The 144179-nt window shown below is 40.2% G+C and overlaps 4 protein-coding genes across 6 annotated transcripts in view; 2 read left to right on the plus strand and 2 right to left on the minus strand.

Annotated features, from left to right (window-relative positions):
• Positions 1-24530: 24530 nt before the first annotated feature.
• LYSMD2 (LysM domain containing 2) lies at positions 24531-33627 on the plus strand. Its single transcript, XM_005145889.3, has 3 exons — positions 24531-24816; positions 26908-27245; positions 32832-33627. The coding sequence occupies exons 1-3, from the start codon at positions 24619-24621 to the stop codon at positions 32881-32883; spliced, it is 588 nt and encodes a 195-aa protein (XP_005145946.1). The 5' UTR covers positions 24531-24618; the 3' UTR covers positions 32884-33627.
• Positions 33628-39355: 5728 nt separating this feature from the next.
• On the minus strand, positions 39356-64990 carry SCG3 (secretogranin III). 2 transcript variants are annotated; one of them, XM_013128239.3, is made up of 12 exons: positions 64830-64990; positions 64086-64138; positions 63518-63563; positions 63209-63424; positions 62019-62161; positions 60869-61030; positions 60048-60225; positions 58189-58305; positions 46872-46955; positions 46157-46285; positions 44087-44155; positions 39356-39913 (listed from the first exon to the last, which is right to left on the minus strand). In XM_013128239.3, exons 1-12 carry the CDS (start codon positions 64912-64914, stop codon positions 39795-39797), a joined length of 1401 nt encoding a protein of 466 aa, XP_012983693.1. In that variant the 5' UTR covers positions 64915-64990; the 3' UTR covers positions 39356-39794. The 2 variants fall into 2 exon arrangements, with proteins under 2 accessions (XP_012983693.1, XP_005145945.1); XM_005145888.3 differs by having other exon boundaries at positions 44075-44155.
• A 5559-nt stretch (positions 64991-70549) lies between these two features.
• AP4E1 (adaptor related protein complex 4 subunit epsilon 1) lies at positions 70550-90768 on the plus strand. Of its 2 annotated transcripts, XM_005145887.2 has the most exons (21): positions 70550-70717; positions 71184-71255; positions 72114-72237; positions 74356-74429; positions 75404-75525; positions 76348-76507; positions 77051-77217; positions 77844-77917; positions 78460-78582; positions 78672-78781; positions 79051-79190; positions 80530-80642; positions 80775-80893; positions 81601-81903; positions 82177-82291; positions 84347-84482; positions 85539-85794; positions 86567-87142; positions 88746-88930; positions 89755-89912; positions 90362-90768. In XM_005145887.2, the coding sequence occupies exons 1-21, from the start codon at positions 70559-70561 to the stop codon at positions 90520-90522; spliced, it is 3447 nt and encodes a 1148-aa protein (XP_005145944.1). In that variant the 5' UTR covers positions 70550-70558; the 3' UTR covers positions 90523-90768. The 2 variants fall into 2 exon arrangements, with proteins under 2 accessions (XP_005145944.1, XP_030902024.1); XM_031046164.1 differs by lacking the exons at positions 70550-70717; positions 71184-71255 and adding an exon at positions 72914-73158.
• A 4269-nt stretch (positions 90769-95037) lies between these two features.
• TNFAIP8L3 (TNF alpha induced protein 8 like 3) overlaps positions 95038-144179 on the minus strand; it is a 49524-nt gene continuing 382 nt past the window's right edge. The window contains exon 2 of the mRNA XM_013128250.3: positions 95038-98130. Within this exon, the coding sequence (XP_012983704.1) occupies positions 97568-98130 (563 nt within the window). The 3' untranslated portion in view covers positions 95038-97567. The remainder of the gene's footprint in view (positions 98131-144179) is intronic.

Here is a 144179-nt window from a genome sequence, read left to right on the forward strand (position 1 = left end):
GGACATTTCTGTCCTGCCTCTTATGTGTGCTCCACAAGAGCTTGGCTGTCACCTGGCCTTGAGCATCACAAGTCATATAACTGCAACAATGTAAAGATCTGTTCAGTACAACAGCAGCACACGGTGGTGATGCTTGAAGGCAGATTTTTGTATTAATATAGATACAATATCATTTAGCTGGATAAAAATCTCTGCAACTAACATGAAGGGGGTTGGGATGTGACTGTTTTAAATTCTACTTTCTATTCTCAGTACTGAATGGAGAATAAGGACAGAAGAGCCCTTTTTTCTTAAGCAAACATTCAGGAGTAACTTTGGTTTTGCACATTGCTTCTCGTGTTGACAGCTTCAGTTTTGTTTGTATTTTTATACTTTTTTTCATGGAAAAATCTCAACTTCGTACGTGTCCTAACATATATGTGAACGATGTGTGCACTAAGGACCATATGTGTACATGTATAAGTCTAGATGAAGATGTAATCTCTGGAACAGAAGTAATTGCATGCGCACTGTGTGGTGCATATTACTCAAGAGGGAGAATCACCATGCTATGTAACAGTGACTCCCTAGCATCATGGGTTTTCTAAATAAATCTTCATAAAGGATTTGGCTTTTGCAATTTCTCATGGTTTTGGGCCTTGATGCTCTGACATCTTCCCCCCACAGTACATGCACTAGGCTGGACCTTTGTGAATGATAGTTGGGTGCTCAGAACCAGCACTGGGAGTAAAGAAACCTGTCCCCAGGTTTAACAGACTTCCCAGATTTACCTACAACTTATGGGACATAGTAAGATGTGTCCCAGAGTCTTGGGGAATTGGGTGATGTCATTGCCAAGCCACTTTCTTCTCCACACGATGTCTTGGCAATTTTCCATATGGCACTTCATTTGACACTGAGAACATACACTGATCACCTAAAAGCATAGATTGAGTTAAGGAAATGGGTAAGTTGACCCTTAGAACTTATGCTGCACCTTAAAAGAGACTGCAAAATACATATCACTACACATACATAAGGATAGTTAAAAAGGAAACACCAGAACACCTCCCCACAATGTGCTTTGTGATCCCAAAGAAGGTCACAGTTTACCCACAGTAAAAACATCTTCCCTACCCATTTAAAGGCAGCCTTTTGTTATGTTATTACTTTGACTCCAAAATCTCAGAGTATCCTTTGCTCTCTCACATACTAAAAAAAAAATGGGATTCCTCAATAAAATGAGGAAATCTCATAGTGAAAGAAGAGGAGATATCCATGTCCCAGTACGTGATACTGCTGGGATTCACAGAGACTATCATCAGAGGAAACTATGCAGCACAATTCCCAGATCTTCAGTCGTAAGGGAAGGGGAGAGTACAGCTGCAGAGAAGCTCAGGAGGTCATGCACTTCCATTTCCTATCTCCAAGATAGGGTTTTATTTTTCTACATACTTCATAGCTTTTGGAAAAAGACTGAGTTTGGTCCTACATCCCTTCCAAGGGTTGTGTTGAAGTCCCTTGGGATTTTGACTATAAATGTAATATATGCCAAGGAACATAAATACTGTATCCCACCTTCTCAATCTGAGCCTTTATTTTAGGAATCAGCTTCTTCCCTTGCATTTTTCAGAATGGAAACTTTGTACACAAAGGACTGAAAAATAACTAATATAGAAAATGGATACTATTCTTACAGTCTGTTGAGCATGCATCCTTGTATCTTTCCTATTCCAATCTGTTCCATTCCTCTCCCAGGCCTGAGCAATAGCAGTGCAAACCCCAGGTATCGTACTTTCTACAAGGAATGCCAGGTTGGTCTCCCCATGAACATGATATGGAGCAAGAGCCTGAACTGCAGCAAGCTGTATTCACTACTGGCCATCCATCTCCTGCTGCTGCCATACAGAAGTTGCCTTGCTTGTATTCTTTTGATACATACACACAAAAGTAAAATCTTCTATTTTGGCTGATACAGACTCGAGAGAGTTTTAATACAAAAGAGGCACAAGCTGACTACATCTTCTGCCATACTGCAGCAGCTCTGATCTGCCTGTGTATTTCTTTGACAACAGCCAGGAGCTCTGCACTCTGTGCCCAATGTCAAGCTGCTGCCAAACCTGCAGAAGGCTGGCATTCAAATGCAGCTTGTGGAGAGCAGACTGCTAGGGAGAGAAACCACAGGGCAAGTGCTCTGTTGGGTGTGAGGATGTTGGACAGAAACCACTAAACCACATGGCTCTCAAATCATCTTTTCAGCTATTTTAATAGAGGACAGCATTTGCACATTAAAATCAACAACCAGCAAGGAATCTGTCGTTCTAATCTGTTTCAGCTACAGCAAATGTCTGTCTGAATGGAGCAGAACGGTCAATGGCATTTGAGATTTTCTTTTTGAGGAAGGGGGGACACAGCAGAACTGTGTTCAGCTGGTTCCCAGGCACAACAAATTGCTTTAAATATTCATGCTTTCCTAGTCCATTCCCATAAAGCAGATGAGCGCAAACAAAAGCAGCATGAGGGGCCTCCCTTAATGAGGGTCTGTTTGCTTCTTATAGACAGCTGCTGCCTTTATTGGGTCTGACATTAGGTAGACTCACTCAATGAGCAAGGGAGGAGAAAACAAGGCTGTCAGATAAAGTCACCACATGCACTGTTTTGCTTTATCTTTTCTGGTAGGAACTGTGCTGGTAGCATATTGAACAGAATCTGGAAGCAACATTTCATACTTGCAAGTTGTTTATTTCCCAGCTGTCACTACAGGTGCAGGTCACCTAAAGCTGCCTAGGCTCTCAATTTACGTTAATGAACACTACATATAAAGAATTCCCCAAACCTGAGAAGCTCACATTAATTCTACCACTTGTCCATGAAAAAGTTATACAGTTATCATCTGTCTAAATGAGCAGCAAAAGCTTTCAGATGGTGATGGTGGAGAAAGAGGTCACTGTGTACAAGTGGCTGGTGAACAGGGGTGTTGGCATTCTTGGCTGGTTTGTACTCTTATCAACATTGGCACACTGTATACGCTGGGCTTCATTACCACATCAACTAAGTTGCTTAGAGGCCAAATGTGTTATCATCGTAACAGTTCACTTAACTCTGCCTTCCAGAACTGAAAACATAGAGACATGGGCAGGAACTGTTGGTGAGGCCTCCCCATGGCCAGCTTCCCCAGCTGCCAGGCAGCAATGGGTGGCACAGTCGCTTTATTCCATTCCTGTATTTTTTCCTGCATGCCTGTAGGCTGCTTGGAGGGAAAAAAAAGAACTGTCACTAAAGGTCTCAAGCCCACTAGAAAATAGGGATAGCCCCTCAGAATAATCTCCTTTAAACTTGGTCTTCAGAACTGACTGCTCTGTGGCTGCTGATCAAAGCTCCAGTTAAGCTCTCTCTGCATTTCCACTCCAAACACACTGGCTGATCCAGGTTAACTACTGTGACATCTTCTTAAACACACCACAGGGAAGTTTATGGCACCTCTCCTGAGCCTGGAGTAAGGTCAGGAACACATCTGCTGAAGCTGGACCTGGTTACCTCACATGTAAGTTGCCCCCCTTACCATGCTTTTGGCAGAGCCCTTATCTCATATGCGTTTATGGAAAAAAAACAGAATGCCTGACAGAAGGGAAATGGAAGTTTGATTGTCATAAGGGGACAGAAGTGCTCAGCAGCTGTGATAAACCCAGCCAGCAGGGACATAAGCAGTTATGCCACCTTGCCAAGAGCTGAGTCCATTCCAGCATTAGAGATTCACAGAGTTTGAAAGTTCATTTCCACAACAAGAAAGACTGAAGGCTTAAACAAAGATGTGATGACATTTATAAATGCATTTGTTTCCACTTGGTACACATTTTTTCAGTAAAATGGGACAGTTGTACTTAATCTTCTCATTATTTCCTATTCTATTTTTGTACCAACAAGAAAATCCAATTAAAAACATGATTTCCCTTCACTTCTGAACCTTTCAAACCAACTTTAATTAAATGAACAAGTTTGAACAAGTTGTTTTTAATATTTGTACAATGGAAAATCCACTGTTTCCAAGGAGAAGAGGCATGATCCTGCATGCCCTGAAGTCATCTGGGACTTGAAAATGCATGCAACCAGTGCCCAGAAGAGCAGCAATCCCCAGAGACACCGGCTGAAGTACCTGCTGGTCCTGTGAAGGACTTACTGGACTGTCTTGTGAGCTTGGGGTCAGAATGAATCACTGCAAGGATCCAAGGAGATCTGGGTGCTGAAGGGCAGACTTGCAAAAGGTTTTGCTTATTGTTTTTCCAGTGATGCATGCAGTCATTGTAGTGTCCAGCCACATCACTCCTATCCGAGTCATATAAGCTATTGCAAAGGCCACAGAGGTGTGTATTTCACCTTGGTGGTACAGGTCACAGCTTTGACCGTGAGTTACTTCCAGCTCCTGCTGATTTGAAATTGCATGTTGCTTTATAATAATGATTCTATTGAGTATCATTTTTCCATAAAAGGGATTATGGGGCCACCTAGTCTAGCCTGTTGTGCATCTGATATCTTTAAATTGCATGCCAGTACCCAGCCTATAATTTCTTCAGGCTGAATACTTGCATCATTTAGAATAAAAAGAAGTTGACATGAGAACTGTGCTCCAGAGAATAAGCAATGCAACAGCAGGAATGAGATAGGTATGACATACAGCAGATATTCCTATGTGCTGACAGTAAAATCCACCTGCTACAGAAGAAGTGAAAAGCCTAAGGTCTGTCAGCTCCGCTGGGCTGGAGGGCTCTCAGCTCAGAGCTGGTGATTAAGTTTTACCTCTGGACACATGAGCAGTCTGGCACAGAAGATCTGCCAGAGATACTAAAAAAGCATTGGCATCAACCTTCTGGATTCTTTTATGGAAGTTCACATCAAGTCCAATCATTGGCTTTGCTTGGAACTTAACAAAAGAGACCTCAGCAGTCTAATTTACTTGAAAATGTCTAAACCAGTGCCAAGATAATCAACCCTCTGGATGACCCTTTGAATCTCCCCCTCTGAATAAAGCTGCTGTGAACTTAAAAGAGAAATTTACCCCCAAAAGAATTTAGATACCACAAAGGGTTCATACAATAAAACTCTGGTCCCAGCTCTGAGCAATCTGACATTGCAAAACTAGAGTTTAACCTCATCACCACTGAAATTAGCAAGCACTTCTTAAGTGCTTTCACTCAGATCATGCCCAGCACCCACAGCGCACTGATGGTGCATCCACCTGCTAGGAGCACAAGACACAAACAGTACTCCTACACTGTGAAGGAAAGCCCAAGCAAGCAGCAAATTACTGCTCATTGTCACAAAATAAGGCTTACTTTGCTGGGTTTTAATAGGGAATACACATGTATTATGTTGGAAACACCAGTCACCTACTATTAATATCAATTTATTGCAAAGGCAAGTGATAATATTACCCTTAACAAGATTTACAAGCAGCAGGAATGAGAAAATGAACTCTGAAACCAGTGCTGGCATTCCACGAGGTGCCCTGTGCTGTACAGCTCCCCAATCCCCTGCTGTGGTTTTGGGTAGGTTAGTACTGGTGGCTGCTTTGCTAGTGACACCAAGTACAGCAGATTTGCCTCCAGCAACAGAAGTCACAGGATGACAAATGAGTGACTTATGGTTCACTGAAGAGGGAGGGAAAGTGGGAAGGGATTTGGGCTGGATGTGTGAGCCTCACTGTAAATGTACTGAGATTTTCATAAAGCTGAATATACCAAGCACATAAAATTAGTACATTTTGTGTGATCCATCTTTTATATAATGCTTTAAATGGGGCATTAATGGCTACCCCTCAGGTTGCTGATTGCCAGAACACCCCATCCAATGTCAACTTGACATATAAAAATAGGTCCATTTTAATATATGCTTTAAAAGGAGTGGTTATCAATTGCACTCCCCCTTTGACTGGTACAGCTGACATTTCAGTTTGTGGACCATCTTCAAATCATTATATAGTTTGCTTGCATTCTGCAAACAGTTTTGGTGCAAAAGTGTAAAAACACTCAAACAGCAAGTACTGTACGTATCCTTCACACTACACAGGTGGAAACTAAGACAAATACATTCAACACTTTTTTCCCATTCACTCAACAAAATGTCAAAAATAGAAGTCCCTTGATGTTTCCTGTAGCAGTTTTTACACAGCCTGATGCACTGCCCTGTCAACGGGGATTTATCTACTGGTCATGCACTTGTTTTCCATTGGGGCTGCAGTAATACATCTCCTTCCCCTCTGATCTCTGCAGTGAGTCACTGAAGCCTTTGCTCACTGTCTGGGTAGGAGCAGCATCACCCTCTCCACACACACACATAGCAGAGGGGAGCAGGAGCGTGACTCAGGCTGAAGCATCCAGAGGCTGTGCTGTCATGGCAACTGTGCTTTAACCACTGTATTACTGAGACCAGGCAGCCTTTAATTAATAGCTTAATTCTCACTCCTTCCTTTCTCCTACAGTTGTAATATTTACTGCACTTCAAGCAGACAGCAAAGAGCAGAGATTACAGCCAGTCCACAAAGCATGTGGGAGAAAGCCTAGATCTTCAAGGAGCACTGATGAAGAGCACTGGGTGGCCTGACCATGGCCTCAAAAAAGGGCAGTGCCAGGGTGATGGACACCAAGTAGATCTGCCCAGAGCCAGTATGCTCATCACTGGAAAACCTGAGTGAGATTCACTGCTGGCACCTGTCAACCTCTAACATTCAGAAAGTCCCTTCAGCATCAGAGCAAGGAAGCAAAAGATACACTTGGAATAAGAAGCTGCCCCCAGTTGTATCATTGATCATGGGAGGAAGAGGTCAGGGTTTGTCCATTCTCCTCCTGGTGGGATGACCAAGACCTACCACAAGTAAATTCACGTCTTCTGGTAGATGGACAGTGGACCACTAACCTTCAGGAATCCAAAAATCATGGGCTAAAAACTACCACAGCATAGAATTAAAAATTGAAGATGCAGTTGGAAATTGCAGGGCTTTTTTGCTGTTTTAGGTGAGAGTCTATGCAAGTAATCATTCAGGAAAGAGATACAAAAAATCAAAGACAAGAAGAAATGCTAACACTACCTACTTGTAAATTTTAGGAATGACATTTTTGAAACTCTTTATAATACAGGAAATCTGAGTCACAGCATGTGCTGTGGGAAGACATCAATCCAGAGTGGATGCTGAAAGGCATTTTCTAATAAAGAAAAATCAACTTGGGACAGGTACACAACAGGTACTGTAAAGATTTAATTTCAATGACAAGCAAGTGAAATCCACAGCCTGAAGTAATAGGGCAGCCTGTGAGTTCTATAGACCAAATTAAATATACAAGGAAGACAAAAAATACTCAAAACATAGAACATGAAGAAATTTGCTTTTCCAGACATGAAAACCTCCATTCTCACAGGCCTGATTTAAGCATATTTAAACTCATCCTTAAATCATTGCATAGCCAGAATAGCACATACCCACTGTAAATTACTCAGAACTGTTCAGCCATAACCTGTTCTTCCAATAGCGCGGAGTGGAGCAACACCACCATTCCATGAGGATGTGGACTTTGCACAGTTACCATTAGAGGTTTTCAGGACTGATGACTCAGTGATGACTACTTCTAACAGCTGAAAGAGATTCATCTATTCTTAAGGACAAGATCATCACATATATCACAGCTACATTCATATGCCCACTGATGCTCATTACACCATCAGATACATCACTAAAAGCCTAGTCACATTACAGATCCCAGATCTCACTGACCCTTTGCACTACCTTTCTAGTTAATACATTCTGCTTCCAATCATTTTTATGCTGTTGGAGAAAGAGCTACAGATCTACTAGCACTGCATTGAGAATCTCCATTTTCCCTTTAACTGAAAGCACTCAAGTTGATTTCTGCTTTCCACGTATAAAATAGGTTTAAAATAAACAGTACTGTTAGTACCTAAGAGGTACACAATAAGAAACAAGAGAATGAGACCATCATTGTCCCCCTAATTGCCTGATGTCCACAGCAAGAAAGGATCAGCAGTGTGGGGGATAAAACCAGAGCTCTCTCCTTTCAAGACTACAATTTGACTTCAAGGTTCAAAGTCTGAAGTGCTTTTCTCTTAATGTAGATTACATAAAAGGCTTCTCCAGATACGGCCAAGCTTCTAGCTAAAAGCTTTGACTTGTAAAGAGCTCCCTACTTTAATACCGAGTGGGAGCTCCTCAATACTGAGTGATGTAAATCAGCATTTGGACTTCCTCCTCTGCCACACTCCTTGGATGCCATTTTCTGTCACCAGAAAATGCACCTGCTGAACTTGCCTTACTAGGGGCAAATGACTGATCTGCCCAGAAGAAATTCCTGAGGATTGTCTAGAGAGCTGAGGGCTTCTTTTGGCTCAGGGAGGAGCAGACACATTCTTTCTCCAGAACATCACTTTCTCTTCAATGAGTTATAGAGAAAAACCTGTCTGGGTGCTGAATGAAACATTACTAACAATGTTTTCTCCAATGAGAAGACATTTTCTTGCCCTGTACTTCATGCCTGAGGCATAGTAGGGTTTGATGTTAGCAAGGTAGAACTAACCTATTTACAGTATTGTTGCCAGGATGACAGAGACAAGATTAAACTTATTTTCAAAATGACCAGTCCAGTTGTAATAAAGAACATAGAGCTTTCATCCCATTACATATGCAGTTTGGGAGTAGAACCATGATTTTAATTTGAACTCATATCAGACTGACTTGAAAGGTCTGTTACATGTCACACCACACAGTACCCAGCCAAAATACAAAATCAGGTAGAAACCGATGCTGTTCATGGTAAGACTGGCCTGAGTCTCCTGAAATTCAGCACAAATAGTTAATTGCCATCCAGCTACAAGGAGCAGCTACACTGCTGTGTGATAGCACAGCTGAAACAATAGCAGCATCATCCCCACCAGATGTAACCACCCAAAAACAAAGCCACACTCAGGAAAGACAGAGGGAGACAGAGGTCACTACAAGGAAATGCTGCTACACTGCCAAGAACTGGTTTTATCTCAGGACTAGAGAGCCTGAGAGAATACAGAGGGAAAACCAACACATACATACTAATGTAATAGCCAATACCTTAACATTAAACCTTACAGGCTGTCAGTGAAGCTAAGGTAGATTTTGTTCACAGATATGCTGGCAATTGAGATGATGAGCAGAAAACCTTGCGAGAAAACACACTTGCCAAGAGAATTCCTTACCAGTGAGTGCAGTTAAAAAAATGACTGAATGATACAACACCAGCATGTCCACTCTAGAGCATGTTTCTGTGTAATTTTTAGTGTGATCACTTTTGGAAAAATAAACTCGATCCTAGTCTAATCCTCATAGGCTTCACCTTTGAAATGTTGGCTTTGAATACACATTCTACTTGGTTTACTTGTTTGCCAGATTTAACATTCAACAACAGAAGTCTGCCTGTTTACACAACCAGGTCAGGAGTTGGTGATGAAGAAACAGAGCTACAGGATGTTACAAAATGGACCTAGGGATATAGTTCAAGCAAGGATGAGTAATGGTACCTACTTCAGATATGCGTTAAAACCAGCCACCATTAAGATGTTTGGGCTGTTAATCTTGAGATTTGCAATGCTGTTAGATTTAAGTTATTCAAGGACAGAAATACTTATGATTCATAAAGAGGCTTTTAAGAAGATGAGTCTAAGCCTTGCTCTAAAGATTGTATGTGCATTTGTAACAGCTCTTTACATTTTACAGAGCCAGGAGACTCAGCTGAATGGGAGGCCCCAATGTGCCGTGCAGAGCCCAAATATCTAACGAAAGCATAGTTACCATTGCAAAAAATATTACAAACCAAACCAGCAGCTTTATTACCTCCAATTTACAGTTCAAAATTACAAACTCTTGCCTGCCTCTGCTGTACCTGACGTATAGAAACTCAGCTGCATTTGCCTTCATGTATTCTGCTCTCTCCAGTGACCTCAAGGCCAAGTACCTCCTAAAGCATCTGCAGGCAGGCAGGACCAGCCCAGGCACAACCGTGTGCCCAGGGACCTCACTCAGGCTCCACAATAGAGAAAGGACTCCCCACCTCCTGGTCCTCACCCACTGCACTCCACAGAAACCCTTCATTGGTTGCAGATGCTTTCCCCACAGAAACCCCACACAGGTGACCAGGGCCATCACAGCCACCGAACTACAACTCGAGCAGATGCCATCCTACTGGATCTGCCTGAAAAAACTTTTGTTTCCACTTTCAAGTTTAATATAAATACCAAACCAAAGCATCAAGTCCTTTTAAATCAAGAAAGGAAAAGTGTAAAAGTTCATAAACAAAAAAACCTGCTGTTCTTTTTCAGGACACTGAGGCACTGGAGAACATAATGTGTATTCATGGTGCGAATTATACAAAGAATTCAAAGAATCCTTAACTGGAAAGTAGAATTTCTGTAACTCAGTTTGTATTTTTTTACACAGAAACATCTAAATTATTTTCAAAAGGTCCACTACTGAAAGTGATTTCTCACTTCCACTTTGAAGCAAGTCTAACAGCTGCAAACACCATGGATTTAAAAGGTCACTACATAATCCAATCTCAGTGATTAACATTTTCCTTTGTAGTTATGACTATACGAAAATAATGATCACAATTCACAGGACGATTAAACACATCTATTAATTTTACTTCAGTAAAACAGGCTGATGAATCTTTGTATAACCAAGCTGGCCAAAGCGCAGTTCACAACACATTTTCACAGCACATTTTCCTTCAAGGAAATTAACTGCCAGTTACAACAAAAAACCACAATTCTTGTTCAAAACCAGCTTTTTCCTATTCAAAGCTGTGAAATAGGATCCCAATTTTAGTATCTACTTCAGAGCCAGCATCTCAGAACTACTGCTGAACATTTTTCTTTTGCCTGCTAATTTTAAGGCACTCATCGTTGCCCTAGGAGGCATGTAATTGTTTACTGTAAGAGTTCCCATGCTGTTTGAGCTATTTGTACAAACATTCAATGAGATGAGTAAGTGCACTTCATGGGAGGTGAAAACCCCTGCATATTCACGGAACTTATGCCCTCAAAGCCACTTGTTACCCACAGTCCTATCTTTCTGTGAGAAAACTTTGTCAGACCTTGATTTTTTTTTTAGATTTCATGTATTTCTCAGCAGTAACTTGGCCTGATCACATGAGCAGACCTCACCCTCAACCAGAATAATTAATACGTAATAATTAATTAATAACATATTAATTAACATATTAATTAATTTAAATAATATAATTAATATCATATTAATTAATTAACAACATATTAATTAATTTAAAATTAATTTAATTTAAAATAACATTAATAACAATTAATATGTAATTGTTTACTTTTAAAAGTTGTTTCTTGCATATTTTGTACTCAATTTACATTTCATACTCATCAGTCATATAAGTGAGCATAAGTATACTGATATATGAAATTATACTTTTAATGAAGGAAAGTTAACCTCTTGCACTGTCAGGCAATTAAAACAGTAATTAATGAAAGCAGATGGCAACTAGGTCATAACACTTAAGAGATTAATATATTCAGTACTTCTTGTTTCTTAATTCATGCATTAAATACTGGTGGTCAGCTTGCCAAGTTCAATCTATATGACTAAATGCATGGAAGTGGGGTGAGGAGAAAAAAGTCCAGCTCTTTTTGCTAGAGTCACATTATTCATTATACTTCAGAAGAGGACAAAGACAATAAAAGGGTCTGAATACCCACCCCAATGCCACCATAATCCCCCAGCATCCATACAAGCCAAGAACCAAATCATGACAATCATTTTGGGGTTGGCTTTCCCCCCCTTCCCCCTTATGAAGTCATTGGAGAGGCACAGACACAGCTTTACAGAGACTCCAGCTCCAGAGGGTTGTTTTGACTTTTCTTGACATGCAGTTGAAGCCTTTGAGCTTTTTGTTTCCAGCTATGGCTATGGAGCTGTGAAGGTGAGCTCTATGTTTCATACATTGAGGTCAAGACACACCTCCTGACCCCTCTGCTCTTCTGATGGATTCCTTACCCCTTGTCTCCTCCACTTTCTTTTTCCTTTTTTTATGTGGCATACTCTTCTAGAAGCATGATACTGAGCAATACATAAATGAAGGCATTATTTAGGGGTGCCACATTAGTGATCAAACTGCATGTTTTTGATGGAGAAAAGCACCCTAGCAGCCGTAAACATAACCACTATAACAAATAGGTCTCCAAAGGGCTTTATATAATTTTTACAAGAAACTCAATCTTGATACTAAATGCTAATTAATTCCATGATTATTTCCTAATGGAACAAGTCTGTGAGGGATGCTAACCAGGAAGCAGAAGACAACTGATTCTGAGAAACTTAAGATTTCATGCTCTTCACATGGCATGGAATTAAGTGACTCAAATCATCTTGAATGAATCAGTTAACAAAAAAAGATGTGAGGCAAGTTCCAGGAAATGTGTATGACAATAGCACAGATGTTTGCATAAAGTGTTTGTGCTCTTTCAGGTAACTCCTCCCAGTGGCTCACTTGACATCTTGGAAATATTTGCACAGCTGCTGCTAATGACAGGACACTCACAGGAGAAGGTAGGTCCCCCACACCACTCTGTTCAGGTGAACTAGCTGATGGCAGCAGTTTGTTCTGCAGTTCTTCCACTCCATCAGCTTGATGGCCAGCAGCGGAGTTAATGTCAGGAGAAAGGAAAACCCCCAGTGCCAAAGAATAAAGTGACAGATTGGCACAGTCTATTTTAGAAAAGAGCTGCCACATCTAATTAGTATCATACACAGATTTGCTGCACAGTAACAAATGGATGCTGGGCTGGGCTTGGAAACTAAAGCCAAAAGTATATTGAGGATTTCAGCCAGGAAACAGAAAGAAAAATGCTTTTCTGCATTGAATCACAGGGAGCAAGTGCTCGTATTTTATTACTGTTCTCCATTTTGTTCCCTTGATTTCTTTTCAAGTTATCTTTTTAAGGACACAAGACACTAGCATTCATTATGCTATACATGATCAAATTTGAAATTCAAGGCAAACAAAAATTACTTGATGTAAGCAGCAAGTAAATCAATGGGTTCCTATTCAATTCAGGTTTCTCAGTCTTCTGCCAACGTACCTCATCTAAACTTTGTAGAAAGGGGTAATCAGTATAGGAAGCTTTCATACAAAAATCCCCAATTCACCCCCCCAACAAGCAAAACATTATGTGCTCTGACATAATATCTTTTACAGAAGAACCAGACAATTTAAATATGAATCTTAACAATGAAACCACCACTAGTTTATTACTTTCCAACTGATCACATTAATCTATTGTTTCTATTTACTACTCTATACCACTGTGTATTTTACTCCTTATGTTTGTGCCCACTGTTTTAGTGTAAGAAAAACAATTTGATATACTTATAGGTGTTGGCATAAATCAGCACTATTATATTTTATTTAATATTAATGTTTAGTATTAGAGATAACCACTGCTTCAAGTATTCCAACTTCTTAACTTCTGCTCTAGAATGAGCTGTCCATAGTATCTGTTTGCCAGTCTGGCATTCGTGTTTGCAAATTCAGAGCATAAACTTCTTATGCACCTGGTTTACTATTGTAATATTCTGGTAATTTCTTTTCTATATTCTTGCCTGTGGTAATAACTCTCCAGATAGTCTTCCCCTATGCTATTTTGATGGGATTTCAGATAGGTAAAAGCTGGGTAAAAGCAGATGAAGTGCCAATACAGTCGTTTGCAAAATCACATTTTATGGCCAGTATCAGAGCCTTAATCAAGGAGCTCTCAGGAACTAGAAATAGAGATGTAAATAATTTCTGAGAGAGCTCTTCAGTACAGGCAGTCTTCAGCTGAGCCAAGTCATCAAGGAGATTATTTTACTGGCAATATTTGACAAATATTTCATACAGAGGCTCTCAGAGGTCTTCATATACCAAGACAGGCCATACAGTCATATACACATAGACACAACTATCGCAAAGACTCATCACTCAAGGGATGGTGAGCAAGAATCAGCTGGTCACTGCAGCAAGTACTTTACGGATATAAAAACTAAACTGAGGATTGAGCAGTGGGGGGGAAATAACTGGGGGAAAAAAATAAAATATACATATAAATAAATATATGTTTATAATACCATGCTGGCAGCTGAAGAGATTCCAAACCAATAGGGAAGTAGGCAACTTAAATAACCAGTCCAGAAGGGCTCCCTATAGAAAGGCTCTGCAGCTAAGGTTCTCTGAAGAGGAAGAAACTATTTTGTATGACCTTATATACTCACTTATATCTGACTCCACAAGTATGGTGACACTTGCACAGACAAGCCTATCACTAAATGTGTTAATGCAGAAAGAATGTATGCTGTTTTCACATTGTGCATGATGACAGAAGTTTACAGTACCTAAGAAAAGTACTATCCTCTGTCTTTATGAAAAGATGAGAGCATGAGAATACTCCCAATAGGACACACTTGGTACTTATCAGAAGATTTAATAACATATAGGTAAGATAATTAGCCTACAATGAAGCATGAAAACAGCATTCTTCAAATACCCTGGGATGCTAAAAACAAGGTACTCACAAAACACATAGCACCCTTCACATAAAAACCCCCTCCTCATTTGTTTTCGCTTTTTAACTTGCAGGCAAAACAAGTCACACATGGACTCACTTTTCAGTGGCCCAGAAAAACAAGCATCTCCAAGTTAAACCAGTACACTAAGCTATGACTTATGGACTGAGAAGCCAGCCTTCTTATGCTTCTAGCAACACTGCTGTAAAGACTAACCTCTGGCATAGAGCTGTGGTATAAAACTCAAAGCAGTAATGCCTCAAGTTGCTTTTCTACAAGCCATCTTTATCCAACCTTTTATTAACTCTTCATCTTGTATCTTCCAAGCACGACTACAGGCTGGATGGTGAATGGTTTCAGAGCAGCCCCGAGGAGAAGGACTTGGGGGCATTTATTAATGAGAAATTCAACATGACCTGGCTTCAGTGTGCACTTGAGCCCAGAAACCAACCATATGTTGAGCTGCATCAATAGGAGCATGACCAGCACATCAAGGGAGGTGATCCTACCCCTCTACTCTGCTCTTGTGAGACCCAACTTACAGTTCTGCATCCAGCTCTGAGGCAACAACGCAAGAGCAACATGGAGCTGTTGGAACAAGCCCAGAGGAGGCCACAAAGATGTTCCAAAGGCTGAAGCACCTCTGCTATGGAGAAAAGCTGAGAGAGCTGGTCTTGTTCAGCTTGGAAAAGAGATTTCAGGTAAACTTGATTACAGCCTTCTAGTACCTAAAAGGGCCTACAAGAAATTGGTGAGGGACTTTTTACAAGGCCATATAGTGACAGGACAAGGGGGAAGGGTTTTAACCAGACAGAAGGTTTAGATCAGACATTAGGAAGAAATTCATCCCTGTACAGGTGGTGAGGCACTGGCACATGCTGCCCAGAGAAGCTAAGGCTGCCCCATCACTGGCAGTGTTCAAGGCCAGGCTGAACGGCTGTTGGAGCAATCTGGTCTAGTAGAAGGGGCTCCTGCCCATGGCATGGGGTTAGAACTGGATGATATCTAAGGTCCTTTCCAATCCAAACCATTCTGTGATTATAAGATTCTGATTTAGTAAACTGTCAGAATGCTTTGGAGATCTTTCAGCGATGAACCATAGTCCAGAAACAGTGCAGTAGATGGAGTTATTGGAAGAAACATTAATATAAATTAAATCTAGAGGGTTTTTGGTCAGAGTAGCATCTCAAACATTAAATTTCCTCCGGAATTATAGTCGTCCATTTGCTTGTAAAGGCTGAGGACACAGCTGCTGCCGGGGAGCTCCAGCTGCTGTACTGTAACATCACTTGGAAACTCGGGATCACTTCCTACAGAGAGCAGGCTGGCTTCAGCTGACTCCGGAGCCTCGCTGTACTCAGGGGCTACCTGGGCACGTTCACCCTCAAAGGGCACGAAGGGCTCCAGCAAGGCAGGAGTAATAGCTCCGGTTGGATCCGTCATCTGGTGGCCACTCGAGGGCAGCATTTCAGTACAAAAGAACCCAACATGGGAACAATAATGGACACCGAACTGTCAGACTGCTTCAGTTCACCGTCAAGATTTTTTGCTGGTTGATCTCAAAGCTTTCTGTGTCTACATAAAGAGAGCGGCAAAATGAGAGGAGTACCAAAGTGTAAGCAGTGAAGAAAAATGAGATCAATACCAGACAAATAAGACCAGAGCGCTTGCTTATGGCTTAGGTATGCTACCAGAAGGAAAGACAGATGCACCCACACCCACATCTCACACCCTACTCCCTAGTGAGAACAATTTACCTGAGATAAGGAAAAAGTTTTCACTCAGATCAGTAAAGTGTCTTCTACCAGGTCACACAAAGTTGTTGTACAATCATGACTTTACAAGCTAAGGAATGGCAATCCAGAAACTGTCAGGACAAAAATGAATGACCCACTTGGTTCATCATCACCTTCTCACTTCTAGTAATGCCACTGTAATACTTCTAAGGCCAACTTCCCGAGGTGAGAAGCCTGTAATAAAGAGCATGAACACTGCTGGTTTACGGCCCTATTTACACCAACTACGAACAGTCACAGGCCAAGAACATATTCCAGTTTTGGACACTGAATGACAACATGAGCAACAAAGCAAAGGAGGGCAAATTAAAATATTTCCACAGGAAGAAAATACACACTAGTAAACACTCTGGTAGGCAAAGAGAGCTCTTGGTACAGAAACTTGCTACACAGCTTCAAGGGCACCCTTGTCACTGTTTCATCATCTGATGCAAAGAGTAGCTTTTCTTCTTACCAGCAACAGGTTGCTTTAAGAAGAGCATCACAAGGGCCACCACCTTCAGGCCTGGCTGGGGAAGCTGACATCTGAGGCATCCTCTGCACTCAATGAAGACAGGTAATTCTGGAAGTGACTCACAGCAAAACACTAATTTGAGTTGCTCTTTCCAAGACAGGAGTCAAATTTTGGTTTTCCTTGAAGGAAAATATTCACAAACTGACCTCCCTCCCTTTATTTTTAACTGCTGCTCTAAGCTTTTTCTCCAGACACATGTATACCCTGCAATCATACACTGTGAGAGCAAGCATCTGTACTCTTCTCCCAGCTCTTGCAAGTGGGTAGGGGACTGTTGGGATATCTGCAGGCAGCTGAAGATTTCTATCTTTTATTTAAAAAGTACACTCTCAGTCACCTAGATGACTCCACATATTGAAACCAACTGGAGTACAGAGACCGAGTCTACTGTTTCAGATTCTTGGACCTGAAGCCAGATCCAACCTGAAGGGGAAAGGGCAAGAAAAAGATGGAAATGTAAGATGAGGATGGACAATTAACAGAGATACACTCAGTGAGCAGGCAAAAGAGAGAATAAGCATAGTTTAGTAGGCAGCACATGTTGATGGAAAACTTAAGTGAGGTGCACAATGACACTTTAAAGAAAAAAAAACACCCACTGGCAAATTAATACTGTTTTTTAAAGAAATTTCTGTGTGCATAACCCATTTCTAGTAGTGAATCACCTGTTTACAGAGTTTTCAATAAGATATCCCCCAACCAAAAGCATTGGGAGTGAAAGCCACTCAGAGAGAGGTAATGAGGTGAAAACAAGACACTTCCTTGTCACCATCCCTCTGGCTGTTTTGCACAGCTTTCCCACACGACAGAGCTGTCTGTTTTATGTTCACTGGTGGGTTTACACATCAGTGGATGTGCCATTAACTATCATACTACATCCAGATTCACCATATTAATTGTGTTGTGGGTTTTTTAATTTCTTTTTTTATTATTCTTATTATATAAGAATAAGGTGATGCAGTATGAATAGAAACATACAGAAGCTGAACTGAAAACATGCTTAAACTCAGAAGTATTCTGCAATGCCTAATATTCCAATGAAATATGCAAAATGTATTTTACATTAATTTCACTCTGAAAATTGAAATCAAATATGGTATCATGAGGTTAAATGACAAAGGAATCACTCAAAGTTGAGTGCCAGCATTATTTCTGGTGTCTTTCTCTCTACATCTCCCTTTCCAAATGAGTATGACCTGCTGTGATCATTCACAGGATTTACATGGACACAAAAAGCAACATAAGGCACCACCACCTGCAAATCTATAAACCATCTTGGGAGGTCAAAGGTATGTTGCCAGTATCTCCTGCCACTAATATGCCTGCTAAACAGTGTAAAAGGGACCAAGGTATTGACAGGTTACAAAGTTAGTCAACATGTATCCATCTGGTACACATAATTTGAGGTTACATGCATCAGAAAGTCGTAATTTAAGGAAGGCTATAGCCTGACATTTCAGTTGTAAACTGAACACAACCCAGAAGTCACTGAAGAACAGCAGATGCTGTCCCATAGCACCTTCCTAAGAATTGCTTCTTAGCAAGAACAGCATTTTATATATCCATTAACATCATGAACTACATATGTGCTGATCTATATGTTCCCTCTTCCTGTACTGTTGACCTCATTGCCTGATAGCTTATTAACCAGAGCTGTAAACAGTTTGATTTCAAGTATTTTATGACCCAAAGGAGAAGCTGACACATAATAAAAAGGCTAAAAAAAAAAAAAAGATCCGAACAAAGCCACAGCCTGAAGGCCAGAAGCTGTCCCTGAAAAGCCACTGGACACTTTGTCCCACAGTCCTCCAAAGCAGTGTCAGCAGCCTGACAAGTCCCCTGTGCTGTGTACTGCCTGCTGACCCCATGACCAAACATGTAATACATGGATGGTCCCCTCTCAGATGCAGATGTGCAGAACATGGTGATTCAACCTAGCACGTTCAGCCATTTATTTTCAGTGGAAACATCTATGAATTGCCCAAGAATTACCTGAGCTTTCAACATGCACAGATAGAAAACAAAGATCAGTCAAAAGATGTAGTGAGGAAGAATAGGCTGACTGGTATCATCAGTCTCCAGCAGATAACACTAAAAAGTACACAGCTGGAGGAAACAGAACACATCTGTGAGAGCACAAGCCAGCTCCCACCAGGGGATCCAAACCACTCACATAATTTCCTGTGCAAGATTGCTCCTACCAGCACAGGACTTGCAACACTCACATTACTAAGTAGTAGGTGATGTGTAAGTAAAGCTAGAGGCAATGAAGAATGGACAAGCATGCACTACAACACAGCTTAGAAAGATATTCAGCCTCTGGAAATGGTAGGGAAGGGGAATAAATGAAACTTCCCTGCCACTTTACACAAAGCCAGAAATCTGAGAATGCAAACCCACAGCACATGATATTGCAACACGGTCTTGTAACCTGATTACAGAAACCCACAGTAACCCCTGCTAAGAGCATTAAATATTAATAATGGCTTACAGCTGCTACTGCTACATAATGGGCTTATTTTGATGAGGAATACGGGCACAGCTTAAATAATGTGCAACAGTTCAGACAAACCTGCTTTCCTTTTGAAATTCATGCAAGACCCTCTTGCCTTGCTGCAACTAATTGCAGAACCCTGGGCTATTTTTCCTCAAAGGCAGGATTTGTCCCTGATCTTTGTCCTACATTACATCCTTGTTTTTGTCAGAGGTTGCAATGTGAGCAGAGATGGATGACGTACACCACTCATTACCAGGGGGTAGCCTTCTTTTTGTCTATTCTGTCCTAATTACTGTGAATCTGCCCACACATACAGCACACAAGGATAGGGTTTTTCCTTCCTAAAATTAAAACATTTCTGTCCTACATCAGTACATTATAAATGGCAATGTTCCTGGCTTACATCATCATAAACAAAGTTAGGAAATGCTTGTTTCATTTAACGCTTTATTAAATGAATTTGAGTTTCTTTACTGACAAAATAACTAATGAATATCTGATAATTAACAGAATGATTACCTAGCTAGAAGGCATTCTCTTCTCTACTTACTTTGCCATTAAATCATATGCCACCTTAACTAGACTCAGCTGGTACTGACTTTTATTTGAATGCTGACTCTAGTCTGCAGCCTATACAAAATAAATCAAGACCACTATGCACTAGGTGTGGATGATTTTCGGTAATAAAATGGCAGCTAGGTATCCCATACCGGCTGGAAGTCAATGGACTGCATAGGCTTAAATATGGTTGGTTATTTAGAAAATTCATCATGAAGCTCTAACGAAAACTCTTATCCTCACAGCAAATTCAGAAATAAGAGGCAGTGAGAGTTCCTAATGATTCATTAGAATTACCTTTAACTACTGTTGCATGAGTAGATGTTACAATATTAGCTCCCATACATCTTGTACGTCCTTACCCAATTCCTGTACAAGGATTTTTATGCTACTATTGTCTAAGTCTGAACATGTCCTTGAGAAAAAAAAAACAAAAACAAAACCACAGAGTGGTTTCCCTTTCCTCCAACTCAGCTCTAAGGACCCCTTAGGTCAGGCAGACACACCATAATGCTTAGCTGAGGTCTCTGAAGTTAAAGCTTTAATTTTTAAAAGTATGTTTCCAGCTGCTATAGCTGCAGCAATAATGAAATGAGTAATAGCTGTAACAATGTCTGCAGCCAGCTTTGGAACAATGACTCAGAGGAGTGAACTCCTCTGTCCCACGTAAGTCTTGATGAGCGTGTCAAGTGCCTGAAAGCATTACCTGAAGAATTACTGATTTTAACGCAAGAAACAGGTTTGGGCAAGTACAGCTCCTTGGAACTGGAAGCTACTGTAGGGAAGGAAATCACAAAAGCAGTAGTAAGAATCATAGAATAGTTAGGGTTGGAAAGGACCTTAAGAACATCTAGTTCCAACCCCCCTGCCATGGGCAGGGACACCAGAACAAGGAGGAAGGAAGTGGTGTCAGTAGTGCTAACAAACTCCCTTGCTGACCAGAGAATGCCATGATCAGGCAGTAAACCAATAAATTAAAACTAGTTGCCATATATCCCCTGCCCATCAGAATATACCCATGTATGTCAATATCAGGAAGGAGAATATAGCTGTGAGGAAGTCAGACTCCCAGAGCTACAGCAGGGATTCTAATGTGGCAAGTTTGACAGCTCCTCCTGCCAGAGTATCTTCTTCTCTTGTGTGGAGGAAGACACAGGGCAACCCAACAAGCCAGCAGTGCAGGCACAATGTCAGTTTCTACTACTCAAGCCCTGTTAGTATGACATTGTGAAGCAACTGAGCTTCAACTTCTATCAAGGTCAGACAGGGCTCTGACAACTAATAAACCCTCAGAGCCTCTCATCTTAAACTTCAAGCCAAGAAACTCTAGGCAAGCTCATATTTCCCTTAGCTTTCACAAGATCATAGACCATCTATGAAGATATTTCATTAGCATGAACACCACATTCTCACTTTTTCTTCCTTGAAAATAAAGTCTCATTAGCAAGACACTTGTGGTTTCTTCCGTAACTCATTCCAAATGCACGTTAACACACAGGTAAAAATGGGATACCTCATCTAAGTTCTATCTCAACTTTTTAACTCAGTTTTTGGTAAACTTTATGTAGAGAAAAGGCAGAAACTCATCAGATCAAGTACCTTGACATCCTAGATCCAAAAGTTCTCTGGCTTTATGGATTTAGGGTAAGAAAAACTTCTCCTTAAATTTCTAATGCAAAGAAAAGACAATCCAGCAACTCCAGAAACAGGAAACAAATAAACAAACCCTCTACTCATACATGTCTTTGAAAAGGTTTATTGCTAAAATAAATCATCTAACATTAAAATATCTGTAGTATCTTTATACTAATGCAAGAGATGCTTCTGCTGTTCTCAGAGTTGCAATGGCTGATTCAAAGTGTATTGCACCCACTTTGCATACACATAGTTTAAGATAACAGAGGGAATAAAGCTGCCCAATATTAGTGCCTCTGTCAACCATATTTGAACTGATATTGCATGTACAGCCCACTATCAGTGATGTTAATAAACATTTCCATTTGGCTTAACTGCAGCTCCCCTTTACTAAAAGCCACTGCAGCTGAAGTAACAGGTTTGAGTAATGCCAGCTCTAGGCAGACACCCAAATGTTCATGATTTCCATTGATCAGTCCGAAGAGGCCGAAGTTGGTCTATGACTGCACACTGCACACACATTTTTAATGTAGACATTTTTAATAACTGCAAACTTGCAGCTCAGCTCTCAGCTAGGTGTGTCACAGCTGAACTGTTGATGCAGCTCAGCAAATCAAGTTGTTTCACAAGGAATTGAAAGCACAGAGACGTCACAATTTGGTGCTCTCTCTGTATAGCTGGTATAAACTACATTGGACATCCTCAGGAGCCTGGAACTTCCTAATTTAATTTTTCCACAGACTACAATGTAAATGAACTTTTTCTTGCTAGCAATTTATATAATCTCTTCTACTGCCCTGATCCATCTACACATTCCCTACAGTTCCTCCGTTTGGATACTCCACAACTGTAACTCTGGATGCTCTCACGTGATGGTGGAGTGCTGACATGTCATTCCTTAGCAGTAATGCATGCATTTTCCAAGGAACCTTTTATGTTTTCCTAATTTATGCCTGGAAACTTGTAGGCAGATAATTAACATTTGTCAGACCTGCCTTGATTTTTTTTTGTACTGTATTCCTTAGAGACTCCATGACCCACCCAGTAAACATAATTAACCTAAACCCCACAAAACCCACAACTAGATATTATATCAGTTGATCCATTCAATTTTTCCAATTATGTGAATACACACTGGGGTAAGGAATGCTGAGGTTATCATATTCATGTCTTTTTTGCTCAAGTTTAAGCTAGAGGTCCATCCTTTTAGGACTTCCCAGAAAAACATTAAACCATATTAGGCACTTGTTACTCATAGCTCCTTCCCAAAATCACAGCATGTTTGAGATTGGAAATGACTTCTGGAGGGCATCTTGACCAATACCTCTGCTCAAGCACAGTCACCTAGAACAGGCTGCCCTGGTCACTTCATGGCGGTTTGGTACATATTGTGCCTGTAAATGATGTACCACAGAGTCTGCGTTAGGAAGCTCTCACTCAGTAACAAAGATTCAGCTTTCAAAGAAAGCCCATATACAGGCTTCTTGGCAAGAAGTGCTTACTTAAAACACTGCTATTACATTTATTTTAAAATAACATGGTTATTGTAAGACCTAAGTTACTACTCAGGAAATTTACTTTCCCCTCCCCAAATGCATTTTTCTTTTTACTGTAATAATAATTCTGGCATAATTACTACCTTTTTCAGTTTGTGAACTTATGCCCAAGGTTTTGTGTTGGGTTTTTTGTTTGTCTAGTTTTGGTTTTGTTTTTTTCTTTTTTTTTTCCCTCTTCACAGTATTTTCTTCTCATCCTCAATGACAAACTGCATTACTGAGACTTGAGCTGACAAATGGGCTGCAGTTTCAACAGCCAATAGCCAACAACATTCTTTGTAACCAGTAAAAGAGGAATTGTAAGTTTCTACTAGGCTGATACAGGTTTTGGGACTGAGCACAAGGCCACCCAGCAGCCCTGAGGAGAGGGACTTGCGAGTGTCAGTGTCGGTTGATGAAAAGCTCGCCATGAACCAGCAGTGTGTGCTCACGGCCCAGATACCAACCATGCCTGGGCAGCATCAAAAAACCCAGGGTCAGCAGTCGAGGGAAGGGATTCTCCCGCTCTGCCTTGCTCTCATCACACCTACCCACCCCCCTCTTCGGTATTGCATACAGTTCTAAGGCCCCCAGCACAAAACAGATGTAGATCTGCTTGAGCATGTCCAGAGGAGGACTACAAAGATGCTTAGAGGACTGGAGTACCTCTCCTATAGAGATGGGCTGAGGGAGCTGGGCTTGAGGAGGCTCTGCAGAGACCTGATCTTCCAGTACCTAAATAGGACCTACAGAAAAACTGGAAAGGGACTTCTTACAAAGGTGTGTAGTGATACGACGAGGGGGAACGGGTTTGAACTGAAAAACGGGAGATATACATCAGACATTAGGCAGAAGTTCTTCCCTGTGAGGGTGCTGAGGAGCTGTCACAGGGTGCCCAGAGAAGCTGCGGCTGCCCCATCCCTGGCAGCCTTCAAGGCCAGGTTGGACAGGTGTTGGAACAACCTGCTCTACTGGAAGGTGTCCCTGCCCACGCAGGGGGCTGGAACTGGACGACCTTTAAGGTCCTTTCAAACCCAAATCAAGTCTGTGATCCTGCGACACGCATCGCTTTTTTGGCAAACAAGCAGTTAAGTCCCCGTGCATAGACAATACTCCCACGTTTGCGGTCTTTCCCTTTGTACTCCCACCCGCACAGCAAGGGCCTCGGGCTCTGATGCAGATGAGGGCAGGGCTGAGGGCCTGCAGGGAGACCTCGTCCCAGGGTGAGGAGCGCGCAAAACATGTACAGCCCCCATTGTCGTTACCCCGGAGCCAGCGAGCTCCGACCCCCTTCCCACATCGCCACTGCGCAGATGCGGCACCCCGCCGCCGGGGACATGCGCGCTGCCCCCACGCATGCGCCCCTACCGCTGCCGGCGGCCGCGAGCAGAGGAACCATCCGCCGTGTCTGTGTGTGTGTGTGTGTGTGTGGGGCGGGGGGAGGGTTGCGCCATGCCCAGGGCGGCGGAGCCGGCGCGGAGCCGCGGTCGCTGAGGCGCGGCAGGAGCATGGCCGAGTCGCTGCGGGAGGAGCCGCCGGACGGGCCGGAGTCGGAGGCCGAGCTGTCGCAGCGGTTGGCCCGCACCAAGGCCCGCTCCTACGGCAGCACAGCAAGCGTGGCGGCGCCGCTGGCCGAGCGCTACGTGGAGCACCGGCTCAGCGCCGGCGACACGCTGCAGGGCATCGCCCTCAAGTACGGCGTCACGGTAAGGCGAGCTGCCAGCCCGCGGAGCCAGGAGGGCGGCGGGGCGAGCCGGGAGGGGCTCAACCCCGGGGGCTGCAGCGCCGGTAGCGGCAGCTGGCTCTCGTAACAATGGCACACAGTTGTTCGGCCCAGAAAGTAACGGAGCTGAAGGGGAAAAGACACTGGAAGTAGAAAACAGCCGAGGGATTACAGTATGAAGTTTTCCCATGGAGCGTTTCCTACCACAGCGGGCAGACAGTTCAGTTCTTACTGTGGATACAGTGCTAGGTTTAGTTTCAGTGTTTAAAATGCTGACATCTGGATCTTATGACCTGCTTGGAGAAGTCAGCACCCAGCTCTCATTGTCAGTAGCCGACACTCACACTGCCTGAGGCAGGGCATGGGGCCCTTTCCAGCATGGGCTTGTGACTGACGAGCACTGGGTCCGCAGGACTGGCTCGTGTTCCCTAGGGAAGCGAGATGCACTTGCTCCCACTGGGTAAACCTGTGTTCACATAACAATTCACCACTACATTCACTTCAGATGAGAAAGAAAAGAGGGTAAACTTCTCTCCAAAAGAATCATTATGTTGAGATTGACACAGTCTGTGACAAGAATAAAGAATTTCTTCCAGTAGCTTCAGGGCTAAAAATTCTCCCATTGTCATCTGCTGTCTACCAGCCTAGACTTGACATACAACTAATTTGAAAGTGTTGCTGCTTCTCTGCTCTCTTCTTATGAAGAAGAAAAGTTTTTTTCTGTGGAAAACATTGAAAGGCATATGCCAGCCTGAGACATGCAGGGCCAACAGGGTCAGCCAGCCTAATCCAACACTATCTTTTCCTGCAGAACATAGCTCACATACCGTGCCTTCATTCCAGTTTATTCCAGTGAGCACCACCTGACATACCTAGACACAGCCTTAGTTGTCCCAGCATGCAAAGTCACTTGGGGCCAAGCAGCTGATAAGCATATCTAATAGTATGGTGCTGGTCACAGTCAACCTTCCAGTTGTGCTCCTTCTGGAAAAGGTAAAGTGGAGCCCTGAATTAATAGGTTCCAACTGAAATAGGGTTCTTTTCCTTCTCTGGTTGTGCAAGATCTACTAAAGCCTTCCAGGAACTCCAAGAGCATTCAGCCTGTATTGAGAAAAGAGTGAAAAGTATTTCTCTTCACTTAAAGATTAAGCCACTTTTGACCAAATCTTGTTGGCAACAGGATTAATGGCATTTTGGATTTACACTGGTCCACATTAAAACAAAGGTTTGCTCTCTATGGTGGCAAAGCAAAGTGACCTGAGCTGCTCCTGGATTTATTTGAAGTTTTGGGATTGGCAGTGCTTTCCATAATGAACAAAGTCCCTGGCCTAAATTATTTTAGCTATATTGTTCTGTAGTCAGAAGTGTATTTGCTCACGGCAATAACTGAAAATGTAATCAGATTACTAAAATAGTAGTTTTCTAGGAAATAAAAAGACATTTCTAAACACTTCACAACTCCTTTTCTGCTAGAGTGAAGTTGTGGATCAAACCTGTACAGTCTGAAAAGCTACTATAAACTTTGTTCACAGTGTAAGTTTAGTCAGTTTTTGCTGTGCTAATGATGCATTTTAAGTACAAAAGCATTTTTAAATTATTTCATTTGTTGTAATGTTGCTAGTATTCTGCTTAAGAAACTAGAGCTGCATCATTATAAATTTATCGAGAAAGGGACAGTTCATGTCTGCTTAGCCAAGAGCAGTGCAAGGTTAGCTGAAATCAGCCATAGTGTTTCTGCCTGGAGTAGGAATATACGCAAACACATTTGCTTTTAGCAAAATGAAGAATCTTGTGTGTTCACCCAGTGACAAGGATTGACTTCTTCTAAAGACTCATTATATTTGCTGCCAGCATCCGATATACTTAGCTAGAAGTGAGAGTTGCTGTAATGGAAACATCAGCATTATCCTTAGCTGCCATTGGCTTCAGTATTAGTGTTTTTAGAAGTTTTCCCCTGTGGTTTTCCTCAATGAGAGTACAGACTTACTGTAATTAAAGGTTACTCTTTGTTTTGGAAGGTTAGTACTTTATACTTTGTCAAAACCTAATAACTTCTTTTTCTTATCTTTTTCAGATGGAACAAATAAAGAGGGCAAATAAACTGTTCACTAATGACTGTATATTTCTGAGAAAAACTCTGAATATTCCTGTTATATCAGAGAAATCATTACTGTTCAATGGACTTAATTCACTGGAGTCTCCCGAGAATGAAACCATTGCCAGCTCCCCTTCTTGTGATGAAGGACTAATGACAGTTCAGGAAGAAAGTAGTTCTTCTCCCAGTCCTCAAGAGCCTGACAATCAGCCCACTGCACCAGAAGAACTATCTGCCAAAGATTTCCTACAGAGACTGGACTTGCAGATTAAGTTATCCAAACAAGCAGCCAGGAAACTAAAAGATGACAATGTCAGGTAAATGCCACTTGTGGTATTAAGCTTCTAAATCTCATCCTAAAGGTTTTTTAGTCTGAACTGAACCCTCTTTGTGGATCTCTCAAGACAGCATTTGTAGTTTTAGTTTGTCAACAGCGAGTCTATGCTATTACCATGCACCGGATGAATTCACAGCACATCATTAGTAGATGCCTTGATCTGGCAGTTATAAAGGCTTCCTTATAACACATTGTTTTTAGAATAGCAATAATACTCCATGAAAGCTAGAAGGCTAGTATTCTCCCAAGATGTCTTGCAATGCAAGTATTTAAGTAAGCCAGTAATTTTCAGTAGATACTCAAGCCCAGGCTTGTGTTGAAACTTATTGCCCTACAGCAAGGCATAATGACATTTTTTTTCTGTCCCAACTGCCTTATAATTGTGTAGCTATTCTTCATGTTGCAGTCTCAACTAAGCTATCTCCTTTGCTTATGCATTCCCTCCCTCTGTGGATCCACCTATGTAGACTTTTCTTCAATATTTCTTCTACAGCCAGGAGCTCCTGTACACTTGACTCATTAAAAGCAGTACTTTTTGACCTTTCTGCCACAGTGATTATCCCCTCACATGTGTAGATGTCCCATGGAGAGTACAGAAAGACTTAGAGCAAGAATGGACTTTAGTAATGTTTGTTTTCCCGTGTCCTTGGGACAAATATCCTCAGCTTGTTCTCTTGGGCTGGTTGTCTGCCTGTATATTCTCTGCAGAAATTTCCTCTCAGTGGGTGATGCCAAGGTGGCCTCTCTCAAGGGGGAAACAGTTTTAAATTGAAAGAGGGAATATTTAGATTAGACATTAGGAAGAAATTCGTAACTATGAGGGTGGCAAGACACTGCCTCACAGAGAAGTTGTGACTGCCCTTTTTCTGGTAGTGTTCAAGGCCATGTTGGACAGGGCTTTGAGCAGCCTGGTCTGGTGGAAGGTGCACCTGCCCATGGCAGGGGTTTGGGGCTGGATAAGCTTTAAGGTTCCTTCCAACTCAAACCATTCAATGATCCTATGACAAAAAGGAAACTGGTATCACTTCTCTTACTCAAGAGCTGGGGAGATGCTGTGTGTGCAGATATGTACTTCACTTTTGCAAATTTGTTTAATGCAAAACTTCTTCCATCATCCTGGTTCACTTTACTACTGATTTTGAGTGCACCAACATACTTTTAATGTTAAAAAGTAAGTTTTCAGGAATTAATCTTGAGTCCCATAATTTCTTTAAAAAGTGAAGGAATTATTTCAGCAACTTAAAAACTTAATTCAGTTGTCCAAAATTTGAGGGGAGCAGTATATTGCATTTAGCAACAGGACAAGCTTTCTTTGGAGAAATATTTTGTAAAACAGCTTAAGGCAATTCATTACCTGTTGCAGTCCACATACAGCTCTCCAAAGCCAGAAGGACACTGGTTTAGAATTAGTCTAATTAGAGCAGGCTGGAACACTTTCACATCTTGTTAATATGCAATTATTTTTTTTCAAACTGATTACATTAAATAGGAAAAACAGTTTTTGGAACTCAGATCCTTCTCTGTTCAAACTCATCCAGTTGCATTGCTGTATTTGAAACAATATAGATTATCTACCAAAATGTGCTGCTGCTGACTCTCAGATCATTAGACATGTATCTAACACATCAGAGTAGGTGTTGACACAGCAGTCACTGCTGGAGGAAGGCAATTATTTTAACATCCCTTCAAACGAACGTACTAATTTACAGAAGAAAATTTACTTAGACCTTGCTGCACCATGAGCAGAGCCAATACAGAGTGACACCACACAGCTAGTACACTGCTACAACTAATATCTATTTCCTATATTGCTCAAATTACAACCTGGGGAGTGAGAGCCTGGTATTAAATTTCCTCCCAAGGAATAATGGATACAACAGGATAAATTACTTTTCCACCTCCTGTTCAGATTTAGCAGGTAATTATGTTAATTATGCATGGAGCACAGATTTTTATTGGTCATGATGCTACAAGAAGCATAAAGTACAGAGCTGCAGGCTGTCTACTGAGCAGGATGTTACCCAGAGATTCTAAAGAGAAAAGCCTCCTTTATGTCTCAAGGTTCTCATAATGTCACATTCCACCCCACCGTCATGGCTCACAAAAGTTATCCTTGCCTTATTTTCTCCAACTGATTCCACCCCTTTATAGTCTTGTCAGGAAGTGAATGTAAATGTTTTCTCCTTATAGAGCAGTCTAATGCAAGTTCTTTATAAAGTCCTTAAGTTTTTAGGGTAGACTAGAATACTGGGACCATACACTGTGCTTCTGGAACAGGTCACAACTTTCTGCAATTGCCTTTCAGTGACTCATTTTGAAAACCTTTTAATTGTGTAGGGCCACTCTTAACCACAGTTGATTGTACATGCTCATGTAACTGACATTCAGCCTGAGAACAGAACCATGTACTGTCATCTTCTCAGTTCCTTGACCTGACTCTGGGAAAGAGCAGGGTGTCAAAGAATTTGAAACTGATAACCAATCAAGTTTAATTTGCCTAGTATTTTTTCACCATCATTGGCTATCAGCTAAGAAAGCAGATAGATCAAAGGAGACTGACTGTGGAGAATCCTTTTAGGCTTTCAAGAGCTTTTAACTCATAAACTCTGATTGCTGCCATGTTTAATTGTGGATTCTAGAAGCATTCAAGCAAGAATTTAAGTTTGCTTGTCCACTCAGGTGCAGTTGGTCTTAGAGAAGAGGTTATTAGCGTTTTTTATGGCCTGATACATACAAAAGCTTGCGGTAGATGTCTTTCAGCTCCTGTAACCTACAGGCAAAGCAGCAACAGCAAACAGGAGGAGACAGCACTACAAAGGATTGTAATGCTCTGCTGTTCCTTTCACTTTGCCTGAAGGAGAATGTTGCAGTGACTTACCACTTTGCTATTTTAAACATCTTAGAAGTGAATAAAATTATTTGGTCATTAAACATACATACACTGCCATATTGGTGCTTGTCTGCCAGGGGCTACAGCTACTACTATGTAATTTTATTTCATGTAAGTCTTGGCTGCTTGTTAAGCCATGAGAACAGACATGTACTTGCTCTGTACAGTTCTGAAGATACACAGTAGCGATATTTACTCCAAACCAAGGTAATGGCCAGGAATGTGTTGTAGACTTTGTCACAGCCTAGTACTGCAGCCTGGCATAGAAGTCACAAGCTGTTCTTGCCAGCCCTAACTGACAACTACAGCATGCCTGAGCCTTGGTCAGAAACTTATTTTGCACATTACAGCCGGTCACTGCTTTACTTAGGTTCAAGCGTAAGGACCTACTACATGTTTTTTACATCCTGCCACATAAAGAGATCCCAAAAAAGCAGCTGCAACCCAAGTGTCAGTCATCTGTCCCCTACTGACAATTGCCAGGAGCCCATAGTCCAAGGGCATTACTTAAGGGAAGTGGAAACAAACACAGATTAGCTGTTTTGTTACTTTGATGTCTGTAGACCTGCTAATACAACATCACTACTTCAATAATTCAGTTCTCCATATTCATCCCTATTATCCACCATAATCAAATGCACTAATTCCAGTCCAGTGTTTGGCTGTTGCTATGTCATGATGGATGTTATTCCTATATTAAGGCTTTCAAGAAGAAAGCCTGGAAGGCCAATTCTGGCAGACTGATTAAAAGGGAGGCTTGTTAGTGGTAACTCTGACACATTTTATTCTCTTAGAAGGGCAGGTATAACAAACTAAGAACTACAAAATAATTTTCAGTGTACAGCATAAAAAGGTACGTTTCTCTCCTACTGGACAGGGTAAGCTCTGAAAATACAAAAGTTGTCCTTCATCCTCACAAACTAGCAGGAGATGCTATTTGCAACTGTGTTCTGGACACATGTAGCTAGAAGCCCATTGTCTCAGGAGGGTTTATCTCTTAGCTTCAGAATGTACTTTCTGAAATATTCAGCTTCAGCAAGTAGTTATGGTTGTCTTTTACAGTCCTGCAGCCCAGTCTTACCAACTTAGTATGTTGGTAAGCTTTAATTCTAAAAACATAAGTTTTAAAATGTGTTGTCTCGAGACAATTGATACATAACTGCTTTAGTGGTTATTCAACCAGACACTAATTGTTTGTTTGTTTGTTGTTTGTTTCCTTACTTTACTGTCATGCCAGGTATTACGAACAGCATCTGCAAACTGTAGTGTTCTACAGCAGTTTTGAATGCAGACTTGATGACATAAGGATACGGCTTAAACATACACAGATCTGTATCTTAAGAATCATGTTTGGTACTGGGTCTGTAGCATCACTAATGTAATCATGTAGTATTTGTAAGAAAAGCTAAAACCCATTCTCTGTACTACTGTAACCACACAACCCTGCAGTAACAACCAGTTTCATCAATATCCCCCACCCCCATTTTTTGTTACAAGATTGTTTCAAGGCAAAAGTAGCACGCCTTTGCCTTCAGAAGATAGTTTTGCTGGACTAGCCAAGAACAGGGAAAGGCTGGGAAAATGAGTGCAAGTTACACAGCTGCTTGCTTAGTTTCTAGCATTCTTTCTCAATATTCTATTCAGGGGAGGTTATAGAAAATTTAAATTGTGGCTAAATAATCATGTTTAGAAGTTATAGGGAAAAGTCTGAATTATTGGGGTTGGAATACTGTTGAAATATGCAGTTTTTACCTTATTATTAGACTATTTCAATGACTGTACTTTTGTATGGAGGCACATAGAGCATTAAAAGTGACTGGAAATCCTTTGAAGCTCATAGTGTGGCAACTGTTTAAGTCTTTGTTCTCACCAAAAGACTAAAATTGGCAGCAGCTTAAAGAATAAGCTCTCAGGAATATAATTTTGAAACTGCAGCAGTAGAAAATGATCTTTGGAGAATGTAGCATGCTCGAATTAGTACTGGATGCTGCACAGCACTAGGTTTACATAACCACTTTAAGAGGCAGTACTGTCAAGTAAACAGTAGGCAGATGATTTTTCCCGAGGATCTTTTTTAATAGCAGCACAACTTTGGTTTATGCAGTCATTGCATTAACAGCAGCACTTGGGGGCAGCTTTTTTTCTCTGAAGAAAATTCAAGTGATCATTCTCAACATTAATGCACAGGAAGTATATACATCAAGAAGCCCAACCTCAAGGAATATCCTTGCAGCATCAAGGCACAGATCCAGCTACAACTAAGATGGACTGCTCCCGTTCCTGCTTCATTTGGTCCATCTGTACCCCTTGCCATTCAAAAGGCTGAAACAGGCCTACAACTAAGATAAGAAAGCAACAGTACTCTGAAGTCCAACACTTTGTTATCCTTTACAGGATTTCTTATTGATTTGGCATTGTAGTGTCAGTTCATTAGACTCTAAGTACATTCTGATTTTGTTGAACTTACACAGCTTTAATTTTCAGCATTCTGCTCCTGAAACAAGAACTCCAGAGGTGCATAAGGAACAGTAATATACTGCAAATAGTATACCTGTTAAGCAGAACCACTCTGACCTATTTTGATCCATTAGGGAAACTGGTTATCTGTATTTGCATTACAGTTTTACTGTTCATGGTATATTCCTTATCTGATGACTATGATCATTTTCTTTTTAGAGAGGAGGAGAATGAGGAAGGCCCCTATGCAACTTCTTCATATCATCAGTAGAAGACAGATGTGATGGCCTGAAAACTTTCCATGAAATCAGTTCTTAAAGAACTAAATGGTCAATAGTTCAAAACCCAAGTCTTTTGGACTCATCATCTTGATGTACTTAAAATAAATCGTGATTAGGTAATTGCACTGAAATTATGACCTCTTCTGCCTTCCATAGGTTAATGTCATTACGCTATATCAACAGAGTTTAAGCCTTCCAAAACTAGCAATGGCCTTTATACCCCTTCTGTGCAAACTGTAGCATGGTAGCAACAATATATCCTTGAGGTGACCTTTATGCAGGATGTTGATCTTCAGTAAAGATTTTGTAAATACTTGTTAAAGTGAAATTTGTTTTAAGTATTTAAAAAATATTGAATAAGGTTGCTTGTAAGTGACAAACTATGGAAGTAGTAGAAATTGATTTATTCTGCAAATACAGGCAAGTTTGTTGTGGAAGTTTTGTTTCCTTCAGGGCTGCGGAACTTGCCTCTGAATTCTCTGTGTGTCTCTGTGTGTGGTTATGATGTATTCCTACAAAGGGGAATTCAACTTGTTGTGAGTAGTTAAAGCCTTTGTGGTTAAACAACTGTTTGCAAATTGGATTTCTGCTAATAAAAGGGAAGAGCTCCAGAAAGATTTTTCTTTGTGAGATATGGCATTGGGATACAAGATGTGTGTTCTTGTGTGCAGTTATATTTTGTGTGGTTTTAATTTAATAAATACAGAAATATTGATTTGTCTGTTGATAATGAAGTCAGTCTGGTTTTGATGAAGTATGATTTGTCACATGAGCTATTAAATGCTAACTTCAGGGCAAATAATGCCCTTCACCATAAAGCTCACCCTCCTAAATGAGGCCTGTAAGAACTGTTTGATCTACTTGTGCAGTCAAGAAAACTTATTATGCTTAAGAGCCACGTGGGTAAGACTTCAGTGTTCTATGAAGAGATGCCAGTATTCAAATCTGCAGGTGGACCCCACCTGAAGCTCAGGAAGACAGAAGGCAGACTGTATTCACTCTTTGCCCTCAAGTTAATGTACTAGCATCTTCTTGGTAAGCATCCTACAGTTTTTCCTCAAGTATTCAATAACCTTTACAAAACTTGTCAGTAAAGAATTGCTGTATCCTCACTGTGCTGGTTTTTATGTTCCAGTTCATTTTCATAGTTTGTTGCTTCCAAAGCAAAAAGCCTCCTGCAATATGTTAAGATGGAAGCAATATAGAAAGTTACATTAACTTACTAAAGCTAGGAGTAAAAACTCAAAGCTAGATAGGAATTGGTATTTCCCTGGAGCCTTCAGGAGCTCAGACATGGCAGGCTCATTCAGATAATTTTTGATCTTAAGGAAGAAGTCTGCAGTGGCACACAAATTAACAAGAACAGGGAAAGCTTAGGATGAATAAAAGAAAGAATTGATTTTTTCTTTTTTTTTTTTTTTTAAGAGACTGGAGAAATAGCTTTCAATCTTGTACCTTTCTTAAACTGGGAACTGTATCTATTCCATATGGGATAGTGATTGTTATTGTTGTCCATTAATATCAGTGGGACATTGCCAGAGACAATAAACCACTTTTTTAAAGGCAACCCCAGCATCTAGCCCTGTTATATTTTATAATCCTACAGAAAAAAGCCACTTTTTCTAGCAGAGGCCTGCTATTGCAATACCCATGACTGTCCAGCACACACAGGACCAGGGTGCTTTGCTGAGCACAGCTTTCGTTACACAGCAAACACACCTTCTGGCAAGAGCAACATTCCACTCCATCTTTCTCAAGAACACTGCTGTGCTTATGGGATGGAGGACCTTAAAGACAAGCAACAGATCACTCATGCCATTTACACTTATTTTACCTGACTAAGCTACGTAGAAATGCAAGGCAAGAGGCAACTACACTAGCCTGAACAGGCCAGAGATTTAGGTAGAGGTCCATGACCACACAGCTTTTCTCCCCAAAGCAGCAGATTTCAGCCCAGCAGCATCCTGATCAGCCCAGGACACCCTTACTTGCTGTAAACCCCACCACTTTGTATTGACTACAAAGCCACAAGTATTACCCAGCAGAAATGCTTAACTCACCTGCTACCTGTTCCACGCAAACACCTTACCACAGAAAGAGTTTTGAGACTACTATAAACCACCACGATGCTGCCTGTATGAGGCCCTACCTTGCCAGCTGCAGCTCCAGAGCAGTTCCCTGCTCCTTGCCTAGTCCACAAACCCAGTATCAAACCAAAGGAAAACTGTTTCTACTTCTGCTTCATCTTCTTTAGCTCCTCATGACTTACTAAGACCTGTAGAAACCCTTGCTCTCATACAGTGGCTTTTTGTGTCCTGGGGCCTCCCAGCAGGCGTGGGGCCTGGTGAGCCCTCCTTTGCCCAGCTGGGCCTTCAAAAGCTCCTGGCCTGGCTAGGCCTCCTCAGGTGGGAAATAGTTGTAGCAGCCTGATTACTCCTGAGGTGGGGTTCTCTGTGGTCTGGGAGCCTGCTGCAGTGTGCATGAGCAGTTACACATTGTGGTGTTTCATAGTTCTTATGGCAAGTAGGGGGATAGGTAAGATACTTCTGAGAATGACTTTGGTGTGGGTCTGGAAGCTGTTTGCATCCCTTTGTTGGTAGGATCCCCTGTGGCTGGCTGCACCCTGGTGGGGGGTGGCTGGTCCCACATATCTCTCCACAGGTACCCTGGTCTCCTTACTCATGGGGAAAGTTGACCATAGGGAGAAGGTAGTTCTTAGAAATTGCCTACAATGTATCCAAAATAATCCAAAATAGAGTTTTCATACTCTTAGAAAATAATTCCTGAAGCTCTGAAATACCTAATGCTTTGGTATCTTAATGTGTATAATCTTGTTACTGTTCAAGAAGATAAGTTTTCCTGTTTATGTATTTTCATGTGCTGTCTTGCTTCTCACTCTTTTATTTCCCCGATGCTTTTAGCTTCATTCTTTATGTATTTCTACTTGTCCTGCAAGGTGTGGTTTAGGCTGGAGCAGATCAATCTCAGGCAGAAGCAAAGCACACAGTGCAGATAAAATGCTATGGCTTAGGGTTGTTCTGTGGTGGGGAGCCTGTGTTTTTGTAGCTTTTTTTTTTTTACATATTTCTTCAGGCAAAGCTTGAAAAGCCAAAACCTAGGCAGGCTTGGACTAGAATGCTTTGAAATTAAATGTGGGACATACCTGATGGTAGAGAACTTTAATTTGGGACTCAGTTGTAATGTGGCTGGAGGCTACTAAACCCTTTCTAGATCCAGCTAGCTCAGCCATTAGGTACTGTAATTGTATCTAACTTTTTAGGAGGGGCTTCCCTTGTTTCTTGCAGACACTGTGATGAACTCCTATTGCTTCATAGTGCAGGGTGTCCTCAAAAACCTGGCAGTGGATAAAAACCGTATGTTCTCTTTAAAGAGCCTTGTACTAATATATTTGAACTCCAGCCAGCAATGACTCACCACCCAGCTGCTTGCTCCCTCCTCCCCAGTGGGATGGGGGAGAGGATCAGAAGGATAAAAGTGAGAACTTTTGTGTTGAGATAAAGACAGTTTAACAGGTAAAGCAAAAGCCACAGACAAGCAAATTAAAAGAAGTCATTCACCACTTCCCATGGGCAGGCAGGTTTTCAGCCATCTCCAGGAAAGGGATCATGGCGTGTAATGGTTACTTGAAAAGACAAGTGTTATCACTCCAAACATCCTCCCACTTCCTCCTTTTCACCCAGCTTTATATACTGAGCATGATATCATATGGTATGGAATATCCCTTGGATCAGTTGGGGCCAGCTGTCCTGGCTGTGTGCCCTCTCATCTTCTTGTGCACCCCTAGCCTACTCACTGGTGAGGTGAGAAGCAGGAAAGGCCTTGGCACTGTAAGCAGTGCTCAGCAGTAACTGAAACACTCCTGTGGTACTAGCACTGTTCTCAGAACAAGTCCATAAAACTAGCCATGTACCAGCTACTATGAAGAAAACTAACTACCCCAGCCAAAACCAGGACACAACTGTAGCTTGAAGTCGAGTGTTTAATACAGTATCAGAAACAGTATTGTAATAGAAAAGAGTAAAAGATGAATACCATATGTGTTATACTTGTTACATTTTCAGTGATAATTTAGGGAGTGAAGGATTTCTGAAGGATTCAGTAGGGATACAAACAATGTAGAACCTGATTTCTCTCTGTTTAGACCCAGAGATATGCAGGTGTTGAAAATACCTTTTACACCAGGAAAAAGCACTGACAGAATATGATTTACTAATGAGGTACTTGGCACATTAGCAGCAGATGTCCAGGGCTAATGTGCTCCAAGTGTTCCTTTCAGAATAAGTACTGATCTGTAATGCAGGCTGAAACTTGCGTCACTCAGTTTGATTTTATTTAGCACAAGTCATTCCTTTTAGAAATGAGGGCTGATTCATCAGGCTGGCTGTGTTTTTACTGCCTAGTTCTGAAAGGTGTGATGTGCTGATAGATGTTCATTTAATGTACCAGCAATGAATCCAGTATTTGAAGCATTCAAGTAACAAGTTTAATGGGCTTGGGCAGGATGGGAGGTGAATCTAGTTTGAAGAACCTCAGTTGAGATTACTTATCTGCCTGACAGAAGGCTTGCTCTGCTTTCAGCTGCTCATTAAGCTGGTCTAATTGGTCTATGTATGTACCCTAGGTGATGCTGGAGTTACTAGCTGATGGCACCTTTCCATTAAAATGAGGCTCCAGAGAGGCCAAAGTTGTTTGGTTTGGGTTTTTGCTGTGGGGTTGTGGTCTTTTTTGGGGTGTTGTTTTTTTTTTTTAAGTAGTCATTGAAGAAGGAAAGTTCCTCCTTTTTGTTTTTTGAGTGCAGATCCTAGATCAGTGCCACTTCCCCAGATGTAAAGGTCTATGTTAGTCTACAGTAAGATTTTTTTCCCTGATTTTTTTCATAAACCTAAATTTGGGCAACAATTTGCTTTTCCAGTGTGATAGTCACATCAGAAACTAAAGCACAGTTGCAGGAAACAACTGAGGTCTATAGGGACAAGAAGAAATTTTATCTTGGGGAACGTTAGCAAATAACAATAGTACTAGAAATGGTTTAGATGACAACTACACTGATTGAAAATAACAATTTTTTTTTGAAGTTTCTAAGGGCCTGTTTGTCAAACAGGAAGGTTACATTGACTACATTTCTTGATGAACCTTTTTTTGTTAAAAAAGGCACTGCCACGAGTGACTAATCCTGCAATTTACCGATCCATATCAGGACATGTATGAGTAGGCAGTGACGTACTTTTTGTATGCTAGAAAGCATTAATTGGCTTATGTATCAAATAGATATGTTACACCTTATTGCTACCACATTCATTTTGTATTAGTTAACAATAATATTCCGTTGATAATGTTCAGTTCATAATTATGTTTTGTAGGGGTTCTAAAGTTTACTTCAGTTGGCTAAGAAACATTGCTCAAATCCCTTAATCTCCAACTGTGCTGAGAAAATGAAGAAGATGACATAAAATGATTCAACATTTGCAGAACTTGGTGCTGTGTGGGCAATGCAATAAGTCAGCATCTCCCTTCATTTGCAAGCAGATACCAACCTCTGCGCCAGCTAACATTTTTTGACTGTATCAGTCTTGGAGGTATTGTGAGATTTTCTAAGAATCTTCTAAGAATTTTCTAGAGGAGGGATAACCTCAAATGATCAATGAAGAACCTCTTAAGTAAAGAGAACAGAAATGGAGTTCATTTAAACAAATGATTGCTGCAGGGAATGGATCTCAGATGTAGACCTTCTGCAATTCGGTTTAAAATTTGTTTCCCTAAAAATTTCTTCACCTGTAGTTTTTTCTTCATGAGATCTTCATACACAAAATTATTCATTCATTTAAATATGAAAGAACTCATAAACCATTCTTCAGAAGCTCTGTAAGCTGAGAAAGAAGGAGGATGACATTTTTGTCTTCCTCTTTCACTCTGGGAGTTGCCAAATTCTTGGCTAATGATAATATATATATATGCAAAAGAAGAAAATTTACAGTTGAACAGGCAGTACTGTTCAACACAAGTCAGTGAACAGAGATGCTGAGATATGATGTTCTTGAAGTTATGTCTTTCTGAAAAGCAGGGTCCATATTTCTACAAACATCCTGGTTGCAAACTCCCCTTCCCGTGCAAAATTGCATTTATATCCTTTTGCTTTAAAGGAAATAATGGCTATTTACATTTGTTATCAGACTATTCACATCAGGAGTTTAACTAATTATGCATGCAAGAGCATCAAATAGTGCACCAAAGAGAATGTTTATACATGCTGAACAGTGGGGAGAATACAGCTCTGCAATAGGAAAGGCAGTGTAGTGTCAAGATTTATCAGTAAGCTAAGGATGCAGTAGTCCAAGTTACAGAATACTAAATAAATAGAAAAAGGTCAAGGAAAAATGAGAACTGAAACCCAATATTTCTGGGTATAAAATATTAAGATTAAGGAAAACCTTAGGAGGTGAATTATTTTCAAATATTTTATTTAGAGAACTATGAACTATTTTCTAATAATGCCCTTTACATAGTTGCATCTATAGAAAGCTAGTGGAGTGAGAGCAAAAAGAAGTAGCATTATAAGAACCTTCCATCACAAACAATTGGTTTATCTACAAAAGTAAACCAAACACAAATAAATCGAAGAGAACATTACATAAATATTTGCCCTATCAAATAGAAATTCAGTGTCAGAATTTGGCATTTAGGGTTGATTTGTGAGTGTAGGAAAATACAGTATGCAGTTAGTGTACAGAGCACTACAGCTCTTCATTTGTCTAGAAAGTTATTGGTAGAATGTAAACAGAGCATTTCTAATGATATCCTCAAATTAACAGATCATAAGTCATTGAGCCAGGAGTGAGGGAAACTATCCTAGTTTTCTACATGTTTGGCAGCCACTAGCTTTTTACAGGCTGCTGTATATGCGTTTAATTACATCAGCCTCTTCCTTGTCCAGGATGCCCTTGTCCACGTAAGCATCAGCCTGCTCGTCAATGAAATCTCTCAGCTTTGAAAGATCGTAGTCTGAAAAATAAGAATTCATTTGTACAGTGAGTCATTGCCATTACACTGCTTCACCTTAGAAACAATGTAATTCTAAAGTTTATCCAAGAAACGCACTTTATCCAACGTGAAGAGAATTTAATACAAGTGCAACTTGTGAAAACAATGAAAAAAACCCTACCATCTGCACAAAGTCTTTTTACACATCATGGCCCTTTTAATATTGAAAGGGAATAATCATCTCTTGCTGTTGATTGCTTGCTGGCAAATGCTAAAGACAGACTGTTTTCTGGTCCAGAGATCTGATGTTCTAGTCTGCATGGCAAAAACTGTTGTTAAAACCCTATTTTCACAGTTGTCATGGATTCAAAAGAGGGTATTAAATTGACTGTTTCCTAAAGAAATCCCAGTGAATTTCCCACTTATTACAAACATTTGTAGTGAAAAGTCACTAAAGCAACTTCCTGAAAATAAAGAACATGCTTACCTTGATACAGAACATAATATCCTGACATGAAAAATACTGCAGTGAGTATTCTTTCTGAGACTGTCAGGGTCAAAGTAGTCTTTGACAACCTTTGTTTATTAGTCTTTCACAATCTCCAGTACAGTGCTGAGAGGTCCTTCCTCCTTTTCCAATAGATGGGTGCTGCTATGTAGCATGTAGGCATTAACTAGCCTTCTCCTATGCCAGAAAACATCACTATTTTCCATGAAAAGAAATCTGCAGTAGAGCAATCTTGAATAAAAGGGTAACCTATTGTGTAGTCATAACTCTGGGAACAGATCCAGTGTATTTGCACAGAAACATGATGTAAGTTTTGGTTACACAATTTAATAATTAAATTGTTAGCATCACAAATTAGTAGTGTGGAAAACATCTGTGTCTCTTAACGGCCGATACTAAGTTAAATGAACTAATATATTTCACAAAAATAGATACATCCTGATTTTTTCAGTGTAAGTTACTTATTTCATGGATGGAACCTTCAGACTATATTAATACCAATTTTGTGATGTAGGCCCATGTATATAATCATATATCAATAAGTAGAAGGACCTTCTTTCAAACTATACATTCTTAGCAAACCAGGCAATAATGATTTTCTGTCTTTTTATAGTTGAGTGACCAAAACTGAGTAGAAATAGAAAGATGTTAAGAAGCAAATTAATGCTTGCCATCGTTTTTATGACAGTATAAGGAAATTTCAAGTGAGTAATACAGAAAATTGATATTCATAACTCCCCACTCCTGCAGAAGTGTCTTCCTATATCTGAGTTAACATTTCATGTCTGGTCTGTTACAAGCACTACTGAAGAAGATGTTTGGGTCTTCATCCTGTCTGAGTAACAGAGACAAACAGTACCTAGCAACTTATCATTAAGGCTGGGAGATTTCATTTATGTTGACAGAATGAGAGTCTCCAGTGAAAGACACCATGGAATGGAAATTAACTGAAGAATAAACACTAAATTAACATAATATCCACATTATTTGCATTAACATTTCCAAGCTTATTTTTCTTCTTAGAGTTGCAAATACTATTTTAGATCATTAAGTGGACATGTGAAGGTTTAATTACTACACATTTTATGAGATTATAACCATTATGATATTTTCCAATTCTGGCTAATTTTTATATCTCATGGCAATTTAATTGGATTTTTTTCTATTAACTGATACCAGTTAATTTATAATACTTATTTAAAACCTATTAATTTTTACAAGTAATTAGAAAAATCAGTTTTGATTTGTATTCACCACAACAGCTGCAACATTACATTTATCTGTAAAACTGCTATAGTAAATGAAGTGAGCTCTTATTTGCATATTCAAAACAAGCCACTTGCCATTACAATTAATGATAAAATTTACTTTCATTCCTAAATGGCTACTGTTAGTGTCATGAAACTATAAACTACCTAAGTATTTTGTGAAAAACCTGAACCTGTTAGTTGCATGTATTAACTGGGTGACTCACAGTTAAGTTCTTTGGAGACTAACTGGAATAGAATACCCAGCAGCCAGTGTCTACTTGTGGGAGTGATGTTAATTTACACAGAAGAGGAAGTGGTTTTAGAGAGCACTGGTTTCAGAGATGAAGCCACATCTGGGAGATACTAAGGACAGGCCCACAGAGCCTATAGATTGTATATATGAAAAACAGACTTTGGACACAAGCCAATCAGGCTGAAACCTGGGCTTTTGACAAGTTTCTCATTAAATCATACAGACCACTAAGTTTACTTGCTTACTTAACAGGAAAGTAATATTTTTTTTAACTGGCAAAATGCCAGTTAACATTTCCAGTGTCATCAGTCATTGAATGAACAACAATTTCTACTGAAATTCATACAAAATCAAGTTTCTATGAATACCTGCCTGAGGAAAACCTAAAGCTCTTCAAGTATGTTTGGTGAGTAAAACAATCCATGAACAGGTGTGGAAAAGATTGGCTATTTTAATACATAAATTTCTTGTGAACCACTTTCCTACCATCTCCCAGGTGCTAGCGGGAAGTGAGAAAATGATTGATGAACACATCAATACCACCTAATCTTGTACGGAAGAAATGCAGCACAATGCATTCACAGTTAGATAAGCTTACCCTGCCTGCACTTTCTTTAACATCATCTCAGGAGACCTGAATTAGCATTTTACAGAAATAAGAAGCATAGAAATGCACAATAAAGATCACGTATCAGAAAAGCCAGAACACTGTTCTAGTTCTGTCATAACTTACACTTACTTTCAGGGCCATTTCCATTGCCAGAGGGCAATAAAGATATTTTAGTGCAAATGAAAATCCATCTACACACCAAGCATCTATCTTAATGCATTCACAGGCACATAAAATGCTATTGATCTGCAGTCACAGCCATTTTCATGCTGCAGCAGTGCAGAGGGGAGGTTACTATGAAGAGGAGTAAGGAGCTGCTCAGTCACCATGCGTGATACAGAGAAATAATCATACATGACTGAGATCTAATTACTGTAATGAGTGCATTGGTAAACAGAAACATGTATTAGAATTGTCAGGAAAACTCTTGAGCAAATAGATATGCTGCTGCTAATTGCCATTGCTGCTATGATGTGGAAATGATTTTAGAGATGGAAAAATTTTTAGAAGGTCCTTCCTGTTAAGGAGGTTTCTGTATAGGCAAATTAATGTGTTGGGCTGTGGGCATGCACTTATCTCTGAAATGTAATTCATATGTAGTTCAATTCACAGAAAGGGTGGCTAGATTACCCAGGGCTAATCTCATCTCAGATTCTCCTCTGCTTGGCTGGTGCAAGGATCCTTCTTGTCAGGCCCAGTCGTACCTAAGGGATTGATCCCTTGGCTAGGAACCTTCACTTACAGAGGGGGTGATGCCAGAAGATGCGGCAATGGCAATGAGAAGGGACAGAGGGCTGGTTTTAAGTAAGATCTTCAGGGCAAGATTGGTATGGATAAAGAAAGATCTGAAAAGTAAAATGGAAATCCTCCCCCCTCCAGCTGTCACACAGCCCTGCCTCTGAGAAAGTCAGATGGTGGAGCAGCTGCTAAATGTGCCCTGTGCAGCTGCTTCAGTCACTGCTCTGCTTCTACACAGCTTTGTGTGAGAGCAACAAGTCATTACAGTTGATTTGGGCTGTAATCCAATGTATTACACTGTTAGTGACATAAATTTGTACCTTACCTGTTTATGGTAATGAAACAAAACTTGTTGCTTTTTGTGATACCATGCACAGTGCTAGTCAGATATGCTGCACTGTTCTAGACACATCCAGACATTTAAAATACATTTATCTCATGTACAAAATGGTAGTTGAAAGATGTATTGAACTAAGAAATGAAGCACTAGACAAAACTGATGTCCTGTTTCCCAGTGACAGCAGACCACCATGACTACCAGAACAGCACTTCTAGCTAGCGAGTCACTGTCTGTTCTGTGACCAGCAGCTGTTCAAGCCAGTTTACATAAATTTGTCTTAGTTTACTACTTTCATTCATTGATTTAACTTTTACATGACCTGAATTATTTAACACCACTAATTGTCACTATAACCTAGACAAGCACAGTTTCACATTATTATTTAACTTACAGCATACTGCTGCCTTACACAACACAGTTTAAATTGCATGCTTTATAATGTATATGGTGCCCACCCCAATGTCAAGGCTTTTAATGTCATACCTTCTTTGTTACCTTGTTTGTTGTGGTTTTTTAGCCATTCTATGTTCTTCCTGATTGCTTCCAAATAGGCCTCAGCTTTCCCTAGAGGAAAGGGTGAGAGAGAAATTGGGCACTTAGATAAATGATAATGCAGCTTGCTTAACTGAGCACAACAAACGCAGATTAAACCTATTCTTGGTTTCTGTTTAAAAGCTGAGTCCTGTCAAGCTTAGTCAGGCAAAAGTCCCACAGATGGCTAGCAGGTTTTGCCTGTGCAAGATGAGTCATCCACGAACTCAGAATCATGGCTTTTTTTGATCTTTCTACATAGCGTTTGGTGGTAGGCATATGGGGATCAAAAGCAACCTGTAACTTCTTGATCATCATAATTGTTCAGCAAAGATGAAGTTGCTAAGACAGCAAGGAATAACTTAGATAAGGCTGAGAGCTTTGAGAATCTGTTCATGTACAACTGTCAGAAAACTCCTCCATAGAGTAGTGCTAAAGACATATAACAAATCTAAGATTGTGATTATTTCGGAAAGACAAGTTGAAACACAGCTATTTCTAATTTACTGAGATACAGCATGTATTGCAATTACCATGATAATTCCTTGTTATAGCTGAAATTTCAAAGTGATGGCTATTTTCAACCAGAAAGCACACAGGACAGAATTAGTTCAAGGATTACCTAATAAGGTTCCTAAGCAAATATTCCAGCTAATGGGTTTTGAATTCTTAACTTGGCTGGAGCTTTATTGATGTAATGTTCTTACATTTGTCAGGGAAAAAAAAATGCTAGTGTGATTAGCATGTAGTAGAAGGCTACTACTGCCAACTATGCATGTCTGGTGCCATTAGTAAATGGATATTGTCTATACCATGATTTTTCATCTGGAAGCACAGGATTAGCCTTATAGTAAGTTACTCTGTGAAAGAGCAAAGGGCATTGCATGATGAGACAATGAACTAAATAAGGATCCAATTTAAATTTCCTAAAAGCTATTGGGCTTTCAGAACATTTTTCTGAAAGTAAAGGAAAATAACCTGAACCAAACTGAACAGACACATTTTCTTCAGACAAGAGATGCTATTTATCACTTCCAGCAGGTGACAGTTTTTCTTTACTGTGAAATTAGGGAGCTATCTTGAGCTATTTTTTATGCTTAAATAACCATTGCTGGAAAAGCCACCTTCTATCTGTGAGTGGCTGATAGTTTACATGTCTGCATTGCCCACAGGACTGAAACAGGTGACCAATGAACTACAATCTACTGTAGCCTTGATTACTGCAATTCATTACTGAGCACGTTGCTGTGAAAACATACATCCAAATAAAGTACAGGCATAAACCAGCATCAGCACAAAATAGTTTATAAGCATTTTTTTTAAACAAATGGACTATAAAATATAGATGTTTATGCTGGATCTTTAGCAATAAGAGCACACTGAAAAGTTTTCTGCACCAATAAACATCCTCTTTCAGAAGTTCATTACTGCAAGGAGGCAGTGTCCTCTGCAGATTTAGTTTGAGAGATAGCAGCTGATTTGTACCCCATGGACAGTCTTCAGCTAGTACAATCTAATGTAGCATGGCACATGGCATTATGCTTGCTATGATACTAAAAGTAACACTGTGCTAAGTTTTCTTATTGAGACAGTAACTTACTGTAATAGGTTCTCAAAGTTATGCAAAACATATTAATTGCTGATGTCCCTTAGCCTCTGCCAAGTTGTGTCACTTTGCAGAACTTTTCAGTTCCTTTCATTAACAGCTTGTTCTAACACAAACTAGAGAAATCAGTGAGCTTACTCAATACTGAACATCCTGATGAGCTGATTTCACTGAAAAAAAACACATGTGAAGGGGTAAAATCTCTGCACTTCATTTTGCTCTCAAAAGAGGCTGTGAATTCTATAAAAGATTATGGCCTTACTCAGCAAATAAGTACACTTATGAATCAAGCTGTGGTGTGCTGACCCCCAGTAACCACAAATTGAACATATTTATGCTAACATAATGGAAAAACAATACCGAAGGTAGGAAAATGTTCCGATCACTTGGAGAGTACACATGTAGCAAAAGCAATGACTCTTTTGTACCTCTGGGCTTTTCACTGTTTCCTGCTGCATTTTGTTCTTCATTTTTTGTAGAATCCTTTGAAATTTCATATTCCTTTTCCATTTTAGCTGCTTCTTCTTTCGTACTGTCTGCTTCTTCACTACTTTTGTCTAAAGTAAGAGCAATTTTGTATCAAATGTATTAAAAGCACTTTTAAATCACATCAACACAATCCCTAGGAAGTAAAATATTCTGACTGATGATTGAAGAAGAACCTCACTGGAGTGGCTCAGAGTGGTTTCTAAAGCTCATCTATACCCCAGATCTTTGGAAACAGGAATGCCTGCTTCTGCTCTTTACAAACAGTAGCTGAACACAGGTGACTAAAATGTAATAATATGTAGTTCATAAAGGCACATTACTTTGTGCAGAGAAAAGTAAGAAATTGGCATTTGCTAGATCCAAAGTTGACAAAGATTGGGGTTTTTATTATTTAAGTTTTAAAAAGCATTGATACCGCTTGCTTTTGTATGTGTGTAATGTCTGCATTCTACAGAAGAACAGTTAATATACTTCTCAAAAATTAGATAAGTAAAAATAACTCTTGTGTGTTTTGGAATCCAAGCTGTGGCTACAGGTCCTTGAGGGACTGTATCTTTAAAACTGGTAGTCTGGCTTCTAAAGCAATTAGCATGCTTTTAACTGAATATGTTAAAAAGATGTGCTATCCAGGAAAGAAAACTATATAATAAGTACCTGCTGGTAGCTTTGGTCTGGTTTTCGTGGAAGGATTCTCAAGCTTCTTCTTTGTCTGCTCAGCTATCATTGTATCTAAGTTTTCTGGAAATCAAGGCAACACAAACCCCAGTTATTCTTCAACAGATATGATCCAGAATCTATACTAAATTCTCTGCAACACTGCTTTGAATGGGAAGGAGAAATCTAAAGTCTTCATCCTTGCCTCTGAAGAATGAATGCACTAAGAGAACAAACAAATGGCTACATGGAACTTTGGTAAATCTTATTAAAAAATATTAACAACTAAATCATGACAAGAGGTGCACCAAGTAGAGCCAATATTTATAAAGACAGTAAAATCTGCATATATATATTCTAATAATTTATATCACATAAGTCACAAAATGTAAATAACAGTATCTATAGCAATTTATTCTGATGACAGCAATGAAAGGGTTTAACCTTCAGAAAGCATACAAGACTATGAAATATATGCTTCATCCTGGTAGGAAAATATTATCTGAAACTGCTTACCTATCTGGATTTGATATGATTTCATTGGAAAAAGAAGTCTAATAAAAGGTTTAAAATTATATTTAGATGAAATAAATCTGTAAATGAAACTGACTAAAACACATTTTTTCAAAGTTGAAGTCTAGCATTTACCTGAAAACCCAGTGGACAGCTGTTGCCATGTATACAGCTCTAGAAGCCTAGACAATGTATGTCAATGCAAATTTCAGGAATAATTTGAGAGTAAAAGTACCTTTTTTATCAAGAGGGATGTTTTAGATGTAAGCATTATATGCTTATGTGTTGGGAGAAAAAGGTTCTTGTGATACAATGCTTTATAGATATTCACAAATACCTATTCTAAATATCTAAATATTCCAAATATGTTTTCTTCATCAGGGACTGTAATGATAGGACAAAGGGTAATGAGTTCAAACTTACATAGGGGAAGTTCAAGTTGGATATAAGAAAGAAATTCTTCTCTGTGAGGCTGGTGATGCACTGGCACAGGTTGCCCAGTGAAGCTGTGGCTGCCTCATCCCTGGCAGTGTTCAAGGACACGTTGGACAGGGCTTGGAGCAACTGGGTCTAGTGGAAGGTGTCCCTGCCCATGGCAAGGGGTTGGAGTTAGAGGATATTGAGGTTCTTTCCAACCCAAACTGTTCTTTTGATTATATAATTCTAAATACAGAACATCATACAATGCCATTTTTCCTCAGTCATATTATGGACATGGTGTCGAATTTTCTTTCCCTTTGTTAGCTTTTTTTTTTAAGCTTCAGTTAAACATGGATCCAAAATTTGATAGATGTTGGTGGGGTATTTTTGAGGAACTTGGTTTTGAGTTGTCAGTATTCTTTCTATATGGACAGATAAAAGAGTATGAGATGTGGTAACTGTTGTAAAATAGATATTATAGGGCAAGAAAATATTTTAGATTGTATCTTCTGTGTAATGCCAACATTTTATCCATCAACAAGGAGCATCTTTTTCCATCAGAAAGATACTCAGCACTGAAACCTAAAGACTAGCTTTTTAGCAAGCACATCTCTCTCCATGGCAGATCACTGTAAGCAATTCTGCCTGCCATCTGACCAGAAATCACATAATCCTGTCTGCCTGAGTCCTCTGTATTGTTATTTACATACAATGTAAACATAAGCAGTTTTTTTTGGCACCCTGCCTGATTGCACCCAGACAATTCTACATCACTTTTTTTGTGAAAACTTATCATTTGATACGTGTCCTTTTAATGTGAATTCTGAACTTGCCGTATGCCCTAATATAAGCAGGTCAGGGCTGGGTTACAAGCTGGATCAGACAGACTAATGAAGAAAAAACCAAGCCAGAATTACAGTGGTGGTATTGATGCCTCACTAATCACTTGATCCAAAGCTTATTGAAAGGACTGTAAACATCTCTTTCAGTTGAGCTTAAGATGCTATTTTTTTATCCTGAACCAGTATCATACTAGTATTCCAGCAGGAATATAAGGGTCCTTCTGTTGCAAGGGGCACAGTTTTTAGAATAAGATTATACAGCTAAGAACTTAAAAAGTATCACTGATTTTAGACCTTAATACAGCAAAATGTATTAAAGTAGGCTTAATTTTAAGTATAATAGCATTTTAAAATAGGACTATTTAGGTGTTTAAAATGCAACACATACATAAGTGCATTGATTCCTAAGTGCCTTTCAGGTCCTGTCATGAAAGTGTCTGCATTTAGGCACTGCTGCAGTAAGACTGTATTACCAGAAAACAAAGACTTCACCACAAGACAGATTTATAACCCACTGAGGCATCTTTAGATTTAAATGTCTGCATACTGATAATATTTCTAGATGTTTTTTATGATGTTGATAGTGTTTAAAAATTGTACACATCCACATACAGCACGTGCTACTGAAGGCAATAGGATTTATACTCCTCCCTTAGTCAGTTACTTCTATAAACACCATTGGGAATTCTGACTTTTTTATTTGGCTAACAATTTGAGTTCAATCTAAGCGTAATAAATAATACTTCATAGAATCATAAAATGGTTGGGTTGGAATGGACCTTAATGATCATCTAGTTTCAGCCCCCCTGCTGTAACATGGTAATGTGCAATGTGTTCCAGCCATATGCATTGTATAGTTACATTGTGTACCAAGTATAATATGGCAGTGTTGACCACTAATAATCTAAGCTCTGCCATTAAATCCAGACTGAATATATCAACTATATTCTATTTTAAAAGCTTATTTTGTCACTAAAGATACGGACAATTTACTGTGACAGTCATTTTAATAAGGACTGCATTTTACAGGAGAAATAGTGACACTATCTTGCAACCTGGGTGGCACATCAACATGCATCTCAAGATTTCATAAGCAGCTGTATTTTCTGTGTGACAGAGGAGTTAATTATGTAAGCCTGTTCATGTTTGTGGGGATTATGTGGTGTACCTACATATGTATCTTTGAGAAAATATTACCAGAGAATACCAATTGTTTCTGAAGAGGATTTATTGTCCTTTTCTCCCCCTTTAGAATTACCTGTTTTGAACAGCTGGTATTGTTTCAAAACATGTTTGTGCCTGTCATATTTGGCTAGGCCAGGGCTAAACAATGTTTGCTCTGAGTTAGGCTGATGGAGTGAGTCATCTTCTCAACTGAGATATGCCTGGCCAGCAGCTAAGCAACTGCATGTCCGATTTGGAGGTCTAACAAGAATTGATTACTTTTCCGGTATCGTTTCCCTAGCAACACGACTTTTACAGAGGAAGAGTTTAGAAAAGTACTGACCTTTCCCCAGAGCTGGCCACTTACTTGAAATGGCACTAATTAAAACAACAGAACAATAACTACTGAGCTAATGGAAGTGACCTACGTTGGTAAAATAGGTCACTCCTCTGGCTGCTGGCTTTCTGCAGACCCCTATAATCTCGTCACTGGAACCAGACACCAGGAGTCAGAAGATCTGGCTTCTGCCTTGCCTCACTTTCTAACTTGCTCTTTTATCTGGGATGACTCACTGAAGCATTCATGCTGCAGGAGGGCTCCTATTTTGAGCAGGCATTCTGAGACTCCCTAATCCCACATTCTACAGGCACTACACACCAATAGATCCTATTAATTGCAGCTGAAAATGCAAATTCCTAGCAGTTTTCAAAACTTGTAAGTCCTTTGAGTTGGGCATCCAAAAATCTGAATTGCATACAGACAGAATGCTTATCTGTACTCTGGGAGAAAGCACTGTGGTAACACCCTTCAAACCCATGAAAAAAGACACTGTGAAAAAATATTACAAACTAAATTACTTTGTTCTTATTAGAGAGGCAGAAACCAACGTACCCATCCAAACATTTACAAATTGGTAATGGAAGCCTGAAATGGACCCTTCTCTATAGGGCCCAATCTGTCTGTCTATAGATAGACAGATTTACAGTGTTTTCTGCACTCTTGTGAATCTTCCTGCAAACCGTTTTTTCGTCTGCATAATTGTCTTGCACCCGGGAGGCAATTTCACATTCTATCCTCATCAAATTCACTGAAGCTGAGATTTCATGTCCTTAAAGTTCCACAGAAAGACCTGCTTTGCTGCTGTTTTCATACACCATAGATGGGCTGTGTTTGTTAAAGGAGCAAAAAGGATGATCATGGTACCTGAGAATCTTAATGATAAATAAAAAAATTAGTTTAATGAGGTCATACACTGCAGCAAGCTTCAGCTGGAAAGCTTTGTGCTGATGATTGCTTGTATGAGATGCACATATTTCATGCATTAAAAAAGCACAGTTCTCCCAGGGCTCTGTCTCCTGCAGTAGATGATCCTTAAGAGTTCATAAAGCTTTTTTCCATCTGTGACAAAACTCAGGACATTACAGCATTTGCTTGTGACTACTCTGTGGGGAATAGCATACCTGATTACTTCTTTGGCCAAATCTTCCTTTTAGTTCACATGAGCGCGGGTCCAAGAGCTGTCAATATCCACTGATTTTCACCAGTGTAGTCAAAAGCAGAGTTTGACCTTTAGTTAGCTCATGCATGTATCTTCCATTTGTCACATAAGCTGCTTAAACTGTGATGAACAAGAGAAATCCCTCCATTGTGGAATTACAGATGGGTCTCAGGCTTGCAAATCTCCTGTTCCTTTCTAACTCCCTGCCTTACAAGATACAGCATTTTCTTTTTGAATCTTCCTGTTTGACAGATTTTTCACAATGGTGCCATGAGGAATGACATGTTGGATGACAAACTCAAGGTAGTGGCACCACTTGTAAATGCATTGCATGCAAAATAGATGGTCAGAGAGATTTGACATACAAACATCAGCAGTATCACTTAGCAAACAGATTAAAACCTGTTTCCTTTGCATTGCTCCAGGTCTCCTAGAGCTGTGTGGTGCAGTCCTTTCCTAATCCTTTTCCATTCTGAGGCTGCTACATGGCCTGTGTGCACATTTTGATAGCATGCACTTTAAAAGCATGATGGTTTGGGACTGAAGCAGCATGCAGCTGCCTCTACTGCAAGAGTGGGATGGAGCTTAATTCTGAAAGTTCAGTGACACCTTCTTTACCCTGCACCCACATCATCATCTCAAATCATAACTTATGGTCTCGGTGCTCAGCTGTCAACAGAGATACTGAATTCAGAAAGTAAGGGGATTTTTTATGCAGCTATTAAATACAGTGAGAGAAAATAAAAGCACTGCCCTCCTTTCTTTAGAAATGCAAGCCATTTGGTAGGATGCAAAGCCTAGATTTTCAAGCACTAAGCAGTAAGAGACACTATGAAGATGAAGATTTCTTACAAAGTATCCAGTTGGGAAAGCATAGAGGAGGCAGTGAAGGGAAATGGAAGAAGAGGTAATATATTTGCAAGAAAAAGCTGCAAACATAAAGGGTAGATAGTGACAAGCAAAGGAATGAACTGTAATATATTCATTCTGACTCTTGGACATATGATTTGATAGTCATGTAATAGGATTACTAATTCTTTTTCTCATCACAAAACTACTCTGGATTTCTCCCAGAAAGACTCCTGAGAAAATTTAGATCGTATGGATACTGGAAATACCATGCTCTCACTGCCACTCTCAGGTGATGCCCACTTTAATGCAGTGTGTGGTGGTCCTGGTTTTTAAGACTTGGGAGGTTAGCTGTAATAGACTTTTCACACCATAGCTACCCATTTTTTTCCTCTGCACTAAGTCTGAATGAGAGAAAACAGGTGATAAGATTTAAGCAATGGGGGCGACAAAACATTCCAAGGCAAAAGTAGCATGGGACAGACATGGGTGAGGCATGGGATAGAGCTACAGAAAGAAAAGCTATAAAGTTGCAGTGGGGTCTGTGATTAACATACTTCCTAGGTTCCAGTCTTGGACCTTTGCATGCTCTCTGTCCCCACATCCTTTTATCTTACCTTCATGCAAATTCGTCTCGGTTTTAGCTGTATTATGAAATACTGTCCATGCCTTGCATTTCCCATGTCAAAATGAAGGAAAGAACAAAAGGTTCACATGATACTGTCCATTTAACACTTGCAGCTTCTGGCACTGGTTTAGCCACACCTTCACTCACCCCTCTGAAATCACATGGTCTGCGTCAGGGAGCATCTGCTTCTGGTAACAGTGAGTAAGGGAAGGTGATGCCAGTCCATGCTGTGATCTGCTCTTTGCCTCACACCTTTGGCTCTATGCCTGTTCTTACCTAAACAAACATCAGGATCATATATTTGGCCTGTAGCATCTGTGCTGATGAGAACTTCAAGCATTAATGACAGTATTCAAACAAGTCCTCCTTGACCAAGAAAAGGCCAGATTGCACTTACTATGCACTGGCCTATGCCAAGGAAATTGCAGAGCTCTGTCTTGATCAGAAGTGAAGCTGTGGAGTGCAAATGTGAGAGGCAATTTGCTCTACAAAGTGCAAATGTGAGAGGCAGAACAAAATAGCAATTACATATTCCTTAGCATGCAGAGGCAGGGACATGATAAAAATCATGTTCACTAAAATAGGGGACTTTCTGCTTCTTCTATTTCCCCTGCAGTCACAGGGGGAATTTTATGCTGCCTCAATCTGTCTGAAAGAGAGTATTATAGTAGAACAATATGAAACAGTAACTTTAGGAAAGGACAAACTGATGAGTGCATATATACCTCAGCAATAGCTTACCAATGAACCATCCACCTCCCTATCGCTAGTGCACCTAGTTTATTGCTAGTGCTATCCTTAAGTTTGCCTTCTTTCCAATTGTCCATGGAGAACAAATGATGAGGTGGTAGAAGAGGTAAATAGAGGCATCTGTTCATGTCCATTTCTAACCAACACAATCTCCTACTCAGTCATGGGGGAGAGTGTGGATTCTGACAGTGAGTCAGAGCCAAAGAGAGGTGGTGTGAGAGATGGCTTTGGTTTGGTCTATGCAGGGAGGCAACTGTGACTCAAACACTGCATGCTGATGAGCTGGAGCAATTTCTCCATTTCCCTCCTAATTAAAGGGGGGTTTGCTTCCCACCCAGTCTGCAGTGGGCTGTGTGTTGTACACTGGCTCCAGTCAGTAAAATTCTCTACTACAAGGAGGTGAAAAGTGGGATCTCCCTCAGAAAGAGCAAAGCTATGTAGTGCTTAAACTTAATTTTCTTCCCACACTTTGCCTCTTTTCCAACTTTGTTCAGTTTTGGAAGATACAGAGCCCTGATTCAGAAACTGAAAACAAAATTACCAACCTCAATCATGTGATGTGATAAAATATGCAGTATCATGGTGAAGCTTCTGCATTTCTGTGAGAGAGAGAAGTACTGATGGCATAAGTTTGTGCTACATGTACCAGTCAATAAGCGAGAACTCCACGCAAGAATACAATGTGCACATAAGTAATTTGCATTTCTAGGGTAATAGTTCATCGGATAACACAACTTTCATTTGGTTGGGGTGGCAATAGATATATTTGCTACAAATCTACTCTTGTAAGCACCTTACAGCAGGAGAATATAATCAATGTACTTTTTACAAATAGTCCATACCTACACAGTGGTGCCTCTTAAGAATTTGTCTAGCATCTCCCAAAGCTCTCTTTTAGTTATGGTCCACCAGGCTCTAATTAAAAATATTTCCTAGAATGATTCTAAAAATCACTCATTATTTTGGTCTTATTGGTGGAATATGATTTACAAATACATCTGAACAAACTGGCAGGAACCATTTGTTCCTACTTCTAAGCTGACAATGATGTTATTAAAATGTATTACAAAACTATAGTTTACATAATTACTACAAACAGAGCTTTTACCAGGATGGTAGTGGACTGGTATGCTTTAATTTTAAAATTAGCTAGATAGCCTGATGTATGTAGGAAAAGGCACTCAGTACACAAAAATTCCTCTTTGTGTGGTGTTGACAAATATTTTCCTTAATATTTATCTGCCTTGTGATAGATGGCTTTGCTAGAAAAGCTCTCACAGTGAATCTCCACCATGACACTGCTCAGCAGACAGAAGGAAAATGAAGAAAAGTATGGTATTACTCCCAAACTAACATTCAAACAGCAAAGTACCTACACAATGCATTCCTTATTCTGCTCTGCTGAAATCAAAGTGAGTGACTTGAAAAGCACTTTTTCTCTTGAAGCACTATGAAGGACAGAGCCCCTTCAGTTCTGCATGGAAAATACAGTATCAGCTATTTATTCAACAGAAACAGTCTGAACACCATGAATAATGAAATATTTTATGCTGAATCAGTCGTAACTTCTCTGAAAGTTTCTTCCTGCTTTTTTGCTGGTCATTATGTGGAGAGATTCCAACTCTTTCATTCCATTCTGTCACTGCATCCTTGCCAACAGCAATCATTGTTTCAATAGCTACCCTAAGTCCCTCCTAATATTCAGCCTGTTCAGTGATAACAGCCAGTGCCTCCGGCAGGCTGCAGCAAGCAAAGAGAGTACAGCTGTTTGGGCAGCATTTGCTGAATGCTGACAACCAACCCATAGGTGGGTAAGCTGATACCACAGTTGGATCTAATTAATAAGACACCTGTGTAATCGAGATCCTGTGTCATATGATTAATTACTTTACGCTTTCTGTACCAAGAATGTCATTAATTTAATTGCAAATATGATATTAAAGCAGCTTTCAATCTTCAGAAGGCAGATAGGCTTTCTAGAAGGATTTCTGAAAGCCTTTGAGCAGGCTAGACATATATCATGAGGCCTTCACTCCACAGAAGAATTTGTGCCCAGTACAATAAAATACATCATTTATAGTTAATGAAGTAAAGAGTGATGGAAAATAATGGCATTTTGCCACAGCAGGGCAATTATCACATATGATGCATTTCAGCTGAACATGGTTTATATCAATTTGTTACAGCCTGTCTTTAATACTTCCAGAGCTATACTTTCTGAATAGATACCATAAAAGGTAGGCAGTACTTTTTCTCATTGCTTTCTGGGTTCTTAGTTACATATTTAGCATATGGAAAGATTTCAAATTTCTATTTAATATTGAATATGTATATTAAAACATGAACTTCCCCCTTCTTGCATTTGTATGTATGTGCATGTGTGTTTTTTTTGCACCATGCTGCAGCTAGATCCTTTGTAACTTAAAGCTAAATCTAATAAAATAATTCACTGCAGCAGCAAGATACTTTCCCCTAGAGTAGGATACAATGATGATGACATAATACTGTGGTTTCCAAATCCCAAACCAGCTGTTACTGGTATATGCATTCAAAGTCACTGTCTCTGCATCTGTGCAAGAGGCAAAAAAGCTTGTGACTTGATTGAGTAAATGATTTATTATTTTGAATGCATAATTCAGGGACATAGCTTATGCATGGCTTCAGCCACAGAGTGGGGAAAAGTAATTTAGGCAGCTTCCTACTGTAATAGAACAGAAAAAGGATATAATCCATCTGCACAGACCCAGTATGCAAAAAGCTGCCCATTTTAAAAATTGTTTCTTCTCTCTGCCAGTCATTCATACTAATTCCTTTATCTGCTATAAATAAACACAGCTGGGCATCAATCCCCTAACCTAAACTGCACCAGAAACACAGTACCTATTCAAGTATTACTGGGTATATTATGATGTCACTTCTAGTTGAATAAGGGTGGCAGTGAAACTGCTGCCATGCTTAGGGGTACTGCAAGAAGCTAAGATTCTCCAGTGCTTGCTGTTCTTGAATCTTTGACAGTTTTAGTCCAATAAATGAAGGACAGTTTTAAAGCAATTTCTAAAGTCTAAAAAAAAGAACACCACAGAGGCAACTTGAGACCTATGAGAAAGCTTTTTCCACTACAGTAAAGTTGCTTTGATGGAGTACAAAATCCATCTCTTCATAAATCACTCATTTGCGAGGCAGAGTCTAGATACATCAGTTGATAGTCGTACTTTAAATCCAGACTGAATCCAGACCTCTGAACCTAATCCCTGCCTTCCGTACTATGTCATCATGGCAAATTATTTCCAGGGATACGATTCTATGATACAGTATTTATTTACTCAAAGTAAAGCCAATGTGAACAACTGCCCTGAATTTTAGCAGGAAGAAATGTATCCCTAGTGTAATTCCATTATCTGAGTGGTCTTGCATCAGGAATGAATTTAGCCTATAAAGTTTTGGTACAAGACTATCAGTGAGGGCAATATATGCTCAAGTTGTATCATCTTCATTTGTAGAATGCCACTGAAACCACTGAGCTTGTAACCAATAATTTCTTTATCTTTCTTTAAATGTATAGTTAACCAGAGAAGTAAAGAACTGAACTGTAGCAGAAATTGTAAAAACATTGTAAAATTCAAGGACTTCTCACAGAAAATAAAGGGATAATCTTGGTTAGAGCTGTAATGAATTCTTTACAGAAGAGGTGCAATCATGAACTGAACGTGAATTATGATACACTGGATTTCTTGCAGCCAAGTAATTGATAATCCAAACAGTTACAGTTGCATGGATAAACCATGTATCTGCAATGGCCCATATCAAACAAGCCAGCAGAAATTGTGAAAGATCACTGCCAGTCCCATCTCTGTAATGGGCTGATTGATGAAGCTGAGAAATTGCCCTGATGTAAACAAAACCTTTTCAGGCTAACCCAGACCAGGAATACTTAAGAGAAATAAAAGGTTTGTGCAGAGCTTATGCAGATGAGCCCTCCTGTAGCTTTTGCTTGTTTATCTAGAAAGGCTACCAACAGTTAACAGAAAAGTTTGCAAAAACCAGGAGAGGTGTGTGAAAAAGCAGAACAAAACAGAACAGCACCAGGCTGTTCCAACATCCTTCTTCAGGGAATTTCACAAAATCTGCATAGCCAAAGACTCTAAAACAGATCCAGGAGAAAGTGCTTCAAAAACTACTCCTGTGCCAAGATGTAATGCTTTCCATGGGCAGGAGGAGTTTTATTTGGTAGAAGACTAGCGTTAGTTCCCATCTACTGTAGCTACTTACAAGTGACACATGAAAGGTACTGAAGTGCTGGAATCTTTTCAGAAAATGCAGGTACCTGATCCACATCAATATAACTGAGCAAAACACTAATCACATTAAAGCCATTGAAATCAAGTGTGCTTCACAGGTGTGAAAGTGGAATAATCTTCTGAATACATGTCTGATAAATAACCTTTCCTTCATCTGATGGAAATATTAAAGCAGTTTGGAATTCAACATTGCTATAATGAATGATGAGTCATTTCCAAGTACAGCTTTAACATTTTGAATTAACAAGTCTAAAACAGGATTCATAAAAGCAAAAAAATAAAAGATGATTACCACTATTGATAAAATAAGAACATAATATTAATAACACTGTTGCATAAAGCATGTGCTCTCACCCAGATAGGAAACCCCTTCTTCTGGTGTGATTGTTCCGTATTTAACCATCATCTTCACAAAATCAATCAGGGTTTTCATAATAGTTATCAAGGTCTCTTTCTCTTTTGCCTCTGCATCTACATGAGGAGGTAAAGCAAAACTACTCAGACTTCAGGTAACTTGGAAAACTCAATTCTGCAGATTCTTCACAAACTTAATGCATAAAAAATTACCTACTCACTAAAGTAAAATGCTGTGCTGATTAGCAAAGAGAGCTCCTATATAAGTTTCCTTTTAAACTGCTCCTGCAAAGTACAGCTGAGATGAAGTGACTTGAGAGAGTTCAAATTGCTGATCAGAGGGCACATATAGGTTCTGTATTGAGGAAGATAGCTCAGAGATCTTTTCTCTCTCAGAGATCCACGAGTTCAATTACAAAAATACAAAGTATCTCAAATGAGATTGTTAGCATACACAATACCATGGCTTAGGTACTGGGAAAACATAATATTGCATGGTTGGAAGGATCCTGACTTGAGAATGGGATACAAAGAATGATTTTTCATTATAAAAATCAGTATTTCTTGCCCATACATATCTCTATCTTCACAACCATTGTTTATTAGATTTCTTTTTCCATTGTGTTTATCTGCTGAACAATATGACTCTCTTTCTGCATTAACAGCATGAAATTCCCCCATCACACAGTTTACACAAGCTCTTCCTGCACCCCAGCTTGTTGCTGAAGGACCCAACAGCGCCAGGGAACACTGTCAGGCAGGGACAGTCAGAAACATACTCCCAGCCTTGCTGAGGGTCAGCCCCTTTAGAGAGCTGCTCAGCAGGTTTTTTATTGCTGCCTGCAATTTAACAAATATCTGTAGGATGCAATTGGATTGAATCCCTTGCCCTCCAGCATGATGCAAGCCAGCAGGTGAACAGCATAAAGCAGGAGACAGGCAGAGGTGTGCAGCTAGTGCGACCTGGTTTGATTTGCCTGATAATCTGTTATACCCAAAATGCCTTTCTGCTTTGTGAGTAGAAAAAGAGAAAGAACAAGCATACAGAACTGCTATGGGAAAATGCAAAGAACAGGAAGAAGAATATGAAGTTTGTAGAATGGATTTGAGCAAAACATGCCCTCAGGTTCTAGCTCTCCACTCAGGTGTTTATGAGGACAGTTTGAAGCAAGATCAAGGCTCCTGCAGGACAAGGAATCTACAGAATAAATTGTTGCTGACTGTGCTGGAAAGAGTAGAGATACGCTGGCTGCAGAGGGTGAGAGTGGGTGTGTGGCAGAGCATGCTGACAAAGGGGCTGTGGCGAGGTGCCACAATCTTGCCTGGAATAACTGGAAGGCAATGATGTCTAGCACCGGAATAGGAAGAGACATGCAAGGCTTTCTTGCAATAAACAACAAATCTGTGGTTTGTGAAAAGGCTGGGTGGCTCAGACTCATTTACTGGTACCATCACTGGGAGAATTCTACTGTGGCTTACTCGTATCTCTGTTGGCTTAGAAAACACGGATGTTACTGGAAAGTTCTCTGGAGAAAACAATTTGCCAGCTTTTCCATCAAGCTGTTATGGGAAAGAATTCAGGACTCCTGAATCTTACAGCACAAGATGGGAAGGGCTACCTAGGTCACACAGTTTGCAGGTGTGAGTGCTGTTCTTCCCAGTGTTTTGCCATACTCACTAATCATTAATTACTGCTACTAATCATTAATTTCTGCTGTGCATCTTAGACAATGCTTTTAAAGCACATGGTCTTTTGGCAACTAGAGCAGCTGTGGGGAAGGGAAAGCATGATAACAAAACAGAGAAAATGCAGATTTTCTTTTTTCCTAATTATTCCTGTAAACACACAATGAGCTCACCTGAGTTGAGGCTTTTTAATAGTGCATAAAAGTTTGGAAAATATTGGAGGTCTTCAAATTTATCTTCAGAGGGCAGCTCATTTCTTCTTTCCAAGATATTAGATGATGACCATGTGTTATCCAGTGTATCATCGATTTCTCCATTAATGAAACTATCCTGATCAGTTTTGCTTGGTATCTCCATAAAAGACATAAAAAAATAGTATCTATAAGCACATTGCTTTTGGTGATAGAGTTAATAGAGCAGCCTTCCAGTATTTGAAGGGGGCCTACAGGGATGCTGGGGAGGGACTATTCATTAGGGACTGTAGTGACAGGACAAGGGGTAACAGGTTGAAACTTAAACAGCAGAGGTTTAGATTGGATATAAGGAAGAAATTCTTTCCTGTTAGGGTGGTGAGGTACTGGAATGGGTTGCTCAGGGAGGTTGTGAATGCTCCATCCCTGGCAGTGTTCAAGGCCAGGTTGGATGAAGCCTTGGGTGATATGGTTTAGTGTGAGGTGTCCCTGCCCATGGCAGGGGGGTTGGAACTAGATGATCTTAAGGTCCTTTCCAACCCTAACTATTCTATGATTCTATGAAATAGTACCAGCATCTGATGCCAACATTCTCCTAATTATGAGGTGAAGACTATACTATTTGCTCAAAGTTATTTCAATTTTGCATTCTCTCTCTCTCACAATTCATTTTTCTCCCTAATGGAATTTCTTTAAAAACACCTTTGTTTCCAAACTGAACTAATTTTTCCCTTAAGCAAAGCAGTGTATTGGTCTGCTTGTATGTTTGGCAGATGAATCAAAATAATTAGCTAAGAAGTTACCATTCTTTCCTGTTGCTTCTCTTTTGTATCACTCTCTGCTCTGCTTGGAGGGTAATCAAAATCTTCAGACTCCTTCTCACGGTCCTTCGCTTCATTTGCAATTAGCTGCTGCAAAACCTCTGCTACTTCATCTTCCAGGGTATAGGCCTGACTCTCTGTGATCTGTTAAAACATTTGTGCAGAGTACTTATATAATGTTGTGGTTTTCCTAGATTTATTGTCGATATGAAACTTGAGCTTTGTAAATAGGTTGCTTCAAATATGTTTGCTTCAAAGCTAAGCACAGACAAGTTAGGTTAATACATTAACTGACGGATATGTTTATACATATAGATATATACATGTCTATATTCTTATACAGATATATATACACATATACAAACACACATGTAATACGTGGGTATACATAAAAAATACCCACCTACCCATACAGCCTCCAGTAGGAAAGCGAAGCAGTATAGGGCTTGACACACTTGTTAAGAGTCCAGCTCGAAAGATGGAGCTGCAAGTGCAGTATACATGTGTATATACTTGTGTGCATGTATAAATATGTATTTTCTGCAACATATCAGTGGGATTCAGCATGCAACAGCTACTTGCAAAATCTATTGCAGGAAAGATAAAGTTTGTATTTGAAACTATAAGGATCCCATACTGCAGTGGCTAAAACCATTGAGACATCTAGAGGTGGGAGACAAACTCAGTCTTGCTAAAAATCAGTAACAATGAGATATGTAGCTCCAGCTAATCAGCACCATTATATGCTTGTTGATGACAATAATTAGTAGGTGAATAGGAATAGGCTCAGGCCTATCCCCATAAACATCCAAAAGAAATTATAAATACAAAAGATCTCAATGAGAATGAGAAATTACAGGAAAAACGAGAGCAGACATGGGAGGAGTACAGCCAGTGAATGTTTTCTCAACATCAGAAACATTCTACAGCTTGGCCTATCTTTTTGCAAAGCTATCACAGGAACAACAATATTATTGCAATGTGGCCAAATAACTCAAGAAGCTTGCCTAGAGCCTAAATCTCATTCATTTTCACTCAAGTCAGGAGGACACAGTGCTCATCCAATTGCTTTTTAAAAGCACATTAAACCGACCCACAAACCAGCTAAATGAAGTATTAAGAAGATACTTACTAGCCCCAGATTTAGAAGTTTTGAAACAATCTTGTCAAACACTCCTCTATCATTTTCCTCGTAAATTCTTGCAGCAATTTTTTGTACAATGTCTTCAGCAGTCAAAGGAGTGCCATCTAATTGATGGAGACCATCTGGATCATCTGAAAGGATTACAGTTTAACTGTGTGCTGAGTGTCCTAACTCATTTGGATTAGACATCTTGTAAAAGAAATATTTGCCCACGTCTTTTCCTCTTCAGAGCAAACCAACACTTTTTAGACACATTAGGAATATACTTTGATACACACTTTAGAACCCATTACATTGCTCCCGCTAAAAAGTTCTTTCTGTCCATTTTCCACACCTGAAAAATGCCTTTCTGACTTGTTCTTTTGGAAGAGCAAAGATGAATGTGGGGAGCATATTCCCCTGCTTATAGAAAAAGAATGTAAGAATGAGAGAATACTGCTCACATATCTGCTTACATGCACCTTCCTGGTATCAGCTTCCATTGTATAGCCACTTAGACAAAAACTGATCATGACAAAACAGCATACTATCTCCTTGTCTGGATTTCAGCAAATGAAATTTTAATTATGTAATCATTACTTATAGCAAATAATAACATCATGACTAATGGGAAAGTGAATATAATGAGGAAACCTTGGTCTGTGATCAGCATACTTTGATATAATTAAGAAGATCCTGAGCTAAACACTGCTCACAGCTCTCAGAGGGCTCACTTAAACTACAAGTCAATTAACTACTCCTGTAGTAAAAGCAAGTGTTCTTTGGCCTTTGGTAACTTTTAGTTTTGTGATGAAGAGAATTATCTAGCATTGCACAGAACACTTGGAACAAATATATGTGATTTAGCTCTATATAAAAGTGGATCTTCCTTTTAAGCCAGAATAAATATATTTTCATTTAAAAGCATGTCCTATTTTCCTTTCATCAAATCTAAATTGCTGAAAAAAACATAACACAAATTACACAGTTGGGTTTTACTCCACAGAAGAAAACTCTGAAAATCAACAGCAATTCTTTTGTCTTGTGTTTCAAAACCTAATTCTAGTATGACAAGGTTCCACTACTGGAAGTAATCAAAACTGCATTCCAGTAACAAAGGTGAGTGAAAAATTCATGACTGCAATCAGACTGCAAGAGAAGTCTAACCTAAAGTTCACCAAAAGATAATTACAGAATACCTTGGAATTTATAATCCTGCCCACTTTTAGTGGAGTCATAGTCATCCACAAGCCTGCGGTTCTTGGTGGAGTCTGCATCATCCATGGCCAGTTGCTGTTCATACAAAGAGCTTCTAATTGACTCCCTCTCCTTTTCATTCCTCTCTCTTTCTGCTACTGATTTTAGCAGATTCAGGTCATCGACAAAGGAATAATTCCTGAACTCTGGCTTATTTTCTGGAAAATATATCGATGCACACATGACATAAAATCTTACACCTCTTTGAATCCATTATAAATATTGGAAAGAATATTGGAAAGATGTTTTACCTGTGGGAGCTATCTTCCTATTCTTGTCTGCCTCAGCTTCAGCTATCTGATATACAAAGATAAAACAAGTAAAACAACAAACAGGCAGAAGGATCTCTTAATTTATCAATATCAGCAGAAGTCTTAATGCCTGATCTTCACTCTTAGTAAGAAGTTTGCCTTAATAAGTAGAACATGATTTAGCGCTTCGCACATTTTGTCAGTTCCATCACACCCTTTGTTCATAATTGGACAGCTGTGATGGGCTTTCCATTTAAAGATAAATGTCCGTTACATTTTCCCACTTCAATTAAAGCTCCTGCTATATTCCCATAGAAAGTCAATACAAAAGGGCAATACACCTGTGAGCTGCTGGAGCTGACAACCTGCTTTTGGAATGCTGGACAGTAAAACTCTGTGCCAGTTCTCTATTTTGCATCAAAGCCCATCAATATTTACTTTACTGGCAAATCTATTAACTCATTTGTTAAGCCTTTAGGATAATTCATGGATCTGGTACCTGAAGGCTCAAAACATTATGGAAATACCTAAACCAAAAAACATTGTAAATAATTTTTATTTCACTTACCTGTTCCTCCAGAGGTCTTTCTACACTTAATTGTCTGTTGTGTATAGCTTTATCTAGAATAAAAAACCACACACATATATACACTCATTTATATGATGCATGCAACTACAAAAGGACAGCATGTTTTTTCTTCTAGTTTTCTCTCATAAAACACAATCTTAAATCTGATGCCAACTGCTACTTCATGTAAAACAAATAAAAAATCAGTGTTCCTAGAAGAATGAGAAAATAAAAAAGTCAAACATTTAAATAAAGCATGATTGTTTGGGGCAGAAGGAGAGGTTCTGCAAAAGACATAGTACAAATAGAAATATAGACTTAGTAACCTCTTTCTGATAAGAAAACTAGTAAAAAAAAGAAAAGGGGGGGAGGAATGATGTAAAAGATAGACTAAAATAGCAATAATCGGATTGACACAACCAAGAGATTAAAAATCTCTTACATCCAGCATACCAGGGGAGACTGGAGTGAGAGACTTTGTGCAGAAACTGCTGTGGAATGGCTGAAAACATCTCTTGGAAAAGACTGAAACAATTCAGAGCTTTTCCCTCTACCAGCACCTATCTCTTCACTTCCTTATTAGACTGCAACTTCAATGGTCCAGTGTCTTGCACCAGTAATATTGTTTCTTTGGGATCTAATTGCTTTTAGTCAAGTGGAAGGAAAGTTTTTACTTTATCTGTACCCCGAGAAACTTTCCCCATTCATAGAAAATGGAGAAAATGTGTTAAGGAAGGCGCTTACCTTTGCCTCCGGGCTTCGGGAAGCAGTGCGCCCGGCTTGCCAGCAGCGACAGCACCTGCACCACGACGGCCAGCTTGAAGAACATCTTGCTGCCGCCCAGCCCTCTCGGAGGGCGAGCCTGGAGCGGAGCTGGGACCGCTGCCCGCGTGGTTCCTGCCCGCACCGCCCCGGCGGGCTCTCAGCGCAGCGCAGCGCAGGGTAGCGCAGCCGCTGCCCGGCGGGCGCTGTCCAGCGGTGCGGTGCTGAAGCCGGAGAGCGCAGCAGAGCACAGCCGGCCACCGCGCTCTGCCCCGCGTCACCGCGGCCGCAGAAATGGTCGAGACCGTCCCCGCGCCAGCCCCGGGCAGGGGGGAGGAGACGAGGGAAGGCGGAGCATGCGCGCCCCGCTCCGCGCCCGCTACCCCGGCGCTCCCGCTCCCGGGGGAGAGGGACCGGAACCTCCGCGGTGTGCCCCGCCGCCTGCGGGTGCAGGGCCACCAGGGGTGGTGCTGCGCTGCGGTGCGGAGCTGCGGTGCGGAGCTGGAGGCCGCAGCCGCTCTGGTAGCAGCTCTGCGGGGAAGCTGTGGCCGGCGCGGGGAGGCCTTGTGCGCACGCCTCCCGAGCTGCGGAAGTGCAATGCGGCTTGCAGAGGGGCCCGGGGATCACGTACATCTAGCCCAGACCTTCCCCCGGCAAAGGCACATCCATCGACGGGTGCTTTTCCTATAGAGAGGATCTCGCTCTTCAAAATATAGAATTAAAACTAAGCAGTAGCAGAGATGGCCACAAGCATGTCAGCTAATTCTGAACAGGTTCATAAATTAAAATTTAGCCCTTGCAGACACAGAGCATCAACAGATTCCTTAGAGATGAGCAGACATTTTCAGCGTTTTGTGGCAGAACAAAGGATTGCAGCAGGAGCTGTTTTCAGCACGATAGGATCGGCTTCCAAAACGGGAGATGACAGTGGGTTTTCTTCAAAAAAGACCTCATTATTTTGCAGTGATAGATGCATATGTGCAGGGGTCAACTGAAAATACTTCAACATCAGAAGTCTCAATACTTGCTAACTGCTTAAAAAAATGGCTAAACCCTCTATTTGGGGAGATGAAGAGGATCAGTGCTTTTGCAACTGAGAGCCAGGAACACGGGAACTGTTTAATCCCTTACCAGTGTATTACAATACAAGCTGGGAAGAACACAAAAATGTAGAGCAATAATTAATCGAACTAAAAGCACTAAAATTGCAATTTCTTTTTTCCCTTTTATTAATACTCAAGCCTTTGTATCTAATTTAGATTAAATAGTGACAAACCCTGATGCTCTAGTTTACATCACGCTCACTACTGTAAATTAGTATGCTTGTGATCCACAGATCCAAAGCAATAACTTTCAGATGTGCACCAATAACTCCATAATCCTTGCCTATTACTGAGCTCTTACCCTTGGATCTGCACCAGAGTTAGGATTTATAGGATATTTTGGTTTTGGTTGGCTGCATGTTAGAACAAAATAGGCTTATTTACACATTGCCTGGTAACCTACAAGAAAATTATTAGACTAAATTAAACTTCCCTCACTTCAGAAGCACAGAAGACAAGAGCTTCCACAGGAACATGTAGACTCTTCCCCTGCTGGCTTTAGCTTATATATATATATGTATATATACACATAGCCATCAACAGGAATCTCAAAACTGCAGAATATTACTGATATAGAAAAACAAAAAGATCAGTTCTTACTTCAATATTCTTAATATTCTATCCCAATTTTGTATTAATTTAACAGTTCATTGCAAGTCTAATGTTCTCAATGTTCAAAAAATATATACTTGCTCTCATTTACCCTTTCTGATATTCTATGCCACCTGCACATTTTCTGCAATGCATTTTAAACATGCATCCATTTACAGGACTGCCGCAGAACGGACTCAGTCAGAGACCAATATGATCAGACAAAAAGCCATTTATTGCAAAGCATTAACTCCGTATATACTATTGCTTACACACACCTACAGCAATTTGGCATATCATGATTGGATACTTGTCTTGAAGACCCTTAGTGACTAACATATAATTGGTTAAACACAGGTGTGAGAACTTGACCTCGAACGCTTGCCAACAGTCCACAGTTCTCATAACTCAGTGAATCCCAGCTTCTTCTTATCTTGCTTGCTTAGGCTTCCTCGGGCCTCCCACAGCCTTGCTGTATCCCTTGGAGTTATTCAGAGCTCATGTACCAAATATTCATTCTCCTGTGAGAACACTCTCTCCACACAGGACTCTATACATTTCATCGTTCAGACAAAAGCCAGCACAAAATACAAAAGTAGTGAATGTAATTTAAACACATTGAAAAGAAGGTAGCTGTAAAGCAGGTCAGAAAAGGAACCCACTAGGGTGACTACAGTGCAAAGAAGTTGCTGGATAAAAATACACCTATTTATGTGATATGTTTGCCTATGGCTTTTTGTGTTTAATGGTGTGTCTAATTGTGTTCAAATGTGTTTATTTTCCATGATATGCTTCTGTTTATGTGATAAATGGAAGTTGTGGATGCCCCATCTCTGGCAGTGTTCAATGACAGGTTGGATGTTGCTTGGAGAAACCTGGTCTAGTGAAAAATGTCCCTGCCCATGGCAGAAGGGTTGGAACCAGATGATCTTTCAGGTCCCTTCTGATCCAAACCAGTCTGTTTCTATGAAACCCTTTTTATACTAGTTCCCAGTTCTATACAGTTTGTTATTTCCTTGTGCTAAATTGCTTTCTGCTTTGCCAAGCCTCTCTAATAAGAAATGATGCAGAAGGACTCTGTAGGGTCTGGGGCTGATGATGGAGAGAGAACTCAAAACCTGCCATCATCAAAAGAGAGTATGCTTGCAATAGCCACTCTAGCTCTTGAAATCACAAGCTAAAATAAACCATGCCAGGAAAACCAAGCCTGAACCTTCAAACACAAACCATTTCCCCATTCGTGAAGACTTCATGTCAAGGCAATGCACTCACAGAGGCTGGCAGCAGCTGGCAGCCCAGAGCACACCTGCAGTGCCACACTCCTGGCTAGCACACTGGTAAGCTGTATGACACAGGACAGACAATGCATCATCTCTGCTAATTACAACAAAAAATGTTTAATCATCATAGGAAAATGCCTGGGTAAAAGTGCTGCCTTTGTTTCTCACTATATCTCTGTTTTCATTTGGCATCATTAATATCATCTACTACTACACATTCCTCTTCCCAGCCCAGAGACAATACGGTGAAGAACATAAGCTCTTCTATTTTGGATTCTGTTTTGGCTCATGCACAATCAACCCATTTTCTATTCTGGAACTGTTTATTTCCAGGGATGATTCATGAGCCAGAAAAAATACCACTTGCTTGTCATATGCCAAGGAGAACTTACAGGAATGGCAATTAGAATGGTTTTTTATTGTGGTGAGTGCAGTTGATATGGAGCCTGGAGAAATAACTGAAACACAGCCTTTCAGTGACATTTTTGCTGTTGTTTTATAACCACACTTCAAGGTTTTTCATCTAGCTGATGAAAACAGAAGGCACATGAAAGCAGAATAAAGCCAAAAAACCCAACAGCCCACTTTGCCAAGTTTATGCCTAGATGACAGACTGTGGATTTCCTTTCTCTACTGTATCTCATATTACGCTAAAAGATATACTACATATTCTAGTGCTTAAAAGGAAAAAAAATGTTGGAGGAGTTACTGGTGATCTTGCATTCTGCAAGGCATCAGATGTATAGATAATCATCTGACAATAAGTCGTGCATTGTGCACATGTGCGCACTATGAATAGTCCTCCTGGTTTCAATGCAATCATCAACAGTATAAGAAAATAATCACACACAAGCTCTAGGGTTTGTAGAAGTCTTTTTACATATAGCATTTATTTGTACACCACCTGAGGCAAAGAGAAAGACTTGAGCCCCTGGAATTAATAAAAGAAAAAAGTAAAATTATTGAGACTTGGAGCATTTATTGAAGTTCTATCAGCTTAACCAGCAGCTTTTCCTCGCTTACTGAATTTACATTTTTGGTCTGCAAAGCTCACAAGCTTTCTAGCTTCTACAACATAGTATGATGTATTGATATATATGATATATATCATTGTCCTTCTCTTAGACGGAAGACCTTACAAGGCTAGATGAGCTCCATCTGCCTGGGTTTGAAGATAGGAGGACTTTGCTGTCACTGTCCTAGCTCGCTAGGCTGTGGCAGTTAAACCTCAGGTATAAAGGGTGGAGTCAGTTCTGCACATGCTGCCCTCCCCTAAAAAATCCCCTGCGCAGGCTGGAAGGGCTTGCTCTCACTTGTCAGTATGGACAGCAGAGGGTAGAAACGGCAGGTGACAAGATGCATGGGAAGCTGCAGATCCAACCTTACATGTAGGTTGACCAGGGCATGGGTCGCTCAAGATTGCTCCAGGAGATGACAGTCCTGGTCAGACACTTCCTGATTGCCTAAGCAGTGTTTTTTCCAACCAGATTTGCATATCCCACATGCCCTTGGTCATCGTGCTTGTAGTAAGCGTGGGTAAAGCCCTTCCCAAATCTTAGCTCGCGAAGCCAAGCCATCAATCAATATATATCATCAGTACATCAATACATAATATGATATATATCATCTTTACATGAGCAGTTCTTAACCCATTCATTTCATAAAATGAACTTTAAAAAATCCCAGTCCAAATCTTTCAACTTAGCTTCAAAGAAGGGCCAACTTTTAATACTTTTTGAACTACTGACCTCAGTTGGTCCCTATTTGTTTGGGTTTTTTTTTTTTTCCTGATAATAAATCACTTCATAGCTTCAAGCTTCAGCATGATTGTCTGACCAGATACACGTTGGAGGTAGAGGGATACTTTTTTCCTTGCAAACACATAGCTCGGAAGGGATTACTTCAGTTTCTTCCCCACCCTTTCTAGAAAAAAAAAAAATCCCCTTTGAACTAACTTTTGAACCAGAAAATGTCAAGTAATTTTGTTTCAGAGAAATATGTGGAACTGAAAAAGCCATCTGTGGGCTAAAATGGAATTAAGCATCTAAGCCTAGATAGATACAGTATTATTTTAGCTTGCTGTCTTTGGTGAGATGATTGACTCTTTAAGTGGCACTATGCTTTTTCCTTATTCACGGGAAAAACTCTGGGAAAAACAATTCTGTTTAAAAACACAGTAAAGTATCTGCCGTGTTGCAATTGGCTGAAGATTTCAATACACAAATTTGGGAAGGCACAGCCTAACAGATCAGGTAAACCTGACGGGGCTGGATGTACGTGTTTCCTCGGAGTGTGGATCTGCTCCTATCTCGACGCGACCGGTGACGGCGGGCATCAAGCCCTGGAGGCCGGGCAAGGGTTGCTGCCTCCCCGCTCCGGGCTGACCCGCTCTAGGCGCCGTGGTTCAGCTCCACCTTCCGGCTCATAGCGGTGACCGGGCCGTGCTGTCTGACAGCAGCGCGGCTGCCCGCTCTGGGAGGCCGGGGACTGGGTGATTGCCTCTCCACAGCCCCAGCCGCCCCCGAGGCTCCTGCCCCCCCACCGCAGCGCGGCGCCACAGCCCGGCGCTATCAAGCCTCGGGCCTGCAGCGGGCGGGCGGCTCCTGCCCTTCCCGTCCCTCCCCGGCGCGCTGTGCAGCGCCCTCTGCCGCCGGGCGGTCCCGGAAGTGCGTGAGCGGCCGGCGAGGACCGCGGCTCTGTCCCTTCCGGGCGGCGGCGGACAGCGGCGGGGCTCGTCATGAGCGACGTGGTGGAGCGGACGCTGAGTGTGCTGCCCGGGCTGCTGGGGCAGCACGACCCGGGCGCCGGGCTGGGGAGCGGCGGCCCCGGCAGGGCATCGGCCACCTCCCGTCTCGGGAGCCTCATCCGGAGCATCACGGCGCTCACCTCCAAGCATGTACGGGCTGCGGGCGGCTCCCCGGAGCCGGCCCTATGCTCCTCCCGCCGCGGAGAAGCGGGCGCGGGCCGGGCCTCCCTTCTCTCCCTTCCACCCCTCGGTCGTCCCTGCGGTGCTGGGGCGGTGCTATGGGCCTGTGCCCAGTGCTGGTCTCCCCTCAGCCCCCGGGCTGGGTCCTGCCTGAGGTTCATCCTCCGGAGCCCGGCGATAAACCCCACTGCGGTGCGCGTTCGTGGGCTGTCGAGTTATGTGTTACCTGCTCGGTGCGGCGTGGGCAAGCACGGTACTGCCGAGGAGTACTGCTGCCCACGGTGCTTGCAGCAAGCAGCCCGGTGTTACTGCTGAGGTGTACGCTGCTTTTGAGAAGACCGTGGAATACTGTGAAATTAACACGTCTTTGACATTTGTTTCATAGTTTGTATCCAAAACTTATGCAAGGGTAAAATAAGTTGACTTTTTTTTGTAGGAAGAAGAAAAATTAATCCAGCAGGAGCTAACCAGTTTGAAAGCAGCAGTTTCAGCCCCTACCACGACACTTGTAAGTGTGGTTAATGGTTACAGGCTGTGTGAACAGGAGACCTAAAGTGGTGAAAAGCAGTGTTCTCACTCTTTTTGCCAGGTGGAGTGTGCAGGTTACCTGCATTATAAGAAGGCATAACTATCAGCATTAAAAGGTATCAGTGTCTATGGTTTTGCAGCGTGGTTAAAATAGTGAGAACACTGATTCTGTGTGATGTGAATAAGCTGCAACAGTGCGGTGTGCAGAGCCTGTCATTCTGTAGTGTCTGAAATAATGCGGACAAAAAAGTTAGGTGATGAACTGCTTCAATCAGATAATGTTCTTTGCAGCTTCACATTGGTTTTATCATTGATTTGTGTTGTACAAGGAGCTGTGCTTTGTTGTATGCACATGTTGTATGCTCATGTCGGAATTGCAAGAGTGATATACTCTGTTTTGAGTTAGTTGATGCATATCTCAGTCCCACGAGTGAGAGTTTTTGAACTCTCTTACATAGGGAAAACCCATCCTAGGTCAGTGTAGTTCTTGGTAAAGAACAGTCTGCATTAACAGCTTGATCGTCTTACACTTCAGTTAACTCACATTGTTTATCTGAGGCATAATTAATCTTCTTTATCACACGTATGCTAATCAAAACAAGATAACATCTCTAAGTGTAGAGTATAAGGAATTCTGCTGCTATAGTCAGAAATTAATATTGATTCACAGAGGAGGCTCATAGCAGAGGAGAAGTTACAAGTACGCTGATTTTAGCAAATAATGTGAAATGCAGATGTGTTGCTGTCAGATGAAGTCCTCTACTTTGTTACAGCAGTGAAGAAGAGAATAAGACATGGTTGACTTCAAAATCTTAATAATTTATTTTTGGTATTACAGAGACTGATGAAAGAATGTATGGTGAGACTCATCTATTGTGAAATGCTGGGGTACGAGTCTTCCTTTGGATACATCCATGCAATCAAGCTTGCCCAGCAAGGAAATCTCTTGGAGAAGAGAGTTGGTATGTGCATGGAGCTATAGCATTCATAATATTCTCAAACTGTATTTTTAAAGTGTCTTAGAATTTATAATTCATGTAAAAATACAACTTAAAATGTTCCTCTGCTCTCTTGGCCTTGTTTCATAGTCTCTCACTGCTGTTTGGAAATACTAACTCCCTGGTTTGTGAGGTGCTTGGTATCTGCTTGTAGAGCAGGAAGCAGGGGGAATCACTGACATCGTCAGTTGTTCTTTCATTGTTTTGAATTGTGGCAGCACTAAAGTAATTTAAGATTTTGCTAAAAAACACATCAAGCTGAAAAACAGTTTCTGTCAGGATCTGGTTTCTTTTCAAGTGTGTAGTACAAGTCTAGACTAGGATGCTGATACAACAGATTTGTCAAGCAAATGTTTCTGGTTTTGGTGCTTGTAGGATTTATTTTTTTAATTTAGAAACAGTTGTAGGAAGTGAGGCAAATAAAGCAGTCCTGTTTGCAGAATTTCCTGAGGAAATCTGAAAGGCTAGTTCAGCTGTCTTTGAACTTCCATGCTGTTTGGATTTCCTTGCCTGCCAGTGTGGCTATTACCTTGTTTCCACTAGATTTAGTTTGAAGTAGCTGTCAGCCTGTCTCGTCTGGAGAATCTCCTTGCAGTTGCTGATTCAACTGCCTAGTGAAGACATTTCTTCTTGTTTGCAGAGAAAATGGTTTAACTCCAAGCAATGTCTGCATACACGGAAGGCAATGTCTTGCGGGATATGCTTGTTTGATATCCTTTGTTTGAATTTCACCTGGATCATCTACTCATGTATTGGAGTTTCTGAGAGAATACGTTACAAGTGATGACTTAAGGTTGCTTTAATCCTGAGTAACGAAAGCCAGTGCACAGACGCTGTGGTAGGGATGAAGAAATTCTGTCTTCACCAAACCTGGGAGGGCAGGTGGTAAGCTGATTTGAAGAAAACTCTGTGACTTCTCTAAGTGTCAAGAACCAATGTGTCTTGCTAGTAGTTGGGTTGAGACCTTTCCATACTAGGGCTCTTTTTGAGAAGGGTTTGGTGAAGCAGCATTGGATTATATTTATTTATATATTTTTTAATGTAGGTGGCTTAATGTTCTCTGGATACAAAGCCCCTTAAGCTTTGATCTGGTAAAAGGATGTTATCAAGTGTATGGGCTTTTTTATTGTCTGGGCTTTCTAATGTTGTGTGTGGTTTTATGTGATAAATGAGGATGACCTTGTCAGTTCTCAGGGCATCTTACCAGTTTTTATTAAGGAATTGACAGTTGATCCAGTCAGGGTGGGTTTACCCCATATTTTTGCCCATTGTGAGCCTCAGTGAATGAGAGTGAATTGTATTTTTGTAGTGTACTAAGCTGATCAACTTTCACATGCAGATAGACCAATCTGGTAGCCCAGACAATAGTTATTTGTGTCTAAGTTGTTCATTTTGATCCCTGAGCCTCGAATGAACTTGGGTGGATCTTTTTTAAGATCTGTGTAACACAGATACTGTCATGAGTTGGCATTCTCCCCTCCCCCCCATTTTAAGTCCCTTAGTTAAAAAGAAAAAGGGATCCTGAAGAAAAAGGTTTATTTTCTGGGCTTCTGGAATTGTTTTCTCCTTATCAAGAAATAACAAGGAAATTTTTGGCATGGGATGGTGAATTTACTTTGCTGTATTCCAAGCTGAATACCTTGTTGAAATTTATCTGAAATTAAACTTTATTTCTTTTTGAAAAAAGAGAAACAGACCTAAGAAGTGTGTTTGTATTGTGGAATCTAGAGGTAATAATTTTCTCTGTGCAGAGACAGTACTGGTTTTGCAGGAAGTGGTTTCTCATTATGCTTTTAGCTGCTCCTTAGTTGTAACAGTATTATTATGTCTCTTCTTTCTCTTTGCTTATGTATCCTTAGCTGTTGAGCTCTACTGCAACTTGCATATAACTGGTTTGTCTTGAAATAAAAGAAAGTCTTGCTATGTAAAACATGAGTAACTGTCATCCAACTGTGGGGTTTTTTGTTGGGTTTTTGTAATTGTTTGAGTTAACGCTTCTTGTATTACAGGTAGTCTTAAGTTTTCTATCTTAAAGTTGCTTAATTGCCTGAAAGTAGTAATGGAGGCTGCTTTCTTTTATAGGTTACTTGGCAGTTTCTTTATTTCTACATGAAAATCATGAACTGCTACTTCTACTTGTGAACACAGTTGTGAAGGTACAGTGGTTTTGGAGGTCTGGAGGTAAAATAATGACTGAGAATCTTAAAGGCACAGGAGCAGGCACATCCCCATGTGATGTTGGAGTGGGTCCAGAGAGCAATGAAGCTGGTGAAGGATCTTGAACGCAAGTCTTACGAGAAGTGACTGAGGGAGCTGGGTGGGGTTGTTCAGCCTGGAGAAGAGGAGGCAGGGGGAACCTTGTCTCTCTACAGCTACCTGAAAGGAGGTTGTAGTGAGGTGGGTGTTGGTATCTTCTCCCAAGTAGGAAGTGACAGGACAAGTGGAAATGGCTTCAGGTCATTCCAGGGGAGGTTTAGATTGGATATCAGGAAAAAATTCTTCTTGCAAAGGTTTATCAAGCATTGGAAGAGGCTGTCCAGGGAAGTGGAGGAGTTGCCATCCCTGGAGGGATGTAAAAGATGTGTAGGTGTTGCACATAGGGACGTGGTTTAGTGGTGGACTTGACAGTGCTGGGTTAACGGTTGGACTCGGTAATCTTAAAGGTCTTTTCCAGTATAAATGATTCTATAAACTAAACTTGGACCAATTTTTCCCTTTTTGTCACACATCTAAACTAGGTACTCATTAATTCTGTCTTTCTCTCTTAAAGTTGTTACTTCTTTGGTTAGCAGTGGAAATTTTAAATAGCTTTCCTTGGATTTTTAATTTAATTTTGGCATTCCTTCTGTTGAAAGCATTTTTTAAATGTTGTCAAAGGAGATACACACTAAAATTTTCTTTATAAAATGTACCAATTATATACATTCTCAGCTCCAGGAGGAGCCATGCATGTATATTTCAAGATAAACTTTTAGCTGACAGAAATTGTCTGTTTGCTTCTTTGAGTTCTTCTGATAATTTTGATAGGAAATGGAAATATGCTTTGGAGTGATGCTGAAAATCTGCCATGTAATAATGTTTCAGAGGTGTCATTTTCTTTAATACTGTCATATTTCACTGATTGTAACAGGACTTACAGAGCACTAATCTAGTAGAGGTCTGCATGGCATTAACCATTGTCAGCCAGATCTTTCCACGGGAGATGATTCCGGCTGTTCTTCCCCTAATAGAAGACAAGCTCCAGCATTCAAAGTATGTACTCATTTACAGAAATTCAAGTGGTCTTGTACAGTTGAATGATTTAATTCTGTAGGTAGTTTCAGTAAACTGATATTTTTTCTAAGTTGTTTTTTCTAATCATTACCTTCAGAAATTTTTCCTCTTGTAGTTTTTTCTCCAGAATTCTTGTCTCATGTATTTGCAGTCTTGACTGAGTATTGGACAGGTATTTTAATTTTTTTCATAACCAGTTTTAATAGGTAAATGTAATTGAATTTATCTGCTGGAAATATGTGGATGAACAGTGTTTATAGAGTGAGTGGAGAAACAGATTGGGATCCTTGAAGTACTTCACTGATACTTTTTTAAATAAAACTCTTTATAGAAACTTTGATAAAAGTATCTGCAGATATCAATACCTTTGGGTTGATTGATTTTTAATTCACGATATCACATAGGATAACATTGTAAATGTGTTGATTACAAAGGGAGCTGTAAAGTGAGCTGACTCAGTATATTCCAGACAGGTGTTCTATTTGGAGCTGCATATGTGACCATAACAGGTTAGCAGTGGCCAATTTCATTGCACATTTGCTGGCCATTCTTCTGATTTGTCAATCTGCATTAAGCCCTGTTATTCTTTTAATTTTGCTTTGTCACTTTCTCAGCTATTGTTTGCAAAGTAATTCAGTGTCAAACATGTAAAACATGGGTTCTTGCCTCTGTAAATCACAGTTTTCTGAGGGCTGAACACATAATTTTACATTACTGTAGAAATAACAAGTGCAAGCTGTTTTGTTAAGTACTTAAAATACACATGCAGCTTCATTTTATTTTGTGTAAATCTCATTTCAGGGAAATTATCCGAAGAAAAGCTGTTCAAGCTTTATATAAATTCTATCTCATTGCTCCTAACCAAGTTCAGCATATTCATGATAAGTTCCGAAAAGCCTTATGTGACAGGGATGCTGGAGTCATGGCTGCTTCTTTGCATATTTATCTTCAAATGATTAAGGTAGGTAAAGAATTAGAAGCACAATTTGGAAGCTAATTTGGAAGCACAACTTGGGAGCTATTTATATATAAATATGTATGTAATGTTCAATACACAGTGTACTGTACAGAAGTTTTGCAGAAAAAAAGCTTGTAATCATTAGAAAAGTCAATTTATGTGATCATGGATATGTGTTATGTCTGTGCTAGCCCTCCATTTAGCTTGACAGATCCAATTCTTGCATGATCTGAATGTTCAGCATCACTGCTATCCTTAGCTAGAAAATCTAACTTCTACTCTGTGTTAAGGGGTTGTTGAAATTTGCTTGTAAGTCTTTCTTTACTATTGCCTTCAAGTTACATTCGCTTCCGTTGCATATGTGTGAGAAAATAGCATTGATTTCAAGTGGAGAGCTTAAAGGTGTCGAGGGATGAGAGTAGAAGTCTTATTTTCGAGATGAAACCACTGGTGTAGGTATTTTGATCTTACTCAAGTTGTGGATTATTTTTACTTTTGAGGTGTGGCTTGAAAATATTTGAATTATATTTCTTTTTCATTATGTAGGAAAGCTCATCTGGATACAAGGACTTGACTGGGAGTTTTGTAGCCATTCTGAAGCAAGTAGTGGGAGGAAAGCTCCCTATTGACTTCAACTATCACAGTGTGCCAGCACCATGGTTACAAATTCAGCTTTTAAGAATATTGAGGTTATTAGGAAAAGATGATCCAAGGTAACCAGATCTTTCTCTCTAGTTACTGTTTTGAAGGTACAAAGAATAGAATCATGACCTGTATCTTATAGACAGTTTGCTGTTTTTTTGGTTTGTTTGGTTTGGTTTTTTTGTAAGTGAATTTCACGGTCAATTTACATATCTGTTATTAACCAATGCAATGAGTAGGTACTTTTTAAACTGCAAAATTAACTTCTTAGCTTCTGGATTGAATAAACAATTGGTTATTGTGGGATATGCTTGAAATACATTTTTTGCTGGGACTTCTGTTACTGGGTTACCAAACAACTGAGTGAAAATCCAGAGTAAAGATACTTTAAAAAGTGGTGTTGCTTTGTGAGAAACTAGTTGTCTGTGTTCCTTTTCCTCTTGATGTTTTCTTTTTATACAAGCAGTGAGGGAAGTGTTTGTAGTCTGGTGATGTAGTAAATGTTTCTTTTGAAAGCTGCAAATGTCTTGTTAGATGCCATTTAGAAACATGTTATGGAGCTCTTCCATGTTAAAGCAAACCTGGGGACATGAAAAAATTGTGTTACAGATTTCAGTACTAGGATTTGAGCTGTTTAGTGAAATAAGACTACGTGCTTGTTAGTGCTGCAGATAATTTCTTTTTTCTTGTTAAACAGGACAAGTGAATTGATGTATGAAGTCCTAGATGAATCTTTAAGAAGAGCCGAGATAAATCATAACATTACCTATGGTGGGTGAGGTTCTTTTATGTAATTATTGGTATTTGGAAAGATTGAAAATGTGAGTAGTTGATCGTGCTGAAATACTTACAGTTTGAAAATACATTTTTATTCAACAACTGAATTCTTAAGTTCCCAACCAGTAAATTGGAAAGCGAGTGATACATTGCTGTACAGTGCAGCTTTTGATCGTTGGAGTATTATTAATGCATTATTGAAAAATGTTTTGTCTCACATCCTTTATAGTTGCCTGTTGGCTTTCTACAGACTGTCCCAGTCCCTTGAGCAACTGTAGGAGATTTTGAGGTTGGAGGAACTTTAAAGACAAAGTTCTATGCACAGTGGCAAAAGCTAATAAGAAATACATATATGCTAAAGGAGATAGTCTTTCATCGTATTTTTACTTAACATCAGGAGGTATCCTGCAGTTAGATTCATGGGGGTGGGATGGCACTGTAAGTCCTTGATGCAATCAGTGAGTTTGCTTGTTCAAAAGTTTTGCATTATAGAAGTATTTAATAAACATTAATTATGTGTCTCTCCCCCCCTGCAGCTATCTTGTCTGAATGTGTCCAAACAATTTATACAATTTATCCCAATTCTGAACTACTTGAAAAGGCTGCCAAGTGCATTGGGAAATTTGTTTTGTCACCCAAAATTAATTTGAAATACTTAGGTAAGGATGTCTGATTTTATTAAGATGTTATTAATTTGGTCATAGTAGCATATGTTCTCTTATATCACTTCCAATCATTTGTATTCTAGGTTTAAAGGCTCTGACCTATGTTATCCATCAGGATCCTAATTTGGCACTTCAGCACCAAATGACAATAATTGAATGTCTGGACCATCCAGATCCCATTGTTAAAAGAGAGGTCAGTGAATTTTTAAACGTCAAAATTCAGTTAATTTTTAAGATGAGTGAAAAGTTTTCTAAAAGAAGTTGTGTAAAAGGCATGTTATGTCTCAGTTATTGTGAAAGCAGTTACAATGTGACAAGCTGTGTAGATAAGCCGTGTATTTCATTTAAGACTTGCCAAATAAAGACGGTTGCTCAGTTTGGCATCATACTACAGTGTTGTTTGCCTGCTTCCTTTTTTGTCATCAGAGCAAATTAAATATATTCTTTTGCTTTCTCTTTCAGACTCTAGAGCTTCTCTACAGAATTACAAATGGACAGAATGTAATTGTCATAGTTCAGAAGATGCTTGACTACTTAAAAGAAAGCAAAGAAGAATATGCTATCATCAACTTAGTTGGCAAAATAGCAGAACTAGCTGAGAAATATCCTTTTATTTTTCTGAAGTAGCTGAGAAATATCCTTTTATTTTTCTGAAACTTTGGAGTCAGAGCTCAAGCAAATGTAGCATTTAACACCTTTCATAATCTCTTGAAGCAGGTGTTATTGCTATGCTTTTCTTTCAGATGCAAATAAAAAGACACAAAAGAAAATGCATACAAAAATGACTGCACTATCTCTTGTATTTCATTGAGAAAGTAATAGCACTTAAAAGATTTCATTTTGGCTGTGGAGTTTAGCATAAAAACTTTGTGTTTTTAAATTAAACCTTTGAAGTTTTACACCACTGTGTGGAGAGGATGCTTCAGCGCTACACTGAGTGCTGTTCTCTAATTATGTTCCTATCAGAACTCTTTGTGGGTGTATAGATTTTAAGAATATACACTTTCATAGAAATAAAATTCTTTAACTATGCCAAATCAGGGATTTGACATATGGTAGACATTGCTGTAAGACTTGCCATTGCCTGATTTTCTATTTGTATTCTTGTCTGATAATTTGAGTTGTAAGCTCTTTATAATGGAGAACTACCTTACCATCCTATTTGTACACTGCTTGGCACAGAGTAATGTACAAAAAAAGCTGTGTTGTCATGCAGTGTGCAAAAATAATGATAATGTTTCTGTATTGTTGAAAATTTCCATTCAGTAAGTGTGGATTTTCAGGCTTTATTTGAGGAAAGGCAGAAGCTAATGTCCTAAGTTAGCAAAGGCTGATTAAATTTTAAATATGCAAAAAAAAGCAATGTTGTTTTCTGTGGAGTACTTGAAAATGTGTATTGTTTTTCAGCAAATCAGCAGCAAAACACTGATGAACAGCTTGCTTGTCTCGATCAAGTGATACTGGATAAACTTGAAAGATTATGCTGGAAAGCTGGCACAGAACAAGTCTGAACTTAAAATACAGTAGGACAGTTTTCCAGAGCTAAATCCTTGTCTGTTGCTACTGTGACTTCTGCTTAAACTCTTATTTTTCACTCTGGCATTTATTAATGCACAACTTAAGATGTTTGATTGACAAGCCAGCAAATAGCACATAATGGATAACTGTTAGGTTCATGTGCAGGATTTTTCAACAGGGTAGTAACTTAAGATTTCTCTCTCTGCTGCCAGTTTTCATGAAGTTTACAGGGAACACTTTATAAAAGATACAGGAATAATTCATCTTCAGTTAGACTGAGCTTGATATTTGACCAATAGGCCTCCAACTTATTGTGGGGAGCAAGATAGTAGCTTAGTTGTGGAAAATCTGTTTCCTTAGGAAACACACTAAAAAAAGATAAAAAGTTATGCCTTATCACGTAATTCCTTAACATCTGGACACATATGCCCCTAACAATGAGTGGTTCATCCAAACAATGAATGCAGTGTTTTCAGTTGGAGGTGATCTTGTGCATACAGATATTCCAAACAACTTTCTGAGGCTATTGGCTGAAGGTAATTCCATGAATGCTCTGAAAAATTAGATGTGTTTCTTGATCATTTGGCTTTTTTTTTTCTTGAACTTTGAAATATTTGATGGGATACGTTATTTGCATTTTAGGCAAATGTGTATTGTTTTCTGTATAGGATTTGATGATGGAAAAGAAGATGATAAGCTACGGGTGTATGCAGTCAAGTCTTACTTAGCATTACTAGAAGAGGACGATGCACTGTATCCACAGAAATTTCTTCAAGTTATGAGTTGGGTATGGCAGACACATGGTCAAAATTGAATACACAAGTGTGAGAAAACTGTCAAAGGTGGTGATGTTTTAAATAGATATTTTAAGCTGTTCTCTTTTTGGTCATGAATGTTATGTTTTGACTTGAAGTCAAGATAACATGCTAACATCTATTTTTAGTAACCTCTTCTTGTGCCCGAGTCATAGTTTGTGGAAAAAGCTGATGTGCTCCCTTTAAGGCAGGTGACTACTAGAATGGTTTAGGAGCCACATGAATCTGATTGCATGCTGAGAGCCTTTCTGACTTCATCAGAACTAGGCCAGGTTTGGTTGTGAAATGCATTTTCAGACTTGCAGGTGAATGGCCAAGTGTGATGCTAGAGTTGTCTGGTACCTGCATAAGCTTAACTTTCCACTCAAGGGAGAGGCAGCAGTATGAGCAGATCATGTTTTGTCATGGCCTAATTACTATTTTTAGCTTTCCATACAGCGATTTGATTTTTAAGAAACTAAAAGTTGGAGTCTGCTGAGGTAAACACAGAAATAATTTTAAACCTTGGGCACTTAAGCCACAAAATAGTAAAAAAATAAATGTACAACATGTTTAAATAGCAGTTTCTTGAATGTGAGGTGTTTTTTATTGTGTTGGTATTTAGTACTAAATTCTGTTTAAAACTGAAAGCACTGCTCGGTGTGATTAATTGCCTGTTTTGTCTGTTCTTTATGAATAGGTGTTGGGGGAATATTCTAGCCTTGTTACAGATGTTGATCCAGAAGTTATTTTGACAAAGCTACACAGCCTGCTGAGGAAGACTTTTGTTACTTCTGAAACTAAAGTGTGGATAATGGCTACAGTCACCAAGATAGCATCACGTACCTCCTGTTCAAAAGCAGTTGATGAAATAATCCAAGAGTTCAGCAACTCGCTAGATACTTGCATGAGACAATATGCCTTTGAATTGAAGAATCTGTGTAAGGACAAAGAACTGATGAAAAACTTGCTTCCATTTGATGCTAGCTGCAGTGACATGGTGGTAAGACAGCTGCAACATGCGCTCTTCATGAACCAGTTTGTAGTTGGGAGGTTGGATATAAGTGTTTTCAAATGAATTATATTTGACAGTTCTGAGTGGTGCCAGTCTTTAGTCTACTTACAGTGAGCTTTCAGAAACTTAATTGAATCTTAATGTTCTATACTGAAAGATAACCATGGTGTTTAATTAGTATCCTGGAGTAGCTTTTAACAAAATTATGACTTCATATGCTGGTTTATCTTCTGATTTCTCACCTTTCTTAATTCTGTGTAGGTAGATGCTTCCTTATCTTTTCTGGATGGATTTGTGGCTGAGGGACTTGGTCGTGGTGCAGCACCATATAAGCCTCATCACCAGAGACAAGAGGAGAAACTTTCTCAGGAAAAAGGTGATACTTAGTTTACTGCATTTATTAAATAGCTGGTAAATTACCTGATAAGTGTTAATTAACAATTGTAAGTGTATAGTTAATATTGTTTCTTAAAGTAATATTATCTTACACATCTCTTGTCTGTAGTGCAAGACTGCAGACTAAGTGCAAGTTAGTTTAGCTCCACATCTCTCTGCCTGCTGTATGTAACTGTTCATTTATTGTAGGCTGCTATTCTGCAGATGAGAATGTTTTACTACAACCTCTGCTAGTCTATGAGATTTGAAATTTATGGGGATTATTAAAGTGAAAGCAAAGGGTTCCTAACTTTACTATACTGAGCACTTAGTCTTGACTGTGGAATCATAGTTTGCAGTATTAACCATTGGAACTTATTTTTTGACACAAGTCTTACATTTCTGACCTAGTGTAGTATAGATAAGACAGCAGTGTGTGCTTTTATTTAGTTAAAAATACTCTAAAACGTTCACTAAAGTGCTTATTTTTATTTTGCCTTTTTTTTTTCTCTGTAGAAATACTCATTTACTTTATCATAACCTGTCACATAAGGGTTTCTTTTAGACACTTTGAGGTTGAAAAGCTTTTCTAAACCATTTCTCAGCTTTACTGTTGAGGATTAGAAAAATGAGTCTTGTACATTGCATTTTCTCCAATTAAGTTGTTGTTTCTAAAAGATTGTTTTGACTGTGCAGGTTAATGCATACAGTAAATAATATTGTCTATTTGCTTGCATCTGTAGCTTGCAGAACTTAACACTTCTGAGATACTTATAAATTAAGAGTATTGCATCTGCTACCTCCAATTTAAGCCTACTAGAAAACTGAAAATTGTGGTGGGGAAATGTTGAACAAGGTCAGATATGTTCAAGCTGAATGTTCTGCACTGCTTTTGTATGCACATAAACCCAGTGAGGGATATAACCTGCTGTCTGTCAGATTGAGCTTGTAACAGTGCTTCATACTGAGGTGTTAAGAGTGAAATTAGTGGTCTTTCCTGCTGAAGAACATCTATTTAGCGTTCTGGTGTTTACAGTGTTACAGTTTTGGAGGGAAGCCATTGTAGGACCCAGATTATGAATTGCTGTTTTTTCTCAGCAGTCACAAGTACTGACCAGCATTCTTCACTAGCTCATATTTTAGGAGGTTAGATACAGGTGAAGTGGAATATTCATAAGTATTCTAGAAGGGGAGTCTACTGAGTTTATTGCAAGTCTTTGTTTATAGATAACTAAATTTATGGGTTGGTAGAGTTTGAATATCTTTATGTGAATGCTATTTATCACAAAGCTCCTTGGATTTCTGTTCCTTCTTGCTTCATTATGGGACAGGACACTTCCTTAGCATTGGCTACGCCTTTATTAGGAGACTTCTTTCATCCCAGATGCCCAACACCTTTGCCGGGCTGCTTCACTTTGCTGGGGAAAAGAAAGTGTAAGGCTGGGGTGGAGATGAGGGAAAGGGACTTACCCCTGGATAGCTCCAGGGCTGCAAAGGAGAATCTGCGCTATGCTTTGTACATAACAATGACTGTTTATGTTCTAGTCCAAAACCATTTTTAGAAGCTATTCAAACTACCATTGGATTTGTAAAGCGTAGCAGAAGTGGCTGGTTCTGAGTCCTGAGTGCAAGTATTAGTGAAAACAATTTCTCGCCCAAGGTGTCAAGTATGTTTGCAAAGCAGACAGTGATATATGGATATAATGCTGTGGACCCAAGATGTTATTTAGAAAGTGAAAAGCTCACTTATTTAGATCCAGTACAGTACTTCTGTCTACAAATGCTGTAAGCATTGGCAGGTGTTTTAGTGATATGCTGTAAAGTCACTATTTCTGTCTAATTCCAGTATTTAAAATCAAATATCAAATTAATGCAAATCAAATTAAGTCTAAAAAACTTACCAGAGAGCAGAAATGTCTATTTTTTATGAGGATAGAGGATCTTGAATGGGAAGCCTGAAAAGTGCAGTTGTACAGAGTATCTCTTTTCAGAAAACAGATTTCTTTTTTCACCTTTTTATACCTCTTGTAATTTTAAGATTCTGTCTGTCTTGCAGCTCTGAATTTTGAACCTTACAGATTGTCATTTGCTTCAAGTGTGTCCTCATCTGGCATCACCGGCAGACAGTCCCCTACTGGCTTATCTGTTGGCTCTGATACATCTGTGAATAGTGCTGAGACAGGGCATAAAGAGTGAGTTAATTTGTGTTTGAAATGAAGTACATGTAAGCTTCTGTTCTTGTCAGTATCATGTGTCTTTGGCTTCTTCATTACATGGAACTAAAAAGAATAGTTAAACTTGGAAACTTGTCATGTAAGAAGAAATTCAGATGACGTCTTCTTGGAAATAACTAGGAAAAAAGCTAACGTGATTAGAATGTTTTTCCGCTTTCTTCACAAACTGATCAACTAATGGTTAATGCAGTAAAATTGGGACAGGATTACCTGATGATGACATGATTAAGCTTTTTTCCTCTGGCTTCTTTCTTTTTCTTACAGGCTATGCTTACTTTTTATGGGCTTACAATAATGGGCCTTTTAAGGAAACTCAGATAAAAGTAAGGCTAAGATTTGCAGTGTAAGATACTCTTTAAGTTTTAGAACACTGCAGATAAATTCCATATCCACAGTCTTATACAAATTAATAACTTTATTTATACTTTGGTGGTAAATTGGTGTGCAAGAAATCTTGGAATTAAGATTCTTTAATCAGCTTGTGTAAGAAAATTTGTGTGTTTTAGGTATAGGACTTGCAGCATTTAGCCTGTTGACCTAACTTCTGCTAGAATTCAGGGTACACTTTCCATAGGAAAAAAAATACTTTCCAGGTTTCTCCTAGTTTTCAGTCCCATATATAATTTTTTTTTAAGGAATCAGCAGAAGAACTATTTAAATACACTTAGAGATTCACAGACCATGTTTTGTGTATTCGCTTCTAAAAAATTGTTCAAATATGTAATACATGTAATCTGAAACTCTGAAGTTGGTAAACACAGTCTACAGGTGGCTGTAGGGGTATAATACTGTCTTAGTATGGGTCTATACTTAGGATTATATAGCCTAGTCCAGGTTTGCATTTGTGGGGTGTTCTAAAGGTAATGAAGGATGAACATGCAAAAGTGTATATTCTGCTACTTGCTGTGTTTATCAAAGTGCCAAAGTTGTGAATGGTGTTTGAAGTAGAATGTTGATATATTTTTATGAATGTGGTGTTCATGTAGTTGATCCCGCTTTTCGTTAACCTTTTAGGACGAGTACTCTGAAACTTGAGGGAGTACGCAAACTGTGGGGTAAGGAAGGCTACCTTCCAAAGAAAGAAAGCAAAGAAGGGAAAGAAAAAGAGCCACAAACTGCTTCTTGTAGCACCTTGTCGACAGGACAGGTGGGTGACCCTCCTGCATTGCGATTTGATCAAGTTGCCAGCATCTCTGAAGAAGATAAAGAGAAGCAGCAGTTAGCATCAACTTTGTTTATTGGGCTAGGATCAAATGCTGGTGTCAGTCTGGTAAGTGGTTCTTTTGAGACTTTCCGAGTTTAAAGTTTAGATATTGCCTTATTTACAGTTACAGATGCAAGTGGAGATCAAATGAATATTTTGGTAAAACAAAGCAAAAAACCCTCTGAGTCACTGAAAAACTATTGAAATTACTTTTGTAATCTGATAATCTGTTAAGAACCTGAAACGGGTTGGATATTACTTGTCAAGCAACTTCTGGGTCAGATCTGATTCAGTGACTAGAACTTCCCTTTTAAAAAGTTGTGCTTTGAGCATCAGTTTTGGTTTTCCCTAACAATTATTCCTTGACCCAGCATTGCAGGGCTTTTTTGACATTCTTTGTCAGAAAGGCTGGAATTCGATGTCCTGTGCAAGACCATTTATTATTTATGTATGATAATATGCAGAACATTAAAGAAGTCACTGTTAGGTAATCTGTTTAAGACTGGCATTATCATATTAGCCTGCTCAAGTCTTGGCTTTTATCACTGGTTTAACCAAAAAATTACCTCTGCTTGCTTTTTAATAGGAGCTTTTAGTTTATTTCTTAGAAAACTTGGATTTAATCTGCCGTTACGGGCTAATCCAGTACCCTGTAAAAAATACAACAAAAGCCTATTACTGGATCCATTAAAATATTTGGAATCTATTTGTATTTGTCATCTGAATTGATCCCTTAGTCTTTATTTGTCCTTGCTCACTGTGTTTCATGCTTTTAACAGCAACACAGCCGATTGCTAGAAACTTGCCCACCCTTTTTTTGATTTTTAATCTTTTCCAGATGGGGAAAGCAGAAACAGCTACTCAGAAGTTCAAAAGAAGATCGAAGATAAATGAAATTCAACACAGTGAGGAGGTGTCAGACTTCCGAAATAGTGCTGCTGCAGATTTTGGTCCCTTACTTGATACAAGACCTATTAACATGGAAGATTCTGAGGGAAGCTTGCACACAAGGTTAAGGAAAGCCTCCCTGTCGTCTTCAGATATTGTAGAAGATAATTTAGCATTTGAAATGCCTCAGTCCCTCAGAAAATCCGGGCTGGAGGAGAGACTTTCAGAGAATAGGCTGTCACAGTCGTCTCTGTTTGCTGATAGTAATATTGAAATTTTTCAGCCTTCTCCAAGTGCTCAATGTGAAAGTGCCAGTAAAACACCGTTAATCCCTTCCTTACCAGAAGAACTAGAAGAGCTCACTCACTCTGAGATAGTGCAACTCTGTCAGAGTGATGCCTTAGCTCTGTATTTATGTAAGGTGTGGACAGATGACTCTCTGTTGCTCACGGTTTTTGTTTCAAATAAAACCACTGCAGTACTTAATGCTGTGAACTTAGTGTTTGAAGAAGCAGAACATTTTCAGGTAAGAACCTTTGTTTCCATTATATTTCATATTCACTTGGACCTTCTTACTTTTTGCTTGCATTTAAGTGTGCAGTATTTGGTTTCATGTAATAACCATGCCTTTTTCCCAGTGCATATCCGTAAAGCCTGTGGTATGGTTATTACACATGTCCTAAAGGGTAGTGAAAGAAATCTCAATACTACACTTAGTGTCCTTTGGTATAAAAGTTAGCATCTCACTTTTTTAATTAACCTGAATAGAGCTTGCCTTCATATAACAAATATATATGATTTTGCAGTTCTGAATTCATTGTCTTCCTGGTCTTTAAGACTGAGTACAAACCTAACCAGTCATACTCAGGATGGTATAACCGGAGTTGCCAGAGAAATCATTGTGTAACTTTGGGTGTGACTGTTAGGCTTGTGCATTCATTTTTATTTATGATAGGTAGACATGATGCAGTTTCTTCCTTCACATAAAATTTATGTAAGCTCAATTGAAGTTTTGTTTGTTTGTTTGCTTTTCCAAAGACATCAGTCATATTGCATTCTTGTTCTCATGCGGTCAGTTGATAGTGGAGAGGAGTCAGTCAGTTTATTATTTGACACTGGCTACATCTGGGATTTAACTGGTTGGTAAAAGCATGCAATAGTCTTGATTGAACCTTCACTTAAATAGTTGGAAAGCTGTTTAAGAATTGCCTATTGGTGTGACTATCCATGTGTTTTGCTGAAAGAAGCACAGAATTAGAAGTGATAAGATACCATTACAAGTGGTAACTGGATAAAGAGAATTAAGCAGAATGTTTCTTCTAGAATTTACTTAACCAAGGAACCACTAATTGGTTATGAAGTCTCCTTCATTTCTGTTTCTGGTTTGAATGAAACCTGTCATGGCATTGATAGAAAGTATGTATCTTATGTCAAGATTTTGCTTGTAATTCATTTAAAATTCCACAAAGATCACTCACAGAGAGAATCTGTGTTACTAGTTTGTTTGGAGAGGCCAGGGAATGCTGAGTGATCTTGAAATTATCCTTGTTATTAGGGATGATTTCTCAACTTCTTGCTTTTAGCATATAGCTTGGGCTATCACAGAATCATGAGGGCTGGAAGGGGCCTCTGGAGATCATCTGGTTCAACCCCCCTGTCAAGGCAGGGCCACCTAGAGTGGTTACATAGGTATGCTTCCAGGCGGGTTTTCAATGTAACTAGAGTGAGACTCCACAACCTCCCTGTGCAGCCTGTAAAGCCTATATGTTGCAATGTTGTATATTAGTTTATTTAGGGCACTTGTATATTAGTTTACTTAGGGACTGAACTACGAAATCCAGATTCTTGGTCATCAGTTCTTCATCTGTCTTGAGCAGTCATTCAGAGGGCAGAGGGGAAGCCAAGCGGCAGAAAGAGATTGGTTTCTCCAGTGCTTTAATTCTCATAGAACTTTTGTAGATGTTAATGATTTATGCTTAATGAGTACTGAGAAATGGTAGCTCTGTTCACTTGCCAAGTAGTCTGAGACAAATTAATTGAAATAAAAAGCACTTACACAATGTTATAGCTATATCTTAGCCACTTACACAACTTGACAGCAAGACTTATATTCTATATTCCTTATATAGATTTTGGAGAGTCCCAGCTATCAGTTTCCTGCAATTGAAGCTGAAAGTGTAGAACGTTGCCAGAAATATGTGTGGATGGACAAAATCTGTACCCAGGGAGTTCTTTCTGGCTCTGTTAATTACCAGTTGGAGATGGAAACGCGCCTTGACTTTTCAGTCACTTTATCTTTGATGGACTTCATCAGGTAAATAAACTGCAGTTTTTAAAAGTGTGTGTACTCAAACAAGTATTGGACAAGGGCAGAATGTTTTGGGTATTGATTATGAAAATAGGCTTCATCTTGAGCAGCTAGTTTTAATCTAATTGAGATGATGGCTAAAGATAGTAAATGGTTATTCCTAACTTAATAAAGAAGGGTCAAAGTTCCAGGAAGAAGTACAAATCTAGTGAGAATATTGACAGTAGCTGCAGGTTAGCATAGTCTTGAGATATAGAATGTGTTTTTGAGGGGGCTAACAGAACTGAGTGAACAGAAGGGCATGCTGTTTTAACTATGTCATAATATAAACATGTCAAGCTGAAATACGTGATTTTGAATAGAGACCCATACATTATATAAAAAGGCTGACAACTTTTGCAGGGGAAGAAGAAAGCTCATTATTTCCATTTTTGAACACTGCGTTTATTTTAGGAGTAGAAAAGGCAAGCATTCTTTTTCCAGTAGACTTCTGTTTTATAGTGAAATCCACCTTGTTTTCCTACATCTCACTGAACTTGTTTTGTCTTGTTCAATGGGCTGATATCTCAAGGCCATTCACTTTGGTCTTCCACTGTCATAGAATAATGTGTTTTGTTTGGTTTTTTTATAGTTTGGAAATCTAAAGCAAGGAATGCAAACTTTAAAAAATGTTAAGCTGGGAATAGGAGGGGTTTGTTTAAACTAATCTTTATTTGCTTATTGCTTTCTCTGTTGTCCTGTTGCTTCCAGATACTATTTTTGGGATACTAAATATATGCTAAATAATCTCTTATTTTGCTATGATAACTTAGTGGTAAACTTATTTTTAGGCCAATGCAAATGACTACAGAAGACTTTGGGAAGCTATGGTTGTCCCTTTCCAATGATGTGAAACAGAATATAAAAATGTCATCATCTCAAGATACCCTTTCAGCTGCTCTGAATACACTGCAGCAGAAGCTGAAACTCCATATAGTTGATGTTATAGGTGAGTGAAAGTATACTGTAAGGTTGCTTCTAATCTGTAATTTGGCCAGGAAAGCAAGTGCATGGAAGCAGATATCAAACAGTTTAAGTCAGGAAATATTTAGGAGCATAGTAAACACAAGAGTGTTGTCTTACGGACTTGATTTGCCTTTCTCAGGCATCTATGTGAGTGTAAAGGCACAAGTGTACAGAAGACATTAAAGTTCACAAGGGAGAAAACTGTTGAACTGTGAAAAGTTTTGGACAGGACAAAAATATGGGAATTAAACTCTATAAAAACCCTGAAGCTGGGATTGCACACAGGAGGCATGATTTTTGGTGACTTTAGAAGAGTAGGGTAAGAGTAGCAAAGAACAGTGGAAGTGGAGTTCGAGGAAAGGATACATATTCTGTCAACTAGAATATAGCTATTGTTAATTATTTTTTTTTTCTGTGGTCTCTTGTTTTAAGGTAATGAGGGAATACTGGCATGCCAGCTACTTCCATCTGTGCCCTGTCTGCTGCACTGTCGGACTCACTCAAGGATGCTGGCTTTGTGGTTCAGATCGCCTTGTTCTGCTCTTCCGGACAGTTTGCTTTATCAATGTCAAAAAGTGATGGAGGAATCTTAATAACAATAGTGCCTGACTTAGTCTATTTGGTGTGTGAAAAGCAAATCAAAGATTTATATAGTTGCACAGATAATTACCAAAGCTAAATTAAGATACTGCTTCTCAGAAGTATTGAAAGCTCTCTTCCAGCTGGCATGTCATGTGGATGTGGGGGAAGAGTGATGACCTAAATTACGCCTGCAAAAACATGCTCAGGACTGTACAGTGACGAACAAGTAATCCATTAAAGTATTGTTACGTGTTTAAGTGAAATGTATATTTCTTAATTTTGTTGTAAATTAGTAAAAGTATTTATTTTTATTATGCAGCTTTTATAGATGCCTACAATTATTCCTCACAGCAAGCTCTTAAATATGATTTTAAAGAAAGCATATCTTCGTTATGACGTCAGAGTTGATCAGTTATGAGGATCATCTGATTTTATTTTGATAGTTTTTGTAAAGCTATTTTTCAGCACTGCCGGCAGCAAGACCCATACTGGTGGTTGTGCAGAGTAACTTATGTAGCAACAAATGCATGTTTTGGAAAACAGTTAAAAGATTTTAATGAGCAACACAATTCTCATGATCTTTGGTATTTACCACTTAAGTGGTAATAGCTAAGTAGTTTTGTGATAGGAGGTAGGCATGTGAAATTGTATGGAAGCATCTCGGTGATGATCTAAGGCCCTTCAGGTTAATTCCTGCCTGCAGTTCTTCCTGTCTCATGCTTCAGTCACATTCCCTTTCCTGTAACAGTCACTAAATATTTGTGTATGTCTAAGGATTAGGTTTAATGTGGATCAAGTCTGAGATAGCTGGAGATAGATGTCTGTGGACATGTTGACTAGTTGGTAGTTGGCTAGTGGACATGTTCATGACTCTCCAGTCAATCCTTTAAATTTAATCTGGCCGATCCCTCTGTCCATGAAAATTCACATGGAAGAAATTTTCATTTCTTTTTACTTCTAATTATTTATACCCTCAGTATGACTCTTTAAACCTTTGACTTGCGCAGAGGTGGCTGTGTTATATGTGCATGGCCAGGAACTGCAGTAAGGCATAGAACATCTAAGCTAGAGCAGCATATGTGATAAATGTGCCTGTCTAGATTGTCTGCTTCCTGGAATAACTTCACATTCTTGAAAATCCAGCAGTCTTAATTTATTTAGAAGCTAAATGAAAACTATAATATTATTTATGACTGCTCATGTTTGTTATTTAAAAACATCAAAGATTGTACACACAGTTCGGTCATGGTATAAATGGATTCTACAGCAGAATTCTTTCCTTTCTGTGTTTTATAGTAACAAGGAAATTCTTTGTTACATTTCAGTGTTTATCCTCACCTGATAAGCACTGGTTGTAAGGGAAAATGAAGTATTCCATTACTTTGCTAATGTTTTGGTAAATGCTCATGAAAACATCATAAGAATGTTAAATGTGTTGATAGTTTTGGGTTTTGGTGGGTTGGTTGGTTGGTTTGTGCTTTAGTCAAGCCACTTGTGTTATCACAAGTATAATATAAGCTCCTTTTTTATTGCTGTTTCAGTAATTTCTTACTGAGCAATTTAAAGTGCACTGAACCTGTAAATATACTACTTAATGTTCTGCATACTTTCATGTTTACTTGGCACTTCAAATCAGTTTATATAAATGAAAACTGATTTATAGTGGAATAATTTCAAGCAAACTGTTTCCCAGCTGGTAAATCAGACTTGTGTTATGCAAGTATATTTGTGGCCTATGCATTTAAACCATGTCAGCAATGAGATGTTCAATGTCCTGGTGTTTAAAAAGAACAGCAAAAGACAATAATGCCTTCTATTGTTCATATAATGTTCTTTATAACCTTTTTCACCACATGAATAGTGTATGTTAAACTATCAATATGTGAATTCAAAGTGCTGTATTCTAACATCACATAAAGGAGTTTGCAGGGCATTGTACCTCTGTTGGGTTTTTTTTTTAGATTGCCCAGCAAATGTTTTTTCTGAATCTAGCACCATCTTTGTGTTTCTTGTAGTTTAATAAAATTCAGTTTCACTAAGAAAGAATTAGCTTGATGCTTGTTAAATACTCTTTGCTACCACGCGTAGTGGTGCTTCTGCATATTAAGAGCAAGGTTCTATTTTAATTCTTTCTCTTTGTATCTGAACAGTGATGAAGAATGTATTGCAGAAGTCTTGAATCCATTGGTGTTTGATACGTCCCGCAGCCTGTTGGAGGTATAAGAATGAAGGAGTACACTTCAGATCTTTTGAACAGTGTTCTGTGTGCCGGCTCATGTTACCCAATACTCTTTTTGTAATGCTGCCAGATTGTAGGATTTGTTTTTAAGCATCACAAGAGACTTCAGGGTCTCTTGTTATTGATAGTTGACAGCAATAGCGTTTATTTTAAGTCCAGTGCTAACATAACACACGATTTGTGATAGTGCTGAGAAGGAGTTGGGATTTTGAGAATTTTGATGTAATTGCCGAGTTGAAGGTGATCGAGCCCTCATCTAAACCATGAGGCTGTTTTTTATGGCATGGCTGTTGGTATGTAGTAAGAGTGTATGGGCATGGCAGTTCTGACTGAAGTGGGAAGCTCAGAGCCTAAAGGACCTCAGCAATTCAGTGCTGGGAATTCCTCTGATCAGTAATCCATTTGTCTCTAAGATGAGATATAGCTGCATAAGTAATTGCGAAAAGGAGTATTCTTTCATCTAATTTGTATTGAAAATCCTGTAGCAAGTATCTTCACTGTCTGTGGGGTTCCCATTTGTTTTTCTTTGTAATTTACCAGGTCTTGGGGGTTTAACCTATTTGCAGGGAAAGGGAGATAAGGTGCATAGAAATAGGCTAGAAGGAAGAGAGCATGTAATTTGGTTAGCACAAAGAAATTCAAGAGGCAACCAGAGGCCAGTCAGTATATACTGACCTTTCTGAACTGGCAGGTTAATAGAGTTTTGGACCAAAACCCTCAGTACCAGGAGATGGCACTGTTTACTGCTCTGTACCATGGGCAGCTTGGAGTTCTGCACGTTTTGGAGTCAACAGGTAAGTGATTGTACTGAATCCGTATTTCAAGTGTTTTGTCAGGTTGTCCTCACTTAAACCAAGCATTTTCAGGTATTTCTAGTGATTAGGTAAGAAAATCGGTGGAAGTGCAATGTGGCAGTATGATGCAATACCTTTGCCTAAACATAGGTCAGATCTGCTGTTATGTTATATTACTTTCTGCTAGGTATTCCAAATCCCTTCTTCATCCTTTAAGGACCCAAGAGAATAAATTTGTGTAATGCATGGCACTATCTTGAGGTTCTAATGTACTTGCAAGTAGGTCATAAATGACATTATCTGATGGCTTCTAAATATTGGGAAGGTACTTACCTCCTAGAAAGTCCCACTAGTAGTTTCTCTGCATAAAAAGCAGTATTATCTTTTCTGTGAGACTGTACATTATCTCTGGCATTGAAGGATGTGAAGACAGAGGCAGACCTGCTTAAATAGTCCAGTTAAGACTTGCTTTTTGCATTTCTGCTGTTGTGATAAGACTTAATTCTGCTTTACCTCTTGGTTCTCTTCAGGGTCAGCTATTTATACATGTTTCTGTGGGAATGTTTCTCCAACACAAATAAGATTACATGTGCAGTGCAGTGTACTGTTCTGTGGTACACGTACAATCTCATTAGGATGCCAGAAGTCATCACTCCCTTGAGAGTTTCCTCTTCATTACATTAAGTTGGCAGTGATGAAGCAAAGAATATTGTGTCCTGCCATGATATGATTCATAAAATTAATCTGGCAGCAATGTTTTAGTAGCAGTGTGGCTCAAACCACCATTTAGGAAGATTGCTTTAAACTTTTATTTGAAGGTAGTTGGCAGCTTTCTCTTTGTGCCAATTCTTAATTGCTTTCAGTATAATTGTCATGTGAATTGTTTGCAAATCCTGAGCTCTTTCAGCCAAAATACTTTGCCTTTTTCGGGAATAAGGATAGAAGAATATATGCTTGCTGTTGTTAAAATATCCTAGTAGGTTCTAGCATCTCTGTGTTTAGAGCAGGGATCTGAAATCTTTCAGGGATGTGTCTTCTGCCTAACTTAAATCACATTAGCTAAACTGAGCTACATACATCATGGAAAACTTGCAGGAAGGGGTTTGATAGCATTTTCCATCTGCTCTGGCCCTGACACAGGCTGCTGGTGCATTTTCTAGGCTGAAACCTGTGACTGAACTGCTCTGCTAAACGCATTGAGTCAACGTCATTTGTTAGCTCAAGTGCTTGAGAACTTTGGCAAACAGAATTCATTTGCTGCTGATGCATGTTTGTCTTGCATCTGTGTGATAGCACAGAAATGTGGATTTCCAGTTTTCTTTTAAGCCCTTAAACTACCCATCTACCTAACTCCTACCTTCAGAAAAATCTTGTCATCAAAGAGCATGCAGGGTGCACAAGGTGACAGCTGAGATTACCCAAATTCCCTTCTCTTATTACTTAATTTCAGTTTACATTGAATGGTAGAATAAATAAATCAAAAGGAAGCAAAAAGGGCAGTAATCACACATTTTTAATCCACAAATATGATAATACATCATATACTTAGGGTGACCTGAACATTGCCTGTATTTTAGCAATGTTATTACATACCAAGCTACAAAAGTAAACAATGGAGATACAGGGTAGGCAAGTATGAGAAATACTTGAAAACATCTCTTTCCTTAAGGCTACTCAGATTTATAAATAAAACACAGATGTTCAGCTGGTGTGTCTAAAATACCAGAATCTGAATATTGATACTTGCAACACACAAACAGAAAGTCACAGAGATCCCTTTCCTTTGGACATCTTGAATGTGAAATAATCCTTTCTCTGGCTTTAAAAAACAAAAGATCTTAAATTTGTTTGCCACAAGTGAAATAAGCACACAAAATCTGAAATTGGCACTGAGACAGGAGTGTTGGATACAATAAATACTGTTCAAAAGCATCGACTGACAAGTACATGCTTGGAAAAAATGTAGCTAATGCTGCATGTACCTATGGCTCTGCAAATGGCTGATCTTGCAACTCCAGATGTTGGTGTTTTGTTACTGTTCTGTGTTGCAAAGGAGTTGTCCACCCTCATTGACACTAATTTTAATTTTTATGGTTAAAGGAAAGATGAGGGAAAATTTACACCATTATAAGCTGCTTTGCTAATATCTTGTGCTGCCATTTTTACTGTGCTCCAAGCGATTTCTCCTGGGAACAGATAAAAATCCATGTAGCACAATCCAAGTGAATATGATCTGGGTATGTGTATTCTCTGCATAAAAGTGTGATAGTAAGAACTGTTGTTGTAAGAGATAAAACACAGTTATGGTGAGGAAAGACAGAAGAAGAATAAAATTTTGAACAGTTTTCTCTACCATCATAGTGTTTAAAAATTTAAATGAGAAAGATTATATTTTTTTTTAAATCCTAGAGTAATAAATTATCAACACTGGAAGTTTTCTGTAGAGAGGAATGGCTTTCAAATATATTTTCTTGCCTTTGTCAAATTTCAAACGCATCTTTGTATTATATGTGATATGGAAGGTGTTATCTCCAGATAATGGGGCTGTCTGCTGTCTGTGTCAAATAAAAGTAGCTGGTACATGACCCTGAAATACCAGTAGATGGAAGTGAGGCTGGAGGATAACATGTAGAGGGCAAAGATGATAGATTTCTGAACACACTTCCTTTAGTGTCAGCACCTTCTCAGCTCCAGGATCCTACAAGTGCCAAGCTTGTCTATCTGCTCTTTTCCAGTTCTCCCTTAATCCTAACAAAACTGTGCAGAAACCAGTATTTCTTTGCAAAATGTTTCCAGATTGAAGACATTGGTCTATTTCATTAAAAAAGGGGGAAATAACCCAAGTCACTGACAACATTCTGAAGAAATCATTCATGAAGCTCCATGGAGTTTCTAAGACTGTTCTCTTCAGGCTCCTGCAGATGTACTATCCTTGGATGGCACTGCAAGCATGAATGGGGCTTCCTTTATCACACCTGGTTTAGTGTAGGCACAAATTAATGTCTTGGACATGTTAAACTGCATGTTTTATCTAGGCTGAATGTTTTCATTCCCTGAGGATAGGGAATGTAGATGTCGCTCCATTGGTGTCGCTCCATTGATGTTGCTCCATTCGTATCACTCCATTGGTGTCACCCCACTGGTGTCTTCGTCATGTTCATCTTCATAGGTGCAATTTCAAACTCCTCGCAAAGAATGTGTTGTTCTGTCAGGCAAAACAGTAAGAGCACAAAGAGCAGCACATCCTTTGGGCTAAACTTGCCTGATGTTAAACAAGCCCTGAGAGTGGGAAACTGATGTACTGCTTTGTCTAGTTTTCTGATTACCTCTGAGCTCGAACTGTTGAGCTGCTTTTCCAGTTTAAAATGAAACCTTCCCCATGTTAGCAGGTATGAAACAAAACTCTCTAATGGAAACACTACTTCATTATTGAGCAGTTATTTAAATTTTCTCCCACTTCCACTCAGTTTGTATTATTTGGTATTCTCCTATCAGACTTCTTAAATACCATGCAAAATCAGAGATGGCTTCTCATATTGATTCCTGATCCTTTTGAAAGGAGTGAGCTTAATCCATTACAGCCCTACTTTCTGTCTAAGCTTTTTCATGGAGATAATAAAAACATATGCACCAAGAGCCTGGGGGTAAATTCCATGCATCGCTCTTTAGCCTTCACCTGTCTAGTTTTACATAGCCATGCACTTGAGTTTACTTTCTTTTCCCATGTTCAGCCTTGTACACAAAGGTAGTAAGATTGTGGTGTGTAGCAATCTCTTTCTCAACAATACCAGAAGCCTTGTTCGCTCTGCTTCTTGGAAAAGACCAAGTTATTGGAACAAAACATTAAAATTGATAGCTTTCTGATTGAAGTTCATCATGAACCTGGTGAGCACTTTCTGGCCCTTGTTGGAGACTGTACTAAGAGACCGGAGGGAAGGAAGCTCGCTTGCTCACCGTGGCTCATGAAGGGTGGCCAGTTCTGGACAGAAGTTTTTGGTTGGCTTCTTGGTTTGGAGCATGGTTTCAAAGTACCTTCTCATCAAGTAGTTTGTTGATGCCATCACAGATCTTTTTGAGGTATGGCCGACAATCCCCATCAAGACTGTACAGGGCAGTTAGAAACTCCACATCCGCAAAGTGGTTGAAGACGTGGTTGATGCGCCCATGGGATCTTGGTGTCAGGTGTCGATCTACCAGTTCATGCACAAGGTCTTTACATTCATTCAGAAGTTCTGCAAGAACATTTCTGTCAAAAGTGTACTCTACCTCATAGAAACTGACAATTGTCATTGCAGTTTGGTTCAGCTTCTTTCTGAACTTGTCTACGATTTCCAGCTCTTCATGGTTGAACTGATTATTTCGATACAGGATCCCAATTTTTATTGCCACTTTAATCAGGTCTTTCATAATTTTATGGGCTTCCTTTTTGTTTCTCGTATGTTCCTTTGTTACTTTGTACAGCTCATCAAAGATTTCACTGCTTGTGTCATCGATGAGCATGTTAGCCATGGTTTTGGTTGCCATTTTACTCAGGATCTTTTTCTGGGCTTGCAGTGCGAGATTCTTGGAACTGAAATAATCAGGACCTGTTTCAGAATAGGAGAGAAGAGGAGAAAGGTTAATTTTATTTGGTGAATAATTTTCACAAGCACTTAAGAAATTAGTATCCATGTGCTTAACTGAAATGTTATGTGTAACACTGATCATTACATATAACAGGAACACTTCCAGCACTATTTCCAGGTATCCTTAGGGTCTCAGACATCCATGTTTCAGGTTTTGCTGTCACTGAGGTTTTTTGCTTACAAATTAAGAACAGAACATTCTGGCAGGGGATATCTTGTGCTGATTCTTTGCTAGGCTTTTAATTTTGAAGTTCAATATTAAAGCCTTCTTGGCAGAGAGATCCCTTGAGATGTTGAGGTCAAAATAATACATAAGCTATCAGAGACAAGCAAAACGAGATAGTGACAAATAAATACATGACCCTGAAAGAGTTATACTTTCGTCATTGGGAGGCACTGTTGTTCCACTGTTAGACTAAGCGGCATCTCAGCTAAGGGTTAACAAGACAGATTCAATTCATCAGCGTGGATTTGGCACATGGTTTAGTGATGGACTTTGCAGTGCTGGGTTAATGGTTGGATTTGATAATCTTATAGGTCTTTTCTAACCTCACCGATTCTATGATTTATTTTGCTTTAATCCCTAGTAGTGACGCCTTTCTTGATTGTTACAGGTTTGCAAAGCTACAGGATGTGATTTTTGTGGCACATTGGTACTTCAGTGCATGCAGTCCCACCACATGAAAGCACTCAAGCTATTTGCTGTACATTTATCAAATAAATATCTTAGATTTTTTTAATCTTTTACCCATCTGTGCAAGCTTCACCCAGCACCTGAGTGAGCATGTGGCTACCCCTGCTGGACTCTATCCAATGAGCTTCTAGAGTTATTGCTAGAGGTTAATTTGACCTTCCTATGGTTTTCACATTAATGTTGGTTTTTAACTCACCCTGTATGGAGAAAGTAAACTAAACAGAAAGCTTTTGTATGAAATAATCACCCAGTTTAATACTAGGATACTGAAGTCTCTGTTGGATCAAAGGGCATTTTGTCGCTGCAGCCAAATGCTGGTGGGCATGTACTTGGGCTTACAGCTGATGAGGTGGGTGCTGAGTGCCAGCAGAGAGCCCTCTTTGGTACCAGATACCTTCCTTGCCTTTCCCTCGCACCTCCTCTCAGTGTTTGCTCATGCAGAGGTGATGCCTGTCTTTACCTGCCAGCTGCAGACTTCACTCTGCTCACTGGGAGACCAGAACCTTGGCTGGTGCAAGAGGAATGGAGGTAACCAATGGAGGTAATCACCAACAGGTTATGGATAACAGTGACAATCACAGTTTCCAGTGCTGATTTGATTTTGGAGCCTGGGTGGGTTGAAGCTGGTTGGGTGAGCTCTGGGGCCCCTTTCCAGCCTCCAGCATGGAGACGCTGTCACCTCACTGCATAGCTGTCATCTGTCACATCTGTCCATGGCTGAGTCTGCTGTGCAGCCTCATTCATGCTGCCATGGATTCACCCTCTCCTTCCTCCCCATGCTCCCTACATCCTCTCATGAGGAAAAAGGGGCGCTGAGTGGCCTGCAGTCACTTTGAATAAGTAACCCTCTGAATTTCAAGTCTTCTGTTTAAATCCTGTTTTTCAAGTTAGCTGGAATATTAAAATTGTCACCTTTCTTTGTGTGCTACAGCTCTACTACTGTGCAGCATGAAAGAGTAACATTTAATTGCAAATGAACCACCACCTGGAAAAAATAATTCAGTGTGCTTAAAAGAATTGTCTGTCATTTGGAGAGAAAATTGTGGGGCTGAGCTGCCGACTGGAGGAAATGGAAAAAAATACAATCTAGAAATGATAAAACCAGGATGAAAGCATTCTTTCACTTAGCAGTACGTGGGTATATAAATAGTATCAGTGATGAATAATTATGTGCATTTGATACAGTAAAATGGAAGATTAATATCAGTGTCTGTTCCTGTAGTGTTTGCTATTAATCAAGTGGATGCAGTTGTTCAGTATCTGTTTTGATCAAAACCTGCAAACAACTGCAGTTAGAATACTGAGTTTTCTAATGCTCATGACACGTGTGTGTCACTGTCACCAGGTCACAGACCTGATGGCTCCTGCTGTGCCCAGCTCCCCTGCAGGGAGACCTCTGCTGAGCCATGGCAATTCTGCAGCTGGAGCCAAAGCAGCGGTCATGGAGCACAGAAAGCAGTGGCTGGCAAAGCACTGCATCCCCTCGTGCATCTCTGGTGTGCCAGGACATCTGTGTGGGAGCCAGGACCAGCACAACCACCAGCACGTTCTCACACACACAGGCATGCAGCTGCCCTATGTGCTTTCTGAGAGACATTTGATGCTATATGAACACATCGAGGCTTCTAGTAAACTTAGCAGAAGTGAGGTTTGGCCACAAATAAGTAGTTCTGAGGTTATGTTCCTGTATTCAAAGTCTTGGCCATCATCCATGAAACTGAACAGAGCATGATCTTGAAAGGTGGGTTTCTTCCCCCAAGGGTTTGGTACCTTAAATGACCGTAACACAGCTCCCAGTGAAAGGTGCACAAGCTACGAAATGGGCAGCACAACTAGAAAGCATCAGGCGGAGTTTAACTGAATGTTGGGGCTGGAGCATTTTTCCATGGCAGATCCCAAGAGTGGTATCTGGTATTTAACAGCATGAGGCTGAGCTCCTTCTCACCTCTCTAGAAGTGAAATAAAAAACTGTTATTTCATTGGCTCTGCTAAACTTTTTTCTAGAAGCTGTATTCCCTGTTCCTCTATCCTTCCCTTTACCATATAGCCTGAATGCTATATCCATCCCCTCCTCTCATATTTCTTGCTCTCCTCTGCTCAAATCAGGTCCACAGTTTCCTGGCTCCTATCCTTCCTGTGGCCCCCTTCACCACCCTGTGCTCTTGTCTCTCCAGCCTGTCTCACCACGGTGGCTCTACACCTCAGCTGTGCCAGCCATGGGTGCTCAGAGCCCTCAGAAACCAGACAGATCCAATTACTTTGTGCACTCCTTTCCCCTGCCTCCTCCCATGATCTGTGATCGCTGGTAATCAGTTTCCCCACCATGACTGCCATGCACTTCTCCCAGACGACTGTCCCAAGTGGACAAGGTGCCAGTGGAGAAGGGCAGTGCTTGGTGGGGGCACAGCACCTGTAGCATAGGATGGTGCTGTGTGTTAATCCAGAAGCTGCAGCCCGCTGCCACAGTGCCTCCGCCACATCAAGAAACCACCGAGAGCTCAGGGAGGAGGAGCACTGGTGCATCCCAGCTGCATGAGCAAGCGGCCAACCTGGACTCTGGGATCAGCGCTCTGCAGAGCCTCAGCCCCCGGTCTCCAGCTGCCTGAGTGCCTGCTGGTGGGGTCAGGCAATGTGCATGCAGTGAGGAGGAGGTAGACAGCAGTCACCAGCCCCCTTTTGCAGCCCAGACAATGGCGTGGGGGCTGTTTGCAAAGGGCTGTGCTCAGCTTTGCTTATATTCAGGGCATGCACAGCTTTACAGCAGGGTGTGCTGGAAGGCATGAGAGAGGGTGTTTGGATCCCTGCCTCCAAAATCACGTTGTGTGCAGACACCAAGGTGACGCTTTGCCTTTCCAAGATCACAAGTAGTTAGCCACATGATTAAATCCAGGCTTTCATGGGGACTGCAGGTTTACTGTGGCAGTCTTTTCTTACTGCAGCACATTGCTCATTACACAAAAAAACAACATCTTTGCCTCCTACATACAGCAATTCTATTTTCTGCTTGCTTTCATACAGCAAAACAACTCAGCAACAACATTATAGATGCCATTAGCTTTCAGGAACATTACACCAAAGCTAAAAATGAGAAACCAGCCTCTGAGTGTACTGCTTTGCTGGGTAATGATTAGCTTCCATTATAGGAAATCTGACATCAGTTTTTACTGAAGTAAGGACCAGTTCTGCCTTCAGATCTGTTTGTTCCTCTCTCTCTGTCAGCCAGGGAGTTGTGTATGATAAAAGCTAACAAAAAAGGCCCTCATGATGGGATTGGTCCCACAGCAATCTTCCATCCTCCAGAAAGTGCAGTTCTTCAAACCTGTGTTTCCACAGCTGTAGTGCCTGAAGAGGGAATGGCACAGACCCAGCTTCATGAGGGACCAAAGGGAGAGGCTCCCTGTGCTTCGGCAGTCCTGTGGTCAGGATGCTACACTGCTCCCTGCCAGTTACAGCCCTGCTTCTGGCACATGGTGCTGGGTATGACAAAGATGTCTCTCATCCACTAAACTTAATAACAGGATTGCTTAATAACAGAGTTGCCTAATAACAGAAGTGTGGAAAAAGTTTGGCAACTCTAGAGGATGGATGCAGAAGTTTTGTATTTTAAAAGTTTTTGAGACAAAAATGCAAGAGCATCTGTAATATTCTTGAAACATTTTGGTTCCAGATGGCTGTACCCAGTACAAAATGATTAAAACTAAATGCTCAGCAATACTATTTTCATGTAAATATCCATTCAGCCACTCTGTACAAAACACATGGCAGAACCAGTAAACCAGAACATGCTCTCAGGAGAGAGCCTGGTCGACGTTGTCTGGAAGCAATTACGCAGACACAGAAACAAATCCCTGATATGAATCCATTTCCCTCCCAGTTTGCCACTTCTTAGTCAAAGCCTTGATAAAGTTTTGCAGCCAGGGTATTTTCTCCACTGGCAAAGGGCTGAAATGTGTTGAAGTGAGCTCTGAAGGGAGTGCTGCCTCACAGGTGAAAACGGGGAGAGTAGGAGTTAATCTGAAGTGTCTCTGTGGAGTTTGTCTAGTGCAGTTTTAATTGTATTAGCAGTCTTGCTTGGAGAGGAGGGATGCAAAGCAATCTCTCTGGTTCTGTGGAGTTACATCCGACACTGGGAGCTGTTTCCGCAGTGCCTTCTGCAGCTTGCTCTAATTAATCAATTACCTCAACCACTGACTTCACCTGGTCTAAAGTGAATCACACTTGGAGCTGTGTCTGATCTCCCATGTGCTGTGAGTACAACCCCAGCTCCCAGCAGCTGGTGATGGGCTGTTTTCAACTGATTGCCAAGCAGTGTATTGGACAGGGGTTTAGCTTGAGAGGTGAGCTGAGCTGTGGTAAGTTAAAGGACTGAGCTAAAGGCATGAAAATAATGCAGACTGCAGTGGGATTCTGCATCCTGGCAGGAATGGGAGGTGATGGGAATGTGAAAAGGTCCTTGCCTCTGTGCTCCAGTTGTGCTGTAAGTAGGCAAAGGGCTGAATCTTAACAAGTGAGAAAGACACTGGAAAGTGAAGATGATGTAAGGCTGACATACTTCTAATACTCCTGTATCCTCAATTTTCAAATGCAGAACAGCCTCTGCAGCAAAAGACAGGCTTTGAGGAGTCAGCAGTGCTGTTGGAAATGTAGGCACCCCTCCAGCTGCTAGCAGTTGCTCAAGAAGCGTAACCAGCAGGTCAAAGGAGGTGATCCTGCCCCTCTACTCTGCTCTCGTGAGACCTCACTTGGAGTCTTGTGTGCAGTTCTGGTGTCCTCAACATAAAAAGGACATGGAACTGTTAGAACAAGTCCAGAGGAGGCCACGAGGATGATCAGGGGACTGGAGCACCTTTCATATGAAGACAGGCTGAGAAAGTTGGGGCTGTTCAGCGTGGAGAAGAGAAGGCTGCATGGAGACTTCATAGCAGCCTTCCAGTATCTGAAGGGGGCCTACAGGGATGCTGGGGAGGGACTATTCATTAGGGACTGTAGTGACAGGACAAGGGGTAATGGGTTGAAACTTAAACAGCAGAGGTTTAGATCGGATATAAGGAAGAAATTCTTTCCTGTTAGGGTGGTGAGGTACTGGAATGGGTTGCCCAGGGAGGTAGTGAATGCTCCATCCCTGGCAGTGTTCAAGGCCAGGTAGGACAGAGCCTTGGGTGATATGGTCTAGTGTGAGGTGTCCCTGCCCATGGCAGGGGGGTTGGAACTAGATGATCTTAAAGGTCTTTCTAACCCTAACTATTCTATGATTCTGAGACTGTGGGAGATGGACTAAGCCAGGGTACAGGCACACTCCAAGGAGTCTGCCACAGTATGGGGTAGCTGGGTTGTGAACACTGGTGTAGGAATGTGCTGTTTTAGTGATTTGTGTGACCCAGTTTGTATTTTAACCTGGTGCCTACCTGCCCCTGAACCTGGAGAGTCTGGACAGCCAAGGAGAATGAAGGAGGCAGCTGCATGATAAAGCTCTTGCAGAGAGGTAAATGAACAGTAGATATCTGCACGGTTATTCCACTGTTGCTTCTGGTAGTTTAGAAAGCTGGCAGCTTATTTCATTATAACCTGGAGTGATCTGTGATGTCTCTTTATCTTGACATCAATAGTTAAGAAAGCATAAATAACGTTTGAAGAAAATAAGAGCAAGGAGTTTTATGAAGCTGATACATAAAACTATAAGGAAAAGAAAAACCTAGCGCAGAGTTGGAAATGAGTGTGTAGAAAAACAAAGAGCAAAAAGATCTAGTTGTTTCATTTGCAACTTTTGGGCAACATAGAAGTAATGAGCTACAAACCTATGTGTTTCGTTTATCCTTTAAGGATTCCTTACATGCTATAAAACCGACTTGAAAAGTAAACCACAGAACTCAGGATTTCAAAATAGCTCTAAAAGCAGGCAGGAAAAAAAAGTGCACTAAAAGCACTTATTCCATAGCATTTAGCATGTCAGCCAGGGTGTTAACTCTAAGTGTGTGTGTTGCTCTTGGACAGCTACAGGATCACTGCAGAAGAAACATTCAGTGTTTCCAGTAACTTTAAGCCAAGAAATCCAATAGACCAGATGGAATATATCAGCTTTCTGGGAGGGCCAATGTAAACATCTGTAAGCACCAGGGGCTCGGTGCTCAAACTCTTAACACTTCTATATTGTTACTATGAACATAAAAGGGTTGCTCATCTTCGTAGTGGAACAGGGAATTACAGACTGATAATTATATGATCCTGGGAGAATGTACTGGTATCCAAATGTCTGAAGGCAAGACTAGCACGTGCTGGAAATGGCAACAATAGGCCTGTACAGGGGGAACATGACTGAATGGAAAAAGGAAAAAGACCATTTTTCCCTTCCGTGCTTTATAAGAGCAGCAATCATGCTGCAAAAAAGCACTGTCTGGGAATCTAGCAACTGGAGATGTGTAGTGATACTCTTATTTCAGCAGCTGGTTTTTATTTAGCATTTACTTTATTAACAGTTCTTGTTGCTACATACTTGAGCGTGCCTTTCAGTACCTGGCAGAGGTGGTGGTAGGCTGGGGAGCCCCTTCTGTAAAGAGAAGAGGCACAATGCAGAACAAGCCTTGAAACTATTGTCGTTGTTCTGGTAAAGCCTCCAGAGATGATACCAAGGGGGAGAGGAGCTCAACTGCAGTCTCCATCAGCTCTGCTGGAGTTGCCAAGAAAGGGTTTGGCTAAGATGCTCTCCTGCTACCCCCAGTAGCTGGCTGGGGATTGAACTACACTGTTGTACTCTTCTACCCTGTCTAAACACAGCAGTTGTCTGGGTGACAGTGCTGTCCTGTGGCTGAAACTGGCCCATGGTGTGGAAACCTTCACAAAAGCTCCCTTGGTGATATGGCACAGCTGACATTATGCCATGTTTTTTTATGGCTGCTATTTGATACTAATACACTTGGTCATATCCTGGAAACTCGCATCCAGCATGTGAGAGAGGAAACCACTCCCTGACAAAAAGGCTCAGTGAGGATCATCTCCATGTGTTGTATCCTGGTACCAGGCAGCAACTGCTTTGCTAACAACCCAGCAATTGGATCTGGCCTGCCAAGTACGAGCTTGGCACATGCAAGAAGGAAAGTTGTCTCTCCGAAAGCAGTTACTTAAGATCCTAATTTTATCCTGATAGCATATATCAGAACCAAACCTAAATCCAGCTGCAGCCCAGGGAATGGCATATTTGAAGAGTTACTTATCGGTGTTCAGTTTAAGCTTTGCACCTCCCATTTTGTAGCATGCAGGGAGGCTTTTCCAAGGCAGCAAACACATCTGGTTAGCTTCTGGCAGCTGATGGTGAGTGTAAACAATGCAGAGCTTGCTTAAACAACACACGTGGGGGGACACCAAGTATGAAGAAGGCTTTGCTCTTATCTGAAAGTGCCCAGGTGTTACAGAATTAAGTAAGTCTACAAGGAGTGATAGCGAAATACTGTGGTGTTTGGGTTGTTGAAGCTTTCCTATGTAACTAAAACAGGTTTTAAACTGAACACTGTATTTCATAAAGCGGTTCAGTCTCTCAGTGTCAGCTCATTATGTCGATAGAAAGTGCAAGCTCCAATGAGAAGACTGAGCACCCCTACCCCAGAAGCTGCTGGTTTAACTCTGCCCGACACTCCAAGGCAAAGCTTGCACACTGGTGACAAAGGTTTTACAAGGGAGGAATGTGCAACAGGTTGAGACGTAACAGACCAAGGCATTGCCTGAGCTGATCTTTAGGGAATGGGAATGCGGGAGGATTGGTTACTACCCTATTGTATTGACCTATTGATCCTGTTGCTCTATTTTGAGATAGGTATTGGTGATTACATTGTGGGTTTTTCTTTAAATGCTAATTTTGCTCAAAAAAAGCCTTCTAGAGCAGAGAGGCATGCTGATATATCCAAGATACTACAGTAGGATCTTGGGACAGTGCTTTGGTGGCAGTAGGTGAGGATTTTTTGGCTTTCAAATTGTGACTTCTCCCCCACCCGCTAATATATGCTATGTAGCAAATCCTGGACAGTAACTGTTGAAGAATGTAACTTCAATCTCCGAAACAGTTTGTGTTTAAACTCCTTTGTTTTCTCCACAATTACTGCATTTCTTATATTTCCTTTTAAAGACACTTCATTTAAGAATAAGGTATCATGGTGACTATGTACCAGAAATACCTAATTAGACAAATAATTATTATCTCTATAGGAAAATTATGCTTCTCTTAATGTCCAGCCATGTAATTTTCACAACAGGACAGTAATGAGTTCTTTGATATGTGCTAAGGAACTGTTTATTGCTTAGATGGGACAAAGTCTCTGGGGAAGCATCAGGCATATAATGAATGATAAACCAATTATCTCGTTAAGTTAAAAAGCCTCACAGGCTTCTTTAAAAGGACTCTGCCATCACATTCTTCCACACAAAAGTAACAATTATCTAGAAAAGAAAGGACTTCTTGCCAAAGTGTTATTTGCTACCATGCCTTTTAGAAGCCATGAGGAACCCTTCAAGTTCTTGCAGCTATTCTGATTTTATCCAGGTGCAATTATTGTAGCAACTTCTCTTTGTAGATAATCTGTAAAACCTGCCTGCAGTTTTACTTTATGATTGGTTTCTAAATCAGTAAATTCTGTTTTGAACAAAGACTTGAAGAGGAAAAAAACCAAAAAACTTGCAAGCACTGAATCATAGATAATCCAGCCTGTGTTATCTAAGCATGGGGAATACAGCTATGCATCCTGGAAGCCAGCAGCTAGAATCGTTTAAAGCTGCTGCGGCTTTCTGATTTCAGTACATACCATCTCTCTTGATCCAAAAATGCAGTAATAATTCAGTCTCTCCTCTTGCCCCTCTAAAACAAACGCATCACCACCTGCCTCAGACTACACACAGAGAAAAAACAGAGCCAGGGCAGGCAGTGTACGACTGTCTGGTAGGTGCTTTCCACTGGCTATATCTGTGCACAGTGATCACCTGCAGAAGCACATCTCCTGGTTCAACCTCTGGCTATGTTTTCCTGCTGTAGATGGGGGATTTGGTGCCCAGGAGCAGCTGTTCCCTTTTTCTGGTGTTTATTTGACCAATATGACAGTTGCAACAGGTCTTGGGGGGACTGAGTCCATGTTAATGAATTGGATTCCTGATCAGTCTGCGCAAGCTTTTCTGTGTTCTTGAATACCCTCTGTGATAGGGTGAGGGAAAGATGAGGGCTGTAGAAGCATCTGTGCTTTTGTGGGCTCGATACTTGGCAATTGCCACATTATCACTCCTGGTTAAAAGGAGGTGCAGATTTCCCTGTGCTTCTGTAGCCAAAATGCTTTCTATTCCTTCCACATAAGTCTCTTTAGCATGCAGGAGCCACTTGTTCCCAGTAGGAACATAATAATATGCTGTTAGTAAGGCAAGGCCTGGCAGTATCAGCCCTAAATATTAAACAACCTCTGTGTAGCATGTGTGCTTTAAACAGATAAAGTGCAGCTAAGAAACAGGCGATTGGGTACTGGTTCACAGATCTCTCTCTCCCCCACCTCTCATTTCTGATCTCCCTCAGGGAGAAAATTGAGGGTTTATTTTTGTGCCTTAAAGTTGCCTGTTGTTCCAGTACACTCCAGAGTTACAACGTCCTTGCCTTTCACATATAGTAACTCTATTTTTATCTCTAATATATTAAGAGTGGCATGAAAAATAACCATGTCTATGCTCCAGGGATGTACAAAATTCCATGAGAAAGCAAGTAATGGAGACCTGAGGGGAGCTGGTCTGAAGATGCTCTGAAACTCCAAGTTGGCATTTCTCTATAGCTTAATAGGAGGCTTAAAAATAGGGGGAAAAGTATTTCTGTTAAAGCAGGTCAAGGTGAATAAACTTTCAAACCTCCCACAACAGGCTGTAACTGCAGAAGGTGTCAAGCTGCTGCTGACCAAGCAGGCTCCCAGCTGCACAAGTCTGAGCTCTGCTACATCCAGGGGGAGAGGATGGGGGTTGGCAGCTCCAGCACTGCACCCATGCAGAACTACACCAGTATCTATCTCTGCCAAGCATATGGTTCTGTTCACCACCCCCCAGCGCGCTGTTCAGATACACCCAAAATAGCCCACCTTGTCCTACAGAGGGGAGTGACTGGAAGCAACACTGAAATTCACTCTTGTCATGTGTTTTTGTCTTGTTTTTAAAAACCAAAACCCCATGACAGTACTGTTTAGCTTTCTGTGCTTGAAATGCGTTGAGTACACTGACACAGTGCAAGTGTTGGATGGGTAGAGGTAACACTGAACAGTGTGTGTATGTAAATGGCAAGAAGCCAAGGGAATTTGGGGGTGAAGGGGAAAGGCAGGATGTTTAACTTTGGAATTGATTGAAGTTCATGGTATTTGTGCATCTGGTTTGGTTGTTTTGGTTTTTATGAACACCATGAGATATATTGTTTTGCTACCTTGGTATTTGGTTGCTTGACCAGCAGGTTTTAAGAAAGTGATGCATAGAAGGGGAATAAATCAATTGCAGAGATCATGTACATCTGGAAAAACCTACTATGGGTCCCTAAATAAAATACCAGAGCAGCTGTTAATTTTTCTAATTAGCACAAGCCATGCTTCCAAACTCTGTTCTTAAACCAGAGAAGAAAATCAAATGAGGGAAAGACGAAGCAGGCAACAGTAGCAAGAAGTGTGGCAACAGTTATCTTTCCAAGCCAGGAACCGGCACTCTAGACTGATCAAAACATTAAAAACTCTTGAGAAAGTTTAATTAACCTTATGCATAGACTGTTGTATCATTTATATTCTTTGCTTATGTGCATTGGGGGAGTCAATTAAAGGAAAAAATCTCATGCCTACTTATAATACTTGCTGTGTTAAAGCATCATTACTTACAAGGTATGTGGGTGCTACCTATGCATGTGTACTCACAACAGTTTTCGTCCCCTCCATAATGCAAAACCTAGATTTGTAAAGGTACCTGATGTACCCCTAAGCACAGTCCAAAATATTAATTCCTAGTCTGAGAATATTCAGGAGGGAGAGGAGGACTACATAAAAATCTTGTTACTGCAACTTATGAAGTCTTTTGGGGTAAAGGAAATGCTCCCAGTTAATTCACCACTTGCCACACCAGTGACCCTCCTGGCTGCAGAGCATCCCTTGCTCTCTTTGCCCCACGTCCTTCTGCCACAGTGCACAGTGCCTCAGCAGGTGGCCATGCATTACCCTTGCTCTACGCCTGCCTGACGGATGGAGTGACCATCAGCTTTTCAGACCCAGGTTTTAAACTTAACATAGTAGTTTTCAGCAAACAGGTCCTTGCTCCACCCGTACAAACACTGCAGTGTGAATTTCATTGCCATTTGAAGCAGAGAGTTTTGTTTCCCCCAGCTCAAATTATCTGATGCCCTGTGGCACAGCTTCACAATACTGGCGCAACACCAGATGGGAATTTTGCTTATGTAAGTACATAAAGGACCTGAGGGCATCCTTCTTTTCTGAGTAAGAGCTGCTGATAATATCAGTGCCTGAATGGTGCCTGCTCTGGTTTCTTTTAACTCATCTGAAACATTTATTGTTTTTTCCCACTAGAATTATAAAGATTTCTTTAGAGACTTCTAACAGACAATCCCACTCTGGCCTGCCTGAAACAAAACTAGTTTGCTGTTTGTTTATAACCATCAGAGATGATACTGTAGAATCCACCTTCAATGAGTTAGTTCAGTGGTATAGTTATAGATGAACCAATGGTGTTACAAGTTGAAATATATATATAATTATAAAATGTCATTGCTTACCCTGGCTGACAAGCAAGTAAGTAAATTCCTTTCCTTGTAGTTTAGGGCTTTCCCCCGTTCTTCAACACAGAACAGATGAGGTGTGTGTTATGCTGGAAGAACTGCCCATGCACAAACACTGGTGCTCTGAGCACCTTTACAAGAAAAACCTAAACTGATTGTGTCAATACTGTTAATCTAGGGTGAAAGTGATGTCTTGTTTTAAGTCTGCAAATGTTAGAAAAGTATTTCTTAGCAACAAAGCTGAAACTGGAAAACCAAAAGACATGAATACTTAAAAACAGACTTTGCTTATGCCTGTTTATTGTCGCTCCCAAAAAAGGACAACAAAACTAGAGAAGTCTTCATCTACTTATTGTTTTAAACGAGTCTTTACTGTTTCCCTGGTGATCTTTTTCCCCTGCCACTAGAGAAGGATTAGCTGCTGGGGAGATGGCCAGCCCTGATTCTAAATGGAAAACTCCTGAGCAAAGGAAAAATTAACACTGGTCAGTGCAGCTGGCATTCATCATGCCCTCCACCATTTACAAGTTTTTGTGCATTTGATTGGAGATTTATTGCTGGGAAGAAAGCACATATTGCCTCATGTCTCAGATGTGATCTATAACCCTGCTTTCCTTTAAGATGAAGCCTGATTTGGACTTTAATATGTCCTTAGGTTGGTCTGCTCTGCCCTGCTCATCTGCACTGTTGGGTCAAGCATCCAATGCAGATGCACAGAACACTAAGAATGGAGTATGTGATGGATTCCATCCCCATGGGAAAAAAACAGACACAGATTATTTATCTGTCCATTCCACAAGAAGTAGGACACCTGCTGTATTCTCCGTATTTATTCTCTTTAATCCAGTCATGAAGAATGACCATTATTTATCCATAATTTTCTTTACTTAAAGGAATAGTTTTGAAGCCATGAAAACCTTAGTACAGCCTAATGAAAACGTATGCTGAGCCTTACCATAGGAGCAAAAGTTTATTTTCTGTGGAAGGATACAAAACCCAGTAAGGTGGATTTGCAATCAGTTCTGTTCGCCCTTGGTTTAAGATCTGCATGAATAGTATCTGCTGAGAATTACAGTGTCTTGCTGTTTTAGATTAAGCAAAGAAAAAAATCTTGAAGTCATACTGGAAAAGAAGGAGGAGAAACTAGCCTATAAATGATAATGTCCTTTTTATGGGTTTAAGCTAACGTTCTAAGCATATAATCAATACTTTCACACTTAACTGGCCCAAGCAGCATAAATAACATCTTACAGTCAAAGCTCCTTTAGAGAATAAATGCTAATGAAATAATCTGGTTTTGCACTTTCATCTCGTTCATGGTGTGTATATATATTGCAAAACATATCATGTCAGGAGGAGCATCCTCATAACAGGGACACTTTCTCTGTCATCAGGGAGTCTCTAACAACAGTTTAACAGCAGTTGTAACCACCCATGGTGCAGAAGTTCACTCTAAGTGCAACTCTTTATTTAAAGAAAGCAAAAAATGGAAAAGATGCTGGACAAGTACTGAAACAGTCAAGGCTGCTCTTAGGAGGTCTGCTTCATTATTCTGAGGCATGTGAGTAACAGCAATGTGTTGTAGGTGTGTTGTTGCTTGTTAATATACATATATGTATCCTCATCATATGATACTGCAGCTGTATGGAGTGAGGAGGGAATCTGCAGAGGAAACATGAAAAAAATCACTACCTTTATGTTACTTAAAGAAAACCTTGAAAGGAGAAGTCTCAATGATAAGCACAGATAAGCAGAATGTGGCTCTCTCCTGAGGTGTCAATTCTGAGAAATGTCTGAGTACATATGTACTGAGGTTATATGTGCTGATACCTACACCTGTCCTGAAAGCATCAGCTGAACCCAGCATAATGCAGAACTGTTACCTCTTAATACAGCAGTAACAACAGTCGCTAGAGAGACTCCACATGAACTGAATCAGGCCCTGCCTGGTATTAGGAGAAAGAAACGTAGCACAGACCACATGCTGTTATCATCTCGCTGTTTCAGATACTAGCAAAACTGCTGCTGCCTTTAGATCTGGTTAATGCTACCAGAATTATAGAGAACTCTGCTAAAAAAGTGTGCTTGGGAACAAAAAAATCATTTCACCAAAACTTGTAATTTGGTCAACTTTGCCATTTCTTAATCTTAAGCATGTTTTTATAGTGTCTGTATTACATGCTGAAGAAACAGAGCTACTTTTCCTTCTGGAGCCATTCTAAGTATAGGCAGCTTCTTGAGGCTTACCAAGAAAGTTATTAAGGATTAATTTAGACCCATCTCTCCTGGATTTTGATATGTTTTCCAGGAGTGAACACCTTGTGGAGTTTCCTCAAATAGTCTAGCAGTTGCCTGAAAGGAAATAATGCTTAGCTTCCTATCACTGCTTTTTAGGGAGGTAAGCCCTTCTTTTTCACAAAGACCTAACACTGCATTCCTTAGTCCTGTTCTAAGGCTCTGCTGGATTCAGTGCTCTTTCTGCCTGAAGAAGCATGACAAAATCTGCTTCTTGCTCTAGTCTCACCAATCCCTCAGGAACAAACTGAATTCTGCCCAATCTCACGTTTCCCATTCAACTTTTTAGACAACGAAGAAAAATAATTCCTTTCTTCAAGAGGCATTTATCATAGAACCATAGAATGGCTTGGGCTGGAAAGGACTTTAAGATCATCTAGTTCCAATCCCTGCCATGGATGACTCACGCTGGACCATGTCGCCCATGGCTCTGCCCAACCTGGCCTTCGACACTGCCAGGGATGGAGCATTCACAGCTTCCCTGGGCAACCCATTCCAGTACCTCACCACCCTAACAGTGAGGAACTTCTTCCAGTCTTCCAGTATCTGAAGGGGGCCTACAGGGATGCTGGTGAGGGACTCTTCACTAGGGACTGTAGTGACAGGACAAGGGGTAATGGGTTCAAACTTAAACAGGGGAAGTTCAGATTGGATATAAGGAAGAAAGTATTTACTGTTAGGGTGGTGAGGTACTGGAATGGGTTGCCCAGGGAGGTTGTGAATGCTCCACCCCTAGCAGTGTTCAAGGCCAGGTTGGACGAAGCCTTGGGTGACATGGTTTATTGTGAGGTGTCCTTGCCCATGGCAGGGGGGTTGGAACTAGATGATCTTAAGGTCCTTTCCACCCTAACTATTCTATGATTCTATATATAACCATTCCATGATTCTATATATATACAACTGAACTTCTCCTGTTTAAGTTTAAGCCCATTCTTCTGTCTCCTATCACTACAGTCCCTAATGAATAGTCCCTCTCCAGCATCCCTATAGGCTCCCTTCAGATACTGGAAGGCTGCTATGAGGTCTCCACGCAGCCTTCTCCAGGCTGAACAGCTCCAACTTTCTCAGCCTGTCTTCATACAGGAGGTGCTCCAGCCCTAGAGCATCCTTGCGGCCCTCCTCTGGACTTGCTCCAACAGCTCCATGTCCTTATGTTAAGGACACCAGAACTGCACACAGCAGTAGAGAGTGAAGGGGCAGGATCACCTCTATCTTTATGTTCCCCACTGTGTCATATTTATGGGAACTGGATTACAGACTGCTGTGCTCATGTGTTTTGTACAGTTCAGCTTTTCCTGAAACATCTGTCTGTAGTTCCTGCTCTGTGCTCCTGCAGTAGCGTAACTTAGGGACATTCACATCTGCTAAACAGTTAGTGGAAAGCAACCGAGCCTTTAATCACATGATATATTTGTATGCTTTTAAATGGAGACTGGAGCCTTAAAAAGGAATGACTGTGTGCCTGTCATTCATTACTATTTTTCAAATACTGAAAAATCGCAAGAGTTTCCTATGGGTTTGCACTCCAAAGCCTGCCCATAGGGAATAACTGTTAGCAGGAACATTTAAGTAAACTCTATCATCAAGTTGAATGTTGCTCTAGAATAATTTAGCTTTTACCAACAGTCATTATTAATTCAGTGGAACTTCCCAGGGTGATTTAAGCCAAAAGAGACACATTTCACAGTCCTCCCTATAGAGACATAGTACATTATCTATTCAACATGAAAGGTCTGGAAGAGGAGCCCTTTGGTTTATTCTTCATTTCAATTAATGCAAATTTGAGTTGCTAGTGCTATGATATTAAGCCTTACACTACAATCTATTTGAAGCTTCCTTTGGCAAATAACTGAGCAGATTTGTAACTCAGCTGGGCTCACCTTAGTGGAGCTGGGTTCGCTGCCAAACTCAAGAGCTGGCGTGCTTTTTTTTCTCTTTTTTCCCACCCAAGTCTATTCAAATAGCTTCTTTTGCAGCAATCTGTTCTCTTCTTCTGGGCCTCATGGTGTGCTGCTGAGGACCCCTTGGCATAGTGCTAACTATTCAGGCCTGCCTTTGCCTTAGGGGTGAACTTGCTCAACTGCATTTCTTCAGCTCCTGGCAGCACTGGGTCCTCCCTAGCTACAGTCCGCTCAGGTTTGTTGTAGGAGATATGCTATCAGCATCTCCCCATCAGCCAGCTGTCTGTCCTGCCTTCAAGCCTAAAGCCTGAATATGATTTACCACTTGCTGCTTTTCAATATTCTCTCCCTAAATATTAAATATGCTCATGCTTACAGAGAAAACACTTGCAGAAGATTTACCCTTCCAGCATGCTTAACAAACATCCCTCCAATGCAAAATATGCTCATGATAAAATAATATTTTCTTACAGCAAATGGGCACCCCAGTGAGCCTCTCAGACTAGCTTCCCATTATGTGAACTCTCATCAAGTGCAGCTCAGTGGTGTTAGCATGATGCTGCATCAGTGGACACTTATTTGACTTTCATATACACAGAAATTGCTTGTGGAAAGCTTTTATCAAAGAAATAAAACTCCAAATGCCAGAAATCTCTCTCTCATATAGTGAGAGACTGCCTCAAAACCATGCTACAGCTTGCAAAATTTCTGACAAATGGAAACAGTCACTTAAAAAGCAAAAAGTAGTCAGCTGTCACTGCCCACGCTCTGGACCCACGCTCTGGACCCATGCTCATGCCCGTGGCTGGCTGATGCATCTTCTTCCTGAAACTCACACAGAGGATACATCCTCCCTGTGTAGGAGCATTTGCTATATGAAGCTCTGTCCCTGAAATACATATAGATCCTAAGGTTATATATGAACAGGCTGATTTTGACATGATTCTACCTCCTTCTGCACAGCTCAGAATTCTTTTGCTGTATTCGGTGTTTCATGAAAAAAAAGTCTGTTGATACCAGTGAGAATCAGTGAGAATAGCCTAAACTGGCCATGTAAAATTATGATGTCATGTATGATGACAGGGAGATTATTTTTCCAAAGATGCTTCCTTACTTTCTGTGACGTACTTTGGTTTGCCTCCAGCCATTTTCTCATCTAAGACTGATTTGACATCCAGCAGGTGGTCCTTCCTAATTCTTTTACAGGGAACTCGCTATTCAAAGAGGACATATTCCAATCAACCGTATTTTTTTGAGATTCCTTGCATCAAGTTTCTCACTGTATTGTCTCTGTACTGGATATCTGCTGTTATTGTTCTAATTTCCCTCAGGTACTAGAGGATAGCTAGGCTTTGCACACTGGTTACTGCCTGAACTAATGTCCTGAATGCAAACAGTATGCCTTTCACACACTCATCCTCCAGACTGGGGACTGGATCACTAAGTGCAGGGAAGGACTGTTTTCTGATTTCTCTTAGTTATGTTTATTTTTCACTATGACAACTTCTCAAACAGAGAACAAGCTGAAATTTTACTGTTTTTGTTCTTGCCTCATTCCTCCTTTTTTTTTTTTGTCTTTTCATAAAATAATTATGCAATTAATCTGGAATATGTAAATATAAATTACTTCAGTCAATGGCTAGAGTTAGGAGTGACTTTTAATGACTGTCTATGCTTTAGCTTCAGAAGTAAAGAGACAAAAGGCACAGGTCACCAAAGCAGTAAATTAAAAAAACAGCTTCAGAGATAGGAAGGGATAAATGTGTGCAGTGAATTATTAGAACCTCCAAAGTGCTGAGATATTATAGGCTAGCTCTACCAAGCTCTCATGATTTATAAGATCTCTGGAACTCTTAGTTCTGTGTTATTTCTTGGCTGTCATTCTTATCACATATGCTAGTTAATGTGTTTTGTTAAATATGTGCAACTGTAATCACACTCCGTTCTCTCTTCAGGGCCTGCTTGTGAAATTTTTTCCCCTTTCTTTGTCATACAAGAAAAATGGACTTCAAATAAAAAACATGCCAAAACCATGTTTGATCTCTGACAATGTCCAGCATGGTCTAAATGAAATGGGTACATTTCTATAGATTTTGATTTATTTTCCCAGTTGTCTGTAGATACTCATTTGCCCTGGAAAATCTACAACACATACTTACTCTTGTAAGGAAAGATTAGATGGAGAGCATAGAACAACACATGGTGCATTAACTCACTCTTTATTGTTTAATAGACATTTTGTATTGCATTAATAGCAGTACCTTCTGTTTTGTTCAAGGCCAAGGCAAAATGTAGCTGGTTTATTTTTATTTAGTGGCGAAGTTGCAAGCTAAATGGATTTCTCTTTCCTCTCTCATTTCTACACAATAATGTCCTTCAGATATCTTGTTTTATAATAATAATACAGTAGGCACACAAACACCCCCCTACTTTCCTCCATGCTTCCAAACAGGTTTATCTCTGTGCTGCTCAGTACATGAGCAGCAGTGATGCAGAGGTGGAAACTGTTCATCAAACACAGGACTATGATTATGACAATGTGGTTTCAGCTCCTCCTGCCATACAAATGAGCTGTGCTATCATGGTAGGGGCCGAGGAGATTAATGTGGCCAGGAACTGCTTTGGATAATATTTTTAGCAGGTAAGTACAGGGCTGTATGATGTTTCTTGAGAAAATAAGGTATCTTTCACAAAGACCTCCTCATGTCCTTGAAGAGCTACTTTCTTGGTTCCCTCAGATAAGATACAAAGCCTGCACAGAGTCTAACAAACAGGCCATTCCCTGCACTTCTGTACCTCTGAAGCACTGACACAGCAAAGGAGCCATTTGTTAGCATGGCAAACAGGCTCGACGATATAACCCTTGGGATAACATGGATGTAAAGCACCAAATTCAGTAGTGTTATCAGTTGTCTTTCGTAACTACATTTTTCTTATGCAATATCAAGTGTGATATTTCCCAGCAAAAGCGATCTGTAATTACAGCAATTCCTAAAGTGCCAGTAGTTTTAATTGCTGCCTTTTGCCATATTTTTGGACTTGCAGCTGGTCACTGTTGGCTTAATGTTTCAGACTTAGTGTTTATTTGGGAGGGGAAAATGCTTTGCTGAATTTTATAGTAATGGACAGGTTTATGTGGAACCTTTAAAAGATTCAGTGGGAAAAGTTTCCTCTGATTCATTGCAGGATTTGCAACATTACATTGCAGCACAGTTCATGAATGAACTCCTGAGAGTAAAGCTGTTTGATCTGCTTCCCCTAATTGAGATGCACAGGAATAAACTGAATGAACTTAGATAATCTAAGTGGTAAGTGGAGCAAAGCAGCACATTTGAACTCCTAACTAACTGTGAGAGGTTAGTAACACCAGCAAAGCCACCTCCATGTAAAAATATAAAATCCTTATCCTTTGAACAGTTACAATAATGAGCCAATTCTACTCACTTAGTCCTGACTATCCTACTGAAGTGGGAAGAGAATGAATGAAAAGTCGGTTCTTTCTCCATTGCCAGAGAACAGCTCTTCAAACAGCGCTTTTCAGCAGTACCCTGATTAGAATGGCTGGCAGCTCGGGGGACTCCCAGTTGCCAGCCTTGGCATCTCGCTGATTTTCAGCGCTATTTGTTACTTTTTTTAAACCCTAAGCAAGTTGAAACTAATCAAAACATGCTTCTTTAACAGCCAAGGATTTCACACCCAAGCCCTGCTTAAACTTACTCATGTAAAGAGCTTTGTCATTTTATAGGGTATATTCTGAGTGAAACAAACAGAACTTAGTGTGAAATCGAATTTAAAAAAGAATTGATTTATTCCCCCCAACCCCTTCTCATATCTTTCCAAATACATCCTAAGTTTTTACCTGTACTAAGGTAACCCTGTTCATGGATCTAATGTTTAACAGTCATATTGAATAATATCCCAAAGATGAGTTAGAACATTGCTGAAATTTGCACTGAAGTCATAGAAAAACACAAACTCTGAAGCAAAAAGAATTTGTGGTCTTTTCATCCCAAAGTACAGATCCAGCCTCTGAAACTATTTGTTCTTTTTCAATCTAAGAAGCTAAATCCTTTAGTGTACACTGGCACAGTTCCACTTGCACTGATAAACCACTGTGGTTTTATACCAAGCAAGGGAGCACTCTGTTCATCAGATATGTATTTGATAGGTTGACTGAAGAACAATAATGACTCTGGACCTAAAGAGACTTAAGACTGGACAGATATTATGGCTGTATTTATTGTATCTACTTATGCAATTAGGAACAGGGAAACTCATAAATTATGGGTTATACCTAGCATTAATATAAGCTGGAAATGTTATTAAGCTATTTTGGTGGAAAATATTGACTGGTTGAAATATTGTTGGAAAAGTGTGTACTATTTATAAAATTCCATATGTTTTCCTGTCAATCTCCCAGGCTGTCAGACAGCTCTTTTGTGGAGACAGTGTTCTCACAGGAGAATGGATATTTGGTATATGAGCTCTGAATAACTCCAAAAGATACATCAAGGCCCTGAGAGGCCCAAGGAAGCTTAAGCAAGCAAGATAAGAAGAAGCTGTAATTCACTGAGTTATGAGAACTGTGGACTGTTGGCAAGCGTTTGAAGTCAAGTTCTCACACCTGTGTTTAACCAATTATGTGTTAGTCACTAAGGGTCTGAAAGACAAGTATCCAATCATGATATGCCAAATTGCTGTAGGTGTGTGTAAGCAATAGTATACAAGGAGTTAATGCTTTACAATAAATGGCTTTTTGTCTGATCACACTGATCTCTGACTGAGTCCATTCAGCGACACCCTTTCTTCCTGTGTCTGCCATTTGCATTAGCTTTGCTGCATAGATTTTAGCTGAAAAAATGAGTTCCTGTTGTGTGATAGGGAATCCAGGTCTTTGTGTCTCTTCAGAGCTGATATTGACCTTGGTCTTGTAGACTCAGTATTATTCTGAGAAAAAAAAACCCAACCAAACAACCAAAACCCAAAACCAAACACCACCTCCCCTGTGTATATATGCATAAATATGTATAGAACACACATATTTTTATATTTTCTCAGGAAATTAAGGACAACACAGCACCACTGGATTTTGTTAGTCTTTCTAAAACTGCCTTTAATCAGGTCTAATCTTGCATACACTTATGTAGATTTCCCTACTGATATTGTAATTTCATCTCTGTGACACCACAGGACTGACAATAATGATTTGTTCAGCATTTATTTCCTACTGTCCAAAGCCTTTGTAATTTCGTAGACTACCAAATGCATTTATTAGGGTACCCTGCTTCTAACGGGAGTAATACAATGGAAGAATTATTGTTGTCATAAAATGCTCTAAATGTATTTTTGTATGAAGGGAATAGCCCTATTTCTCATCAGATCAGTAGGATTAAATCACATACTTTGGGAACACTGTTGCTTATTAAGAAATTATTTATGAGTTAAATTATATTGCTTCTAAATATATAAAGAGTTGGGATGGCTTCCAGTAATTATTCAAGAAGGCAGCCAAGTGATGCTTTCCAATTAAATCAGTCTGATTTTTTTTTTAACTTCTTAGTGTCCTGTGTTCTTTCTTCTGTTTTTTAACGATTGAAGTAGATAACGTATTAACTTCCTACCACTGAAGTCATGCACACCTCCTCTTTGGTATCCTTTCATGTGGTGGTGATCAGTAGGAGTCTCTCTGTAGATACTCACTACATGAAAGGTTTCTTTCTTGTCCATATGCTGCTGGTGGTGCTTAAGTTCTTCCTTTTATTCAGGGTCAGTTGTTATACAGAGCTTCAAAGCTTATAACTTCTGATGGCTCATTTATATTTGTATTGTTCATTCTTTGATAGTGATCATGTTATAAAAACCTGCTGAAAACAGTGCAGTACAGAAAACACTGGCTTCTGTGGTAGTGCCTTGTGCTGTTCAAGTTATGCGAGGAGATAGGTGTAACTCCATGGCCTAATTTATTATCACAGGAATAAAGACACATTAATTAAAACCAAAAATGTGAACAAGCAAAAAAAAAAAATCCACTAAACCATAAAGCATTCCCTTTCCCACTTGTAATGGATGAAACTCCATAGAGACAAAAAAATCACAGCTCTCCTCAGACGTCTGTCTCCTAGGTAAACCATATTACAGAAACTTACTTATCTAGGCTGAGTCTTAGACTGTGCACCTGGGTGGGACATACCCAGATCAGAGCAGTCCATGAACTTTTCCCAAGATGTCAGTGAAAAAGGCAACAAAGAAAACCTTGTCAATTATCTGTAAACTTGAATTTACCATATAAGCACTCTCAACTGAAGAAAAGTTAAATAAACTGCAAAAAATAACCCCACTGAAAATCACTGGAGCAGAGTATTGAGCAGTTATTCCTTGGCAGATCAGCCTTCCCATAGCTGGCTATAGTCACTGTTGCTGCAGAGTTCACTTTGTTCTACGTCGGAGTATGTCTGCTCCAGAGTACATGAGGCCTGCCTTTATTGCTGGGGTTGGAAGTGTGCCACTCAAAGAACTAATCAGAATCATTTATTTTTTCCAGTACTTTGGAGTAGATAGCAAGCTCATTTGGGTATCTGGCATATTTATTTAGCTCTGTTACAGGTTCATCTAGTTACTGATGTTCATTTGCAAGGTTTAAATAAAGGTTTCTTCTCCGTTAGTGCTGGAAAATGAAACCAGATTGTGTTACTTGGAAAAATGATTTAAAATTATGGAAATTATTCTCATACAGGGAGGACAGAAATAGCCCAACACAAGCGTACTTTGCAGTTGCCAGTTCAAACAGCAACCTATTTTGTGCTACGCCTTTCACTGATTCATTTCTAGGGTTGTTCCCTAAAAAGACTCTACAGTTAGTGGGTCTGAACTGCTGCTTTCTGTCAAGGGGAAAGTGAGTAGCTATTCCATAGCCCTTTTCCAAAAGCTCCTTTTGAAAGCTGAAACACTGAAGCACAGAGATCTGCCAGAGCGCGCCACTGGGAACAGAGGAACACAGCCCTTGCCTAGTGTCAGTACATCCTGCCAGATCCTCTCATTCTCCTATGACAGCTCATATGCCGTAATAGTGGCTATTGCTGCTTGTGGCCATAAGTAGGAGTTTTAGCCAGAGGGTTCATGAAGCCAAATCCATTTTTAACTTGTTCACATCTCCACCAACCTCTAAAAGAACTTCCCTGAAATAATGTTGATCAGTACTCGGACTTGTAGGCAGAGCACAGCTTGACTTGACAAGCTGCTTTCCTTCCTATGGAGCGGAATTACCCTGCCATGCTGTTCCATATAACCAAATGTTAAGGAACTGGCACTTAGAGACTTATCTACTGCTTTTAATAAAGGCTTCTTTAGGTTAGTTTCAGGACCTCAAGCTTTCTGGGCACAGAACTGCCATCCAAATTGATGCTTGTAGGACATTGCATTCATCTCTGTGTGGGAGACAACACATCAGTAGTTTTTGACGAGACTGACAGAATTAAGGTAGTGATTGACGTGTTTTGTGTAGGGGGAGGACAGTTTCTGACCATATGCTTTTCCTTTACATTGTATATAGGCAGCCAGAACCCTGGCTACTCCCAGTGTATCCAGTTCTTACTCTAAAAGTCCTTTGGAGCAAATCAGAACAGAGTTAGTCTGTGAGGCATTACCAAAGAGCACTCACAAGATAGGGGTTGAATTTGTGATTATTATAGTTGAGCTACTCTAACTCATGGTTAATTTTATTCACAGATTAATCTCATAAAAGATAATTTAATGCCCCTGTGCTATGTTCAGGTAGGACTGTCAGTCCCTTGGGTAACATTCCTTACAATCAAATGATGCATTAGATTTGGGATTTGGCAACAAAACTCACGATCTCATTGAATTATACCACACCTCACTACGTTTTCACAGTGACAGTCAAAGAGTAACGGTACACTAAAATATATAGTTATGTACTTTAATGGCACGCCCTTAAACAGACTTCTGTGGAATGTGCACTCTGCTGTTTAAAACTGCATTCTCACAAGCCAGCTTCTGTAAACCACAATCAACCATGCATAATCTTTTATGGCTAGAATTGAAGAATTTCTTAATACTATATTGTCTTGTGGTAATGGAACATATAAAGAAGCTCTGCAAAACTCTGCAAATTGCTTAAGGCCAACCATAAGCTCTCAGCAGTATATGGACCTTATGTCTTTATCTATGTGTATCTTATGGAGATCTTTTTTACCCATATGAATTCTAGTCAGAGTTGGGATGGATAGAGGAAGGAGTGGGAGAAAGGGAAGCCTTACCCTCCCTTTGATCCCCAGTTCTGCTCAAGTCATTGATTTTGTTATGTGCTTGAGGCTGTAAAATGCATCTTCCTCTCCTAGGTCAGGACTGCATCCATCCCTGCTGATCATTTGCTCTAACTTTCTTCTGTCCCTCTGACAACAGCTCACTTCCAAAATAGCACTTTGCTGCTCTAAAAATTATCATAGCTTCTCTTTTGGGTCACAGCCTCTGTCAAACTGTTTATTTACAACACATCTTAAAAGCCCCATCAGTAGTAGAACGAAATAATCATTGATTTCTTACAACATGTATCAATCTTTATACCATTATACAGAGGAAGTAATATTGAGGCTTGAGAGATAATCAGAGTAATAACTTTTGAATCTTAGTCTGGAAATAGCAACACACACACACATATCTTAAAAATAAGGATTTTAAACATTTTTTTCTACATTTTTTTAAGAATTTGAAAGCTCTCAAAGCACACTGAACAAAAACATCTTTCAGATTTTGATTACAGACTGCACCTTGCTTAATAGAATACCGCACATAGCATGTTGGTTCTTTAAAATACACACTAAAATGAAGGCTGTCTAGCAGTGTAGATACAGAAGGTTTTTAATATTAACATTTAGCACCTACATTGTCTATGAGAGTCTCTGCTCAGTGAAAACTGAGAAATTCTGTAACATCCCTATTTGAAAAACTGAAACAACTTTTTCTTTTCTTCTCCAACAGAAGTTATGAAAATTCTCTCTGTATGAAATTGTATAGAGAATTAAAAAAAAGGCTTTCATAGCAATCAGTTACTGAGGTATTTAAAATTCCCATAGTAGACAGAGTTAAAAAGTGGTATTAGTGTTACCACAAATTTGCTAGAACTGTAATGACCAATTTGTCCTGAGCTTCAAACAGCAGGCACCCGTTCATTGTCCTTTAGTAATGAAATACCAAATTCACACCCACGTTTGGAAATCAAGTGACAAAATCCTTTGACTACAGCTCCATACAACAAAGGCACTAATTAGAAAATTCCTTGGCAAATGACAAGACCAAGACATTTCTGTTCAAGACCAGGATGTTTAAATTTGTTCAGATAAATAAGACATGCAGAAGACAAGGATAATCAGATACATATGTGTAACCTAAACATGTTTATTCCCCAATAATTTGTACCAGATTCTTTTTTATTTCCATATAAAAATTATACCTGCACATTTTTACTTCTCACCTTCTAAGCTGTAAACCTCCTCCTGCTGTATATGCTATCCATGTCCAATCACATCATCTTTGTCTTTGTACCCATCAGACTTCACACTCAAGCTGAGAGTTTTTATTAAGGTCTGCAAAAGCACAGATTTTGGGACGCAGCCGATCATGATTCCTTTTTTCTACCCAAGTATTAGAAAACCTTCTGGGACATGTGAACTTCCCAGGGCTTGTTGCCATTTGAATATTTTGATTTAGAATGAATCTTCAGTCATTCAGTAGTATCAGTGTGTGCATTTAAACATAAACTTTCTCTCTTCTCATGCTAGGAATCCCACCTCACACAGAGGTCAATTAGCTACAATTTCAAATGGAGTAGGAATGATTACGCTACTGTAATGCTGCTGTTTCTTAGCAACCACAAAAGATATAGTGAAGGATGTGAGAGAGTGACACAAATAACATCGTTTCCAGAGTGAGAACTTCCACCTAAACCACTCTGCTAGTGGGATAGTAAATTAATTTGAAATTTTGCCTGCTTCAGAGCTACGTCCCTTGCAGGCACTAATGGTGTGATTTTCACAGTACAAGATGTCATTGAAGTATTTCATTTCCACAGAGCTGGTAATACCGGCTACCTATTCCAATTAGAAAAGTATTTTCCTGCTTCCTTCCCAGATTGTGTCTAGCACTAACCCCTCACTTGATGGGAGTTCTACCAAAGTAAAACTGCAAGATTAGGCATTGCTTCAGGCCTAATAAACAAAATTAATTTAATTAAGAGCAAAATTGGCAATTATGTTTTTCCCCATAATACTAACAAAGTATCTTTGAACTTTTAAATTGCCTTGCTGTACTCTGAGGATACTTACTTCATACAGCAACAGGTTTGTCGTGGTTTAAACCCAGCCACACAGCTCATTCATTCACTCCTCTCCCTTGCTCCCTCAACTCCCGGAGAGTTAGGAAGGAGAATCCAAAGAATGTAGCCCCCACGGGTTGAGATAAGAACAGTTTAATAGCTAAGGTATAACACAAATCACTACTGCTACTACTACTACAAATAATAATGATAAAGCCAATAACAAGTGAAGAGAATACAACACCTCACCAGCCACCGACCCATAACTCACCCCACCCTGCTCGAGCGAGCACCGAACGATACCTCCTCTATCTCCCCAGAGCTCCAGCTGGGGAGATAATCCAGGTCTCTCCCGATTACCTCCTGGGTATGACGTGCTATGGTAGCCTGGGTCAGGTGTCCTGTCTCTCCTTCCTCCCAGCCTCCCCTCTTCCCTGGCAGAGCATGAGCTCAGAAAAGGCCTTGGACAAACCAAACATTTGAGCAGTAACTCAAAACATGCTCGCTATCAGCAACCGTTCCCAGCCTGAAAGTCAAAACACAGCACTGCACCAGCTACCAAGAAGGAGAAAAAATGACTGCTACTGCTCAAACCAGGACAAGGTTTTACACTGCATGACAAACACTGCTGTCACTGATTTGCAAAAATACTCATAGAACTTTAAAAACAGTCAATAGCTGAAAGTCCAACTAAAAATTATATTGCTTTAATACTTTCAGAATCTTTCTATGCCTTGCTATGCAGTCCTACTCTGCAATTGCTACTTGCATATGGCATTGTCAATATTGCAGATTTAATTTGTATTTTGGAAGGGCTGGAAGACTGGTCTCTGTGATCCTCTTTGTAATTCACTTTTTGAGTATGGGAATGCCTGAAATGGAAAACCACACAGTAGACTTCAAAGCACCAAAGTGAGGATAAAAATTAATGGCTCAAAATAACATAAACCATGGAGTCAGATTTTGGACTATGTATCTGAGTCATGTAGTAATGGGAGATACACATGGCAACACTGTGTTGCTGCTGTCTCACCCATAGCACAAGGTGCTCCTCATCAGGAAATCAAGGGTTTCACTGACCAGCTTCACCTGCTGCTTGAAATGGGAGAGAGGCAGTGTGAAGAGAGTGTTATTTACTGCAGGGGAACATGGAGTAGAAGGTAGTGAGTGGTGGGAGAATGAAATACAGGATGCTTGTGGGTTTGGTGCTTGGTGGTCTGTCTTTGAGCTTGGAACATCCTGGGGCTGTTGTTAGAGGCTGTGGGAAGCTTTTCTGGTATTGCAATGTTCTTGTCTGGGCATTTGCTGCTGTGAGAAGCTGTGCACTGGGCTGAAAGGAGCCTTGGTCTAACTTAGTGAGTGTTCTGTGCAGCCTACAACAGTATAGTAGAGTCTGTGAAAAAGCTTCTGCAGGACAGTAGCTTTTTCACACCACTCCAGGGTGTGCGTATAGGGTAGAGTTTCTGTGGTCCTTTTATGTTGCTCTGGCATGAGGCACAGGTGGAACTGGAGTTTGTCTGGGGGGCCACTGCAGTTTTGTTTCACTGTTTCATGGAACTGAGAATGGGTTCAACTGCTTGTGTAAGTTGTTGACTTTTTGCTGGAAGAAGCCAAGCTAAACATATAAAAACCTGAAGCTGTAATTCTGTAGCCGTAAGCTTACAGGGGAGTTTGGCAGGGCATTCTGCAAAGTCCTGTGCGAATGAAGGGCTTGACTCTGCTACTCTATATGCAGTAACACATCCACCAGCCTGTTTGACAATGTATTTACAGGGCTCTTGTTTACTCTGAGTTTAAGGTTAGTTTGGCAGCATTTATATTTTTGCTTGTTTAGTTTGTGTAGGATTTTTTGTTTGGTTTTTTGTTGTTGTTTGTCATCCCTCCCTTTGTTTTTTTTTTCTTTCTTAAAGTAGAGATATTCTTTAGTAATCTGAAAGAAAGAGAGGAAACTGTTGGCTTAACCAGTATAAGCAAATACATACTCCATACTCAAGTTGTGTTCACAGAAATGGTGTTTTCTTACATGGTGAGCTCAAAGGGTCTCTGAGAGTACTGTTCTATTAGATTTAAATGCTTTCTGTTGAGGTATTTTCATCTAAAATGTAGATGAATGTTTAACTCCTTTAATATTCAAGAGTATCATCAAGGCTTGATTAGCTTATTTCTAGTAGTGGAATAGCTGAGCATTATGCCAACTGCTTTCTGTAGTAGTTTTATTCATGCATTGTATTTCAGTAACTTTGTTGTGCTTTCCTTGCGTAGCCCAGATTGACTTTGTGGCACACTCATTGAGAGGAAATGTTACTTTTCCCTTGTCTCCATTCTATGATTAAACTTAAGAAAACCTTTGTGCTCACAAGTTCCGAACTTGCAGCTCCTAAAGGCTGGCTTGCAGGTAGATGGAAGGCAAGACTGTACTTGGTCTGGACTCCTGTCTATATAAGGCAGCCTGCATTTCCTTCTCCTTCTGTAGTCTGGAGCTGCAGAGTTTGTTTTCTCAGCCCTGTTTTGAATTCATAAAAATTGAATGAAAGATTTGGTGTTCCTGGCTACAGACTTGACAGAGCAACTCAGGACCTGGTCCTCACAGTGACGACCTGGAAGGCATCTCTTCTCCCTTACTTTTTGCATAGAAACCAAAGCCTGTGGGAGAAAGGCTGAAATGTCTCAAGTATCTCCTTTTAGGAGCCAGGATGAGGTTGGAAATCACAACAGGATTCTGGAATATTTCAATATTTTCCCCCTCCTTCAGTCTGCTTAGATTTTTCCAGGGGAAACTTACAGCTCTACAAAGGAAGGAACAAGGCTAGCTATAATTCCTAGCTTTTAACATTGCTTTTTGCTTTATTTTTCCTGGGTAAAACTTGGATTCCTAAGATGGATGAGTGCTTAGTCTATCTTGGTTCACTTCAGGAACAGTTCTATTTTTTTCCCCCCCTCTCCCCCTCCCTGCTATATATGGCATTGTTATAACAAGATTAAAATGGGAACTTGAATGTTTAATGTATAAAGTACACTTTCTGGCAAAGTTAACAATGTCATCTGCTCTTCAGCAACACACTTGGTGTTATGTTTTGGTCTAATTTGCCTCCTGGTGTCACTGCAGTGTTAAGCAACACCTAATCAGTATGTGGGTGGGGAGAGAGGGTGGTGTCATTTAATGGAGTAGAAATCCACCTTCCTTTTCTCCAGGTGTAATTTACACCTACAAAATGCTTCTAGTGGGCATTAAGCAAGATGCATCTACAATACCTACAGGAGATGTTTTTTTAGTATTATTTAAGATTGCCATTATGTGTTAATAATGGCTAGTGGCTACATGGTATGTAAGCACCAGATATCACTCACAGACTTCCAGGAATAGTTTGCTGATGACCTAGACTGGCTCTTTTTCTGCTTTCCAAGCTGGCTAGCACAGAGGGTGGCTGCACCTGGCTTCTGGAAAAACATTCGCATCTGGAGAGGTGCGGGCAGTCTGCAGTCTATGGCGCAGTGCCTGCTGTAGCAATTAAGCATCAGTAATACCTGAGGTGATGCTGGGAGGGATTAATCTGAATTGAATCTAGGGAGATGAGAATGGATGGTGAATGTGATCTGATAGCTTAAGATACACACAACTGGTGCACCCTGATCTTGTGGTTTAACATAATCTGTGATTTTTTTTTTTTTTCAGGTTGTGGAGAAGAAAGCGTAGGAATAATCAGGTGGTTTTCTCCTTTTTTTTTTTTTTTTCTTTTTCCAGCTGTTTCTCATGAGCCTTGGCAACTGAGCAGTTTGCATTTACACTTTAGAAATCAATGTTTGTTAACTGCCTGTAACCTAGTGATTAGGTAACCGATTAGTGAACAAGGCTCAGAAGCTCTGAAGTTGGAGCCAGTGAAGGCTGTTACGTTAGGACTGGTGGACTGTCTATGTAGATATTAACTGAAGTGAGCACTCTACAGGAAGATTGGAGGCTTTATCTGCAAGACTGTCAGTGTTGAGATAGAGTTAGGGATCGATTTTTTTGGCAAAGGTTATTGTCTGCTCACACAAAGCGAAGTCAGGATAGCGATTTGGTGTAGAAAATTGTTCATATCACCGAGCTAACCTTCAAATTGCTGTCTGTTTCAGTATTGCAGAAGAATGAGGTTGAAGGAACGTTTTAACAACCATTCATTCCATTCCTTTCTCTGAGATAAGACCAGCAGGCTAGAAGAGACAATAGTCTACTCTGTTGCTAAAGACTAACATCCCTCCATGGCTTAATGCAGTGCTTGTAACTCCTACAGCTAGAAAGAGTTTTGTAATATCAGACTCTATCTTCCTGGCTGCAAGTATGTTAAATATGCTGAGTGCTTCTTGTTCTCTCTCCAACAGACATTGATCCCTGTGTGCATTAACTAACTTTAGCAGTATTCCAGTATGTGTGTTGTGTGGGAAATGTTCTTTAGTGATCTCATTTCTAGATTGAATAAACTCATCTTGAGATGTAAGAGAAGGAAATAATATTATCCACTACAACTGTTTACTACTAAAATCTCAACCTGTTTTTTCTACAGGCAAGATTACTGTTAGAGCTCTATTAATGAAAAGCTATGCCTCAGATGGATCGGATTTTGGAGTTTGTTATATTTCAGGACAGGATTCATCTGGATTTCTAGAATTTGGGGTTAGTGTCAGGTTACCAGATCTTGTCACCTTACAGAGGATTTATTATTCCTTCCACTAAGGCATTGCCTGACATGAAGCAATGGAAGGTGAATGGTTTTAAAGCACAAATTCAGTATCCTAGAAAGCCATCTTCCTGCAGAAAAGCCTGAACAGGCAGGACTGAAATATGTCCATATTCCTTAGGCTGCACACAAGTGAGCCTGGCAGCAAGCAACCTCTTGAAGATTATGGTGTAGGTGGGTTACATATGTAAGGTCAATGCACTGTGTTTTATGTGGAAGAACTGAAACTGGAGTTATGAAGAAAACAGACTCTACATGCTGTAGGGAATGCTCTTCACTCTATGACTTACAGTGGGTTTCTTCATGAGACTGTGTTCCTAGACTGTGGTTTATCACAGTCGTGGAAGGAAGTTCGTGTCCTATCACTTGATCAGGATCTCTCTGTGCTTGATCCCACCCTGCATTTTGTAAGACTTGTATCAGAAAATATGCCAAAATATGAGCATATTGATTCTGCCAAGCTTCTTTTGTTCTGGTAAATTCTCTTTGGGTGAAAGACTTTCCTCATTTCAGTCAGAGGCTCATGTATTAAAAGGGAAAAGCAAAACAAAGAAGTCTCAAATTGTGGGTTCTATTTTTATTCTAAACATGCTTTCACTGCCAGAGAGCTGGACAGCCAGAATCGGAAGCAAACGGGAAAATAGGGGGGGGGGGGGGGGGGGGGGGGGGGGGGGGGGGGGGGGGGGGGGGGGGGGGGGGGGAGAGGGGAAATGTGTGTTCTCTTTGGTTTAATTAGTAAAAAAATATGAAATTTCTACTCCTGTTTGTAGACAGAAGCAGACATATGATATGTCACAAGACATCATTGTCTTATGATATGCAGTAGCTCTGCTTATTAGAGGAAAAATAATCACAGTAATGTGTTTAATATGACAAAGTTAACTGTGATGAATTAGTGCTCTAATGGCTGCCTTCTATGAAAGGCTTCTGAAAGACCATATTGAATGCATATGGAGCTTTCATATTTAAGATGACGTTTAAGTGCTAACTGCAGAGGTGCAGCTTCTTTCTCAGGGTTGGCAGTTATACCTACAAAAATACCTGCAGTGACCATGCACTGCATTTATATTACTATTTACTAGCTTTTGTTAAAACATCTTGGGGTTCTTACTGCACAAACTCAGACACTCTGACCTAAAAATAGTAAACAGACCAGGAATGGGAGGAGAAATAGATCAACTGAAATCCTTGCTTAAGGCTATGATTAAGACCCTGCTGTCAGTCCAGTACTTCATCCATCAGATTTTAAAGGATATGATATGGGAGGTTGCACAAAGAAATTAGACCAGTATCTTTACAATGTCCTTAAATTTCAAATCCTTTTTGACTTGAAATTCGGGAAGGTGTTATTTTATCCGAAGGGGTGAAGTTTAAGAAGATATGTGTATAACACATACCTCCTACAATGTATTAAATCGGTGGACAGACTGTTAACATGGAAGACCATGCTTAATATAAATACAGTATTACTAGTACATCCACCTACTGGGATGTTATATGAGGAAAGGAATCCTGCTGTTGTTTGGTGCTTTTTTTTTTGTGATGGAAAAACTGAAAAAGAGAAGAAAAAAAAAAGACAACCTAAAAAACCAGGGTATTTTCTTCCCATCTTCTTCCAAATGAGCATGTGGAAACATGAGGAAGCTTTTTAATACTGCCACTTTCTGTTACTCTGCACATGTCTATCCTTCTGTACTCTGTTAGAATTATGTAAATGCCAAATCAGCATTACATCTGTTGAAATCTGACATATCTGAGCATGTAATAGAATGGTTTGGGTTGGAAGGCCTTAAGATCATCTAGTTCCAAGCCCTCCTGCCAGAGGCAGAGATGTCTCACACTAGACCAGGTTGCTCCAAGCCATGCCCAGCCTGGCTTTGAACACTGCCAGGGAGGAAACATTTACCACTTTGGGAAATATGTTCCAGTGCCTCACCAGCCTCACAATAAAGAACTTCTTCCTTATATCTGACCTGAGCTTCCTCTGTTCAAGTTTGAAGCCATTACCCCATGTCCTATTAACTGTAGCTATCTAATGTTTCCTCTGTGGTGTCTCCTCTACCTGAGTAACTGTGCTATTGCAGAGTTGGTCACCCTGCTTTCACTGGCTCAGACAGGACTGTCCTGAGATTAATTTTTATTTGCCATTTCAGTATAAATTGTTTTAGGCAAGCTAGGATCCATTACCCCCATGTGTGTATATATGAGCCCAAGTGAAAGTAACCTTAAATACAAATTTCATGTGTGTCTCTGTATGTAAACCTTTGTATTGTGGATCTGTTAGAGAGAAATCAGGAAAAACCCCAACAAGAGAACCTACTCCAACACTTGGCACAATGCAGGTGTCCTACCCTCAAAGACAGAAAGAGTTGCAGAAGGTCAAAATGCAAGGATTTGTTCCAGCATTGCAGTAGCATTGTGTGCAGCTCTCCCCAGGGAAGCAGCTTCCCAGTCACAGTGCTCCCCAGGGGTAACTGTGGGGAGGCAGAGATTGATTTATAACAGTCTGCAAATCTAATGGCACAAAAATGCTCAGCAGCATTATTTTCTTTCCCAGAGCTGTTATTCCACACTGTACCTCCTGAGTGGCAGAGCCTGCACCTTCTATGATTTATTCAGCTTTTGACATTTGTTAAAAATACTTAAACTTGGCTTTAAAGTCTTTCCTACTGATGTGTGTGCATTTGTGGTAACAGGACATGATCATTGCTAGTGAAAAATGTGAACTGACAGGATAAAGACTTCCATTCTGCAGGACACTGTTCTCTTTACTTACTAAGCTGTTCCTGGTGCTCTGTGTATTTTCAGGAAGGAAACTGCTTTTATATTGTTTGTTTGCATTTCTGCCTCTCTGGGGATGATGTCAAAAAGCCTACTGAAGTCTAGGATTGAAAGTATTTAGCTTCCCTATATATAGCATTTCCTTAAGGAAAATTAGTTTTGTCCACTTTACATAAGGATAAAAAAAAGCTCAGTTTCATTCAGACACGTGCTCTTTGTATACAAAAATAACCCCAAACAAAACAGAAGTTAGACCAAGGCAAGTTTCAACACAAAAAGAATTCAAGTGAATAACTGTCGACTGTGGCAACAAAATTGCTGTGAGTTTTACGAGCTTTATGATGCTGTGTATCACTTCCTCATGGTCAAGAAGCCACATTGCTTTCAAAGCCGAGTCCTTATTTAAAGATTATCCTTCATTCCAATCTTTTCAGTAACACATGATCTGTAGAGCAGACAATTTGTATGTCATTGATGAAGTGATTTAAACACAGGCATTAACTGTCCCTAAATTATAATCCCTGTTAAGTGTAAACACTGCTTTGTTACCTGTAAAAGTGAAGAAAGAAACAAGTATTCCAGAATTAGCATGTGTGCCATTATGTTAAGCAAGTATCTGAATTCCCATCAAATACGGCTGAGGAAAAAGAACTCTACCAATATAGAAAAGCTGATTCAATAGGAAGTAAATTAACAAAAAGACACTCCCAGCCTGTAATTGCCTGCATTGGTTATTTGGTATGTCTACTTATATTTCATTTCAGTGCACAGCCAGAGGTATTTGACATGTACCTTTCTACCTCCTTCTCATTGACTGTGCTAACTTCAAGGAAATTAATTTCTTTTCTGTGAAAACATGGAAAACATTGAATAATGGTTTCCCCCCCATCACCTTAAATTCTCTTCCTACACATCACTTGTCTTGGTCTCAATACTGTTCAGCTGTTGCTAAGGCAATATTTTCCTAGAGAAGTTCTAAAAGGTAAATACACAGAGCTCTAGGCAGTGCAAAAGGAACTGTTACTGATGTTCTGTACATGGATGGGCAAGCATAGACACAGCTCTTTGGAATTTGAAGGCTACACAGGCATCCTGGCTACACAATTGTATCATGTAATGTTAATGTCTCTCCTCCACGGCTGCACCATGCAAGTGGAGGATGGCTGCACCAGAGTAAAGCAGTGCTCTCCCTGTCTGTCACCCAATCTGCTGGGCAGGACTGTGTGTCCTCTTGTGTTCTGGCAAATTGCACACAAGATGCTGCTGACTGAGGATGAATGAGGTGGGCCTGGCATTAAGAGTTAGCGATCTGGAGAGATGCTGTCATGGAGAATGAAGACCCTGTTTCTAGTCACCCTGGAGATGGAAGATGAAACCTGGGTGTCAGGGAAGCTGCTAGCCCTGCAATGGACAGACTGCTTTGATTTGTGTTTGATTCAACTCAGTCAGGTCAGCAGTGGAGTGGGAAGATGGATGCAGGTGCTGTGTTTGTGTTCTGGTGAACCTGCATGTTCTTGGCAATCCTTAGCTTCAGTTGTTTCCCTAAAGCCTCCTTTGGTGTACTTCTATGCACTCATCCTTGTCTCAATGGTAGGAGAACAGTGAAATAGGCATTTTTGTCCTAAGAGAATATGAGTCTAGTTTCTAGCAGCACCTCTCACCTTTGCTACTTCTTTACAGCAGCCTAAAGCTTGATTTCTAGGGGCAGCCTCTGTGAATCTTCTTGCAGTATCTCTTAGTGAAAAATTATTAGAACTTTTAAGAAAATATATTGGTAAACTTGGGGGGGTGGGGAGAGGAGATCTGCATGTGATGGTTCACCACAATACTCTGCAAAGGGGCTACACTCTGTTTTCCTTTATTCCCTGTAATTAAGCTATGTCACTAGAAAGCAGTGTCCTCCTCTGACCTCATCACAGGCTTCTCTGGAGAGAAATGCAATTTCTTCCCTGAATCTGCTACTCAAGCTGAATGATTTGATCTTCCAGGGATGAGGCTATACTGTTTCTCCAAGTAGTTGTTTTGTTCAGGAATGAACTTGGAAATAACAGGGAAGCTCTTGTTATCTGTGGAGATGCTTTTGTGTTCTCTCTCTCTCTCTCTCTGGCAAATACTGGATCTGTTTCAGTATTTCAAGATGAAATTAACTTTCCTGTTCTCGGCATGCTTTACTAATCAAGATGACACCAATCTCATTTTCAAACCCACTGCCTGTACTGTTTGTTTGCCAGAGGAGGCAGGTTGGTTCCTCTAGCAAGGCAAATCTGTTTCTAATACCTCTAATTACAAAGACAAGACAGAATCTTACTCCCATCAGTTTTCCCTTTCATTAAATATAACCTGACAGCATTTACTCCCTCTTACAGTGGCAGTAATCATAAACCTGAGAATATTTGAGAAGAAATGAGTGGAGGAAGAAAAAGCAGATCAATATGGGAACAATTCAGGCTTGCAAAGTATAGAATACTGACCAAGGCATGGGAAAATGAGACATCAGTTATATGGAACCATAGCATAGTTAGGGTTGGCAAGGACCTTAAGATCATCTAGTTCCAACCTCCTGACATGCTAGAAAGATGTGAACACCTGGAAAAGGAACACAAATTGTTAGTGTTAAAAGGTGATGATAGGTGGAAAGAGAAAGAATTGAAAATGATTGTAGAGGTTAGAAGATGGAGAATGTAGACAAAATCTTGATATCTGCCTTCCCGCAAGGGGCTTGGCCTCTCTGGTAGCATGTGGCATTCAAAGAGAGGGTTCAGGAAGGCTTTTGACCTTCCTTCCCTTTTGAGAGCTAGAGTGTGCTGCATGTGCCAGGCCTCTTTTCAAAGCATGAGGCATTTCTGCCTGCCCTCCCAGGGAGCAGTTCCACTCACTGTTCTTGATGTAGTCAAAATAACCATTTCTACCAGCATGAGCTGCTGCGTGTAGCAACGTAACACTGGAAATGGCTATTTTCTGTCTCTTCATAACTATGCTTTTGAATGCATAGCACGGAGTAAAATCAGCACAGCTTTCTCTTGAACTTGTTGAAGTGAGTGATACCAACAAGATAAAAAGAACCCAAGTTCACAGTTTGGAAGTCAGCCTCTAAATTACAGGAGAGATCCTGGTTTGGAGGATAAACAGATACTAGCTGGTTAACAGTGAAGTACTGGCACTGCCCTAAGTCCCCAGTCTGTCCTTCAGATGATTCTCCCCTTATTATTCCATCAGTTCCATATGATTTCTGTAGGGGAAAGTGTTTTGTGGAGAAATGCCATTTGGATGAATATACTGGTCTGGGGGTTTGGGTTGTGTGGGGGTCTTTTTGTGTTGTGGGTTGGTTTGGCTTGTTTGTGTTAGGGGTATTTTTTTCCTCTGAGGGTTGTCAGGCAAGGAGGCAGGAGTAAAATCTCAGCCATACCTGCCCCAAGGACACACACAATGTTATGACATTCCTTCTTATGCAGGATAATATCTGATACCGACCTTTAAGAACTGCTGTGGAAATAGACTCTTAAAGGTAAGAGAGAAGCTAGACACACCTGATGGCTGAGCTCAGGTTAAATTGGATTGGAAGTTTGGGTTTGGAAGGGACTTTAAAGATCATTTTGTTCCCTCCTCCCCCTCCCATGGGCAGGGACACCTTTATATGATAGAAGCTGGTTTCTGATAGAGATGAGGTTTAATCACTGAACAGAACCTTCTTCTTGTATAAAGACCCTGTTGGATTAACTGGTACCCTGTAAAAATAAGTTGTAGAGTGCCAGTATATTTCTGCTGATGTTTATGGAAGTGGTCTTTACATATACTTGGGCTTTAACTTCTTATCCCATTTAATGGGATATGGTCAACATTTTTCCTCATCAATTCTTTATTGTCTAAGAAATCCAGTAGCAGTGCATCATAATGACTGTACTTATTCTTTTTTTTTGCCTCTACTACTAAACTCTTCTGCTAACAGAGATCATTAATGAAATAATGTATCAAAGTGCTGATGAGTATCAAAATAGCAAGGCACCAAGTATAACCTGCTTTGAAGTGAATATGAAGGTTGCTCTTCATACCTTTAACCTACTTTTTTTCTGAATTCTGGGAGTTAAAGTGAAACGATGCACAAATAGAGAAAGTAAAACTTAAATGCAAGTAAACAAAACCCAGACATTCACCTGTCATAACATTATATGGCACATTGGGTTTGTTGAAAGAATCATCCCGACAATGGTTATTTTAATTAACAAACAAATAAACCAAACAAAGAGCAACTTGCTTTCAAGTTCAAGAAACCTGTATTTGATCTGCATATGTCAGTGATTGGACCATGTAAACTATGTGCTCTAAAAGTAAACAGAAAACTGTTTGGAAAGGAAACAGTAATACAATAATAGTGTTAATGCATCTCTTCAAAGAGAGAAAATTTAGCTTTTCCTGTAACATGAGCTGTTTGGATAAACAAAGTTAATGCCAGAAATGAGATGCTCATTGGTGGTAGCATGGTATTCTCCTAGTTTTCAGCATTTGTGTTTCAGAAGATTACCTTTCATATTAAACTAGCACCAGTAAGAGGACTGAAAGCAAGATCTTAATGATGAAGTGTGTTTCGTATCATAGATGGAAATAATCTTGCTCTAATTTCTGTTGTTATGTCAACACATGTTAAACAAAACCCACATCTGTACGGAGAGACTAGTTCCTCTGCCGGAAGGCTAGACAGAACCAACTGGCTTCAAACAGAATCTCTAGCAAGGAGGGATTAGTGACTGCTGGAAAGGACAGCAAAGTGACTTTTGCTCTTTCTCAGCCTTTTTTGTTAAAGATGGTTGCCTTAAAAAGAAGGAAAAGCATGGGCTACCAGCCAGTGTCTGAGCAAACTTGGCTTTTCCAGATGATGCTTGAGTCTTGAGTATAAAGTCATAATTATTACAGCAAGTTAGTCTTAGCTTCCTATAGTCTCCTTCATTCAGACTTATCAGTCTATAAGGTGCCCTCCCAAACTCTTAACTGGCAGAGAGATTTCTGCAGACAAACAGCAAGCAACACATTTCTAATTGGGCAAGACTCCAAATCCAGGTCTTGGCCCAAGGCAGCTGCCCTGAGAGTGATCCACAAGGCACCTAGCAGCTGGACAGCCTTGAGCAGTGTACCGGAAATCATGGTAATAGCGAAGAAACTCTGCACCCTGCTCTGACCACAGGCTCTATGTAAATAAACTGGGACAGAACCTGTTGTACATGCATTGTATGGCCATCTGGATTCAAGCTGAATTCTTTCCCACACTCCAAATGTTGTTTAATTCATACTGGCCACTGATATCCTCTGTCTCATGCCAGGACATTCTGTGGGAGGCTATCTGGCATGGGCTGAAACAGTGCCAGGAAGTATATTAATAGGTAAACAGTTTAGAGGATTGTGTACCACTGCTTGGGCTCACAGCCAGGTCCTGCTTAGTTTACCAGAAAAGACAACGAGTGCCATTAAAAAGCTACAAGGTTCTCCTACTTTCCTGGGAGGGCCTGTTACCCCAAGGCTGATGCTGTGGGTAAAATGCAAATATCAATGGCTTCTCAGGCAGATTAGGTCTTCAGGAACTTTCTCATCTTTCTGGCCCACTGTTTTCCCTTTTATCTAAGGTTCATAGCTTTGTTCTTCTGTTACCAGCAGTCTTCCTACCATGACACTTCAGTCTTTGGTGTAGATGAGAAGAAAAGATGAAAGATTGATTTCTTCAAAGGAGAAGTGTGAGGTTTTTGAGGAGATGCACTCATTGCCTTGTACAGGCATCCGCTTTTGCCAAAATACCACATCAAATAGAACTCACTCTCATTCCAGGCCTTTGGCAAGGCAGACAGGACTGGTTGATGATTGCTATGCGTCAGGATATTGCTTTGTATTCCTGTCTATGAACTTCATCTGGCATCATAAATTCCTGTACCAAGGTTTCTCTCCATTCACCTATCGGAAAAAGTAGAGGCTTTCTAGTCACTGACTGCTAACAGCATCATAATTTCAGAATAGCTCAGTTGGGGGCTATGGAGAGCCCCTTACAACCATGATTCATATAAGTGTAAAATCAATCACCATGCCTTAGAAACAGGTTATCTCTGACCTGGCAAATCTGTTGGATGTCTTCTGCATGCTATATGTGTATCTAGGTGGCACTAGCATGCCATGTCCTGAAAATGAGGAGTTCTGATCAAGAGTATCAAATACTCCTACACTAAAAATAACTTAATACAACATCTTTCATGTGCCTGCTATCCTTACCTGGGAGTCAAGAGTGTGCTTCACCCATGAAGGCAAATCCTCTTGAGGCCACGTGTTTCAATATGCCACCCTCAAAAGCATGAAGAAACTATTAAAGCTACTGAAAAGTGATATTGGCTATTGATGCTTGGCAGTTACTATTGGCTACTGCACAGGCAGGTGAGCTCGGGCTTCAATCCAGTGCTTTATAAAGCTCATAATTCTACCCGACTTACAAAAAAGTGAAAAAACCCAATCCAGAAGCCTGAACAAGTTCACTTGTTCAACTAAACTGTCTATTCTGCTGGTCCAAGTTGTTTAGTCAACTTGCCAGAAGCAGGATTTTTCCAGTTGACAATCTGACAGTCACTGTGCTAAAGAGGGGTCTATGTGTAAATCCCAGGTGTTTCCTGGAGGGAATAGTGCAGAGATCCAAAGGAAATTCACCCAACCAGGCTCTTGGCTCATGTGCTTGCCCTAACTGCTGCTCTTACAGACAGTTGCTGCTTGCTCATCCTGAAGTCTCTTGCCCGTGCTCTTGGCAGAGAAACTTGGACACATGCTTGCCTCAGTTTGCAGTGTGAGCCAAAAAGCCCTGTAAGAGAGTCTAGAGCATGGTTTCCCATGATGTGCTAGTTCATGTCTGTCATCTGTCCGTCTTTTTTTAACTAGCTTTGGTTTTCCTTTGTTTTCTAGCAGAAGGGAAAGGAGAGCCCTTTATTGGATAGGTGCTAGAAAACACTTCATAACAGAAGCATCCAGCAGAGTCTGCACCTTCCACTCCAAACAGGTTTTATTGGGTTGAGGTTTGTTTATTTTCTAGTTTCCATACTTACAACATGCTGTTATCTACCATTTCTGCTGGCTTGTCTGAAGTCTGATAAATATTATTGCTTATCTAAGTTGGAACTTTCTATGTAGAATAAAAATACAGCTTTGTTAAATCAGAACCTTCCTTATTCATTCTGGGGCAAAATATACCTTTTGTTATGACAAATGTTATTCAAATGACCAGTGTAATACTGCAAAAAAGAGTTACAAAATGCCTACTTGCATTTTATGTCAAGGAAGTATATTACTGATGCCACAAATAATTGTGCTAAATATCTTATGGTACACTTTCTAATTAATTTTAACAAGTATATATTAGCTTTTCAATGGCATTTAACTTTGTAAAACTGATTAAAATATGTAACAGGCTTAAAAGATTAATATCCTGAAAGTACAGGCAGTTCGTATAGCATGATAAATGATTTGAAGGAAAATTATTTGCTAACCAATACAAATCAAATAACTTTTCTGTAGCTGTAATATTTGTGTCTGTCGGGGCTGGTTTACAACAGTAAATAATGGTTAAGTCTGTTCTTGTTTTGACTAAGAATATATTTCCTGTTCAGGGTAGAGTTCAGATAATTTATTAAAAATCTAAAATGCATTAATATTCTTGTGCTAGGAGTGTCAGGGTAAAATCTTGGCCCTCTTGAACACAATAATAAAACTCCCACTGCCATTATGGATGCAAGCCTTGTGATAATGTTGTCTTCATTTTGTTATCCCTCGCATCAGATAAAGTTGCATGCTCCACAGTGCTAATGCTTCAAATACAAAAATCAAACTTGTCACCGGTTTAGAGCTCCACTTAGAGTGCAAGCTGTAGTCTTTCCTAGGCCAAATGTCTGTTGACTTCAGCAGGATGAAAGCCAGAAGGCACCAGTTCTCCAAGATATGTTAAGGTTCATAAAAACAATCTGTCTTTTTTTCAGAGACTATACAGGCAATTTAGCTTCTAGTTATCATATATTAATAGTGTAACACAGAATTTAATGTTCTGATGTTTTTTGGTTTTTGGTTTTGGGTTTTTTTAATGGAACTGTTATATTCTGACTTAGGAGCTTGTAGAAAGGCCTAAATCAATATTGCCTAAAAGCTATATGGCTGAATTCCTGCTCGCTTCAGTCACGGCACTTAGGGCAAGCCACACCGAATGAAGATCTGATGCGTTCTTTCTCTTACATGCAGAATCTCCAAACCCACTGCAAAAATCACTGCTGTTGGTGATGACCTGGATTTCTGTGTGATCTTACTCTGAAAGCTGGTACAGGTGATTCCTACTTTCATGTGTTAAGCTGCCTGTGAAAGGGCTGGGAACAAGTAGTCCAGTGCTCTACCAAAGAGCTCTTTAAAAAAACCTACCTCTTGATAGGTGCACATTAAAAAAATGAGAACAGTGCTCTATTTTTAAAATTACGTGTTCAGTTCTCAAAAGCTTATCTATAGGAAAAGAAATATGACCAGTTGCAGTAAAATTAAAGGAATTTCACTGAGGGTAGTGCTAGTAAGCATGTAACCCTTGTCTTTTGCAGTACAATATATATCTTTTTCAGAATCATGAAGACCTCTTTAATGCTTTTAATGGGGGTTTGTTTCATGAGTAACTTTTTTGGCGAAAACCAAACTTTTTTACTATATAGACAACTCAAAAGCAAAGCAGTAAAGGATAGGTGTGAGATTGTGGAAGACAAGGCCATGGAGTTGGATGCTCTTGTGCACAGAGGTGTGGTGCTTTCTGTTTGTTTTAAAGCACAGCTAACATCTTGCACTACTCAAGTACAAGGAGCTTTTTGTTTGCACCAAAGAAATCTGAAGATGCTATCATGACAACATGTTCAGAATAAACACAGAAAAAATTAGTTCTGCCTCCTTGGAGACTCAGCTTTAAGTTGGTTATTAAAGGAAATGAGGCTGCTGGGATCTCTGAGTAGGACTCCAGCTGGCTTTTTGAAGCCAAGCATGTGTGGCAAATGGTAGGGGCGTACAAGGTAGCCTATCCTGTGCACACACGTGAGTCCCAGGAATGGCAGGGGTGCTGTTCCACTGGGACAGCAAAAGACTGAGTAAGTGCTGTACAAGTAGTACAAACCCTTAAATGAGATATATTTTAAAACATCTGTATTGCATTAGCATCATGGAGCCCTAGTGATAAACTAAACTGGATTACGCTGGGCTTGAACAATCAGACAGCCCAAGAAGTGGGCAATGGCTACAAGGAGTTTTAACTGTGTAAGCTGAAGTCACTGCTTTATGAACCTGAAAGCGCTGAAAAGAATTAAGGGAGTAAGCTAAACGTGCAAACTGGTGCCACTGTACAAAATCCCAGCTAACCAAAGGTCAAAACTGAACCACTACTAGGACTTTGTCCCAAATACTGTTCTGATGCACTTTGCTTGCCCTATAAGCTGCAGGCAGAATGCTCCTGGTCACTGGGATCCGTGTGGTGTAGCACTTCCCTGAAGGTGGTGACTGATTCCCACACCATAACCCCTCAGCTTTTGTGCCTGCAACAGTGACTGACAGCATGACTGCTGAACACCCACATACAGGGAGATACAGCACTGTACATATGGTAGAGCACAGAAATAAGACCAAATGAAATTTAGCAAAAAACGTATTTTTCAGAAGAGGACGGAGAATACAAACGGCAAGAAATTCTTTAGTGCAGAAAGAATTATTGCAACTGGTTAATACAAACCCACCGTATTTTCACTCTATTCTACTGCACAGGCATCTGCCATGTATGGTCAAAATTCCAGATTTTTCTTGTCTTAGATAGTACAAAGCAGGAACAGAAAAGAGGAGAAGAGACTGATGAACATCAGCTCTTGGCAGCTGGCAAGTGATGACATAAAAAGCACTTACGGCAATCTCCAAGCACAGTTATTTTTAATTTATTTAAAAGAAAATCCTGTTCAGAACAGGAGTAAGTTGTTGGCAGAAGCTAGTACATTAATTTGTCCATAAATGTAATGTTTGTAACTTGTGCATCTCATTTGGATATTTGGATGAAAAAGTATAGCTGTTGGTGGTCTTTGTTACTAAGTTCAGCCTAATGGAGCTTTATGGATATAAGGAGCTCTGTGACCAGTTGCTAGTCTTATTTTTGTAGATCACAAGTAGGAAAATACAAAATAAGGTAATCCCTCATAGACTCCTTAGTAGTTAAAACTGAATTGGATTTGATTGCTGTAAAATCCTGTTCTGCTGAGAGACTAGCAAAATAACACCTATTGATCTTATGGTAAGGGTGGTGTTCATCCTATCATTGCTCATCACTGCTGTATTAATAGGACAGTCAATATATTTCACAAAATAGCTGTCATTTTTTGTTCCAGTTGTAGGAAAAATATTGTTTGGTATTGAAACCCTTCTTTTTGGGGATGGGAGGAGGTGCCAGCTGGGATAAAGGACATGCCCAAACTGGACAGATTTTGTCAAAAAAGACCTTTCTTGAAGATCTCATAATGTAACATGGTAACTTTCTGTTGGGATTTATGATCACTAGGGTTGTTTCAGACATTCCATCTGCGCTTACTTGTGTCTGATGCAAGTTAAACAGCTTCCAAGAAGAGGTGCCTGTGACTTCCACCATGAGAAGCTGGAGGTCAAATAGGCCCCTTCTGCACTCTGTCAGTAATGGCCCAGCATTCACCACATGCCAGTGTGTGGCACCACTGCAGTATGCTCTGCTGAAGCCAGGTAACACCCCTGTTGACCGAGGATGACTTGCAGACCTCGTGTACATAAGGGGGTGGCTTTGAGCCAACAGCAGTTCCTCATGGACCAACATAGGATGCATGGATGCATGCTGTGCCCCAAGAGCAAACCTACCTCCAGATATGCTGGCTTTCACACAAGTTTATCGCCCCCACTTACTGTTTGTGCAGGACAGCCTTTAACTGTGGCTTACCATCAGTGAGTGGCTTGTTTTGTGCAGGGCACAGGAATGTGGAGATTTGGAAATGGCAGGAGAGTTTTATGGTTTTTTTTTCTTCTGTCTCATCTCAGAACTATGCGGCTGCAGCAGCTACACAAACAGCGTTACGGGTTTTGGTAACAAGTTGAGGCTTGAAAACAAAAGCGATGGGGCCCGAGGGCCTTGCACGAGGGCCGCTGAGAGGGACTCTCCCCTTCTGCACAAGGGCTAACTGCTGTGCTCCTGGAACGATAGCAAAATAACCCTAACCAAACCCAAAAACTCCGCAGCCTCTGGATACAGAGCACAATGCACCCGCTCCACGCCAGCGCTGCTCATTCAACCGGCTGTCACGTCGCGGTTCAACTCTTCAGCGCGGCTCCCGCCCCTACCCGCGGCAGAGCGGAGCCCGGCCGCACCCGTCCCGCTCCCGCGGTCTGTCTGTGCGGCAGCGGGCGCCGCTCGCACTACCGCGGGGGGGGGGGTGCGGGCGGGCAACGGGAGGTTTCTGCCTCCGATAGTGCCCGTCCTGCAGCGGGGCTCACACGGAGC

Source organism: Melopsittacus undulatus, chromosome 9 (genome assembly GCF_012275295.1).
Source record: "Melopsittacus undulatus isolate bMelUnd1 chromosome 9, bMelUnd1.mat.Z, whole genome shotgun sequence".
Lineage (NCBI taxonomy): Eukaryota > Metazoa > Chordata > Aves > Psittaciformes > Psittaculidae > Melopsittacus > Melopsittacus undulatus.

Coding starts and splice junctions, on each gene's coding strand:
- LYSMD2 (XM_005145889.3), top strand. CDS start 24,619: ATGGCCGAGTCGCTGCGGGAGGAGCCGCCGGACGGGCCGGAGTCGGAG. Junction 24,817..26,907: donor CCCTCAAGTACGGCGTCACG/GTAAGGCGAGCT, acceptor TATCTTTTTCAG/ATGGAACAAATAAAGAGGGC. Junction 27,246..32,831: donor CTAAAAGATGACAATGTCAG/GTAAATGCCACT, acceptor TTTTCTTTTTAG/AGAGGAGGAGAATGAGGAAG.
- SCG3 (XM_005145888.3), bottom strand. CDS start 64,914: ATGTTCTTCAAGCTGGCCGTCGTGGTGCAGGTGCTGTCGCTGCTGGCA. Junction 62,162..63,208: donor GCAGGATTATAAATTCCAAG/GTATTCTGTAAT, acceptor TAATCCTTTCAG/ATGATCCAGATGGTCTCCAT. Junction 60,226..60,868: donor AGAAGCAACAGGAAAGAATG/GTAACTTCTTAG, acceptor TCTTTTATGGAG/ATACCAAGCAAAACTGATCA.
- AP4E1 (XM_005145887.2), top strand. CDS start 70,559: ATGAGCGACGTGGTGGAGCGGACGCTGAGTGTGCTGCCCGGGCTGCTG. Junction 78,583..78,671: donor AATTAATTTGAAATACTTAG/GTAAGGATGTCT, acceptor TTTGTATTCTAG/GTTTAAAGGCTCTGACCTAT. Junction 89,913..90,361: donor CCATATAGTTGATGTTATAG/GTGAGTGAAAGT, acceptor TCTTGTTTTAAG/GTAATGAGGGAATACTGGCA.